The sequence below is a fragment of the Capra hircus genome, chromosome 15 (assembly GCF_001704415.2).
Source record: "Capra hircus breed San Clemente chromosome 15, ASM170441v1, whole genome shotgun sequence".
NCBI lineage: Eukaryota > Metazoa > Chordata > Mammalia > Artiodactyla > Bovidae > Capra > Capra hircus.
In genome coordinates, this window is record NC_030822.1 from 53,500,763 (window position 1) to 53,644,053 (window position 143,291).

Here is a 143,291-nt window from a genome sequence, read left to right on the forward strand (position 1 = left end):
CTTCCAGGTGAGAGGTGAAGATGCTGTGAGATTACTCATACACAGCCTTAGCCAACATCTCTGCTGAGGAAAAGGTCATTATTCTCAGCATCACTGGGAACCTGAGAAGGACTCTGAGTCCTCACCCGGGGTGACCCTGGTTCATTTAGGGGCAAGGACAGCTAGTTTCTAATTCCGACACCCCTCCTCCTCATGACCTTGAGGTACAGTGGGGTTTCCTCAAGGACTCTGTAGGACAGGAGGGCCAGGTTCTCTTACAAGAACTCACGAACTCACGAGGCAGGACCCAGAGGCCATGAGTGGAAATTCACAACTGCCACCTGCTCAACTGGCAGTGATGGCATTGGACTGGAAAGCGTGGGAAAGAAGGGGGTGGGGGTGGGGATGTGCCCAGGATGAGAGACCGCAGTGGGGCTGCAGGGAGTCGGGGGCTACTCTGGGTCTGGAGGGGACCATGGGCGCAGCGCCCACTCCAGCCACCAGCTTGCGAGCATCCTGTTGCCCTGAGTCGGCCTCCATAAAGGGTCTTCCGCCCTCACTTTCTCTGAGGTTATTGCTTTCTCCCTCTGGTTTTGCGGCTGCTGACTGATGCCAAGACATCCCCGTTCCACCCCACCCTGCGGGATGCCCTCCCGGTCCACCTTGTCTCTCTTTTCTTCTGGAGGTCCCTCTCGGGGGTGGAGCAAGGTCTAGCGGGAGGCATCCCCCTGCCTCTTGGCCCCTTGGGGCAGGTGGGAGCCGCCAGGGTCCGTGATGAGTGGCCGAGGAGCCGGGTCCCGTGTCTGCCGTTTTTCTTTTAGCCACCTCAGGAGACCCACTCAGTCTCCCAACACCCTCGCCCCGCCAAATCCCGAAAATATCACGAGAGGGTGGCGCACAGCCCTTGGGGAGATTCTCAGCGCGAACAGGAGGCGCAGGTTCTGCACTTGGGGGCCACAGGGACCGCATCCGCTGGTTAAGGGGCGCGGACTCGCGGCACGGAGGCCTGGACCTGGTTTTCCTGGGTTGGGGTGACCCCTGGTGGTCACTTAGAGTGTCACAAGGGCTACTAACAGGCTCAGAAGTCCATCCAGCTCAGGCCAAGAGGGAGAATGAATCACGGAGGTGGTGCAGGCAGAGTCGGTTAAAGTCAAGAGAACCATCTTCCTAATATTGACACGGAGGGCAATAGAGACCTCCCTGCCTGACCATGCCACTCCACTCCACCGGAGAGGTCCCTTCCAGGGCTGCAGCCTGGAGGTTCTGGTGGGGTTTTACTCAGGGAGGTGGTGCCGCTCCCTCACACAGGTCTCTTCCTGCTCCCGGTGTCCCTGTCGCTGGAGGTGTCTGTGGGAAAGGCCACCACTATCTACGCTGTCAACGGCACGGAGATCCTGCTACCCTGCACCTTCTCCAGCTGCTTCGGCTTCGAGAACCTACACTTCTGGTGGTCCTACAACAGCAGTGATACATACAAGATCGTAAGTAGCCGGAGAAGGGATGGGCAGCTCAGATCCTCCTCCGGGGTTTGTCCCCTCACCCTGCCTCCCACCCCAGGCTGCGGTCCTTTCTGGACTCACCCCAGGGATGATGGGGATGATGGTCCCCAGGGATGCATCTTTTGTCACACTCACCTTTCATTTATTTTAAAGAATGTATTTGTTTCTTTTCGGCTGCGCTGGGTCTTTGATGTTTTCTTTAGCTGCAGCCATTGGAGGCTGCCTTTTAGTTGCGGTGCACTGGCTTCTCAGTGCAGCGGCTGCTCTGGCTGTGGAGCAGGGGCTCCGGGGCACATGGGTTCAGTAGCTGTGGTGCCGGGCTTAGTTGCCCCGTGGCATGTGGGATCTTCCCGGACCAGGGATCGAAACTTCGGCCCCTGCATTGGCAGGTGGATTCTTAACTAGGGAAGTCTCTCTCCCAGTATTTTTTCCAGAGCCTGTCTAGACGGATCTATGTGGGAAAGATGCTTAGATTTTTGTTGCCAGAATTTGGGGTCCGTTGGAATTCCTGTCTAGAGTCCTCTGTCTGGTCTGAAGAAATACCTGAAACTTGGTTAGCTTGTGTAAACATTAATAATTTAATTTAAAAAGCAGAAGAGATAAGACATTTGGAAGACTTTGAGAGGGGGAGTGAGAAGAGTCCGAACAGAAGAAGGGCTGGGGAATTGGCCTTGGAAGGATGGAAGGGAATGCTGGAGAAGAGAAGGGTTCAGGGCTTTGGCTGGGGTGGGGATGGAGAGTCAGCAGGTGTTTTTTAAATGTTTCTTTATGTATTTGACTGCACCAGATCTTAGCTGTGGCAAGCAGGATCTTTAGTTGTGGCATGTGAGATCTAGTTCCCTGACCAGGGATTGAACCCAGGCCACCCCACAATGGGAGTGTGGAGTCTCAGCCACCAGACCACCAAGCAAGTCCCAGCAGGTGCTTCCTGAGTACTCTGCAACCTAGCAGGGACTGGAAGCTGCAAGAGACCAGCTCTGGGCGCAACTAAACACTGAACTCAGAGGGCGCCGAGGCACTGCCCTGTGTGCCGTATCTTGATGGAGGGTCAGTGTTCAGGCTGATGGGGGGAGGCGTTAGCAAAGGCTGGAAGGAATGGCGGAGGGAAGCAAGTGTGGCATTAACAGGCTTTTATGTGGGATTAAAAGGCTTTTATGAAGAAAGCAGTAAAAGTCATGCTGCATTCTAGGGAGACCTTAGTAACAGAAACTGGGTTTAGCCTGAAGCAAGTAAAATCCAGGTTAGACAGACAGAGCTATTGATAAGCATGGGAAACCAAGGGGAAGGGCTCTTCCTGGCCTGGGCAGAGAGGTGCCTAAGGAGTGGGCTGGAGTGATGTCATGACTCTGTGATTTTTCTCTTGGCCCCCTCCTTGCTCCCATCTTCCCACACAGCTCATAGATGGGACTGTGAAGAATGAGAAATCGGACCCCAAGGTGAAATTGAAAGATGATGACCGCATCACTCTGGAGGGCTCCACGAAGGAGAAAATGAACAATATTTCCATTTCACTGAAGAACCTGGAGTTCAGCGACACAGGCAAATACACCTGCCACGTGAAGAACCCCAAGGAGAATTATTTTCAGCACCAGGCCACCATCTTCCTCCAAGTTGTTGATAAATGTATGTAATGGGTCTGGACCAAGGGCAGTGGCATTGGAAGGACGGGGGTGGGGGTGGGTACCCAACTTGGTGTAATGGTGAAACGGACCGTTGGTGTTTTCTTTCACTTTATGCCTTCAAGGGCAACTGGAGTTACATCTGGAAACTCGAATAACTTGGTGTGAATACTTATTCTGCCACTGAATAGCTTATGATATACACTGAGGCCCTCTGAGCCTTGTTTTCCTCATATGAAGATCTGCCTTCTCTTAGGGTTGCTGTGAGAGTCCCAGAAGCTACATGGAAGTATGTTGTGAAGTTCTCCTTATGTGTTGATTATTTCTACTCTTGTGTATTCTGTTAGCAACAGCTGATGGAATGCCATGTAGGACCAAAAAGTGCTATGAATGATACACAGTGTCCTTTCTCAAAGAACTGACAGGTCAGGGTAGGACAGAAGACAAGTAAACACATAACTGAAATGGGGCAAAGCATGCAAAGCCAAGGCAATGGAGATTAAAAAATATTTATCTATTTATTTGGCTGAGCCAGATATTAGTTGAGGCATGTGGGCTCTTAGTTGCCACATGTGGGGTCTAGTTCCCTGACTAGGGATGGAACCAGGGCCCTCTTCATTGGGAGCTCAGAGTCTTAGCCACTGGACCACCAGGGAAGTTCCAGTAGAGACTGATAAGAATGGTCTCTCTCCTCTGGAGCTTAAGTCCTGATTGAGGGGATTCCAATCCAACAATGGTGGAACAATTAGACAATGAGGAAACATGTGATGAGGGTATCCCATGACCCCGACACTGGACGTGTTTAGAGAAAGGGCTGAAGGAGTTAAGACTGGGTGGGCATCATGGAGAGGGGAGCCTGGAAGGCTTTCGAGGCATGGGAGCAGAGAAAAAGGAAGGAAGCTTGCTTAAGCATCCTGATTGTGTTGCGTTTCTTGTGTTCCTGGGGATCCACTGCTCTCCTGGATGATGTGGGATTCCTGCAGAGAAGGTGCTCACAATTCTGTACTTTTTTGGAGTTAGGGCCATTAGGATTCTCAGGTGGGTTGGACATAAGGATTTGAGAAAAAGAGAGGAGTCAAGAATGACTCCAAGGATTTTGGCCAGAGCATTTCTCAGCAGAGATGGAGGAGATTGTGGAACAGGTTTGGGAAGTCAGGAGGTTAGTTTTCAGATGAGGAAACTGAGGCTAGAAGGGTTAAGTGACCAGCTGTAGGTTATTAGTGACTATTAGTGACCAGCTCATTAGTGACTGTGGAAACCCTGTTGTTGAAATCCAGATTACCTGGCTCCTGTGTCTTCTGGCCACGTAAGAGATATTGCAGGGAGATTCTCAATTGTTTTTCTGCATGGGTAAAAGGAAACCTAGAAGGAGGCAATGAAAGTCTCATGCTTGAGGGTCAAGTCAAACCTGGATGCTGTGGTCCCCAAGCCTGAGTTATTCCAGAACTTGTGTGGGTGTCTGCGGGAGGGCGTCTGTGTGGAGCACAGGGGGGGAGGGATGACTTCCTGTTATGCCTTAGCCTGATGGATGCCATATTCTAGCTTCTCCTGCTCGCTGCTGGGGTGGGCGTGTCCCAGATGCCCAGGTTGGAGGCTGGGGAGCTGCTGGGCTGCCATGGTGCTCCAGGTGACTCCTGCTCTCCTTCTCCACCCCTCTTCTTTCCCTTCTCTGACCACGAAGTGGAAGAAGTGGACAACACCGTGACCCTCATCATCCTGGGTGTCGTGGGCGGGGTCATTGGGCTCCTCATCTTCATCCTGCTGGTTAAGAAGTTCATTGCCTTCATCATCAAGAAGACTCAGGAGAAGAAGTAAGTTGACTCCAGCCTTCCCACTGGCCCACCACCCATTCTCATCTCATGGGTGTTCCAGCATCCTCTCATCCGCCATCATATATCCCCATCTGCCTTCATCCTTCCATCTATCTCCTAACCCCTCCTCTCTTCCTAATTCTTCCACTCTCTTTTTTATCCCTGCCCTGCTCCTCTCGTCTTTCAGCCTGATTCTTCGTCTCACTCCTTTTTCCCCATCCGCTCAGGAGACGTTTATTGAATACACTGACTTCACTGAGAACATACGTACAACTCACCTGCTCTTCCTCATTCCCCTGTCTTCCTGCCCATCCCGTTATTTGTACCACCTCAATCTGAAGTCCTACCAAAGGCTTTCAAATGCCTTTTTTTTTTTTTTTTAAGATCAGGGGAAATATGAGATTCCGCATACAGAAACTCTAAAATGGGAAGATGGGAGTGATGCGTGATGGGAGTCTTTTATTGTGAAATTCTGAAAATTCAAATGAAGGAGAGAAAAACAGTCTAAAAAGGCTGATATGACTACCCAGGAAGCCCTAGGATAAATTCAGGTATAAAGACAGATATTTGTAAGAGGAATGAGAAGAAAGATTGGGAGGTACAGAGGGTGCCACCCACACCCAGAATTGCCAGAGCTGGCAGGTTCCACGATTGAACGCTGCAAAACCCAGAGCAGACCAAAGGCATCTGAAAGTTGTGTTCTTGGCAAGAAAGATGAGATGAGGCAGGCCTGCCATTGAAGCAGAGAGGGTGAAAGTAAGTAGGAGAAGCAAGGGAGAAGCAGAAGATAGAAGGAGAAGATCTGTTGGGGTTGGCTTCATGCTGCTTTGTTGAGAAGAAATTAGGCTGAAAAGGGCAGAAATGCCACTGGTCAGAAAGGAAGTCAGCTGAAGGCAGGGAGAGAATTTTAGGGACTGGCAGAGGGGAGGGAGAGCTGGGAGGACTGGTTGTGATAATGAACTCTTGGGCTATCTAGATGCATCATGGCCAGAGGCTGGGAGGATTTCAGAGATCTTGAGAGGGGCCTGGAGCATGGATCCGGACCAAATTGTGTTTTTAATAATCAGTCTTACTATTGCTGGTGAGAAAATTTGGAGAACACATTATTCAACATATGCTTTAAAAGCACTTGGGAAAGAAAGCAGTCATCCTTGGGAGCCACCATGAGTTCACTGAAAACAGGGCAGGCCAACATTTTCTGCTCGTGCGCAGTTATCAGGAGGATGCTACGTGTTACAGCGCTTCCTGTCATTCATCACATGCCTCTACCATGTGTTAGATACTCCATCAGGCATTAAAAAAAATAAAACGTATGATTTTATTTTGAAGTTGAGCAAAGTGAGGCTCAGAGTGGTTAAGTGACTTGCCCAGGGTCACACAGCTAATAAGCGATAGAGCTGGGATTTGAATTCTAACTTGCTTGCTTTGAAACTTCAGCTGTTGCCGCTGCGCCCTACTGATTCACAGGGGAGTGGGATCTAGAGTTCAGTAAGTCATTCTTTCATTCAGTGGCTCTTTTTGAGATGCTGTGTGCAAAGTACTGTGCCAGGCACTGCAGGAAATTCTAGAAGGAATGAGATTCTGCCCCTAAGTAAAGAAGACATGTGCAGAAATCAGTGTAACAGGAGGTAGAGGAATTAGGGCTGGCCTAACCCTCTCCAGGATTCTTGCCTGGAGAATCCCATGGACAGGAGGCTGGTGGGCTGCAGTCCATAGGGTCGCACAGAGTTGGACATGACTGAAGTGACTGAGCATGCCTGCACACACTCAGAGAGAATGTCGAGGGGGTTCAGGAGAGGGTGGAATAATAGTGAAGGATTTCTGGCCAAAGAGACATTTGTGGTCAGCCTTGCAAGTTGGATATGAGTTAAGTCCCAGGGAGGGTGAAGAGATGGTTGTTCTGTAGGCGGAACCGCTGAGAGCAAAGACAGACAGCCTGGGAAGCGACCATGTTGTGGAGAACAGGCGTTTGTGGTTGCTCTTGTTGAGAGAATGGGGGTGGGGTCAGGAGGAAGGGGGGAAACCCCAAAGGGGGGTGGGGACAGACCCTTGAGGACCCTTGAGGCTGAGATTGCCTTTTCTCTGACCACAGGGGAGCTGGGGAGGGCTTGCAGGGCCTGGCTCCATCAGAGGACCTGGAAGAAAGGGTCTGGCATTGGTGGGCACAGGGACTGGGAAGGCAGAGGCTAGAGGTGGGAGACAGGCCAGGAGGAAGCCTGCGAGGGTCCTCTGAGCAGCAAGGTAGGCCTGCATAACGGGAAAGATGTGGCGGCTTCCTGAGAAGAAGGTACGTGGGGGCAGCATCCTAGGATCAGTTCTGGGCTTTCACATGTGAGGGTGTTCCCTCTGCCTAAAATGTCTCCTCCCTCTTTTCCTGCTCATCTTTCTTGCTTTCAGCTTAAGTGACGCTTCCAAAGGGCCTTCCCTGACCCTAGAAGGAGCGCTCCTAGGCTGAGTCCCTCCCTGGTATGCCCCACCTGCATCCTGTCATTTACTGCATTGTACTTGTTTACTTGTTTGTTACTTGTTTAATAGCATATTTCCTGGAAGACTGCAGGTTTTTGGAGAGCAGACAGCTTGTCAGTTGGACACCTTTCTAGCCTGACACAGTGCAAGCAGGGTCTTTGTAAAGAAATATGGATGGTTAGGTGGATGGGAATTGGCTAGACTGACTGTTCCTTAGGTTTAGAGATAGGTGGATGATAGACCCATCTGAATAGAGGTCTTTATGTCACACGGCTCTGTCTGTTCATTGTTATTACTGATTTAAACTATACTAAGAATGACATGGGCTCTGGTGGCTCAGGGGTAAAGAATCCACCTGCCAATGCATGAGACACAGGTTTGATCCCTGGGTCGGGAAGATCCCCTGGAAAAGGAAATGGCAACCCACTCCAGTAGTCTCGTCTAGGAAATCCCATGGACAGAGCAGCCTGGTGGGCTCCAGTCCATGGGGTCGAAAAGAGTTGGACATGACTGAGTGACTAAACGGTAACAACAACAGGAATGATACACTTATCAAATTTCCAGAAACCTAGCAACTGTGTTGGATGGAGAACAAAATTGGGATCTGGGAGGATCTTTTTTTTTTTTTTTTAAATTGAAGTATAGCTGATTTAGTGTTGTGTTGGTTTGCTGGAATCACAGCAAAGTGATTCAGTTGTACATACCTACATATTTGTTCTTTTTCAGATTCTTTTCCATTGTGGTTTATTATCAGATACTGAATATAGTTCCCTGTGCTATATAGTAAGGCACTGTGGTTTATCTATTTTATATATAGTAGTTTGTAGCTGTTAATCCCTAATTTATCCAAATTTATCCCTCCCCCTCTGGTAACTATGTTTTTTCTATCTCTGTGATTTTCTGTTTATGCTTTGTAAAGAAGTTCATTTCAATCATACTTTATAAACTTTTCTGTTTATAAAGAAAGAAGCTTTGTAAAGAAGTTCATTTCAGTCATACTTTAGACCCCACATATAAGTGATATCGTATGGTGTTTGTCTCTCTGTCTGATCTACTTCGCTTAGCATGATAATCTCTGTGTCCATCCATGTTGCTGCAAATGGCATTATTTCCTTATTTTCGTGGCTGAGTAATATTCCACTGCATACATGTACCACATCTTCTTTATTCATTTGCCTATGGATGGACATTCAGATTGTTTCCATGTCTTGTAAATAGTGCTGCTATGACCTTTGGGGTGCATGTATCTTTTTGAATCAGAGTTTTCTCTGGATATATGCCCAAGAGTGGGATTGTTGGATCATATGGCAACTCTATTTTTAGTTTTAAAAAACTAAACCTCCAAACTGTTTTGCATAGTGGCTGCACCAATTTACATGCCCACCAACAGTGTAGGAGAGTTCCCTTTTCCGGATTTAGGAGGATAGACTGGAGGTATAGACTAAATCCTGCAAGATGAAATTGACGAAGATGAAATGTTAAATCTCTCCTGAAGGCCTCAAACTCAGCTACACCAGCCCAGGGTGAGGCTAAGATGCAGTTTAGTGACAGAAGCCATGAAAAAGACCTGCGAGTTTTTGTGGGCTGAAAGGTGGGAGTAATGCAGCAGCCAGGTGTTCTCTGGAGAACCCTGTGAGGCCTGGCCACTGCTGTTGGGGGGTCGTGTACTTAGACTGGACCATGCCCAGCACAGGGTGGCCGGGGTGGTGCCGTTCTGGGGGGTATTCCCACCTGGCCACCTCTCCTTCCTCCTGCCCCACCCCCCGCCTCTGCCCGCACCTGCCTGCCCTTCCATCTCATTTTGCTACATCTCGTCCCAGCGAACTTCAGGAGGAAGGGCCTGCCGGGCCTGGGTGAGGAGCTATTTGCCCTGGGCATCCTGCCTGCTGGCCTGGACCCTTCCCTTGGCTTGGCACAGTCTGACATCTCCCCTGGTTTGGCCTCCTCTCATTACTGACCCCTGGGAGGAGTGACTGGCACCCTTGCCCTCTGCCGTGTTGAGATGGCCTGGTGATGCTAGCCTTACAGAGTACTTCCTGTGGCTCAGGCACTGTCCCCAGTGCTCCCTGGCTCCTCCCAGTAATTCCATGAAGAAGGGGCCATTGTAGCCATTTTTTAGGCAAGGAAACGGAGGCAGAGAGGGTGAGCAACCTGGCCTCTGGCTACCGTGGCACTACCGAAGGCCAGGGAGAGGCTCGGGGCTGGCACAGGGCCCACGGCTCCTCTCCCACACAGTTTTACCCATCACTAGGCTCTCCCTCTCACCACTGCCTCCCCTCTCTCCTCTCTCCCTCTCAGGAAGGAGTGCCTCGTGAGTTCCTCCGGGAACGATAATACGGAGAATGGCTTGCCCGGCTCCAAGGCGGAAGAGAAAGCACCAACAAAAGTGTGAGCCCTGCTTGGGGCCAAGCAGCTGCTGGGAGCCTCACTTTCCTATGATGAAACCGATGCTTGAGCCGTGTCCGTGACCCCATGTGCCTGAGACATCTGCTGCTTGGCTCAAACCGTAGTCTTCCCCGGGCGGGGAGAAACTGGGGTCCTGTCCCGCCTGCCCTACCCCCTACCTCCCACCAGGGCTCCCCAGGGACAAGGGCTGGCCAGGGAAAGGAACCCGTGGAAGGTTCGGGAAAGGAAAGGAGGGGCTGGGGCGGTGTGGATGGCCTGTTCCCCGACACCGGGGTAGATGGTCTTCAGTGCCCCCCACCCTAGAGGAGGAGCGCCTTGGTTTTCCTCCCGATGTCTCTTTGTGAGAGACTTGGGGGGGTCGCCGAGGGCTGCCCCAGAAGTTGGACCCTGAGTGTGGAGGACTAACCCTTTTATGGCGGGAGTGGCCAGAGGACTCTCTACAGGCTCTCGGGGTTGGGGGCTGCTGGAAGGATCCTGCAGGGAGAGGCTTCGATGGATACCTGGCTCCCCATGTCCCTCCAGGGAGGAACTTCCCTCCCCCACGCCGACCCCTGGGTGCCTGCCTGCCTTGGTTCTCCCCCCACCCACCCCCCGCTGCTGGGAGTCTCTGAAGACTCCCAACCAGGGCTGCCACTTTGCGTTAGGGGTCCTAGCCCACCTAGTCTGCGTTTCTAATCTCTGGGTTCCGAAGGGCTCATGAAGGGGTCCCTCAGGCTGTCCCAGAGCACTGGGCGCCACTTCTTTCTTTCCTAGAATTTCTGTGGGGCGTCAGGGCCGCAGAGGTGGGCAGAACGCCCACCAACGCGGGCTGCCCCTTCTCCTTGGCCTGGCAGGACCGTGGCCGCTCGTGGGAACTCCCAACCGGCTCCGCCCTGCGGCTTTTCCTCCGAAGCAGCAGGTGGCGCCATCTCGCTTGAGGAGCTGCTCCCGCCTGTGTTCCTCTCGCTTCTCCCCGCCCAGGGTTGTTCACCTCCATCCCCGGGTCAAGACTTGCCCTCGCCTCAGGGACCCTCTAGCTTTGGATGAGAGAGCTCTTGGGTTTTCTGGCTGCTTCCTGCTCAGCTGTCCCCTCCATCCGCAGCCTGGGGTGGGGAGGGGCAGGTAGAGAGTGCCCACAGTTTTCCTCTGCTTTTCCACGCACTGGTTTGCACACCCCTTGGGTGTGGGGCTAGACTGTGCCTTAGCTCCTGAGTCCTGGCTCATAACGTCCTCGACCCCTTCCTTCAGCCCACGTGGAACAGCCAACTCTGGTGGGGCCCTGGTGAGGGGTCCCCAGCCGCCCACACTCAGGGTCAGGCAAGGGACCGGGGAGCTAACGCCCCCTGGGTCAGCAGCTGAGTCCTGGAGGCATCTGCCAAGTGCTTCCCCGGGGCCCTTCCATGTCGTGGTGTTGTCCCTGTGGGTTGATGAAGTGGGGGATGGACGGGGCTGTGATCATGGAGGAATCCACCATCTGCTCCCACCCACCTCGATGTCTCATTAAATTTCTGACACTCTGTCCTTTGGGGCCCTGGGAGGAATGAGAGGGAAGTAGCCCCTTTTCCAAAGTGTATGGGGACTGCTTAAGGGCTCTCCCTGCCAAAAATCAGCAGTGAACGTCCCAGCAAGGGCCCACTCAGATCTGCCTCTGTCCCTTGTGTCTTCCTTCTCCCAGCCTGGGCCCAGGTTCAGGCTTTCCTGTCTTTAGGAGCAGACAGACCAGAGCCACCAGTTATTCAGGAAACTTCTTAGGTTTCCTTCATGCAGAACCGCGTTCTTTTCCTTTCTCAGCTTCAGCATTTGGACAGGCAGAGTGTCTTGGGCTCTTCTGACTTCCCTAAGAGGAAACCAAGGCTTATAGAGTATGGGAGGGGGAGAGCGTCATCCTCTCTATTCCTGGGTCTGCTGCTGACTCAGCCAGATCATGTAACTTCTCTGGGCTCAACTTTTCCTATGTGTAAAATGGGGTAATAATACTTACCTACTTCACAGGACTGTAAGACTTGGAAAGTTTTGGTTTAAAAAAGTCTTTCTGGCTTGGAAAGGGACCTAGGAGTTCAGGTATCAAAGTTGGAGGGAGTGTTCCAAGTCTATCCTGTCCTCTGTGTCCTATCCCTATAGTGCACACACTCACACACACATACACACATTCTCGCTCTCTTTTTTGTCTCTCTTTTCCCACCCCCGACCCTGCCCTTAGAATTATTTTAGCCTTTGTAATGTTAGAAACCTTGGCTCTGATGCTTAAAGCTTCTTGTCCATGGCTTTTGTTTGGTAGTTTTCCATAGAGGTGATTGGAACTGTAGAGGGGGACACTTCTGGTTGCTCCAAGGCCTGAGGACTCATGGCTACTGCCTTTTAATGAGCATGAGGGCTAAGGATGTTCAACTCAGTCCCCACAACAAAGACTGTCCTGCCCCAGGGCTGGGATTATACCCATGGTGAAGCTCTGGCATGAATTTGGAGTGGAAGATGTGTGGGCAAAGCCATCTTCCCAAGCAGACCCTCAGCGCATGCAGGTCTCTGAGAGTGATCTTCAGGGGCTGGTGAGGGTGTTTTCAGGGTGTATGGGCTAGAGAGAGCATTCGCAATGTTGAACTTGGGAGCCCAGGACACATGCAGTTTCGCAGACACTAAAGTCAGGAGACCACAAACAAAGTCTTTCCCACTTCCCCTTCCTTGACCCCCCCCCAAGTAGGACCTGAGCATTCCAGGCCTTGGGATTCTCCTGGTGTAGGAATTGTGCAGAAGGCAGCCAGAATGAGCCTGGAGAGGTCTGGGAGGACAGCTGGTGGAGCTCAGGCTTTCACATCTGGCTGGCTGCCCACAGCTGGATGCAAAGGGAGGGGTGTTAGAGCAAGCTTCTGAGATGGGGGCAGATGAGGGTGTGCCTGTGTGGACTGAGCGTGTGGAAATGTGTGGCTGTGGGGTGGGTGGGCCGGGCATGGGCATGTGGATGTGTGGAGGTGTGTATAAAGGCTGAGTGTGCCTGAAATGGGGGAGCTGCTATACATTTCAGAGCCATCTTTCCTGGCGGGGCACTGGAGTCTGAGAAAGAATAAGCGACAGAGGGAGAGACCAGCTGTGCTCCTGGGCCCCATAACACCATGATGCCATCTCACTGTCGCAGCTGCCGTCAGAGTGTGGGGAGGAGGGGGTGCTAGGAGAGGGGACTTCTCTGGGGGAAATCCTACAGCTTGCTTGACGACTGTGTCCCAGGGAGTCCCTACCCTCCCACCTCCCACCTGATATGCAGTGCTTTCGACTATCTTATGCATGGTTTATCCCTCTGGCTTGGATGACAATACTCATAGTCAATTTCCTGTATAACTATAGATCAAAACAATGCAGCACAAACGGGCCTTGTGGGGGGGCCTCAGATCTGCGGGTGCCTCTGGGAGGCGCAGATGTGCACACACCAAGCACTTAACTTGTGTTCAAGCACAGAATGAATGTGAGCTGACTGACTGTCTTGCCTTGACAACATGTTTTGCTTTGTAGAATTTTATTTAGTTTTGCCTTGGATGAAATAAAAATTATGTTTAATAGAAACAGTTTGGGGTTTCTATTCTTGGCTAATTGGAAGTTGGGGTCCAGTTTTATTGCTTGCCAGCTGAGCCTCAGTCTCCTTGTGTCTGAAACGTCCCCTGCCTTGGTGAGGTACCAGATGTAAAAAGTCTAAGAATGTCTGCTGTATTCATAGGCATTCAGGTTGTATTAGTGCTGATAGTACTTCTCTTTCCCCGAAGAAGGTGCAAAGATGGCCCTCTAATCCTGGAATCGTTACCAGGGCCTTCCCTGTACTGATGACCTTGGCAATGATTCTGGTACCAGTCAATGTCATCACACTCCCTTACCCAGGTCTCTCCATCCCAGGTTAACGTGTATATCCAGGTGAAATCTGTTTCAAATTACAAGGCCAACCTTAAAGAGGAAAAGCACAGGGCTCCCCTGGTGGCTAAGTGGTGAAGAATCCCCCTGCCACTGCAGGCGACATGGGTTCAATCCCTGATCTGGGAAGATCCCACAGGCCGTGAAGCAACTAAGCCCGTACACCGCAACGGCTGAGTCTGGGCTCTAGAGCCCAGGAGCACAACTACTGAGCCCATGTGCTGAAACTCCTGAAGCGCACGTGCCCTAGAACCTGTGCTCCACAAGAGAGGCCATTGCAACAAGAAGCCTGCGCACCATGACTAGACAGTAGCCCCTGCTCGCCACAGCCAGAGGAAAGCCTGTGAAGCAACCGAGATGAAGCACACAGCCTAAAATAAATAAAATCTAAAAAATAGTCCACATTTTAAAAAATCTAAAAAATTTAAAAAAGAGAGAAAGCACAAAACGACCTACTGACTGGTCTATATAAGCACAATGAGCCATGCTTGGTGGGTCATGCTGTCTGGAGGGATGGGAGGATGGTCGTGGGTGGGGATGGGGGAGGGAAGAAGTTTAGGCTGACATCCCAGGAATGACTACCCATGTGCATTTCATGTTGTCCATCTTAAGTTATTTGAACATAGTTTAACCAAGCACTCAAGCCTCCTTTCCAGCTGCTGGGCATAAGGCAGGCTGGGAAGGAATTCCTTCTATTTGTGGATTCTATCATTCCACATTTTTTTCCCATATCCCTCTCTTAAATGGGTTCACCTAAGACTGCATCTCGAAGAGTTTCAAACACTAAGTCCTCAAGAGATCTTATTAAAAGACTGCTTCCTCGATCAAAGACCCCAGCAAGGCAGAGGTCTACGAGGTCCTCCATGTCAGCAGATGTCCTTGACATTTGTGCTTTCTTCACCCTCAGCAATAGTAACTCCTCTGTGCTCCCACCCTGAATGGACTCATCACCAGGATCCATGTGCTCACCCGTCTTCAGCTCCTGCTTGTTGCCTGGGACCTCCTGCCACCTTCTCATCAGCTAGAGACCTGTTAGATATTGAAGTTTCCTGGTCCACATCTGACTTTATAATACTCGGAATGCGGTGGATTGAGCTTGCAGTTCCCCATGTAGGGATCAGTCCCAAGGTCTAGGTAGGTTTCCATCACTGCTGTTTCATCCTTATTTCCTTTCCGCACTCAACTGTCATAACTGATAGATAAACGAATGGGTCAAAACCAAATTAGGAACTGGGACTGTCCTGGGTAAACCTGACATAGGGTCACCCTGTGAAGGCCATACTGACTCAGCCAGGACAAAACTACACATAAACTGTTGTTGTTTAGTCACTAAGTTGTGTCTGACTCTTTGTGACCCCATGGACTGTAGCCCTCCAGGCTCCTCCATCCATGGGATTTCCCAGGCAAGAATACTGGAGTGGTTGCCATTTCCTTCTCCAGGGGATCTTTCCAACCCAGGGACTGAACCCACGTCTCCTGTGTTGGCAGGTGGATTCTTTACCACTGAGACACCAGGGAAGCCCCTCCCCACCACACACATAAATTTAAAGGTTCTTAATTTGAGCTGCTGGCAGGCACACAGACTAAATGGATTATTCTGAACCAGTTGCTCTCGCTCAGTCATGTCCGACTCTTTGCGACCCCATGGACTGTAGCCTACCAGGCTCCTCTGTCCATGGGATTTTCCAGGCAATAGTACTAGAGTGGATTGCCATTTCCTTCTCCAGGGGATCTTCCCAACCCAGGGCTCGAAACTGGGTCTCCCGCATTGTAGACAGATGCTTTACCATCTGAACCCCCAGGGAAGTCCTCTGTTAGAAGCTAGTGTTACTAAAATGGGCTAAATACAAAGCATACTCTCAGGGAGCTTATAGTCTCTTGTGATTCAAACAGAAAACTTCTAATGCTATGCAAGTTTGCTTCTCACTTGCAGATCTCCTGTCTAGGCTCTTTCCACATCTTGCTTAGAGGTGTGGCATCTTATGTTGTGGCTTTGTCCTCCTCTGGGTCCTTGGAGCCTTTCCCATGCAGCTGATGGACGGGCAAGGAGAGAATGAAGAGGGTGTGTGGGGATTTTTACGGGCCAGGCTTGGGAAAGAACCACATCACTCTGTTCATGTGCTTCCCCACAGGGATGCTGGGTGCCCAGGAGAAAGCAGTGTGTTTTGGGGAACACAAAGCAGCCCATGAGAGGACAGGGGTTCAGGTAACTAGGAGATTCAACTGCGGCTGAAGCCCCAGTGGTGTGCTGGAGATGGGGAGGGAGGTCTGCAGGCAGCGTAGGTGGGGCCCCAATCCTGCGGGGCTCGTAGGCCATGCCAGAAGGTTCAACCTGTATTTTGTAGGCAATGGGGAACCATTGGAAGATTTGGGAGAGACAGGGGAGAGAGAGGGCTGAATTGGGGAAGGCAAGACAGGAGACAGTGAGCATGGCAGGGCTGATGTGGTTGCCCAGGCAACAGATGAAGGCAAGAAGGGAATGGAGAGCAAGGGTTGAGATAATCAAGGGGATAGAATGTACAGAGCTTGATTTAGGGGCGGAGGGGCCGGTAGAAGAAGATGGTGCCAAGGATGGCTTCTAAGATCTCCCTGCAGATGATCAGGTATTTAGAGATAATTTTGCCCGAGCTCTGGGCGTGGGGAGAATATAAATGCATTTATGAAAATGTTCAGTGTGCCTCCAGGGTGATAGCAGGTAGTTGTAAAGAAGAGTCTAGAACTTAGGAGTAGTTCAAGTAGTGTGTTCAAACCATGGCGAAGGTGGGCTCATCTAGAGAATCCTGGGCTCTGACACTCAGGGGCTGTTTGGAGGAAGGGGAGGCCATAAAGGGTGTCATGAGGGTGGGCCCAAGGGCAAGGTCAAGTGGTGTTTTTGAGGTCAAGGTGGCAAGGAGTGTTAAGAACTGAGTGGCCATCGCTAAGTTAAGGATCAGTCCTTACAAAGGACATTGGTGACCCCCGTGAGCCCAGCACAGGAGAAGGGAGGGCCAGATGGGAGAGGCGGAAGGAGCCTGATTCCAGGGTGTGGGTGAGTCAGCTGGAGGGAGGAACGCACTGGCACACAAGGTTACAAATTCAGGGAACCTGAAGGAAAGAAAAGGCATTGGCCCAGGTAGGAAGGAGAATGGATGGTTTTCTTCTTAAGGTGGGAGAAATAAAATAAAATCAGGGTTAAATGTGGGTGGGGAAGAGGTGGTGGAGAGGGGAAGGCTGTCTTGGCTGATAGGCAGGCAAGAGTCTTTCAGGCACACCTGAGGGGATGGGCCCTGAGGCTGGGAGGGTTTTATCTTGTCTAATTTGGCTTTAGACAAGAGGGGAATCAACTCTCTGCTACTGCAACAGGGAAAAGGAAAGGAAAGAAAGTGAAGTCGCTCAGTCATGTCTGACTCTTGGCAACTGCATGGACTGCAGCCTCCCAGGCTCCTCCATCCATGGGATTTTCCATGGGACTCAGGGATTGAACCTGGGTCTCCTGCACTGCAGGTAGACACTTTACCTTCTAAGCACCAGGGAAAGGAGTACAAGTGGAAATCAAGGCTGCTAAATTTGCAGGGGGTGTGGGGCAAGAGATTGAGAGACTTTGCCTCATGGTCTTTGTTCCTACTAAGACACCAGGTCATTTGCGGAGCAGACTTAAGACTGAAGCTGGAGACGGCTCAGCACCCCTCTCAGCTCAGGACCCCAGGCATCTGGCCTGTTCTTTCCTGGCATTCCACTTGCACGTGCACGCACTGTAACAGGAACACACTAATGGCAGGAAGGGGATGTGGTCACAGGCCCAGGCTTAGATAAAGCCTCCGAGGTGCTAACAGGTGAGATGAAGGGTCCCCTTCCACTGCCTGAGTCTAAATATGGAAAAGAACAATCCTGGATTTAGAATCCAGAGTTCAGGTTCAAGTTTTCACTCTATGATTGACCAGTAATGGCCTTGGGCACCACCTCACCTCTCTCAGTCTTAGTTCTGGTTCCATAACCTGCAGATAGAGATGATTACACCCACCACTGTTGCTCTTGAGAGGATTAAAGGAGACAATAGTTGTGAAATACTTTAAAAACTGCAAAGTGCTGACCATAAATGTCAGTAGTTTCTAAGCCAGGTGCTTCCACAAGCGTTTCTATACTTGGAAAGGGCTGCCTGAGGCAGGGCTCCATCACGGCATCTCCAGTGGACTGGAAGGCAAGCCGGGGTGTGCCCAGAGCTGAGCACACCCTCATGTTCCAGGTTACAAGAGGTGGTCAGTGGAGTGGAGCAGACGTAGGAGGGAGGGATATGTGTTGAGAAATGACTTCCTGGCAGACAGGGTTATGTCAGCTCTTCAAAACCAAATTCCTGATCTTATTTCATTCCAATCTTGCTGCTCCCAGTCTTCCCCATTCACCCAGTCATTCAGGCCCCAAATAGTAGAGTCTACCGTTACTCCTTATGATCTCTCACACATGAATCTCACACATGAATCAGCAAATCTCATTGGCTCTGCCTTCAAACTACATCCTGAACTCAGTGACCTCACACCACCATCCCTGAAGTCATGGGCCAGGGGACCACTGGCTGTCCCCTGGGTTACTGCAATTGTCTACTGGTCTGTCTACTGTTGCCCTTGCCCATCCTCAGTCTGGTCTCCAGAGTGATCCTTTTAAGACAAAATTAGATGATGTCATCTTCACTTCCCAGCCAAGATGGAGTCTTGGAGACCATTTACCCTTGTACTTCAAACAGCTAAAAAGTTGGGGGAAATATATAATATGGTGGTTTTCATCATAAATCATAAGACAAAAGGGAGTGGGGGACAGATGTTTTCTGAGAATGAAAAACAAATGAAACTTCCACTGGCCCAGCTTACTGCCTGGAGAGAATTTCCAGACCACAGTGCAGGGAAGGGGACCCAGGCTAAGCCCAGTGTTGTCCCTGAGTTGATGACGGGAGTTGAGACTCTGGGAGGACAAAGTCAGTTAGAATTCCTGGGTCTTCCTGAGTCTTCAGCTGAGTATTGCTAGTTGGGTGTGTGAGGAAACTCTGCGAGGCTAAGGAAGAGAACCAGCAGAAAGGATTAGGGGGAATGCTTGCTGGAGCTGACACAAGGCAGCCTTTCATCTAGGGTTGATCTCACCCGCTGGGCTTCCTGGTGGCTCAGTGGTAAAGAATCTGCCTACCAATGGTGGAGACCCAGGAGACACAGATTTGATCCCAGGATCAAGAAGATCGCCTGGAGAAGGAAATGGCAACCTATGCCAGTATTCTTGCCTGGGAAGCCCCATGGACAGAGGAGCCTGGCGGGCTATAGTCCAAAGGGTAACAAAGAGTTGGATATGACCGAGCAACTACGCACCATCTCACTAACTACTGAGGCGATACCCTTTGAACTCTTCCTCATCTCCCAGGAATCAGGACATTTTCCATTCTGGTTGGTGCTGATGGTCCTCCTCCCTGGCCTGTGTGAGCTTCAGGGGTTGTTCTCACCAATCCTTTCTGGTGGTTCTTCCTCAGCCTTAGGTGGCTTCCTCACACACATGGGTTGTTCAGAAGCCAAAAACCTGAGGGGGCCCTTTGCAGCTCTCTGGAACTTTCTCTCTGGGAAGTTCTCGTCTCCAGGACTTTGCAAGGTGGGCCCCGTCCGCTTTCGCCTCCCTGACTCCCACCTTCATCTCCTTGATTCCAGGGGGCTGCCAGGCTCTGCCTGAGTCCCCCTCCCTGCGCTCAGCGTTTGTAGGGCTCCCTTCACTGGTTTCTCCCCTCTCAGCTATCGCTGTCATGTGATGTCTGATGTCTTATGTCTGAAAACCATTTTGTATATTATTTTGCCCCAGGTTTTTAGTTGCTTCAGATAGGAGAGTAAATCCATTTCCTGTGACTCCATCTTTGTCAGAAGAAATTCGTGAAAACTTATGATCCCACAAAAACATGTATATAGATGTTTGTAGGGATTTTATTTTGTCACTGTCATCAACAAGAAGCAGTCCAAATATCTTTCACCTGGTGAATGGATGCACAAACGATCACATCCATACAGTGGAATATTCTTCAGTAATAAAAAGCTCCATACATGGTATAATATCTAGAGTAACTACTAAGTAACAGTAAAGGAATGTATATATTAAAACAACCTGGTGTTTTTCTAGTCGTTTTGGAAATGACAGGATACTGACCATGTGACATCAACAAAAGCCAGAAATCTTGCTCAATTTTAATCTTTGAATTTGGAAAATAAAAAGAAATTCTATATGCCAATATGTATGAATCTCAAGTGCTTTATGCTAAGGGAAAGGATTCAGACTCAAGAGGGCATCTATTATAAAGTTTCCTCTAAATGACACCCTGGAAGAAGCAAAGCTACTGGGACAGAAAATAGATCCGTGGTTGCCAATGGCAATAGGTGGGGATGGGAAAGGCTACCAAGGGCAGGGGAGACTTTTGGGGGGTGATAGAGCCATGATTGCTTGCTTGCACACATTGGTCAGAACTGGCAGAACTCTATACCAAAAATGGTAAAGTTTACTTTATGTAAATGACATCTTTAAAAATTACCAAAAAACGATGATGTCACTCTTTTGTTCAGAACTTTCCAGTTCGTCTTACTCACTGCTTGCAATTGCCCAGAAGGCTCTATTGTTCTCGCTGGTATCTTTGATATCTTCTCTTCCTGACACTCCTGCTGACTCATCCCAGGCTAGTCTCACTGTTCTCCTTGCTGTTCCTCCAAGTATCAGTCTCCTTCTGCCTCAGGACCTTTGCACATGCTGCTCCTCTACTAGAATGTTCCTCCCCAGATATCCACAGAAGTCATTCTCCTATTTCTTCTTCTTTTTTATTTTGACTGTTCTGGGTCTTCATTGCTGCTGGGTCTTTTCTCTAGTTGCAGGGAGCAGAGGCTGCTCTCGAGTTGGGGTGCATGGTCTCCTCACTGCGGCGGCTTCTTTTGCAGAGGAGTTTGGGCTCTAGGTGTGGGCTTCAGTAGCTGCGGTTCCTGGGCTCTGGAGCACAGGCTCAACAGTCATGGCGCAGGGCTTAGTTGCTCCGTGGCACGGGGAATCTTCCTGGATCAGGGATCGGACTCGTGTCTCCTGCATTGATAGGTAGATTCTTTACCACTGAGCTACCAGGGTAGCCCCTCCTATTTCTTTTTACTTTTTACCTTTTTTTTTTTTTTTTGGCTGTGTGGTTTTCGGAATCCTAGTTCCCTCAGGAATTAAACCTGGGGCCCCCACAGTGAGACTGGACTGTCCTAACTACTGGACTGCTAGGGAATTCCCTATTATTCTTTTATTTCAGTCAGATCTCTGCTTGAAACCCATCTATCAGAGAAGATTCCCCTGGCTATCTTATTTACAATCACATCTTCCACACTCAGATGCTGTCTACCTATCCTGCTTTATTTTTTTCAAAGCACTTCTCTCTAGCAGATGTATATTTGTTTACTTGTTTATTGTATATCTTCTCTAATTGGGACATAAACTCCATGGAAGCAGAGGCTGTGTCTATTCTCTGAGGAGAATCTAGACTTTCCCTGCTTTCTTTGAAGGAATAGGATTCTCAGAGGCTTGGGTGTGCCCAGAGGGAGGGCAGCCCCTTGGGGTTCAGAATGGGTCGTGAGGTCAATTGTCTGGGTCCATGATCTCGTCAGGCAGAGCGTTTGTCCATGTCTTTCAGCTGGGCCACAGGAAGGACAGGAGTCAAGGGCCCTGACTACTAAGAGAGTGGTCTGCAGACCTGCAGCATGAGTGTTGCCAGAGAGCTTGTCAGACATGCAGGATTTCAGGCCTCATCCCCAAAGCACAGAATCAGAATTTGCACTGTAACGAGTTTCCCAGGAGATTTCTATGCAACTTCTAGTCCCTGGCCCAAACTCCAACCTTTTCTTGGGCACGGTCTGCAGGAGGGTGAGAAAAGCCAGGGTTTGTCGTGCCCTTCATCTCCTCTTCTTTCGGGTGTACGATGGCCTTAATCAGTGAGTGTGAAGACCTGTGGGAGCAAGCAAGGGAGACCCGGGCTCTGTGTAGTCATGACTAAGGCAAGTACTGATCTGGTTCCTGAGATTCTAGCCCCCTTCCCACAACATATTCACATCTCATTACAATCCTGAAAGGTAGGTAGAATTAATTCCCTTTTACCCATGATAAAACCAAAGCACTGAGGAGGAAAAATAATTTTCCAAAGACATGTAACTATTAGCTGTGTGCCTGCTCAGTCGCTCAGTTGTGTCTGACTCTTTGTGACCCCATGGATTGTGGCCCTCCAGGCTTCGCTGTCCATGGGTTTCTCCAGGTAAGAATACTGGAGTGGGTTGCTAGTCCCTTCTCCAGGGGATCTTCCAGACCCAGGGTTTGAACCCAGGTCTCCTGCATTTCCTGCATTGCAGGTGGCTTCTTCACATCTGAGCCCCTGGGGAAGCCCCAGCGCTATGAAGGAAGAGCCATTATTACTAGTCCCATTTTAAAGATGAGGAAATAGAGACACAGGTATGATTATTGATAATTGTATAGAAAAGAGTCTGAAAAGATACACATTCAACTGAGGTTAGTGGTTGTCTCTGAGGCGGGGGATTGGGGATTCAGCTGGGAATTGAAGACAAAACTTTATTCTTTTTTAAAGTAAAGCAACTATACCCCCAATAAAAATTCAAAAATATGCTATAAAATTATATTTTTATTGAAGTGTAGTTGATTTGCAATGTTGTGGTACAGCGAAGGGATTTGGTTATGTATATATGCACTTTTTAAAAAATTTATCTTTAAGTTGAATTTTGTTGTTTTCTGTCAAACATCAACAAGAATCAGTCATAGGTACCCCCATGTTCCCTCCCTCCTGAACCTCCCTCCCCTCTCCCTCCCCATCCCACTCCTCCGGATTGTCACAGAGCTCCTGTTTGAGTTCCCTGAGTCACACAGCAAATTCCCACTGCATGTCTATTTTACATATTGTATTGTAAGTTTCCATGTTACTCTCTCCATACATCTTACCCTCTCCCTCCTCCCCTCCCCCCATGTCCATAAGTCTGTTCTCTATGTCTATTTCTCCATTGCTGCCCTGAAAATAAATTAATCAGTACCATTTTTCTAGCTTCCATATATATGTGTGTTAGTATACAATATTTATATTTCCCTTTCTGATTTACTTCACTCTGTGTAATAGGCTCTAGATTCATCCACCTCATTAGGATTGACTCAAATGCATTCCTTTTTATGGCTGAATAATATTCCATTGTGTATATGTACCACAGCTTCTTTATCCATTCACCTGTCGATGGACATCTAGGTTGCTTCCATGTCTAACTATTGTAAATAGTGCTGCAGTGAACACTGGGATACATGTGTCTTTTTCAGTTTTGGTTTCCTCAGGGTATATGCCTAGTTGTGCAATTGCTGGGTCATATGGTGGTTTTATTCCTAGTATTTTAAGGAATCTCCATACCTTCTTCCACAGTGGCTGTATCAGTTTGCATTCCCACCAGCAATGCAAGAGGGTTCCCCTTTCTCCACACTCTCTCCAGCATTTATTGTTTGTAGACTTTTTGATGATGGCCATTCTGACTGGTTTGAGGTGGTATCTCATTGTAGTTTTGATTATAAATGCACTGTTTTTAATATTCTTTTCTGTGATGGTTTATCACAAGATATTGAATATAGTTGCCTGGGCTATACAGTAGGACTTCGTTGTTTATCTATTCTATATATAATAGTTTGCATCTGCTAACCCCAACCTCCCACTCCATCCCTCCGCCACCCACCCCCCGCCTTGGCAACCACAATTCTATTCTCTATGACTGTGTTTAACTCTTTACTTTAAACCTTTGGTGTTGGAATTTTTTATAACTATGTAATACATTCTTGAGAGTCCCTTGGACTGCAAGGAGATCCAACCAGTCCATCCTAAAGGAGATCAGTCCTGGGTGTTCATTGGAAGGACTGATGCTGAAGCTGAAACTCCAATGCTTTGGCCACCTCATGCGAAGAGTTGACTCATTGGAAAAGACTCTGATGCTGGGAGGGATTGGGGGCAGGAGGAGAAGGGGACGACAGAGGATGAGATGGCTGGATGGCATCACTGACTTGATGGACGTGAGTCTGAGTGAACTCCAGGAGTTGGTGGTGGACAGGGAGGCCTGGCGTGCTGCGATTCATAGTGTCCCAAAGAGTTGGACACGACTGAGCGACTGATTTGAACTGAACTGAATACATTCATAATAAACACACACACATACACACAGAGTTTTGAGTCAGGTGTGCTTGCCTTTAAAATCCTTTTCTCTTCACTATGGTGCCGTCCACGTCTCTCCTTTCTACTTCCCATTCTGTCCCCGCTCACACTGTTCTCTACACACAGGGCTTCTTCCTACCGCTCCCTTTGTGCTTGCTGTTCCCTCTAGCCACGCTCTCCTCCTGGGGTGGGTGCAGCCTGCGGCCTCCAGCTCTATTTCAGACGTCACTGTCTCATGGCATTTGTACACACTTGCATCATGTTGTTTCCCACTCCATCCTTAAATTCTCTCCTGAGTTCCACTAAGGGGCTGGGCTGCCTCCTCGCCTCTCCCTCTGCCTCTTCTAGCTCCTGACCCACACTCATACTCAGGGCTCCATCGTGGTCTTGCTTTTAGGTGGGGACTTTCTAGTGCAGGTGGCCCTGGACAGAAGCGGAGAGCACCACGGAGCCAGGCTCATCTTTCTGGGGTTCAGTTCCCATCCTTCCTAGTGGGAAGAGGACAGGGCTCTTCTCTCCTCAAACCCCCTCACCACACCCTCCCTTCCGGAGAGGGTGAGGGTCACCTTTGTGAGTCTCAGTGCTAGTCACTTTATAGCATCCTGTTGTTTTTCTCTTGATTCCTCTCCCCTCTTCTAGTGGAACCACTTATACTCCAAGTCTCAAGTGCAAAGACTGGTCCATCTCCAAACAAACCCAGATCAGTCTGAGCACAAGGACTTTCAGGTTAGCTGCTGAATGTCACTCTAAAACAATCTATGCATATGTGCTTGTGTCTGTATACACCTTTACATATATTCTATGTCTTTCATTATCATTCTAAGTAATTTTTTTCTTATAATTTCTGCTTTGACCTATGAATTATTTAGAAGTGCTGTTAAACATCACATACATTTTATATTTAAAAATTACTGCTTGCTGTTGTCTTATAACTTAATGGGGTTGCAATCAGAGAGTTTCATCCGCTTGATAGACTAGGTTTCTTAGAAAACTCAAGTTGTATAAATTAAAGTTAATCTTAACACTTTTTTATGGGGTTCAGTCTCAGGGAAGCAGGATTTAGGGGGAAAGGACAGAGTGGCAGGTAAAGAGAGAAAGGAAACACAAGGTGATGCAATCCTGAGCTGACACAGCTCTATCAGCAACACGCCGCTGGTTGCTGAATCACAGGACTGTCTCTGGAGAACTAGGGCTTCTCTGAATAGTTTCATTTGGGGGAAGAAGGTGGAATAATTTATCTTCTGGCTCCTTCCTGTCTCCTGTTTTCCATTATTAAACATTTATCCCATAGACAATACCTTCCATATTTTACCCAGTCTTTCCAGACAGCCCTGGGGAAGCAGAGCCTTGTGAGTATAGTCGGCTGGTGCCGAGTGCTGGTGGGCATGATGAAGACCCTTCACGCCACAGACCATCCTGGCTCCAGGGGAGGTGGAGACCCAACGTGGTGTTAGGAGAAGAGGCGGTGACAGGTGAAAAGGCTTTAGAACCAAGGGGATGAAAGGAACGAGAGCTGGGGCAGGAAGCCAGGCCAGTGACTTCATCTAAGTGGCGAGAGGATGGGGGATGCAGACAAGGCTGAGCAGAAATTGATGGATGTGATGGGTACCCATACTGCCTTTGAAATAGGTTGAAACTTTATGAACCAGTATGGAGTTAATTTTTTTTTTTTTTAACAAGTGTGCTTGAGAAGGATGTTTATTTTCTAAGCATTGATGGCAAGGTCCTACACATGTGTATTAATCAAGTATGCTGAGTATATTGTTTACACATCTATGTGTGTGTGTGTATGCGCACACTCAGGGGTGTCTGATATTTTTCAGCCCCATGGACTGTAGCCTGTCAGGTTCCTCTGTTCATGGTATTTCCCAGGCAAGAATACTGGAGCAGGTTGCCATTTGTACTCTAGGGATCTTCCCGACCCAGGGATTGAACCCATGTCTCTTGCATCTCCTGCATTGGCAGGCAGATTCTCAACTACTGAGTCGCCTGGGAAGCCTTAAGCATCTATACTTCACTAATATTTTACCTGTTTGGCCTAATAATTATTGAGAGAAGTATGCTTCAAGTTTGCTTTATGATGGTGAATTTATCAATATCTCCTTGAAGTTCTTTCAGTTTTGGGATGGATTTAAAACTGTTTATATGTTTTTTTAAAAAATCTATTTACTGAGAAAAAATTCAGATATACAGGAAAGCAGGAAGAATAATAAATATCCATCACCTAGATTCCACACTTGACACTTTTCTATCTTGTTTCCACTTTTTTAAAAAGATGAATTACAACATTGTATCATTTTATCCCAGACACTTCTGTATGAATCTCTAAAAATTAAAGATATTTTAAAGTAGAATATTATAATGAAATTAACAATTCCTTGTTATCATCCAATATCCAGATGGTATTCATGTTTCCCCGGTTAGCCCTTAGCTCAGATGTCTTTCGGGATTCCCAGGTGGCTCGACGGTGAAGCATCCGCCTGCCAGTGCAGAAGACGAGACGCAGGAGACGCGGGTTTGGTCCCGGGTCGGGAAGATCCCCTGGAGGAGGGCATGGCAGCCCACTCCAGTATTCTTGCCCGGAGAATCCCATGGACAGAGGAGCCTGGCAGGCTACACGGGGTCACAGAGAGTCAGACACGACTGAGCACGCATGCAGGGAGGATCCAATCGGGGTCCACACCTTCTATTTGGCTGTTACTCTCTTAAGTCTTTTTTATTTTTGAAATTATTATTATTATATATTTTTACCATTTATATTGGCTGTGCTGGGTCTTCGCTGTGGTACATGGGATCAGTAGTTGCAGCCCATGGGCTTAATTGTAGTATGTGGGATCTTAGTTCCCTGACCAGGTCTCTTGGTCTTTAGAATGTCCCACCTTCTGGATTTGGCTGTTAGGTCCCAAGGGTGTCATTTAACTTATTCCTCTAATTCGTATATTTCCTACAAACTGAAAATTAGATGTAAAGGTTTGACTTAAGCATATTTGATAAGTTACCTTTAGGTGACAAAACATGAGGTATCCATTATCTTCATGTTGGGAGGCAAATAATATCTGGTTGTTTCACTGTTAGTGAGTAGATGATGAGAGTCTGACCCTTTGATTATATTTTAGCTTTTAAATTTGAAATATTTTTCGGTTCAGAATTTTCTCATTTTTATTTTTTGTCAATTTATATTTTATTTATTAATTTTTGGCTGTACCGTGTGGCTTGTGGGATCTTTGTTACCTGACCAGGAATTGAACCTGTGTCCCCTGCATTGGGAGCATGGAGTCTTAATTACGGACCACTAGGGAAGTCCCCTCTTGATTTTAAAACTAGGTTTTACTCTTGAGATTAGCATGGAATCTGTGAGGGTTATACTTGGGCTTTATGCAAATATCCTGCTCTCTTTCAACCTTTCATTTAATGGTTTTAGCATCTGTTGATGATACTTGCCTGAATCAATTATTTCATTGACGATGCAAAAAATGATTTTCTATCATTCATCTATATCAATTTGCTATATTTTTTCTTTAAAGAAGAGCTTTCCCTCACCACATTGACTCATCTTGTTAAGTGCAAGTAGATTTTTATGGCAAAACAGAACAATGCTCACTTTTTTCTCTCTAGACACAATTTCCAAATAAAGACTTGGTGTGATAGCTAATTCCTGTGGTGACAAAGAGATGGCATTTTTTCATTTCTTTTTTCTTCTCTTTGTTTACAAGTTTTTCTTTTTAATTTATTTTTTATTGAAGGATAATTGTTTTACAGAATTTTGTTGTTTTCTGTCAAACCTCAGCATGAACCAACCATAGGTATACATATATCCCCTTCCTTTTGAACCTCCCTCCCATCTCCTACCCATCCCACCCCTCTAGATTGATATAGATCCCCTGTTTGAGTTTCCTCGGCCATACAACAAATTCCTGTTGGCTATCTATTTTACATATGGTAATGTAAGTTTCCGTGTTACTCTTTCCATACATCTCACTCTCTCCTTCCCTCTTCCCAGGTCCCTAAGTCTGTTCTCTATGTCTGTTTCTTCATTGCTGCCCTATAAATAAATTCTTCAGTACCATTTTTCTAGATTCTGTATATATGTGGTAGAATACAATATTTCTCTTTCTCTTTCAGACTCACTTCACTCTGTATAATAGGTTCTACGTTCATCCACCTCATCAGAACTGACTCAAATGTGTTCTTTTTTATGGCTGAGTAATATTCCATTGTATACATGTACCACAACTTCTTTATCCATTCATCTGTCAATGGACATCTAGATTGCTTCCATGTTCTAGCTAATGTAAATAGTACTACAATGAAAAATGAGATACATGAGTTTTTCAATTTTGGTTTCCTCAGGGTATATGCCTAAGAGTGGGATTGCTGGGTTATGAGGTGGTTTTATTACTAATTTTTAAAGAATCTCCACCCTGTCTTTCATAGTGGCTGTATCAGTTTACATTCCCACCAATAGTGCAAGAATGTTCCCTTTTCTCCACATGCTTTCCAGCATTTATTGTTTGTAGCATTTTTGATGATGGCCATTCTGACCAGTGTGAGGTGATATCTCATTGTAGTTTCGATTTGCATTTCTCTAATAATGAGCAATATTGAGCATCTTTTCACGTGTTTGTTAGCCATCTGTGTGTCTTCTTAGGAGAAATGTCTGTTTAGGTCTTTTCCCCACTTTTTGATTGGGTTGTTTGTTTTTCTGGCATTGAGTTGTATGAGCTGCTTGTATATTTTGGAAATGAGTCCTTTGTCAGTTGTTTCATTTGCTATTACTTTCTCCCATTCTGAGGGTTGTCTTTTCACCTTGCTAATAGTTTCTGTTGCTGTGCAAAAGCTTTTAAATTTAATCAGGCCCCACTTGTTCACTTTTGTTTTTATTTATGCTACTCTAGGAGGTGAGTCATAGAGGATCTTGATTTATGTCATTGAGTGTTCTGCCTATGCTTTCCTTTAAGAGCTTTATAGTTTCTGGTCTTATGTTTAGGTCTTTAATCCATTTTGAGTTTATCTTTGTATATGGTGTTAGGAAGTGTTCTAATTTTATTCTTTAATATGTAGCTGTTGAGTTTTCCCAGCACCATTTGTTGAAGAGGCTGTCTTTGCCCCATTGTAGATTCTTCCCTCCTTTGTCAAAAATAAGGTTCACATAGGTGCATGGGTTTATTTCCAGGCTTTCTATCTTGTTCCATTGGTCTACATTTCTGTTTTTGTGCCAGTATCATACTGTTTTGATGACTGTAGCTTTGTAGTATAATCTGAAGTCAGGAAGTTTGATTCCTCCAGCTCCATTTTTCTTTCTCAAGACTGCTTTGGCTATTCAGGGTCTTTTGTGTTTCCATATGAATTGTGAAATTTTTTATTCTAGTTCTGTGAAAAATGCCATTGGTAATTTGACAGGGATCACACTGAATTTGTAGACTGCATTTGGTAGCACAGTCATTTTCACAATATTGATTCTTTCCACCCAGGAACATGGAATATCTCTCTATCTGTTTATGTCATCTTTGATTTCTTTCATTAGTGTCTTCTAATTTTCTGTGTCCTTTTGCCTCCTTAGGTAAGTTTATTCCTAGATATTTAATTCTTTTTGTTGCGATGGTGAATGGGATTGACTCCTTAATTTCTCTTTCTGATTTTTCGTTGTTAGTATATAGAATTGCAAGTAATTTCTGTGTATTGATTTTGTATCCTGCAACTTTGCTAAATTCACTGATTAGCATTAGTAATTTTCTGATATTATCTTTAGGGTTTTCTATGTACAGTATCATGCCATCTGCAGACAGTGAGAGCTTTACTTCTTTTTCTCCAATCTGGATTCCTTTTATTTCTTTTTCTTCTCTGATTGCTGTAGCTAGGACTTCCAGAACTATGTTGAATAATAGTGGGGAAAGTGGACACCCTTGTCTTGTTCCTGATCTTAGGGGGAGTGCTTTCAGATTTTTACCATTGAGAATAATGTTTGCTATAGGCTTATCATATATGGCCTTTAATATGTTAAGGTAGGTTCCTTCTATGCCCATTTTTTTGAAGAGTTTTAATCATAGATGGGTGCTGAATTTTGTCAAAGGCTTTTTCTGCATCTATTGAGATTATCATATGGTTTCTATCTTTCAATTTGTTAATATGGTGTATCACTGCTTGATTTGCATATATTGAAGAATCCTGGCATCCCTGGAATAAACCCAACTTGATCGTGGTGTATGAGCTTTTTGATGTGTTGCTGAATTCTGTATACTAAAATTTTGTTGAGGATTTTTGGATCTATGTTCATCAGTGACATTGGCCTGTAGTTTTCTTTTCTAGTGTTGTCTTTGTCTGGTTTTGGTATTAGGGTGATGGTGGCCTTGTAGAATGAGTTTTGAAGTGTTCCTTCCTCTGCAGTTTTTTGAAAGAGTTTTAGAAGGAGAGGCATTAACTCTTCTCTAAATATTTGATACAATTCTCCTGTGAAGCCATCTGGTCCTGGGCTTTTGTTTTTTGGGAGATTTTTGATCACAGCTTCAATTTCAGTGCTTGTAATTGGGTTGTGCATAGTTTCTATTTCTTCCTGGTTCAGTCTTGGAAGATTGAACTTTTCTAAGAACCTGTCCATTTCTTCCATTATCAATTTTATTGCCATAGAGTTGTTCATAATAGTCTCTTATAACCCTTTGTATTTCTTCATTGTCTGCTGTAACCTCTCCTTTTTCATTTCTAATTTTGTTGATTTGATTCTTCTCTCTTTTTCTTGATGAGTTTGACTAAAGGCTTGTCAATTTTGTTTATCTTCTCAAAGAACCAGGGTTTAGTTTTATTGATCTTTATTATTGTTTCTTTCATTTCTTTTTCATTTACTTCTGCTTGGATCTTTATGATTTCTTTCCTTCTACTAATTTTGGGTTTTTTTTTGGTTCTTCTTTTTCCAGTTGTTTTAGGTGTAAAGTTAGGCTGTCTATTCGATGTTTTTCTTGTTTCTTGAGGTAGGATTGTATTGCTATAAACTGCCCTCTTAGAACTGCTTTTGCTGCATCCCATAGGTTTTGAGTTGTTGTGTTTTCATTGTCATTTGTTTCTAGAAATTTTTTTATTTCCCTTTTGATTTCTTCAGTAACTTGTTGATTATTTAGAAACGTGCTGTTTAATCTCCACGTGTTTGTGTTTCTTACGTTTTTTTCTTGTAATTGATATCTAGTCTCATAGCATTGTGGTCAGAGAAGATGCTTGATATGATTTTGATTTTCTTAAATTTACTGAGGTTTGATTTGTGGCCCAAGATGTGGTCTGTCCTGGAGAATGTTCCATGTGCACTTGAGAAGAAGGTGTATTCTTCTGCATTTGGATGGAATGTCCTGAAGATATCAATGAGATCCATCTCATCTAATGTATTATTTAAGACTTGTGTTTCCTTATTAATTTTCTGTTTTGATGATCTGTCCATTGGTGTGAGTGGGGTGTTAAAGTCTCCTACTATTATTGTGTTACTGTCAATTTCTCCTTTTACATTGGTTAGTGTTTGTCTTATGTATTAGGTGCTCCTATGTTGGGTGCATAGATATTTACAATTGCTATGTCTTCCTCTTGGATTGATCCCTTGATCTTTATGTAGTGTCCTTCCTTATCTCTTGTACTATTCTTTATTTTAAGGTCTGTTTTGTCTGATATGAGGATTGCTACTCCAGCTTTCTTTTGCTTCCCATTTGCATGGAATATATTTTTCCATCCTCTCACTTTCATTCTATCTGTGTCTTGAGGTCTGAAGTGGGTTTCCTGTAGACAGCATATATATGGGTCTTGTTTTTGTATCCATTCAGCTAGTCTGTGTCCTTTGGTTGGAGCATTTAATTATTTACATTTAAAGAAATTATTGATATATATTTTCCTATTGCAATTTTTTAATTGTTTGGGGTTGATTTTGTAGATCTTTTTTCTTCTTTTGTATTTCTTGACTATGTAAGTCCCTTTAACATTTGTTGTAAAGCTGGTTTGGTGGTACTGAATTCTCTTAACTTTTGCTTGTTTGAAAAGCTTTCTATTTCTCCATCAATTTTGAATGAGATCCTTACCAGGTACAGTAATCTTTGTTGTAATTTTTCCCTTTCAGTACTTTAGATATATTCTGCCATTCCCTTCTGGCCTGCAGAGTTTCTGCTGAAAGATCAGCTGTTAAGCATATGGGGTTTCCCTTGTATGTTACTTGTTGCTTTTCCTTTGTTGCTTTTAATATTCTTTCTTTGTGTTTAGTCTTTGTTAGTTTGATTAATATGTGTCTTGGTGTGTTTTCCTTTGGGTTTATCCTGTACGGGACTCTTTGTGTCTCTTGGACTCAATTGACTATTTCCTCTTCCACGTTAGGGAAAATTTCAACTATAATCTCTTCAAAAATTTTCTCATACCCTTTCTTTTTCTCTTCTCCTTCTGGGAACCCTATAACTCGAATGTTGGTGCATTTGATATTGTCCCCGAGGTCTCTGAGACTGTCTCCAGTTCTTTTCATTCTTTTTACTTTATTCTGCTCTTCAGAAGTTATTTCCACCATTTTATCTTCCAGCCCACTGATTCATTCTTTTGCTTCAGATATTCTGCTATTGATTCCTTCTAGAGTATTTTTTATTTCAGTAATTGTGTTGTTTGCCTCTGTACGTTTATTCTTTAATTCTTCTAGGTCTTTGTTAATTGAGTCTTGCATTTTCTCCATTTTGTTTGCAAGGTTTTTGATCACCTTTACTATCATTATTCTAAATTCTTTTTCAGGTAGTTTGCCTATTTCCTCTTCATTTATTTGGACTTCTGTGTTTCTAGTTTGTTTCTTCATTTGTGTAGTATTTCTCTGCCTTTTCATTATTTTTTTTTTAACTTATTGTGTTTGAGGTCTCCTTTCCCAGGCTTCAAGGTTGAATTCCTTCTTCCTTTTGGTTTCTGCCCTCCTACGGTTGGTCTAGTGATTTGTGTAAGCTTTGTATAGGGTGTGATTTGTGCTGAGTTTTTGTTTGTTTTTCCTCTGATGGGCAAGGCTGAGTGCGGTGGTAATCCTGTCTGCTGATGACTGGGTTTGTATTTTTGTTTTGTTTGTTGTTTAGATGAGGCATCCTGCACAGGGTGCTACTGGTGGTTGGGTGATGCCGGGTCTTGTATCCAAGTGGTTTCCTTTGTCTGAATTCTCACCATCTGATCCTCCCTAGGGTTAGTTCTCTGGTAGTCTAGGGTCTTGGAGTCAGTGCTCCCACTCCAAAGGCTCAGGGCTTGATCTCCTGCATCTAAGAGAAGATGAGGGAAGGCTGAAGTGAGTTAGAAGCTGTTTTCTGATGGAAGATGAAGAAAACCTACAGTGACTTAGACACTCCTGGAAGCCTTCTGTGTGGCAGCCATTTGGTTCTGGGACTGGAAGGAAAACAGCAGCAGCTGCTTTTACAGGTTTTAACTTACTGTCTTCCTGGTGAATTGAAGCTTTTATGATTGACTCTCTTTATCCTTAAGTGTTTTTTTCCTTTTTTGTCCTAAATGCTTACTTAAAAAAAAATTTAGCTTCTCCAGCTTTAATTTTGTTATGTGCTTGCTTTCTGTACTTTTTTTTGTCTTCTTGATTTTAACAGTGTGTAACCTAACATTCGCAAAGAGTCGGACATGACTGAGCGACTGAACTGAACTGAACTGAACCTAACATGCTGGTGTGTCTGTTATAAATAACATGTAGCTTAATTTTACATTTTTATCCATTTTGCTTATCTCTATGTATTAGTTGATGAGTTTAACATTTATTGTAATTATTGATATTTTATCCTATTTTTGTATATTTTATTTATTCCGTTTTCTATACTTTTTTTAGTTTTAGCTCTCATCCATCTTTTGAGATTGCTTGATATTTAGTTTGTTTTTCCTTAATCTATTTCTTGTTTTTATTGTTTTGAAGTTAAAAACTTTATTTCCATTCTCTTAGTGGTTACTCTTTTGGCCACATAGAGTATGTATGGCCCAATATTTTGGGAGTTTGTAGCATGAACTCTGGAATGAGAATGCTTATGTTCAACTTGCCAGTATGCAACCTCAGGCAAGGTACTTACTCTGATTATGCTTAGTTTTCTTATCCATAAAATGGGGATAAGAATAGAATCAGTTTCACAGGTTTGTGTGAGTATTAAGTGACTACCTACATGATGAAGCCATATAGAGAGTAGTGTCCATCACACAGACATACTCTATCATATATATATATACATTCTATGTCCATATGTATAATAAAATATAATAATTATTATAATTATCTATAATTCTAACATCTAAAGTTCTTGAGGTTTTATTTTTAAACTCTTGGCCAATCTTTGATTGTGAACTCATATTTGGAGGATCTCCCTCTGGAAATCCTGAGGCCCTAAATCTAATGGGGTCTTTCCTTCTCCATTAGATCTGCCTCATGGGATCTACCCCATTCATTTGTCTCTGTTTTATGTGGAAATCCCAGTTTCCGCTTCCCTGCGTGCAGTGGGTCTGGGGTTAGTTCTGATCTCAGCTTGCATGTATGTCTTTGTCTGAGGGCAACCCAAGACTTTAGTAAGCTATTGTTCCCAGATCTCCCCCATAGTTTCAACTCATGATTCTGATGGCTTTGCTTTATTTTTATTTTTTTGGCCTTTGAAGATTTCTATTATTTACTAAGACCCTAAGAAGACATTAACAGGTATAATTTTATCAAGGATTTGATACAACTACAGCAAGAGGGTCCTCAAAACACCTGGGCTCCCTACAGCTGCCAGAAAAGTTCATAGGGCTTACTTCCCTGACCATTTTGAGTGCAGGAACTTATTCATGCTAATATCCTCAGATCCCAGCTCGGAGACCATCCCATTCCTGTGCAGGATTGTGCTCAATTGCTCAGTCATGTCTGACTCTTTGTGGCCCCATGAACCGTAGCCCACCAGGCTCCTCTGCCCATGGAATTTTCCAGGCAAGAATACTGGAGTGGGGAGCCATTTCCTATTCCAGAGGCTCTTCCAGACCCTGGGATCGAACCTGCATTTCCTGGATTGGCAGGTGGATTCTTTACCACTAGTGCCACCAGGGAAGCAGGTGAAAAAGGGCTGTTTAAAACTGAATGACAGGGACTTCCCTGGTGGTCCAGTGGTGAAGACTCTGCACTTCTCTGCAGGGGTGTGGGTTTGATCCTGGTGGGGAACCAAGATCCACACGCCATGTGGCTTAAAAAAAAAAAACAATGGTTAAAAATCACACCTAGAGTTCTTAAGGTAGATGTTAGGACTTAGAGTTGCAATACCTTTTCCCAGCCTCTTGGGGAGCCATGATTCAAAGTCAGCCTTGAAAGCCCAGATCCTCTCCCTGCTTGTGGCTGATATCAGGGCAGAGAGGAAGGGGAGGAAGGCAGTGGGACAAGTCCGCTGTGTAGAAAGCACACTTAATGACCCCTGGCTTCCCCAGTCGGTTGTTCACTGTTGCCCCCTGGGTGGGGTGCCCCCACCCATCAGCTCTAGGACCCATGTCTTCTTTTCTACTTTGAGAATCAATCATTTCCCATAGACCTTTTCCTACCCAGGACAAGGAATAAAGATCATAGCTTGGTAGTCATTAGCTCAACACTTTTCAAGAAGCCCTGTCAGCCTATGTCAAAGACTTCACGCATCAGTTTAATAAACAGTAGCCACAATAAAAAAACAGTAAGAAACAGTACTTGAACCAAGAGCAGGACAGCACATTTTCCATTATAAATGGTTTTTTGTTCAGGTGGGCTTGGGGATGGGTGGGGAGGCAGAGGGCTGGCTCAGACCCTCCCCTCCCTCCACTCCAGCCCTTGGTGATCTGGGCTCTTAGAAAAGTGTCTGTTTCCATTCAACAGAGTAGAAAGTTCTTGGCTTAGCAATGCCTTCTGAGACCTCAGCCTTGGAGGCTGGCTTTTTCGGTGGGCTGTGTCTCTCTCTCCTCCAGATGCTGAGAGCATCACGGGCAGCTGAACTGGAGCTGCTGACTTCCTGGGTGCCTGTGAGCTGTGGGGTGACTTACAGGATGGCAGGTCCTTTGCTGCACCTAGAATGCTGAGAGTGTGGGCAGAGAGGTGTGCCCAAGGGGGCTCTTGGTCTGTGTCTGACTTCTGGGGGATTCCCATGTAGGCAGGGCAGGGGGAAGCAGTTTCCAGCACTGCAGGGGGGCAGGAACATCATGGATCAGACTAGAATAAAAAAGACCAACAAATAAACTAGGTAATTTGAAACTGGACAAAATGGTGGCATGCAAAATTAATCCTCCTTTTCTGAAGCTCTTTGCTCCTCTCTCTACTCTCTAGAGGTCAGGAAGTCTCATAAGCCTTTCCATCCTCCTTTTTTTTTTTTTAATTGGAGGATAATTGCTTTATAGCATTGTGGTGGTCTCTGCTGTACATTAATGGAATCAGTCATGATTATATATATCCCTTCCCTTTTGAGCTTCCCTCCCCCAATCCATTCCAGCCCCTGCTGCTGCTGCTGCTGCTAAGTCGCTTCAGTTGTGTAGTCCTCATAGACGGCAGCCCACCAGGCTCCCTGTCCCTGGGATTCTCCAGGCAAGAATACTGGAGTGGGCTGCCATTTCCTTCTCCAATGCATGAAAGTGAAAAGTGAAAGTGAAGTCGCTCAGTCGTGTCCGACTCTTAGCGACCCCATGGACTGCAGCCTACCAGGCTCCTGCGTCCATGGGATTTTCCAGGCAAGGGTACTGGAGTGGGGTGCCATTGCCTTCTCCTAGGTCATCACAAAGCACCAGGCTGAGCTCCCTGTGTTATACAGCAGCTTCCCGCTACTTATCTGTTTTACACATGATAGTGCATATATATCAATGCTTCTTTCTCAATTTGTCCCACCCTCTCCTTCTCCAAATGTGTCCACAAATCTGTTCGCTATGTCTGTGTCTCCATTTCTTCTCTGTAAATAGGTTCATCAGTACTATTTTTTCCTAGATTCCATATATATGCATTAATATCTGATATTTGTTTTTCTCTTTTAGATTGACTTCTCTCTGTCTAAAAGGCTCTAGGTTCATCCACCTCACTACAACTGACTCAAATTCATTCCTTTTTAGGACTAATATTTCCATCCTCCTTCTTATCAGAATCTGGTCTCTGGAAAGTGTCTGATAGCTGCATTTGATCAGAGAACAAGAGAATGGTAAAGCTGGGTGTGTTCCATACAGTAAGGTATTTGCATTTAATGGGAGTCTCTGATCTAAGGAATTTCAGCTCTTAATGGTGAAATTCCAGGTTGTCACTTGCTGGGAATGAAGACTGCTGTTGCTTGCTAAGTTGCTTCAGTCGTGTCCGACTCTGTGTGACCCCATAGATGGCAGCCCTCCAGGCTCCCCCATCCCTGGGATTCTCCAGGCAAGAACACTGGAGTGGGTTGCCATTTCCTTCTCCAATGCATGAAAGTGAAAAGTGAAGTGAAGTCGCTCAGTCATGTCTGACTCTTCATGACCCCATGGACTGCAGCCTACCAGGCTCCTCCATCTGTGGGATTTTCCAGGCAAGAGTACTGGAGTGGGGTGTCATCGCCTTGGGCTTAAAGGGGTATCTCAGAGCCATTAAGTCACTAAGGGTGGCTTGGAACCCACAGACGAGAGGAAGGGAGGGAGGGTACAACAGAGAGGGCAAAGACGCTTACCTTCCGGACACTGTAGATCCAGTTGAGATAGGCTGTGACCTTAGTGTATACTCCTGGGGTAGTAGGCCCCCCACAGCCATGGCCCCAGCTCACGATGCCCACCACTTGCCACCGGTCAGAGTGAAACATCAGAGGGCCACCACTGTCGCCCTGTGAGAGAGGCCAGAGCAGAGGCTGCTGGGGAGGGTGGGCAGGGCTGGGGTGGAGAGGTGGGCTTCTCCACCCTCCCCTCACTGCACTGGCCCATCTGGTCCCTGCTCTCCAGCGCCCTCTGCTGTTCCACCTTCACTTCCCCTGCTCATGCTGTTCCTGCAGCCTGGAATGCCCTTCCCTTTTGGGGCGAAAGGGTTCTGTCTGCGGTCAAGCAAGTTGTAGGTGCGCTGTTAGCCCTTTCTTGGAGATCTACAACTCACACGAGCTTAGTGAGGGCTCTAAGGTGTCCTATGGTAAGGAAGCCTGGTTATCTTTGTCTAACCTAGTGCGTGCTGAGTCGCTTCAGTCATGTCCGGCTCTATGTGACCATATGGACTGCAGTGCGCCAGGCTTCTCTGTCAGTAGGATTCTCCAAGCAAGAATACTGAAGTGGGTAGCCATTCCCTTCTCCAGGGGATCTTCCTGATCCAGGGATAGAATCCACACTTCCTGCATTTCAGGCGGATTCACCTGGGAAGCCCATCTAACCTAGTAGTTTCCAGATTTATTGAACCATTACAGGAAGGCTTATTTCATGCTAGTCACTGTTCTAGATAACTGAGATCAATTAATGAAAAGAGAAAAGATCCTTGCCCTAAGGGAGCTTGGAATTAGATGGAGAGAGAGAGAGAACAAGCAAACTACAAAATGACATTTTCTTGTATAAAAAATGAGAGATAGTGAAAAGTGCACTTATTTGGGTGTCCTTCTTACCAGCTCTTATAGCCTCTGGGGCTTCATCCCTCAGAACCCAATGACTCGATAGCTGAACTGCCTGTGGAGTTACTCACCCCCGCCCCCATTACCGTGAACTCCCTGAGGGAAGACACGGTCCTCCGAGTTCTGCATCCACCTGATATCAAGTCATCAAGAGAGGCCTAAGAGATGCCTCTTGAGTGAAGGGATTTAATGACTGAGAATGGGGGTGGGAGAAGGGTTTTGGGTTTTAATGAAAATAGTTCAGAAGATCCTCTGGGTTGGGATGTGAGAATATGTTCACAGACTGGCCAGGAGGATGGGTGAGGGGCAGCGCACTGGGGCTTATCCAGCATGAGATGGGTTTTCTCTAGAGTGGTTCAGCAGCTTGAGGACAGCTGTAGAGAAAACAGACCTGGGGTTCCTGCTGGCTAGGGGCTCATACTGTTTTAAGCGACGGGAAGTAAGAGCAGGTGGGGAGGGAAACATCATCTTTGTATGTAAAATGTACATTTGAAATCTATCTGCTCCTATCTGTCTGTCCATCCATCCATGCATGCATCCATCCTCATATCTTTCTCCCTCTCCCCCTTCCTCCCTTCATCACACACTGCGTCGCACACTGCGTGCCCACCGTATGCAAGGCTTCATGTGGGGGCATTCATCCTCTGAGCTTTCTCATCTCTTCAAAGCAGACTTCCCCTGTCTCTGTAATTCCCTCACGATCCTTGGAGGCCGCACCTGGCAGGTGTCCACGCCGCCCTCCGGGAGGCCTGCGCACATCATCGTCTCGGTGACCTCCCCCTGGTATGCATCCTCTGCGTTGCACCGAGTGCTGTTGATGACCTGGACGGATCCCTGCTGCAGTATGTCAGACATCTTCCCTGGAGGTTGAAAACACACTCGCATTCCCATTCTCGCCTTCAAATCCCAGCCCAGGACAGTTCTCTGGGTTTCCTGGTACCTTGGTGCTTGGACCTCCAGGATGGGTTTTTCTAAAGAATGGTCCTCCTTCCCATCACTTTTGGGAGCTGCTCACTTAGTCCTGTGATCCTGAGCCTGGCACTTACCTCCGTTCTCTTCTGTAAATCCCCATCCGATGACCCAGAGTGGGGTGCCTGGAGTGAGCTCCTCGTCAGAGAAGGGCAAGCAGATGGGCCTAATTGTGCCTACCAGGAGCAGAGAGAAAGAGGGGACCCGAAGTTCAGGAGAGCCTGGCAGCTAAACCCTCTGTAAGGGTTAACACCAGGGTTTCCATAGCACATGTTCCATGGGATGTTAATAGAAGTAGCATGGGAAAAAAAAAGATTCTGTGGTCAAATAAGTTTAGAAAATGTGTTGGACTTCCCTGGTGGTGTAGTGAATGAGAGCCCACCTGCCAATGCAGGAGACATGAGTTTGGTCCCTGGTCCAGGAAGATTCCACACGCCACAGAGCAACTAAGTCCATGAGACACAACTACTGAGCCCATTTGCTGCAGCTGCTGAAGCCCACGTGCCTAGAGCCCTTGCTCTGCAACAGGGGAAGCTATAGTAGTGAGAAGCCCAAGCACCGCAAGGAAGAGGAGCCCCTGCTTGCCACCCTGGAGAAAATGCTATGCAGCAATGGAGACCCAGCACAGCCAAAAACAAATAAATAATTTTAAATAAAGAAACTGTGAATTAAACACAACAAAACAAATTGCTAAAAAAAAACCCCTCTCGTGTCATTAATATACTCATGTGTTCCAGGAAGAGAGCTACGGTATAAAAATGTTTTCCAAACTTATTTGAGAGAGGAACCCTCTTGTACCCAAGGGACCCATGTTCTATGGAACCCACCATTGGAGATGCTGATCTAAATACCACCCAGTGTAAGCTTGAGTCATTGAACAGAGCTGGTCAAAGATGCTATGGGCTGCCTTAACAGTAATGAGTTGGTGTCCCTGGAGGAGAGCAAATGGGCCCAATGACCCTTTGGCAGGGAGATTGTGCAGGCCTTTGCATTGGTTGGGGTTGAGGATAGGCCAGGAGATCTTTTAGGTCCCTCACAACTCCAAGATTGGATGAATCTGTGATTCTCACTTGGGGTGCTCTATGTAGAGAAAACAGACATCAGAAGAATCTGGCAGAGGCCGGGTGTCAGCTGAGAGCTCGAGGAGGCCTCACGGCTTTCATGACGATAGGCTGATATACTTGCCAGAAACAATGGGCCAACTGAGGTCTTGAGAGGAATAGTGATGTGCCCAAGGCCACTTAGTGAAAGAGCTAGTGGCAGAATGGGAGTTCTGTCCCCAGGCGCCGGCTCTCACCGGAGAAAGTAAGCGGGAGCTGCAGCTTCACGAGGGCAATGTCGTGCTCTCTGGGGTGTGTGGTGTTCGGCTCAAGGATGAAGATCTTGGCCACAGGCAGGGATGGGGAGCTGCCCAGTCTGTCTGAGCCAGCCCTCACCTTCCAGTTGGGCACATCGAGATGCTTCCTGGGGGCAGAGACAGTGCAGTTCAGGTCTGAGCCAAGCATGAGGAGGTTTTGCCAAAGGCTAGGTCTCCGGGTCCCTGGGGAGTGGGGTGCTGCATGTCTCTGCCTTGGAGGGAAATGATGGTGAGGGGTGCTGGAGGAGGGGCCATCTGAGGAATCACCTACTGCAGGTCAGATTCTAAAGGGGGATTTGATTCTTCTCCCTGGTGAAACCTGCCGGAAGAAATGTATAACTGGAGGGCTGGGGAATGGGCTATGCCCAGTGCCTGAGCTCTGGGTCCTGACACTCTATCCTCTAGCGCATTTTACTGGTCTTGTTACTCATGTGGTACTTGCATTGTGGTCAGTTCTACTGTGTACAGTAAGTCTCCCACATATGAACCTTCAAGTTGAAGACCCTCAAAGATGCGAATGTGTGTTTGCACGTCCAATCATGTAAGTTCGTTAATGTGTCTGACTTTATTTGTAAAAGCTGGGTACCGAGGCTAACTTTGTTGAAGTTAATGAACCCAATTGGACTTACAAACGTATGCTTGGAAGGGAACGCGTTCATATGTAGGGAATTTACTGTCCTTGTCTTCTTCCTGACACCAGACACAGCTGAGTGCACAGGGGAAAAGTTTATAGCTTTTATCAGATTCTCTAAAAAGGTTAAAGATCACTGGCCTACACTGTGTGTCCTCTGAGGCAGTTATTGTGTCTACTGCATGAAGGCACATGGTACCTAGTAGGTACTCATAGATGGTGAATGAATGAACAAACAGATGGATGAATGAAGAGAAGAGGACCTAGAATGGGCCTTCTCCAGAGGTATGGGCAGGCCTCCCTCTGCTGGCTGGTAACAGAATACCTTTTTTTTTTTTTTTTTTTTTTAACTTCTGGATATAATGAAGGAGTAGCATGGACCTCGGATTTGAAGCCAATTCTTGAAAGACTGGCGGAAAGGGAGAGAGTTCTCAAGCCTCCCTTGGAGTCCTCAGAGGCAGATGGGAAGTGCTTTTGTGCAGTGAGTGATGTAGGGGAGAGTGAGGACATGGGGTCTTTGCTGGCTTTCCCCCTGAAAGGGAAGAAGTCAGGCCTGGTGACTGGTACCCTCTGCTAAGACCCCCAAGGCCTAACAAAGGCTGTCACGTCCAGTGTCTCCTTAGGCAGCCACACCCTGGTACATGGTCTTCAGGGGGCAGGGAAGGGCTGGAGGGCATCAGACAACAGATTGGAGACAGAGGATCCAGGCACTCAGGCTCCTCCACGGCTCTGACCCCAGGGGCTCCCCGAGTGCGCCTTACCAGAAGCAGTGGGCGGCCGTGAGGATCCAGTGCGGGTCTAGGATGCTCCCTCCACAGATGTGTTGTTTGTTGTACTGGATGCTGACCTGCCAAGGCCAAGAATCCACAGAGGCCTCCTTCCCACCCACCACCCGAGGGGCCTTCACGCTCTGTCCGCAGTCTGGACTCAGAGGGAAGGAGGAAGAAAGAAGGAGTCAGGCTCTTGGGGACTAGGGTTGTCCCCCTTAGAGCCCCCAGCCTATCCTGAGCGGGGTCCTTAGGGCTGGGAACAGGGGTGGGGGTAGAGGACCAGGCCAATTTTGAATTAGTCACCGGGAGACACTGAGTGTCCCAGACTTCCCCCCAGTCTCCATCTCCTTTTTTAGCTTCGGATGGAGTTTATACTGGGAATATAGATGTGTCCATTGTGCTGGAATTCGTGACCTTGAAACTGAACGTGGACCCAAAGTCCTGCCCAGGGGTGTGTCCCCAGCTGCTCCCACTGAGTAACAGTGAACAGATGCTCACAGGCTGCTTTGGGATTGGAGAGTGGGAAGAAAGTTCCAGAAATGGATCTTCCCATCCCAAACACACCTTTCTCCAAGTCCCTTCCCGCTGCTCAGAGAGTCTCCCGATTTGACATCCTGCTCCCTCTTCCACATCCCACTCTCCTGGCTCTCACGTCTGACTTGCGAACTCTTGTAAAAGAATCTCCGGTCCCACCTCTCCGCCCTGTTCCTCTCCAATCCTTCTGGCAGTCACTGCCACAGTGATGGTTCTAGGGGGAAAGGCCACCACCCTCTCTGGGTTTGTGCCTGGAAGGAGCTTGTGAAACACTTTCTAATTCCAAACACTGCTTTCTACACATCCCTCACTCCCCTTCAAAGCCCCTTAGCATCCCTCTCTGTCTGTAGGGGAAGAGTTTAAACTCCTGCTCCTGGCAGCCTCCTGATATAAAATTGCTGTCTAGCCTTATCGATCTGCTGGTAGCTCCCTGAAAAGTCTTTCTGTTTTTGCTCCAGGAAGTCCCTGTCCCCGAGATGCCGTCTCCTCTCACGTTTATCTAAATCACTGTTCATTCGGCTGGGAAGAGAGCACTGGCCAAGACAGAGAGACAGACCTGGTCCCTGCCCTCTTAGAGCCTACAGTTCATTCTGTGATGTTTAGCCTGAGCATTTTCTCCAAGTTGGCTGATCCCTGGGGATTTTCCCCTCCTGGCATTTTCACAGTCTGCCTGGATGTTGGCCAGCTTTCCTTGTTGTCGTAGTTCAGTCCTGTCTTCTCAACGAGACTGAAGCCTCCTCTAGGGAGGATCTGTGGCTTAAGCCTCGCTCTGACTTCAGAGCTGCTTAGCTCAGCACATCAGGTGCTCAGACCCCATCAGTAACTTGGGATCACATGATAATGGGTAAAAGTCTTAACATCCAGCAGGGATGCATCAGTCAGTTCAGTTGCTCAGTCATGTCCGACTCTCTGCGACTCCATGGACTGCAGCACGTGAGGCTTCCTGTCCATCACCAACTCCTGGAGCTTGCTCAAACTCGTGTCCATTGAGTCGGTGATGCCATCCCACCATCTCATCCTCTGTCATCCCCTTCTCCTCCTGCCTTCAATCTTTCCCAGCATCAGGGTCTTTTCTAGTGAGTCAGTTCTTCACATCAGGTGGACAAAATGTTGAGTTTCACCTTCAGCGTCAGCCCTTCCAATTAATATTGAGGAATGATTTCCTTTTGGATGAACTGGTTTGCTCTTCTTGCAATCCAAGGGACTCTCGAGAGTCTTCTCCAACAACACAGTTCAAAAGCATCAATTCTTTGCTGCTCAGCTTTCTTCATGGAGAAGGAAATGGCAACCCACTCCATTATTTTGCCTGGAAAATCCCATGGATGCAGGAGCCTGGTAGGCTGCAGTCCATGGGGTCGCTAAGAGTCGGACACGACTGAGCGACTTCACTTTCACTTTTTACTTTCATGCATTGGAGAAGGAAATGGCAACCCACTCCTGTGTTCTTGCCTGGAGAATCCCAGGGATGGGGGAGCCTGGTGGGCTGCCGTCTATGGGGTCACACAGAGTCAGACACGACTGAAGCGACTTAGCAGACTTAGCAGCAGCTTTCTTCATAGTCCAACTCTCATCCATACATGACTACTGGAAAAAACCATAGCTTTGACTAGACGGACCTTTGTTGGTAAAGTAATATCTCTGCTTTTTAATATGCTGTCTAGGTTGGTCTTAGCTTTTCTTCTAAGGAGCAAGCATCTTCCAATTTCATGGCTGCAGTCACCATCTGCAGTGATTTTGAAGCCCAAGAAAATAAAGCCTGTCACTGTTTCCATTGTTTCCCCATCTATTTGCCACAAAGTGATAGGACCGGATGCCATGATTTTGGCTTTTTGAAGGTTGAGTTTTAAGCCAGCTTTTTCACTCCCCTCTTTCACTTTCATCAAGAGGCTCTTTAGTTCCTCTTCACCTTCTGCCATAAGGGTGGTGTCATCTGCATATCTGAGGTTATTGATATTTCTCCCGGCGATCTTGATTCCAGCTTGTGCTTCATCCAGCCCAGCATTTCTCATGATGTACTCTGCATATAAGTTAAATAAGCAGGATGACAATATACAGCCTTGAATTACTCCTTTCCCAGTTTGGAACCAGTCCATTGTTCCATGCATGCACACTACTGAACTGCAGGGATGCATCCACACTGCTGAACTGCAAAGGCTGCAAGGGTGACCTTCTTCCTCTCAGGTGGTCCAGTTTCTGGCCATCTGCCAGGCTCAGCTTGGTTCTCCCAGGAGGCTGGTGGGATGAGTGGGACCTCAGAGCTTGTTTTTCCTTCTGATCTTCTCTCAGAACTAGGGGCTCTCCTGGATTCTGTTGGGCTGTTGGACTAAAGGGCTTCTTGGGAAGATGAATTTCAGAGAGATCAAGTGAATTACCCACGGTCACACTGGAAGCCAGTGGGACGGGTGCTGTCCAGATCTCCTGATGTACCCCCCTGCCCTTCCGGCCCCATGCTGCTCACTCTGGAGCGTGTTAGTCAGGACTATTGCTCAGTTTGGCACTTCCTTGATGTGGCCTCACACCTCTCTCTTTGCTCAGCCATTAGCTCCTGAGGACAGAGGCCAATTCTCTTATGTATCTTCTACTTCCAGCTAGCATCCGACAGTGATGACGCATCTTAACTGTTCCACGAATCTTTGCTAAACGGAATAAGCAAATGAGATTACATGGGCCCTGGCCAGGGGTGAGAGCAGGTAGAGGCTTGGTCCTGCCCTTTCTGGTTTTCCTACTCTCTCTTGGATCTCTGCCCACAACAAGTGTGGAGATATGGGTGGACAGTGGGAGGGAGTTCTTAACACTAGCTACTTGAAGGAGTGTTCACCTACAAGCGCAGGGTCCAAGGAGTAATGTCTGGACAGAATAGAGTGACATTTGGAGTCTGAGTGATTTAAGAATGAGGGTGAAGGTCTTCCTTCCTGCTTATTGCTGGCCCAGGACCCAAACCCTCAGAGGCGGGGCGTACTCACCAAGGCACTGCAGGGAAACCAGGGAACCTGAGAGACAGGGGCTGGAAAGGAGACACAGGCGTCCTGTGGCTTTTGCTTGTCTTTTGGCTGGGAGGCAGGAACTCGGGTCTCCTGGCACTACTGATTCCAGTCCCCTCCCAGCACCCGGGAAGTAAGCCTTGCCTGGTGGGGGCTGTATAGACAACGTGCTGTGCTGTACTTAGTTGTCCAGTCATGTCTGACTCTGTGACCCCATGGTCTACACCCTCCAGCCTCCTCTGTCCATTGGATTCTCCAGGCAAGAACACCAAGGTGGGTTGCCATGCCCTCCTCCAGGGGATCTTCCCAACCCAGGGATCGAACACAAGTCTCCTGCAATGCAGGTGGATTCTTTACTTTCTGAGCCACCAGAGAACCCCAAGAATACTGGAATGGATAGCCTATCCCTTCTCCAGGGGATTTTCCCAACCCAGGAATCTCACCAGGGTCTCCTGCTTTGCAGGTGGATTCTTTACCAGCTGAGCCACCAGGGAAGCCCCATATAGACACCGTACTTCCACCCAATTCAGTGCGGCTGAATGCAATTGGATTCCACTCCCCTGCTGACAAGCATCTGCTATGTGCTGGGCCCTGCCTGAGTCACAGCCCACCCTGGGGCTCTTGGCAGCCTGAGATGGAAGAGAGCAGAGGCTGGACCTGTGTCTGAGGCACTGCAGGCTCTTCAAACAGAAGAGGAATGGGATTTTAGTGAAACTCCAGGCAAACAATCATTCTGCTCCTGCTGCTGCTGCTGCTGCTAGGTTGCTTCATTCTGCTCCTAGTCCTCTCCTTTTCAAGATTTACTCTTTGATGAATAAGCAGCTCTCAACAACCTCCCTGCATGCTTAGGAGACATCATTTTCTCTGTGGGGTGACAGTGTTCCTGTAGATGCCGGGCTCTGGCACAGGTGGTGGGCATGAGAACAGGACTGTGGCCACACAGCTGCTCCTCCAGAGAGTTAGAAATGTGGTGGGGGGTGGGGGCTACTCTGGCCTGGGTGAGTGGCAGGAAGGACAAAGTGGCCTTTGGAATCCTGCCTCTGGGGCTCAAAGAGAGCACAAGGCCATAGGAAACCAATTTGGTTTTCTTATTTGACTGATGAAAGTCCGCCAGCATGTGGACAGCTCACTTTGTCCGGCTGCCCATTGTATTAAGCCAAAGAGTCAACACAGAAAACCGCTCAGAAATGTGATGCTCTAGCTTTTGATATCGGACCGTCTGCCTGACCAGGAGTTCTTGTTGTCTGGCTTATGTTCCCCTTGCTGCATCCATTCAGGGTGGTCTGGCTGCAATCCCAATGACAGCGAGCATGGGTGAGCTTTCTGGGCCAGAGGCGTCCTCTCACTTACCCACTTGAGTTTTGCACCTGAAGCTCCTGCAGGTTCTCTGTGATTTTGACAATGTCCAGATCTTGGGCTGAGCCAACGTCCACAGCTCTGAAGGTGGGTTTGCTGCTCGTGTTGGGAGGGAAAGGGAGAGAGTGAGAGATGTGAGCTGAGGCAGGAGCTCAGACCAAGGTGGTGGGAATAGCCCCCACTCCCAGGAGAGGGGGCAGCGGAGGGAGCTGGGTGGGGCGTGGCCGGGGAGTGGAGGTGGCCTTGGTCAGTGAGCGCAGTGCCTGCTTTGCTAGAGGACAAGGGACGTTTCCTGACATCCAGGATTCAGCCCTGAGCACAGTGCTGACGTGGACTTGCTTTCTTGGGCAGGGAAGACTGGTCCTGAGCCAGAGCTCTGAAAAAATGTTATGGACACCCTTTTGTAACTCCCAGCTCTGTCCTTATTCCAAATGTCTCAGCTGCTTCTCCTGGTTCACAAGGAGGCAGAGGAAACAAGTTAGCACCCACCCCTACGTTGGAGGGAACTAGAGGTGGACACTTGGTTCTCCAAACGAGGCATCTGGTCTGAACTTGGTAGTAGGGTACACTTATGGTCCCTTTGGAGGTGGGATAGGCCAAGATCAGGCTTCACATGCATTCAGACAAACAGCTTTCTCGTTTGGATCACTATCCCTCTTTCTCTCCACAGATCCATGTTTGTCTTCTTTCAAACCTTGAGTACAAGCCTTCCTTCTTCCAGGAAGTCTTCCCTGCTTAATCTCATCTTTCTGATTGTTGCTGTACTGAATGTGCCTCTTTCCCATCTCTCCTATCCTTCCCCATCCTTTAAACCAGTCATGCTAGCGTAAGCTCTGTATGCAGGTTTGGGTCAACCTAAGACACTGGCTGACTAGCACTTTCTCACATGCCCACCCAGGAATCTGGCACTACCTGGATGACCAGGCCATGGCCCCTGAAAGGCTGGAGTCTAGCAGTGCCGGGTTTTGTGCTGAGAGCCCTCAAGCCTGAGATTCTTCTCCTGGCTCTGACACTAGCTTGATGTGTGACCCTTGGCAGGTTCTCTCTGGGTCTCTCTCTAAGCCTCAGTTTTCCCCTCTATAAATGATGGGTGGACCAGATGATCTTCAGAGTCCTTCCCATCTTGAGCCATCTAGAGTTTTGTGGTCCTGGAACAAGAAGGCCCTCCTAGCCAGGGAAATCTGAGATACAGAAAGAGGGATCATGGTGGAAGTGGACATTCTCAGGAGAGTTATCCTCTATTCACCAGTTACATCATGATGAATAATTCTGATCAGCTTTGATCTTGCAGAGCCCAAGAGCAAGATGGCTTGATGCCTTAAAGAGCTTAGAAGGACAGAAAACCTAGGAGCCTTTTACCTTAAGAACCCCTGGAGACATCCTGGTTTCATAATCAAGCTGCAGCCTGCGCTGCTGGTACAGCTGACACTGCAGTTGGCTGGACTGCAGGAGGGAGGGGGAGGGGCTGCAGCCAGGAGGCCAGGCCGGGGTTGCTGTTGGGGGAGGGGTGACGCAGGGGCAGGGCTTGCCTTCCTAGCTCTCCTTGGAAAGGAAGAGAGCAGGGTGTCCTTTCCAGAGGGGACTGCAAGTTGCACACCGTGGAGGGCAGAGAGCAGGAGAAACCTGGCAGCCGGAGAGCAGAAAGCACCAATAGTTCTGATGGATCAGTGATGTCTGTCTAGAGTACTTATTGAAAAAGGGGCTTGAGGCTGCTCTAGGGTTTGATGGAAGAGGATTCTGTGATTGACTGATGGACGACGTCTGCCTAGGATGTATCATTTCTACCTAGTCTCTGGGTCCAGTTTCTTAGAATCCTAAAATTTGGGGCCTGCCAGGAAGAGATTATCCCCTGTGCAGCTGAATGCATGGGTCCTTTTCTATCCTCTCCAGTTAGGCTCTGAGTGATCAACTATCTCCCCTCTCCTCCCTTTACAGATGAAATCTCCACAAAAGAGAGAATTATCCAACCTAGAAACAGATATAATTCTGACACCCAGGAATTAGGGGGTCTTGGGCACACGTTCCAGCCCTCTTGCTTCCAGCTACTATCCGATCAAGTTATTCATCTTCTTTGAACCTAGTTACAAAACAGATAGAATAATAACTACCATTTCGGTTTTTGCCAAGATCAAACGAATATAAATACGCAATGTTAATTACCCTTCTTATAACTGTATACTTTTTCATACTTTTTAAAACTGCTTTTGAAATTTGCTGAGAGAGCTGAGATCGCTGATGAAACCCCAGTGAGATCAGGTTCATTTAAACTAAATTTTAACCAATAGGGCTTTGAATAAATAAATAAGATTTTTTTGTATTCTGGGGCAGGGACGGCATCTTGCCAAACCAAGAAGAAATGAGGGTTGAGGAGTAAAGGAAAGGACGGGATTATAAAGGAGCCTGATCTGTGTGGGGGTGGGGATGGGGTGAGGGTGGGGGAGGGGTGGGGCAGATATTCTCTCTCTCATAACCATCCTATGAGGTTGGCATTGCTTCTCCTATTAATTCTTTTTTAAAATTAATTAATTAATTTGACTGTAGGCTTCCCAGGTGGCTCAGTGGTAAAAGAATCTGCTTGCCAATGCAGGAGACACGGGTTCGATCCCGGAGTTGGGAATATCCCCTGAAGGAGGAAATGGCAACCAACTCCAGCTGCCTAGGAAATCCCATGGACAAAGGAGCGTGGTGGGCTATCCATGGGGGTCACAAAAGGGTCGGACATGACTGCACCACTAAGCAACAACAACCAGATCTTAGCTGTGGCATGAGGGATCTTCAGTCTTCATTATGGCACGCAGGATCTAATTCACTCACGAGAGATCAAACCTGGGCCTCTGCACTGGAAGTGCAGAGTCTTAGCCACTGGACCACCAGGGAAGACCCCCACCCCACCCCCGGCACACCTCTCCATTAACTCTTCAACAAACTGAGGCTTACAAGATTTAACTTCATGCTGCTTGTAAGGAAAGTGTTTCAAAAGCAGTTGTCTGATTCCAATACCTACAATCTTCAGGAAAGAGAGAGGAAGGGGGAGGGAAAGCGGGAAAGGGGAAAAGAGGAAGGAAGAAAGAGAGGGAGAGAGGTCATGGGGTGAGGTGACAGCCACCGGACCTTGGGCTGGGTACCTGTCATAGCCCATCTGCCGACAGGCAGTCTTGGCCAGAGCTTCTGTGAAGCTGTCGAAACAAGCGGAGGCCCAGTTCTTTGTGGTGGGGTTCAGCACCTGCAGGGTGGATCGGTCCCTGGAGAGGCGGACTGGGAGGGAAGGAACCCGGGTCAGCTCAGGGCAAGGGCTCATCTCCCACAGAATTCATCACGTGACCAGCCCGAACCGGTGGTCCAGACCCTGCCAGGAACCGGGGAGCCTCACAGAACATCAAATATTTCCACCTCAAGGGGAGTTCCTCTTTTGGCTTTGCCTGACTGAGTCTTGTTCTGACAGGAGCTAGGGTGACCAGATGTCCTGGGAATAATCTCCATTTTGACTTTTGCCCTGGCATAATTATTAATAGCTCCCCTTTCACTTTTGAGCTTCCCCTGTGGCTCAGCTGGTAAAGAATCTGCCTGCAATGTAGGAGACCTGAGTTCAATCCCTGGGTTGGGAAGGTCCCCTGGAGAAGGGAAAGGCTACCCACTCCAGTATTCTGGCCTGGAGAATTTCCTGGACTGTGTAGTCCATGGGGTCGCAAAGAATCGGACACAACTGAGTGACTTTCACTTTGTAGATGTATTTGCATATATACATTTGATGGTAGTATTACAAGGCCTTCCTACCCGTGGTTCACACAAGTTCTCTAGTCTGGGAAAACTGCTCAAGGAGGAACTTTGCTCTTTTTTCCATGTAAGGTCAGAGAGGGGTAGGTGAGTGAGAATTGCTATTGGCAGCAGGGTGGCAAGGCTCACAGGCATTTGATTTCTGATTTAAAAAAGGAGCAAATACACAGGATGTCATTCAGCCTTGCCCTATAAAAGCCCCCATCACCTGTGTCCTGGGCTGTTTTTTCTTTGCAGAGCCCAAGTACTAGGTGGATCAAGCTGGATTAACCCAATCCAAGGAAGAACATGGGTTTTTTATGTAAAAACCATCCTTTGAAGGACCTAGCTCAGTTTTGTTCCATAACGTGTTACAATAAACACTTCTATAATGAATAGACACCCCTGGTGGCTCAGACGGTAAATAAACTGTCTGCAATTCAAGAGACTGGGTTTGATTCCTGGGTCAGGAAGATCCCCTGGAGAAGGAAATGGCAACCCACTCCAGTATTCTTGCCTGGAGAATCCCATGGACAGAGGAGCCTGGCGGACCATAGCCCATGGGGTTGCAAAGAATCAAAAATGATTGAGCAACTAAGCACACATGCAAAATAAACAGAAGAATCAATAGCTGGCTAGTGGCCGTATGGTCTCTTTGTAGTCCCTTTGAAATAATAGGTGTCAGAGAAAAAAGGGAACTCCGCAGGGTCATTTAATTCAACATCCAGGTGCAGCAGGATTGGGGAAGGCTCAGTTACAACTTCCTGTCCCCTCTGGTCCACATTTGTTCATCAAAATACACTGAGTGTTTGCTACACGTGAAGTATCGGGGATCCAGTAGATAAGACATGATCCTGCTTTTAAGACTCTTACAATCGGGAAGGAAGCTGACTAGGCAGGCGCCAGATGCTATGCAGTGGACCAAGAGGACCTGAGCCAACTTCCTGCTCTGCCCACTCCCCTGGCCCCTTGGCCCCTGGACTCACCTGCCACTGGAGGTCCATCGGGGAGTTTCTTGACGCAGTACTGCTCATCCTCCCCCAAGGCACAGTCCTGGTGGCCATCACACACCTGTTCCCTTGGGATGAAGAGGAGGGGCTGCCCACAGATGAAGAAGTAATAGTCCAGAATCACCTTGACTGGAAGGCAAGGGCAGGGAAGGGCAGAGAGGGCTGATGGTCAGGCAGGCAGCCCAGGGGCAGGAGAGGCTGTGTTTCCCTGAAAACCTGCTGGGCCTGGAGACAGGCAGATATGGGTTCCAGGCCCACTTCTGCCACTTAATTACTGGTGTCCTCAGTCTTCTCCTTTGTAAAGTGGAGATAATAACACCAGTCCCCATCCCTAAAGATGGCTGAGGGGTCTATCAAGATCACGTGTGAGGAGCAACTCAGAAATAGCCCCACTCGCTTCTCAGCCCCAAGCACACAGGGCCTCTGGGGACAGAGGAGACAGCCCCGGGCCCGGAGTCTGAAGACCTGAGCACTGGCTCTGCCGCCTCCTGGGGGATTTTAGACTAATCCCTTGCCCTTTCTGGGCTTCACAGGGTTGTGGAGAATGAACGCTCAGTGGGCTGGTGGTTGTGAAAGTGTCTCATCGCTATCAGGCGCATTTCTAGGACGAGGTGTTTTTACCTGGGGTTGAAAGACCGTTACAAGGTCGGCATTTTGCTTGCTTTGTCTGCAGCCTCCTGCCTTCAGAGTCTATTGATCCTTCTCTGTCTTGGATGATGGGATGGAGTCTAGTGTTTTTAAGTCCTCAGGAAACAGATATTTCCATACTTTTCCAAACTCTCCCAGCTCCTCCTGTCTAACTGAACTCTCCTTTGGCCTGAAGCTCCCCTGGACAGCCTAGCATCACCCTTGAGTGGCCCTCAGAGTGATGGAAACAAGTGTCATGATGGGCCTGCTTATTGCTGCTAACAGCTTTCCGGGCATTGTCACCTGGAGTCCTGACAATAACTTTAGGAGGTAGGTGCTATCATTAACTCACATTACAGACAATGATATGGAAGTTTAGAGAGTTAGGGTTTATTTCCCAAGCCACATGCACTTAGGTGGAGCCAGGATTTCAATTAGTCCGTCCAGCTCCAAAGCTCTTTGCTGCTTCTCCCAGCCTTCCCTATAGGAGCTTAAAATGTGACTTCTTGGTCCTGATGCTCTTGCTTTGAGAAGTAAGTGAGAAGGAGTAGGTCAGATATTTCCTCGACTTTCAGGGTTTGGTTCGTGGTCAGGAACCAGGGTGAGAAAGGGTCAGTCCTGCCTCCTGGGGGAAGCCAGGATACAGTGTCACCAGTCGAGCCCCCAGAAACCAAATGTTGTTGGAGCCAGCCCAGGAGGGAAGTTCAGGTTACTGATTCTAGTTGTAGAACCTGGGGGCCCCGGGCTGGAAGTCACTCAGGACCTTCTGGGACAAGGAAAGCCTGACTCTAAATCTTGTATTAGTACCTGCCCTGGCTCACCCTGAACCTGGCCCTGTCTGCTCTCTCCACTATGATGGGGCGCATGGTCAGAGAAGGTAAGCTCATCTTACTATTAGTTTGAGCCAAACAGGCTTAGGACAACAAATCTGCTGATGCCCACCACCACTCTTGGGTCAGCCAAGGTCTAAAGGGTTTGGGTTTATCTGCATCGCATGTCCCCGTGGGGCACTCAGGACGGGTGATGTTTATGCCTTGGGTCTGCATTTCCACCACCACGAGGTGGAAATGGACCTACTCAGTTGGGGGCCTGATTGTCTGTCCTGGCCCCTCAACTGCCATATCCCCCTTCTCTGGCTCAGTGCCCAAGGGGAGACTGAGGGGTTGGACCAGATGAGCTCTGAGTGTCCTCCGATGAGGTGGAGGCTGCCCCAGGCTCCTGGAAAGCTGTCCTGGCCTGGTGAGCAAACACATGGCCTTGACCTCAGCCCTACACACTGCATGGTGACCTCCACTTTTGCACAGCCTAGTTTTTAATCCAAGTACTTTACACACATTACCTCATTGGTTCTCTGATATCCCTCTGATGAAGATAGGATATTTTACAGGCGAGGCAACTGAGGTTAAGAGAGGTTGGGAGACTTACTCAAGGTCACACAGCACCCAAGAAGGGGCAGCACTGGGATCCCCATCCCAGGTGTCTTGAGTGCTAGTCAGGCCCTCTTGGCCCTACTTCCTGGGTAAAATCTGTGGTCAGTACCCTGCTTGGCCATGGTGGGGGGTGGAGGTGAGGGCTCAGTCGTAGGATGGGGTGTGGGGGAGGCTGAGAGGGACAGGCTCTGGGAATCAGGGCTTGCTTGATTCGCTCATCTTTGGCCCCAGAGTGGCCTGCTTGGATCACACTGGGTCTTAGGCTCCAGCCATGGTGAAGCCAGAGCTCAAGATGGGGCGAGGCGCTGCCCTCTTGGGCATCTTGCCTAATGCCTCTTCCTTCTTCCCCTCCTCACAAGCAGACATGCTCCATTCCTCCAGCCCCAGAGCTGCCAGAATTCACTCAGCTTTCAGTCTGCAGACCTGGGAAGGAGGAGGCTGGGGGCGCTGCTGCTGCACAAATTGCCTGATTAGGTTTGTAACTGGTGCAAACTGTGCTTTCCCGGCAGAAGGAATCATCTGGGACAGAATCCATCTGGGATAGACTGGGGCGGAGTTCATCTCCCCTCCACTGCAAGAGGAAGGCTTCGTTCAAAGCAGGGGTGGATTCAGCTATATGCACATCACCTCCCCTTGACTCTGCTGGGGTCGAGGGGGGAGGGTGGGCAGTGCTGGGAGGTGAGGGCAGGGGAGGGATGGGTGGGAGCTACCCCTTGCTGGAGTGAGGTTGGAGGCCGGGTGGGGGCTGGAACTTACTGAGGATGGCCACCACGACGATGGTTGCCAGGCTCAGCACTGCTGCGATGATCGGGATCCCCACTTTTTTGAAGGTCTCCAAAGGGGTGCGGGATTTGCGCAAGGGGGTGACATCTGTAGGGGGAGGGAAAGAGCAGTCAGCCCTCAGAGGCTGCCCCTGCCAAGGGCTACAGCCTCCCTACCCTCCAGCCACAGGAAAATTTTGGGGATAGTTTTGTTTGGTGCTGGGGTTATTCCTGCAGACTAGGCTCAGCTTCCTCAGCGTGTGGACCCCCACCTCCTTTCATTTACCCGGGCCTGTCCATCTTTCCCGGTGCTCCTCCCACCGTGGCCCCTGTCCTGGGATGTTTTACCCTGTCCAATCTGACCTGCATCTGCCCCAGGAGAGGCCCGTCCCTTTCCCTTTACTGTCACGTGACCTCTTTCCTGGGCTTCCCAAGTGGCGCCAGTGGTAACGAACCTTCCTGTCAATGCAGGAGACGTTAAGAGACGGGATTCAATCCCTGGGTTGGGAAGATGCCCTGGAGAAGGGCATGGCAACCAACTCCAGTATTCTTGCCTGGAGAATCTCATGGACAGAGGAGCCTGGTGGGCCACAGTCCACAGGGTTGTAAAGAGTCGGACAGGACTGAGCATGCGTACAGGCATCCTCTTTCCTGGGTTAACTTTTGACCACACTTTAAGCTCCGGGTGTGCAGAGGCTGCCAGCACAGTACGAGCTTGTCCAGTCCAGTGTGCTTTGTAGCACAGTCGTGTCCGAGTCTTTGTGATCCTATGGACTGTAGCCCTCCAGGCTCCTCTGTCCATGGGATTCCCCAGGCAAGAATTCTGGAGTAGGTTGCCTGACCCAGGGATTGAACCTGAGTCTCTTAATGTCTCCTGCATTGACAGGTGGATTCTTTACCACTAATGCCGCCTGACAACAGAGTAGGTTATTAATAATGTTAGTGGGTGTTGTTTTTCAAGTTCCAGCAGTGAGTATTCAAAACTGTCCTCTTTCCTGTGGCCGTGGACATGGAGACATTTTGCTCCTTCATTCATGTGCAGTTTCTTCATTGAGCACTTACCTCTGGGGATTCAAGGTTGGCTGGTTTTCCCAGAAGTCCTTATTGGGAATTCTTTGATGGGTTCCCTTGTCCAGGGCCCAGTGTCTCTGCCTCCCTGATGTTCTTATGGAGAACATCATCATGAAGGGAAGGGTTTTCTTGGTTTATAGTCTGTAAAGTTTACTCTTTATAAAGTTAACCAACCCTCTGACCTGTGAACTGCGTCCCTGCCTGCCTCAGTTCCTTCAGCCTGTCAGCCATCTGCTGCTAGACAGAGCCTCCTAATACTTTGCTTTCATCCTGTTATGTCCCTGCTCCGGAACCCACAAGGGCTCCCCAAGACTTCCGTAGCTGGACCACACTCTTCTCTGGGCTTTCAAACCCAGTGTAATTTGGCCTCCTCTCCCAGTCCGATGGATCCCCACTGCTAGCCCTCACCAGCCCCCGTTCCACACGAACAGGTTCACTCCCTGGTCCTTGCACAACCTGTAATTGCTCTTGACTTCAGAATTGTCACTTGGCACAGATTTCTCCCTCCCGGGCTCCCTTAATTGTTTTCTGGTTTGGCAGTTCCCAGGCTTACTCAGGTGATGGAGCACTTGTATGTCTGGTGTTCTTTGGGGATGCCAGGGAATACTGATATGTTAAATCACAAAATAGAAACTAGGCATCATTTACCTGCTGAAGATTGTATTGTTTGTGATCTTTATTAACCCATGACCCTGAAATAATAAGCTGTCAAAGTAAGTGGGTTTGGTCATTTCCTTATGAACCTTTCATATTAATATTTGTTCTCTGCTCAATTTTTTTTTTTTTTTGGCTGATCCAGGCTATCAGGCATAGGTATCAATAATTTAAGGAAATGGAACAAGAGGGAAAAAAATCCCTCTATATTGGGGAAGACTTTATCTATTAACTCCTTTTTTCTGCTGTAAGTCAGGCAAATACTGCTATTTCCATTTTATATGCTATTTTTTGCTTTTATTTTTTTACAATTTAATTAAACAAATTTTTGGCATGTGGGATCTTAGCTCCCGGACCAGGAATCAAACTGGCATCCCCTGCAGTGGAAGTATGGAGATTTAACCACTGGACTGCCAGGGAAGTCCCTCCCATTTTCTATTTTACTAGTGAAAGCACTTTTGTTCAGGTTGTTCCTCGGCAGCATGGTCAGACTGTAAACTTCATGAGGGCAGGGACATTAGCTGTTGTATTTACGCTGTAGCTCAACGTCCAGTCCAGGGCCTGGCCCATGCAGGCTGTCACAGTATTGCTGAAGGAATGAGAGGATGAGGAACTGAATAAGTGAATTAGAGAATCACTGCCACTGGGGTTTTAGGTTTGTCGGTCCTTTCTCCCGAGACTGTGGCTTCTACTTGTATTAATAGAATGAATCCTGGAGGTCACACTTGCTCAATAAATGTTTGTTGGATGATGGACGGGTGTCTTCCGTAGCATTTAGCACTTGGAGGTGGTGGTGAGGGTCCTGCAAGAGGGGGTTAGTATCTACTTGGTAACTGATTGAGGCCGAGGTAGACAAAGGAAAGCCAGACCTGAGCTTACCGAGGCTGTTCAGGGGTCGATTGATCTCAGGATCCTGTAATTGAAGGAAAAATAGTCAGTGAGTTAAGTGAGGGAGCCTCTTAAGCTGGGGCTATGAACTGAGCGAAGGGCTTTTATGTATGTTCTCTTTTCCCTGTTAAGTCTAAGCTGGAGGTCTCCATGATGTATAAATAATTGTTTCAAAATATGAAAATTAGTTGTGCATTCAAATGACCTGGTATAGCAGGTTTACTAGTGGTAGCAACTAGTTATCAACCATAGAAGCAACTGGCTGCTGGGCTATTGAGTGTTTTACTGAGTTTCTAAGATGATTTTGCTTTCTTTTATGTTTTTGTCAATCATTTGTCTACTTTTATGGATGATATAATTCTATAGAAACTTGAACAAACACTTCAAAACAGGAGATGCTTCTATGGCAAATTATGTGCCAAAAGATGCTTGATATCATCACTCATCAGCCTAATGTAAATTATTATTATTATTTTTACCATGCCGCATGGCCTGTGGGATCTTAGTTCTCTGACCGGGAGTTGAACCTAGGCCCTCAGCAGTGAAAGTGCAGAGTCCTAACCACTGGACCACGGAGGAATTCCAGGCCGATGTAAATTCAAACCACAACGAGCCATGTCTACACAGACACCAGAGTGGCTAAAATTAAAAAGCCTGACAGTAACAAGCGTTGATGAGAATGTGGAGCAGTTGGAAATCTCACACTGCTGCTGTGAGTGTAAATTGCTACAAATATTTTGGAAAAAGGTTTAGCTGAGTTTACTAAAGCTAAACAAATGACTCTTCTATGATTCTATGACCAAGAATTAGGGCCAAGAGAAATGAGTACATTTGTTCCGCAAAACACCTGTATAGAAGTCAATCACTGGTGGAATAGATATGTAAATTGTGGCATATTCATATAATGGAATATCATGCAGCAATAGACAAGAATAAACCAGTGCAAAATGCAATGACACATGGAGTAATCTCAAAGACATAATAATAATAAAAAAAGAAACTATAGACACAAAAGAGTATTATTTCATATATATGATTAGAAGGTAAAGGTAATCCATGGTGATAGAAAGCATAACCGTGATTATAACGAGGGTTATTGGAAGGAGCACAGTGGAGCCTTTTGGAATGTTGGAAAACTGGATCTTGATCTAAGCATTGATTACATGGGGGTATATTGTTGTTCAGCCGCTAAGTTGTGTCCAACTCTTCTGCAACCCCATGGACTGTAGCCTGCCAGACTCTCTGTCCATGGGATTTCACAGGCAAGAATACTGGAGTGGGTTGCCAGTTCCTTTTCCAGGGCATCTTTCTGACCCAGAGATTGAACCTGAGTCTCTTGCATAGCAGGCAACTTCTTTACCACTGAGCCCCCATGGGTAAAAATTCATTGAGTTGTATGTTTTAGATTTGAGTAGTTTACTGATCATACATTATACTCAACAGAATAAACAGAAACAGAAAGCAACCAGGACACTAAAACATTTCTTCAAGTGTAGTCTTGTCAACACACATACAAAAATACATACACAATGACTCTCACGCAAAGTACTTACACCCTTTCCTGCAATGCAGAGGCTAAGGGAAGGTGCTGCCTAAGTTCATGCTTTCCTGCCAGCTGTAAACTCTCTTTTTTTTTCTTCCTTTTCCTTGTCCAGCATGTGACCTGGAGCTCCTGGGCAGGGCGAGGTCTAGGTCTCCACCCCGGGGCTCACCTGCCCACTGGCTGAGGTCACAGCCATTCCAGAGCAGGTGGGGAAGCTTCAGGTCCCTGGACATTTCCAGCTGAAATTTCCTGAGTCCCACTGGGGATTGAGAGGGACTCTTCTAATACCTCGGTTGCGGGGGGGGGGGGTGATCTAGATTAGAAATTGTGGGGTCCCTGGGAGCTGCCTGCTCTCATGGCAGACACAGTCATTGGGAGAAGGAGCTTCTTCTTTTCTTCCTCAACTCTGTGGTCTGCTGTGGGCACGTGCCTGGCTTTGCCCCGTGGGGGCACTACGCCACAGGTAGCTGGGGGATGCAGCAGAGATGGCCAAGGCTCTGCAGGGACCAAGTTGGAACATGGGCTCTGCCTCCTATTAACTGTGAGCCTTTGGGCAAGATACCTAACCTCTCTGAGCTTTAGGTGTCCCCTCGGTAGAGTGGGGAAAATGACACCTGCGTCATAGTGCTGCCGTGAGATATCTAGCGGGAAGTGCCTGGTTCACAAAGCAGCTTCCTTCCGGGCCCTTCCTCCCTGTGCCCCCAGACACTTGGCCCAGGACTCTACCCGGGAACTCTCCAGTTGGTGATCTCTGTTTCTTATTGCCTTTGCCTTTAGTGCTTTGAATCTGGCTTGTACCTAGTAGAGGCCCAGTAAATGACTGCTAGAATTCTGGGCTCTGTACTGTAGCTTCTCCTGGGCCGTCTCTCCTCCACCATCACCAGGGCCTGCATCAGTACCTACTTCCAGGATGAAGATGAGAACAAATCCGGTGACTCCCTCCGTTTTGGTAGCTACAGAGTCAGGTGATGTTACCAACAGTAATCTACACACGATCAGCAAGTAACAGTCCACAAAGCTCTTTTGTCTAATTCAGTCTAATACAAAGGTGAAAAGAAATAACACTTTGTCCGATAACCAGAGTGGTTCAATAGCTAAGTATTAAACAAATATTTGTTGAGGGTCTGTGTTGTACCAGGCACTGCTCTGGGAGCGGCGGATTTAAAGACAAATGAGAAATAATTACAGCAAGGATGGGAGAAGTGCCAAACAAGATATGAGGGACCCTGCTCTTGAGAAGCTTGTATCCTGGGGTGAGGAGGGGGTGGGGGAGTCAGGGGTAGAGTAGGGGAGGGTAGGGGAGAGCCGATCATCAACAGATAAACCCAGACAGAGTTGGGTGCCATGTGGAGCATAATGTGGGTGATGGGAGACAGTACCTGATTGTGTGCAGAGAATGGGAGATCTAGGGAAGGGATCAGTTTAGGGAGGGCCTCTGGTCTGAGGCTTGAATGACCAGAAGTTGCCAGGCAGGCAGGAACAAGCTTGGTGCTGGAGGAACAGAATGGAGGTCAAGGTGGCTACAGCAAGGAGGGATAGACAGTTGGTGAAAGATTCAACTGTGCCTCGAAGATAAAGGCAATGTGTGTGTGTGTTCAGTCGCTCTGTCAAGTCTGACTTTTTGCAATCCCCTGGACTGTAGCGCATCAGGCTCCACTGTTTATGGAATTTTCCAGGCAAGAATACTGGAGTGGGTTGCGATTTCTTCCTCCAGGGGATCTTCCTGACCCAGGGATTGAACCCGAGGTGACCTCAGTTTCTTGTGTCTCCCGTGTTGGCAGGCAGATTCTTTACCAATGCGCCACCTGGGAAATCCCTGAAGGCGATGTGTGCTTAGCCACTCACTCATGTCTGACTCTTTGAGACCTCATGGGCCTGTACCCACCAGGCTCCTCTGACCAGGGGGATTCTCCAGGCAAGAATATGCAGTGGATTGTCATGCCCTCCTCCAGGGCCTAAAGGCAATTGGCCTTACTCATAGATTGAATGCTTTTGGGTTTTTAGTGAACAGACAAGAGGGTATACGCTGAGATGTGGAAGGCTACGGGAGGGGCAGTTTGGAGGGATATCAAGAACATCCAGGTGGTGGACAGTCCCCCGTCAAGTCCTCCTTTTTCACAGAGTCTGCCTGCACATAAAGGTCTGCATTGATTGAAGCAGGTAGGTCGAGTCTCTTTTGTTTATTATTTCAACAAATATTGACTGTTTTCCTTTGGTGGGTCCAGAATTGTGCTAGAAGCTCAGAGAGGGCAGGAACAAAAGAGGCCTTCAGCCTGTTCTTGCTGGGACCGTGAATTCCTCATCTCTGAACTGAAGTGACCTCGGTACCCCAGGCTAATATGCTTTCTGTTGCTATCAACTGAATAGTGGTCATTATACAGAAAAGCCTTACCTTGTAGAAAACAGAATAAAAATGGGGAGAAAAGCCTGCAAACTAGAACGATAGAGGCTGCGGCTGTTTTGGTCATGACTGCACCCCTGGTGTCTCCTACAATGCCTGACACGCTCTGTGTATTTAATAAATCTTTGCTGAATGAAAAAATTAAGGAAAAGGTTGCAGTTTTAGGGGTCAGTCCCAAGCTAGCCTTGAAGAAGCTGGCTGTTAATTCACACAATAGAATATTATGCTGCAGTCAAAACACACGAACTATAGTGCCACAAAGTAATACGAATGGCTTGAGCAATTTCATATTATAGGAAAAATTAACTCCCAGAAGATCTCATAGAACACAGAATCTTTTCCAAAAAAAGCAAGGAAATTATAAACATGGGATTCAGGTTGATTCTAGCACCCTTTCTGGCCTATCAAAGATGTACAACTAAGATCTGTTGAATTAATAAACAAAAGAGACTTGCCCACCTACCTCGGCAAGGAGATCTCCTGGTTAGATGTAGGTTATTGCTAAATCCTAGCTTTTGTTTTGGGTGGTAGGTTTATGGAGACTTATTATGTTACTGAAACTAGGGGGTGAGCTACGTACAGTGAGCTCTGCATGGGCCAACAGTGAAATATGCCATGAGTCCAGGATTATGATTTATCCAGGGCCGTGCACCCGAGGGCCAAAGAGGAAAGAGAAATGCAGCCACCTGGCTCTGCTGAGGGCTTCAGCTGAATAGTGGTCAAGGTGTTAAACTCCCATCCTCCTGAGGTTCTGCTGATTCCCACCCTTTTTTTTTTTTTTAAAGATTTTTGTTTTTGATGTGGATCATTTTTAAAGTCTTTATTGAATGTTACAATATTACATCTGCTTTCTGTTTTGGTTTTTTGGCCCCAGGGCATGTGGGATCTTAACTCCCTGGCCAGGGATTTTACCTGCACCCTCTGCATTGCAAGGTGAGGTCTTAACCACTGGACCACCTGGGAAGTCCCTGCTATTCTTATGCTGCCCGAGTTCTTCAGTTAGTGGCTCACTCTTTGGTTTTTCTTGAAGCCTCTCTGGCAACCATCTCCAGCACAGAGATGAGAGATGATGGGTTACTAAACTTCTGGCAAGGGGAACTGCCGTAGGTCAAAGGCATTGGGGAGAGTGGGTAGGAAGGTAAGTGCGTTTCAGGCCTATGAATGACAGCTGAGGAAAATCAATGCCAACTACTTTCCCGGGCAGGATAAAGATGGGGACTCAGCAGCTACGTTGCCTTTTGGTCCAAAATCAATCCTGAGCAGAGGGAAGGGGGAGGGGGGAGCTGAGAGATGTGGGGACCAGATTAGATCCTGGGATCTGGCCTGCCCCCAACATTGTGGTGGATCCCCACATGATCACAGGGTACACGGCTGAAAGGGTCTCTGGACACCATCTCAGGCGACTCCCTTGATTTCCTGGAGAAAACCCTCCAGGCCAGGAGAATGTCTTGCTTTGGAGCTGATAGAGTAAAGGGGGCTAGGAGGCCACCAAAGACCAGCTGTGCCTCCTTCTGCTTTGCTGGAGGCGTCTCTGTTTACCCTCAGGTTGAACTCAGCCTCTGGCCACAGCTGCCACAGCCCAGGCCCAGCCCTGCCCATGCAGAGGCGTTGGCCCTCCTCTTTTGGTTGGGGCTCCAGGTGGGGTCATCTGCCTTATTGACTCAGGCTGTCAGTAGAGCCCTGACTCACGGGGCCAGCCGAACCGGTGTCTGACCTAGGGCTCATCCTGGAATAAGGCTCCTGCTGTCTGGAGTAAAACAAAAGGGCAAGAATCTCTAGGGCCCCAGAGACCCCAGAGCTGGAGGGAGGTGGGAGGTGGGTGGAAGTTATTTGACTGGAAAACATTACATTACTGCCTACTGCCTGATTCTATCAGAGAATCTTCTTACCTTACTTCCCAACTGGGGGCAGAAAGACATTAACCCAAGACCTGAATATGGAGGCAGAACAACTTATTCTGCAGTTGGGTATTGTTACATATCTTTCGTAAATGCCATGAGGATTAAATACTTTCACAACAACCCTGAGAAATTATCCCCACTTTATACAAGAGAAAACCCAGACTCCTATAGATTGAGTGGTCACTATGGCCCCAGAGCAAGTAACAGATCCAGCCCTTGAGGCCAGCCTCTTGGACTTGGCGGACTGTTGTTTTCATTTCCCCACTGTTTCAGGAAGCTGTTTGGTTGTTGTCAACCGGTACTGGATCCTTCTGATTCTCTACTCCCCTGCAATGAGGTCTAGTTGCATATAATTAGCATGCAATCAACATGTAGAACTTACTCCCAGCATCTCCCCAGCCCTTCTTCAGTCTGGAGGCAAACCCACCTCTGCATGGTTCTTGACTCTGCTAAACTGTCCATGAACAGGGGTGAGAAGACCTTCCTCCCAGGCTGAGTTAAGGAAAGGGCCTACTACAGTGCTTGGTACCTGGCAGGAGCTTTATTGATTCACTACCCTTCTTCCCTCTGTTCTTTTAGCTTTGCACCTTCATCACCTGCTCGCCTTCCTTTACTTACCTTTATTTTATTTACTTTCTTTCCTTTATTTACCTCAGCCACTGCTGTTTATTATTTTTTTAACTTTTAGTTTTCCACTGGGGTACAGCCGATAAACAATGTTGTAATAGTTTCAGGTGGACAGCAAAGGGACTCAGCTGTGCACGTACATGTATCCATCCTCTCCCACACTCTGCTCCCATCCAGGCTGCCACATAACACTGAGCAGAGTTTCCTGTGCTAGACAGTAGGTCCCTGTTGGTTATCTGTTTTAAATACAGCAGTGTGTGCATGTCCATCCCAAACTCCCTAACTATCCCTTCCCCTCAAGTCCCTGATGTTTTAGATCCCCAAGAAACTCCTGATTGTATTTAGCTCAGCTCCAAATCACAGATAACTATCTCAGTTGTCTCCCCTCCAGCACAGAGATGATGAATCAAACATAAGGCAGCTCTTGTTTTTAAATGGGGGCGAGGATTAAGTGTACTGTAGGAAAGACAAAGACCCAATTGGGGGAGTATGTGTTCTCATCTTGCCCTGTCTTTTGACTTGCTGGGTGAGCTTGGGCATGCTCCTCGACCTCTCTGAACCTCAAGATGCCTTCAGTAATTGGGAGCTCTCTTTCAGAGATGATGAAGCAGAGAAGAGGGTAACTAACCGCACAATGAAATGGGCACCACCAGGCTAATAATGAGGCAAAAAAAGAAGCAACTGCTCACAGAGGCCAGAAAGCCTGGGCAGCTCCTTGGTGTGCTTTCTTTGCCAAGCAGCCTGCCCTTGGACCTCATTTCTCTCTTCTTTTCTGTAATGCTATCTCTTCATTCCTTATTCCAGGAAGAAGTTGGTAGGGGCGCAGAGCTGGCTGACTGGGGTGTAGAAGAAGGGAGAAAAGCAGGGGTCTACAGAAAGGGTCTTTCTGGCCCTGATCTGGTCTGTGGCAGCTTCAAGCTCCCATGGGGTCTGAAGCCCTGGCTTCCCATAGTCTCCCTGGGAAAATTTAGAGCAGGGATGCTGCTGTTGCTAGGTGATGGGATATACAGGTCCTCTGGGGCTCTGGCAGGTGGCAGCTAGGTTGCTAAGGCTGGTGATATGGTAGGGAGGGGGGAAACCCAGGGGAAGGGGTGGGGGAAGTTCTCTGGGTGAGCCTGGGGACCAGAGGCTGCTCTCAGTCAGCCTGCAGAGTGGGGCTCGGCCATCGGCTGGCTCAGGGGCTGCTCTGAGGGGCCTCACACAGTTCTGACCCATGAACCTGCATCCTACTCTCAACCTGACGGCAAGCAGTTATATACTATCCATCCATGGTCTGATGCCTTTGGCAGGCTGAAGCGAGTACACTCTCTTTAGGGTGCCTCAGCCATGACAGGTAAGGTAAGGAGGGTGGCCGTGAGTGGGGCTGAGGGATCATGAGTCAAGAGAGGAGGGTGTGAGTGTTGTGAGACGAGCCTGGATGGGAAGCAGCAGCCCTGAGTACATGGAAGGTTCTCAGAGATGACAGATCGTGCTGGCTTTCAAGTATCTTCTGAACTGTTAGAGCCCATGGCCAGGCAGACCACCCCAGCCCTGGCCACGCACAGGTGGGTATCCCCACCCTGGCAAGGAGGGGCCTCTGGATACGCCCTTGCTCACTCTGGCTTGGGCAGAGACGTCCTTATGGTGGCATGCTTTCCTTTGGACCAACCTCAGTCTCAGCTGCTACCTTCAAAACCATTTTGCCTTGTTCTAAGCCACGCAGATGCTGACCTGTTGGCAACTTGAGTTGAACACCTTGGCCCCATCCCAGAGTATAATGGCTCCAGGGCAGGGCCTGGGGCGGAAGGAAGGTGTCGGGTGACCAGCCATTATCCTGTGGCCAGCCTGCTGTTCACTGCCATCAATTAACAATCAGCCTTTGTGTTCAGGCACAGCTCTCAACTCCAGGTAGGGCCAGGGGAGAGAGCAAAGGTGTGACAATTCCTGGCTTACAAGTGAGGAAACTGAGGTCCAGAGGCACTGTGCTGTCTTGCCCCAGGTCACATGGCTGGACATTGTGAAGGGCTGGCAGGAGGTATTAGTACATGCCTGTTGGGTTGAGTCAAACTGAAGGAAACTGGGGTTCCCCAGTGCAGAGCCCTTGCCTCCAGCTGATGTTGCTGTTACCTGTTGCTCCTACAAATCCCACCTGAGGGCCATCCTTTGGCCTCAGGAGGAGCAGCCCCTTCTCTGCAGCCTCTCTGTGTTCTCTTAGCATTTCTACTTTATTCAGTTTGCTTTCTGATAGTGGCTCCATCCAGCCCACTTTCCCTTCCCTGCAGGGTGTGATGGGAAGGAAGGTGTCCCTACCTTTGCAAACCTGAGAGCAATGCCTGCGCAGAGGCTCAAGGGGACAGGAGAGCCGTCAGGAGGCAGGCCACCCAGACTGACAGGGACCCTTAGGGGTTTGCCTTTGGAAAGAGCTGATGGATCTCCGAGCTTGGCAGGGTTCTCTAAACCAAGTAATTTACTTGAACTAAGGAACAGCCGTCCGTGATGCAGGCTGAAGTTGATAAAAGAACCCCACAATGTTTATATTGCCTTTGAAAAATCCACACTCCCTTTGCTTGTCCTGAATTGTCCTTTAAACTTTAACACAGAGAGAAATGGTGGGGAGGGACGAGGGACTTTGGTGTTATGAAATCTGACTCTTCTATTTACCTGCGGAGCTCTTTATAAGCTACTATTTACCTTAGGTAAATCACTTAACATCTTCTGGACCGAGTTTTTTCCTTTGGAACTCAGGTGTGATAAAACTTACTGTGAGGAAACCTGACAGCGAGAAAGTTTCCATCAGGTACTTTACCGGCTAGTTCAATGCACCTTTTCAAGCTCACAGAAACCCCCATCTGGTCTTCTCATGGTCAAACAGACTTGCTCATGGTCCCGCTCACTTGGTGTTTGTGGTCTGAGGAGGGGTGTCTCTGCTCTTGTACCCTCTGAACTCTGAGTCAGGAGCACTGGCCTGAATCTAATTCCACTCCTTACCGACCATGTGATCCTGAGCAAGTTACTCAGTGTTTCTGTTTCCTCATCTGTAAAATGGGGAGAATACGATCTGTTTCACAGGGTTGTTGGTGAGGATGAACTGAGATGATGCGCACAGTGCTTTGATGTGCAGAGAAACTGTTGTGTTGTTCAGGCACTCAGTCATGTCTGACTCTTTGCGACCCCATGGACTGTAGCCCACCGGGCTTCTCTGTCCTTGGAATTCTCCAGGCAAGAATACTGGAGTGGGTAGCCATTCCCTTCTTCAGCGTATCTTCCTGACGTGAAAATTCACCCCTCCAACATGCCCCGGGGGCTCGGGGAGCAGGACTCCCCGCAGCATTGGAGGAGGGTCTGAAGGTGGCTCCCCACAGGGAGGACTGAGCACTCTCCCTCGTTCTGCATGAGGCCAGAGAACCAGCTTCTAGTGGGCCCATTTGGCTGCTGCAGCAGAGCTGCCATCTCCTGGCTGAAGTTTGTAGTGATTCTGGGATCTCTGCCTGTGAACCCTGAACTCGTGATCCTGAAAACAGTGCTTCAGTGCTGCTTCCGTAGCTGCTCCGCACCTATTACTTTGCAGTTGTACAACGTGAAGCTCCTTTCCTGGATTCCCATTGTTATCGTTCAGTCACTCAGTCGTGTCTGACTCTTTTGTGACCCCATGGACTGTAGCCTGCCAGGCTCCTCTGTCCATGAGATTCCCCAGGCAAGAATACTGGAGTGGGTTACCATTTCCTTCTCCAGGGGATCTTCCTGACTCAGAGATTGAACCCAAGCTTGTGCATTAGCAGGTGGATTCTTTACCACTGAACCACCAAGGAAGCCCCCTGCTTTCCTGCCCACTCAGATGACACTGGGGGCGCTTGGTGAAGTTTCTCCTTTCTGGGCTGTTGTTTTCTAGAGGAGACTGTGTTTCATACTGGATGGATGGAGCATGGGACTCAATCAAGTTATTTAACCCCTGGGAGCCTCAAGGGTGTGTATGTGTGTGTGTGTGTGTGTGTGAGAGAGAGAGAGAGAGGAGTGAAAGAGAGAGGCAGAGACATGGATAGAGCTAGACAGAGATTCAGTGTCTTCCTCTTAATGAGACCAAAATATGCATAGCATATAGCACATTGCCTATTACATAGTAGGAATGCAATAAATATTAATAACAACAACAATACTAATACTTTGTCCATTCAGTAAGACACTGTTTTGGGACTGGAGACAGAGCAATGAACAAGTAGGCAAAGTCCTTGTGCCCATGGAGTATATATTGTATTACTTAAATTAATAATTCACAATATTAATATAGAACCTAGGAAGGGCTTGACATAATAGATACTAAAATATCATTAATTATTAATGAGAAAGCCTAGTAGAGGGTCTAGCATGTGTGTAACAGGAGCAGAGCAAATGGTAGCTGTTTTGTGGTTTCATTAGGTCAACGGTTCTGACTTCAGGAAAGGAATGGAAGGATGAGGATGCCCTGCGGGGGAGAACGACCAGGGCAGTTAGGGGACCTGAAGTGATGTCATGGGACGTATGTGATCTTTCCATGAACAGAGGTTGGAGGATGCAGGAGCCAGAGAAGTGAAGATTTCGGGTAGCACAGATGTGGTCCTTTAAAATATGCAGGGCTGGACTTCCCCAGTGGCTAAGAATCTTCCTGCCAATGCAGGGGACATGAATTCGATCCTTGGTCCGAGAAGATTCCACATGCCATAGGGAAACTAAGTCTGCGTTACGCTATTGAACCCGTGCTCTAGAGCCCAGGAGCTGCAACTACTGAAGCCCGTGCACCCTGGAGCCCATGCTCTGCAAGAGAGAGAAGCCACCTCAGTGAGAAGCTCACCCACCACAACCAGAGAGCAGCCCCTGCTCAGCACCACTAGAGAAAGCCTGCACAGTCAAGGCCTGGGGCAGCCAAAAACAAAAAATAAACAAAAGTGCACAGTCAAGGCCTGGGGCAGCCAAAAACAAAAAATAAATAAAAGGTTAAAAACTGTGTAGGACCATCTCAGGGTGGAGGCAAGAAGGATGCTGAGGACAGATGGGAAAAGTTACATAAAGATGGCTTTCTCTTGGCAAAGGGAAGATTGTTATGAACCACAGAAGGACTATGAGTAGAAGCTGAATCATGAAGGAAATTTCCGTTCTAGACAAAGGCAAGGTCACTGAAGCGCTCTGGGGGAATCCTGGGGGGATTTGGCGGAGGCCCCAGAGGTCGCTGCAGCAGGAGAGAGGCAGGGGAGGAGTGGATGAGGGTCACAGTTCTTTCAAATACTCCAGCTCTGGTTTTTTCTTTGTTTTCCATGTGGGATTCTACATTAGATTTCAGAGGGGCCAAGGGCTCTGAGGCTGAACCAAATTTGGGGAAACCACTTATCTGGAAGACCTCTAAAGTCCTTTCCTTAGGGCCTATGATTCTGAAGAGCTTGCTGTTAATAAGGAACTTCTGTTACCTCCTTGCCAGATAAGACTAGTCCTAGTGCTGATTTACTCATAACATTCTCTCTTTAAACCAATTTTCTGTCCTTAGTGATCTCATAGTAACTTGCTTTTCTCCTAGGTAGAATCAGGCATGGAACTTGTTCTAGGCCTTCTTGAAAGTCTGAGTTAATTATGCCCACTGGTTTCTTGTGTCCATGTGTTTTCTTTCTTCCTTAGTGACCTTTATTAGCTTATCAAGGAATGCAGTCTCCTTGCAAAGATGACATTGTCTTTATTCCATTTGATTGTACCAGCTGATGCAGTCTTCCCTAAATGCATACTTTATTATAAAATTTATCAGCTCCTAGATAGGAAACTGGGGCCCTCTGGTCTTACGGTTTCTAGTTTAAGTTCAGGTCTTATGGGTCCACATCTTCGAGGAGAGGGGACGGCAGGAAGGAAAAGCAGGGCACTGGATCCCAAACTCCCAGAGCTTAGGGTCCCAGCCCTGACTCCTCTTGGGTAAGTGATCTTGCTCAAGTCACTTGAGCTCTTTGAGCCTCGGTCTCCTCATCTGTACAAGGAGGACCACTACATATCAGAGAGCTGGGGTAAGAGGCAGAGAGATTCTTGGGACTTCCCTGGCGATCCAGTGGCCAAGACATCATGCTCCCAATGCAGGGGGCCTTTTTGATTCCTGATCAGGGAACCAGAGCTCACATGCTGCAACTGAGAGTTCACATGTTGCAACTAAGCCCCAGTGCAGCCAAATAAATACATATTAAAAAAAGGATTCAGGGAGATTCTGGATATGAATGTGCTTCTCAAGCCAGAAAATGCTTCTCTTGCTGTGTTCAGGTGGAGATGAGATGCAGCTGCTGTTGTTACTATTCTCTTTAGAGCAGCAGTGATTCTTTCTCACCAGGGTAGGTCCTCCGACACCCTGGCAGGACCCTCTTCTCTGGGGATCAGAGGCATGATCATGCATGTAGTCCCCAGTGTCAGGGTGGGAATGGAATGAAGGTGAGGTGGGGTGACTCCAGCTACGTTGTTCCCTTTCTGTTTCACGTCCGTGGGTGAACAGGTGCCCTGCTCTGCCTGAGGTCGGGGGAAGTAGTTTCCCCTGCCTCTAGGAGAAGGAAATGGCAACCCACTCCGGTATTCTTGCCTGGAGAATTCCAGGGACAGAGGAGCCTGGTGGGCTGCCGTCTATGGGGTCGCACAGAGTCGGACACGACTGAAGTGACTTAGCAGCAGCAGCATTCCATCCATAGAGAGCATATGGAGCATATGAGCTTAGATTTTGGGTATTCTCTGAATCTCCCACCGTGTCTTGCCTGTGCATAGTACATATTGTATGCTCAAGGGAGCACGTGCTGAATGCATGCATGCATGTTATACAGGAAGAAATTGACTGCAGGAAATGCCTAAAGCATCAGCCATACCAGCAGGCAGAGCCCCTGCCAGACTGGTGTGCTGCACATTTCGTGACGGAAGACACTGCTGACACCCCTGGATGTGTGCCCACCCCTGAAGGGGTGCCAACGCAGCCTCTTCCTCAAGTGTTTCTTTCTCCTGCTACCCTGTGAGAGTTTCCAGTTGCATGTGGATTATGCTAGGAGGCTGGAAGCTGCTCTGGGAGGGAGGAGTGGAGAGAGGTGTTGCGGTTTTGAGTCTTAAATCTTGTTTACGATTTCCTTGCTGTGATTGTGACAGACCTGCAGGCTGTGAGGTGGAGATAATCATGTCGCAGGGGGATTGCCACATTGGCCCCGCTCAAACGCTCTCTTTCTTGTCACTGGGGTTTCCAGGTGGGCTCAGGCCTCACCCCAGCCCCATCTGGGATGAAAACAGCTGGGGAACCCCTCTGGTGGCATCTGGGATCTTTTCCATTCAGGCTTGGCTAATCTTGTTTTCAGTGTCAAATAAATCAAACTGCTAGTTACAGGGTTCCAGTTTTTGGTCATTTGTTTGTCCTTTGTTAGCAAACATTTATCAGGTGCCTATTCTGTGCTAGGTCCTATGGTAGGTTTGGGGCTAAAAAGATGGAAAAGACACAGACCTGGGCTTCTTTACACAGTGGTAAAGAAGCCACTTGCCAATGCAGGAGACAGGGCAGGTTTGGTCCCTGGTCCAGGAAGACCCCACATGCTGAGGAGCAACTAATCCCAAGCACCACAACTCTGGAGCCTGTGCTCTGGAGCCTGGGAGTCGCAACTACTAAGCCCACGAGCCTTACTGAAGCTCGTGAGCCCTAGAGCCTGTGCTCTGCAGTAAGTAAAGCAACGAGAAGCCTGCGCACCACAGCTAGAGGGGAGCCCCCCGCTCGCTACAACTAGGGAAAAACCCGTGCAGTGGTGAAGACCCAGCACAGCCAACGATAAATAAATAAGTAAAGGAACAGTAGAGACACAGACCCTCCTCTCAAAGCTCGCAGTCTGGTAGTGACTCTGATGTTTGCAAAATAATGTGACAGATGAATGCATTTCAGGTTTTGGGGAATCACTGTTGGGGGGATCATTGCTTGGGCATTTGAGGTGCTTTATAGAGGCAGATTGGAGAAGGGAATGGCACCCCACTCCAGTACTCTTGCCTGGAAAATCCCATGGGCAGAGGAACCTGGTAGGCTGCAGTCCATGAGGTCGCTAAGAGTCGAATACGAATGAGTGACTTCACTTTCATGCATTGGAGAAGGAAATGGCAACCCACTCCAGTGTTCTTGCCTGGAGAATCCCAGGGATGGCGGAGCCTGGTGGGCTGCTGTCTATGGGGTCACACAGGGTTGGACACGACTGAAGCGACTTAGCAGCAGCAGCAGCAGCATAGAGGCAGATGTTTTTATCTGAGCAAGAAGGAAGAGTGAGGGGAGATGAGCTGAGGAAATCTGAGAGGCCTGCCAAGATTTTCAGGCCTGAGAACATCTGTCTCCGGCCATCCTGGGGTTAGTTCTGGGCTTCAGAAAAGTTGGTCCAGAGTTTTTCAGCCCTGTTTTTGGTTTCTTCTATGTTCCCCCTCTGTCCTGAACTAGTCTATCCTCACGTCCCACATTTAGCTCCTCAGAGTTTCTCAGTCTTTGTCAAGGGCACATGCTGGAAGTGAAGGGTGTCTGCTGCAGAGGGCCGCTGGGGTCTCAGTGGCACAGAGCGGGGGCAGGAAGGGTGAGGGAGAGGCCAGGGGAAAGACCAGGCCTGGCTTCTAAACCACTTCTCCATGTCCTCACACCCAGGTGCAGAGCTCTACCCCCGGGGCTGGAGGGAAGAGCGCTGGGAGACAGAAGAGGGCCTGGGGCTGTACGTCCACCTTCTAGCCCACTATTCCCTCTACCCAGCATGGCCCATCTCCCCACATCCCAGCTCCTATGCAGCCCTTGGCCTCCACTGACCTCTAGCCAGGCCCACGCCCTGGTCTGGCTCTGACAGCTCCTGTGTCTCATCGCAGCCTGTGATACTCAGTGAAGCAGGAGTTGGTGAGATTGTTGATAACCATCAGCCCCTTCCTACCCTCCACGTGCTCTAGACGCTGAGCTCTGTGAGCGCAGGGCCCACGTCTGCTCTGTCACCAGGGAGTCTAGTGTGGGCACAGAGAAGGCACAGCACCCATTTCTTGGGATGAGGTGGCTCAGCCTCACCCTTTCTTGGGGGTGGCTCAACCTGAAGCATGAGCACCCAGCAGTTGCTGGGACTTCACTCTGGCCCAGCCCCTCCGAGCTCCAGGGCAGGGTGGGGCCCCCGAACCTGATCTCCATGGAGAACCTGCATGACACCCGGAGGGGCCCAGACCCCAGCTTCGCCCTCTGTGCTCGCTGCGCCTGCGCCCTTTGCTCCGGCCGCTGCCCCCACCCCCTTGCCACTGCACTGCCATGCTTTCTGCTATTCATACGCACTTCCTCCTGCCTGGAGAGAGCCTGCTTCAAGGTCAAGTGCAAGTACTGTCTCTTCTGGGATGACTCCCCTGCCACCCCCAGAGAGAACCTGCTGCCTTCTCTGCTCCACCGGTACCTCGCACCTCCTCTGGTTATTGGATTGCTCACACTGCCTTAGGATCCTTTGCTTAAGGAGCCGCCCTTCCTCTGGATTCAAGCACCTCCAGGCCAGAACCCAGGCATTGCACCTTCTTGTTCCACTTCCAGCCGTCTGGAGGCTGGCCAGTAGGAGGGGCTGATTAAATGGCAGTTGGAAGGGTGCAGCTACTTAGGGGGTCACAGCAGGTGGGGGGCCTGGAGAACAGGAGGGCACCTAGCCCTTTGCCTGTCTTGCTCTCTTGGGTGTTTGCATGGCCCAACTCTTCTGTCTACCAGCCAGGAAGGCGCCACAAGGACTGAGTGGGCTCCTGGACTCAGCTTCTCTTTGAAGTAGACCCCACTCATGCTCCCTGATCCCCGCTGCCAGCAGGCTGCCTGCTGACTAGCCACTCTCCTGAGTCCCACCAAGCCCAGCCACCTCTGGGCCTGTATCAGTAGCAACTTAAGGAGGAGAGCAAGGAGGACCTGCTTTCTCCAGGGTAGCCCGAGGGTTGGACTGACCTCAAGTGTTGAGCCCTTTACTCCTGTGGCTCATAGTGTATTGGGGCCTTGTGGGCAGTAACCAGTTAAGACCAGGGCGGCTAGTCCTCCCGTCCCAGGCTTCCCCTCAGGGCTCAGCTGTAGGTATCAGATAGCAAGGGACATGTTCCCCTTGAGGGCCGAGGCTCAGACCTCTGCCCAGGGCCCTCTCCCTCCCTAGCTCCTGTCTCACTGGCACATCTGGTTGAATAGGTTTGAGGGAGAACCATTACGAAGACAAAGCCACAGTGCAGGACCTGGTCCAGGGAGTGGCCCTGGGGTGCTGGGGGAGGAGGGAAGGCTGTCTCATCTCTGCCAGGGCTGGGAGCTATAGTTGTCTGGGCTTCATTAGAGGAAATAGCAGGTTATGAGGCACAGTGGTTTAATGGTTAGCTCAGGGGCAGGAAGCTCACTGGGTGCCATCCTGATTTATGGCCTCACTGCTGCCTGGCCTTTGGGGCCCCAGGCTTGGCCCCTCCTCCCCAGTGTGTTCACCTGCCCCAACTTGTTCACACAGCAGCGAGCACCCAGCTCCTGCCCAGGGCAGCGGAGGGTCAGTGTAGGTCATGCCCCCCAGTCTGCCGTTCCCTGGAACAAGCTCTATTTAGTCATACAGTCCTGACTTCTGCACAGGGTTCCCTGGTTTACAGAGGCTATTTTCATATATCACTAGGCTAACCCTGTATGTATGCCTAGGGGCTGGTGTGGATAATATTTCTGTTTTATAGAAGGAGATAGTGAGTCTCAAAGTCTCAAGACTAATAAGCTCACAAAGGAGCTGGCCATGTGACCTTTGATTCCACAGGGAGTGCCGCAGCAATCTGCCATCAAAACTGCCTCTTGGGACTTTCCTGGTGGCTCAGTGGTAGAGAATCCACCTGCCAATGCATGTTTGATCCCTGGTCTGGGAAGACCCCACTTGCCGTGGAGCAACTAAGTCCGTGTGCCAAAACTGTTGAGCTTGTACTCTAGAGCCCAGGAACCACAACTTCTGAGCCCACATGCCCTAGAGCTCACATTCCACAAGAGAAGCCAGTACATTGAGAAACCTGTGCACGGCAATGAAGAGCAGGTCCCGCTCTCCATAAGCAGAAAAAAGCCCAAACATCAGTGAAGACCTGGCGCAGCCAAAGTAAATAAATAAAACCATAAATCAAAACACTGCCTCCTATGTGGCTCCAAGTGACACCAAGAAGCTGCCAACACTCAGGCAGGCTGGTTCCGCTCCCTCCTCCATTCTGAGAGCCCCACAGGATGGAGCTTCTCGGCGCACAGGCTGGGCATCTAGGGATGGGACACAGGAGGGTGTGCTTCGATCCTGGCTGAATTACGAGTAAAGCGGGGAGCCCTTCCTGGCCCCTGCTACCCCAGCCCTGGGGCTGGAGTGTTGCCAGACAGTCCAGAGGAGTGTCACGGGAAGTGCTCGAGAGTCGGGAGATCAGCACCTGAGGGGTGCTGATGACCCAGCAGGTCATCCCTTTCTCCCCGGACATAGTGCTCCCCTCTCCCTCCCCTTCGTTTTCATGTTGGTTGTTGGCAACTGCGACATCTTGTCCAACAATCAGAGAAGGAAGATTCCCTGGGTTCCACCTCCTCCCCTCCCTGTCCTCAGTTATCTTCCCTGAAAAACGGGATTGATTCTCTTCACCCCAAGACCGTGGAGAAGCTCTCAGTGTTCAGAGGAGAAGGAGAGCAGGCAGAGCCAAAAAAAGAGACAAGTCGATCTCCATGGCACCCTAGATTGTTCTAAGGCAGCACTCTACTGTTTTCTTTAAAAACAAATGAGTCAGTTTCCCCAGAGAGGGGGCAGAGGGCCACCATTGTGTCAAATCAGCCCCTCGCCATTGGAAAGGTGGTTCCAGTCTCCAGCCAACAAGCCAGGAGACCTTGGGTGAGAGAGAGGCAGGATTTAGGAGGGAAGAGCTGAAAGGACAGCCCTGGCTTGGCTGTTGGAGGGAGAGGAGGGCAAATGGGGACCGGGGCAACTTAGGTGGGACCTCTTTTTTCACCTGGAAGGTGTTGCAAAGTTGTGAGCTGATGACCTCTTAGGTTGCCTGAAGAGAGGAGACCCTCCCTCTCCCAGTCCTTGGAGCCCCCACACTTACCACCCTGGCTCTTCGCTCTTCTGAAGTCTCCATGGCCTGGAGCTGAGGTCGCCAACCCAAGTCAGGATGAGAGTCTCTCGGGACTGGGCCCTGGCTGGCCAGCAGGTCAGCGATCCCCAGGCAACATTGGCTGGAGGAACCCTAAGTGCAGGGCAGGCCTCGGTGGTTCCCGGCATCCAGCATCTCTATCCCCTGGAGTAGCTGGCGCATGCCTCCCACTGCCGTCTTCCAGGAGTGATTTGGGGAGTGTGGGGCAGGTCGCTTAAAGCAGTCCTACAGGTAAAGTTGCCAAACTGGAATGATTATGTTTTGTAACCTGACACCTGTCTTAGAGGCTGGAACAACACCTGCGGTCATTCCTGGGCCCTTCAGCCTCAGAACAGGCGGCACACCTAGATGTCGTAAAGGCCTTCCCGCCTGAGTGGCTTCCACCCAACTGGGTGTTGGCTGCCGGTAACATTAGAAGGCCCTCTCTCTCTCTGTCTCTTCCAGATGAGTGCCTTCTCCCTGGGTGGGTGCTGTGATTGTGGTTGTGGGAGTTAGGATGACAGAGTTTACTGCTCAGTGGAACCAGATTGTTGCCATGAATGGAGCGACAGGATTGGAAAGTCCATGAAGAGGAGGTTCCCTCCTCTTTCCCTGGACCGTGGGGTGAAGCTGTCCTGGGTAGGCATATATACGGGGTTCCAGTCAGCAGCCCTTCTAAGCATTTCTTGGCCCCACCAAACCAGTTATTACTTTTGGGTTGGCCAAAAAGTAATAACTGTTTTTTTATTTTTATTTTTTGGTTTTTCTGTAACATCCTATGGAAAAACCCAAAGGAACATTTTAGCCAACTCAGTATTTTGGCTATTACTCTTGGTGCTCTGGCTTGAACATGAGTCCGGCTCCTCACAGGGTCCCTGCTGATTCACATCTTGCCATATTCTCAGGGTTGGAGCCACCCCTTGGCCAGCGGGCTGTGCAAAGAGAGACCTTGGGACTGCAGCACCACACAGCAGGAAGGGATTTGGGCAACTGCCATTTTGCATCACTTTTATGGGTCAGGAAACTAAGTTCCAAGTACCCAAGGTCACACGGTAAATTAGTGTCGGTTTCTGAACAAATCCATTGGCAGGCAAGCTGGCCCCTGAATACCCCGAGTGGTCAGGATGTCAGTCTCAGCGAAGAAGAGTCCCTGCCAGAGTCACCATTTGTTGCAAGAAGGCAGTCCCCTTCCAGGGCCCGAAACTGGGCTCTTGTCTAACACTCAGAAATGAATTGTCCGAGGAGACACATCTGCTGACAAAGCCAGAGATTTTACTGGGAAAGGGCGCCCGGGTGGAGAGCAGGAGGGAAAGGGCACCCAGGAGAACTGCTCTGGGACCCTTTTGTCCCTGGTCTCCTCCTGATGCGGACAACTGGCCAGAGTGCCCTGACCGGTAAGGAACAAGAGACTTTACTGACCCCTCTCCCCTTCCCTCTCCCTTTCCTCTCCTTAACCCTTCCTATCCTTCCCCGTTTTTCTAGTCCCCTGGTCCTGGACGCAGGAATCTGGTCGAAGGGCCCTCAGTGTGAGCTAAGGATTGGAGACTGATCATCTCCTCTTGGCAGAGAACTCGAATTCTGGTTCTGGTCTGATCTGATTTCTGGTAGGGCCGAGTTCCAGTCCTCCCTTCTCTGGAGGCCCAGGGAAATGTCCCATAATGCCTCGGTATCTGTAGGTGGCAGGAGACATCTGTAAGGCCACCCCTTTCACTCCCGCTCTCCTACCTCTTCCCTCTTCTTCTTTCAATCTGGCTTCCTTTCCTCCCTTGAAATCTTTGATGTTAGTACTTGGATCTGAAGTTCTGTGTCTCTATAGGAGGTTTTGCTTCACTGGTGGTGCAGAGGTTAAAGCGTCTGCCTGCAATGTGGGAGACCTGGGTTTGATCCCCCCGAGAAGGAAATGGCAACCCACTCCAGTACTCTTGCCTGCAGAATCCCATGGACGGAGGAGCTTGGTGGGCTTCAGTCCACGGGTCGCAAAGAGTCGGACACAACTGAGCAACTTCACTTTCACTTTCACTTTCTGAACAAATGCAGATCTTCATCCATTTCTCAGCCTTGACCCTCCCCAGGGACCAGCCCAGGTTAGATTTGTGTATTGGCCCATCCACTGATAACGTGCATTTATGTATCATCTCTTTAGTTCTCACCACAACCCTGTCAAAACTCCCATTTGACGTTGAGGAAATAGTAGCTCATGGAGACAAGGGCCTGGCCCCCAAGCCGTACTGGGTTTTTGGCAGTTTTGAGTCTGGCTCAGGATTGAGTGTAGCACAGGTGTTTGGAAGCCCTGAGTAATGGCCTGGGGAGATATGGCCCATGGAAGACACTGGTGAGCTCTGAGCAGGAGGAGGAGTACCGGCTAGACTGAATGGTTTACTGGCCTAATTTTGGCTGCTCTCCGTGAGGTATGGCCTTGGGCTTGTCTCTGAGCAGCAGAGATCTGAGCTGGTCTGAAGTGTCTCTTGAGCCAACCACCTTCCCCCAGTCGAGGGTGGTGCCTTTAGAATCAGAAGTTTTTGGCAATGTGGACAGCCTGTGATCTCAGAATAGGTGACATCAAGGGACAGGCTGTGAAGACACAGGCAGGCATGTCGGTTTCAAGGAGGACCCAGCAGTCAGGCAGTGGGAGGCCAGTGGGTTACCCTGAACCAAGCTTTCCATGGCCTTGCTTCTTATATGTATCGAGCTAAAGATCGGGTCCTAGGCTTGTATCTCATCGGGTTCTCAGGTGATGAACCAGGAAAGAGGTAGCTGCCTGGGCAAGAATGCTGCTGGGCGAGGCTGGCTGGAGGGCTGATTACTCAGGTCTCCTGGCTCCACCTCTGGGGCCAGCTCCCAGGTTCTAGGAGCCCGAGGAGAGGCCGGGGAAGGAGATACGTGGGCAGGATGAGGCAGGGTCCTTGTAGGGAGGAGGCTGCGCACTGTGCAGGTGGAGGTGTAATCGCCTGGAGAGAGTAGAGGGCGCGTCCTTCCAGGTGCCTGGGGCGGGGGTGGGGGACCAGCTGGCCAGATGTTCCCTGCTCCCCCACCTCCATTCATCCAGAGGCAGCTTCATCTCTCCCTCAATCCCTTCCTGTCCTGCTCCTTCTGTTTTCCAACCATCTCTTTGTGTGTGTGTGTGTGTGCGAGCGTGCACGCTCAGTCATGTGCGACTCTGTGACCCCATGGACTGCAGCCCACCAGGCTCCCTAGTCTATAGGATTTTCCAGGCAAGAATACTGGAGTGGGTTGCCATTTCCTTTTCCAGGGGATCTACCCAACCTAGGGATCGAACTTGTGTCTCTTATTTCTCCTGGATTGGCAGGTAGTTTCTTTACCACTGTGCCACCTGGGAAAAGATGTATATGTATATATATCAGTTCAGTTCAGTCACTCAGTTGTGTCCGGCAACCCCATGGACTGCAGCACGCCAGGTTTCCCTGTCCATCACCAATTCCCGGAGCTTACTCAAACTCATGTCCATCGAGTCGGTGATGCCATCCAACCATCTTTTCCCCTGTCATCCCCTTCTCCTCCTGCCTTTAATCTTTCCCAGCATCAGGGTCTTTTCCAATGAATCAGTTCTTCACATCAGATGGCCAAAGTATTGGAGTTTCAGCTTCAGCATCAGTCCTTCTAATGAATATTCAGGACTGATTTCCTTTAGGATGGACTGGTTGGATCTCCTTGCAGTCTAAGGGACTCTCAAGAGTCTTCAACACCACAGCTCAAAATCATCAATTCTTCAGCACTCAGCTTTCTCTATAGTCCAGCTCTCACATCTGTACATGACTACTGGGAAAACCATAGCTTTGACTAGACAGACCTTTGTTGGCAAGTAACATCTCTGCTTTTTAACAGGCTGTCTAGGTTGGTCATAGCTTTTCTTCCAAGGAGCAAGTGTCTTTTAATTTCATGGCTGCAGTCACCGTCTGCAGTGATTTTGGAGCCTTCACTATTTCCAGTTTCTCACTGTTTCCGTTGTTTCCCCATCTATTTGCCATGAGGTGATGGGACCAGACATATACAGTGTTTATTTATTTTTGACTGCGCTCTTTGTTGCTATGCACGGACTTCTCATGGCAGTGGCTTCTGTGCGGCTCTAGAGCACAGGCTCTGTAGTTGTGACACACTGGCTTAGTTGCCCCACAGCATGTGGGATCTTCCTGGACCAGGGATGGAACCAGTGTCTCCTGCACTGGCTTGTCAATTCTTCACCACTGAGCCACCAGGGAAGGCCCCCAGCCATCTCTTTAGAGTCCCCTCCTTTTTCCTTCCTCCTCTCTTTCCTTTTGTTCCTCTCTTATCACTTTATCTCTTTTTCTGACATTTTTCTCTCTTCCTTCTTCCTGTTGCTTCTGGTTCCAGTCCGTGGGTCAAGATCAGAAGACGTTTTGCCGTGGCACTTGTGTGGTCCAAGCTTCAGAGCCCCTCCCTGCATGGCCCCTGTAAGGAGCCCTGTCTTGGTTCTGTGTTCACATGGTCATACTATTCTGTAAATTTTGCAGCAGATTTTTGGGCGTATTCTTTTCCTTAAAGCGAGTCCCTTGAAATATATCAGCTTCAGGCCTCACAAAACCTGGCTATCCCTTGGTCAAGACTGTGGGCTCTTGTCCAACCGCTGATTATGTAGACTATGGGCATTTTATTTAATCCTGCCACGTTTCACCTTCCTCATCTGTAAAGTGTGGATAATCAGACTGGCCTCATAAGACTGTTACAGGATTAAATGAATTATCCATGTCTGGTACCTAAAAAGGATTTCTTGAATGGAGTTATTATCACTATTCATTTCACAAAATGTATGTTTACAGAGTTCCTGCTAGAGCCAGGCACTGGGGATTAGGAGATAAAAGACGCAGCCTTGCATGCACACACCTCATAGTTTACGGGAGGGCATGTGACACACCCATAAATCATTCTAAGTTAGTAAGATGTTCCAGTAGAGGTGTAAAGAAAACTCTCTGGGGGTTTAGAGAGTTTTTCCTCTTTCACTGCCTTCTTCCCTTTCCCCGCCTCCCTCTGTCTCTCTGCCCCTCCCTTCCTTCCTCCCACCCTTCTTCCTTCCTTCTCCCTTCCCCCATTTTCCCCCAGGACTATTTTGCCTAGATATATAATAGGTAAATACATATGTAAATATTTAATAGTATAGTCTATCACTTTCTTTCCATAGTTCCGTTTGGAGAAGAAAATGGCAACCCCTTCCAGTGTTCTTGCCTGGAGAGTCCTATGGATGGAGGGGCCTGGGGGGCTACAGTCTATGGGGTTGCAAGGAGCCTGACATGGCTGAGCAACTAACACACACACACACATAGTCTATCAATTGTTTCTGATTGATTTGATTTTCACAGCAGCATCCATCCACCCACCCATTCACATGTGCCCATCCAATCATACAACCATCCAACAAATATTTCCTATGGTTACAGGTTATGATATTAAAGGTACTGTGATGTTAGACCATGTGACTGGAGAAAATAAAAAGCCCTTGCCCTGGAGGGCTCAGCCTGTCCACAGACTGCACTTCCCCCACTAAAACAGGAGCTTTTGAGGGCAGCAAGGTGTCTTGATTGATTTACTGAGTCAGAATCTGCATTACAAGGATCCTGGGGGATTTGAATGTTCCCTTAAGTTTGAGAAATGCTGGGCTAGGTCTCTTCTCACACTGGAGAGTGGGTTCTTGTGCTGTTGCTTAGTTGCTAAGTCAGGTCCGACTCTTTTGCGACCCTATGGACTGTAGGTCACCAGGGTCCTCTTTCCTGGAGAGATTTCCCAGGCAAGAATATACTGGAGTGGGTTGCCATTTCCTTCTCCAGGGGATCTTCCTGACTCAGGGATTAAACCTACATCTTTGCATCTCCTGCATTGGCCGGCAGATTCTTTACCACTAGTGCCCCCAGGGAAGCCCTGGGGAGTGGGTAGAGGCTGTTATTTCTGGAACAAGCTGAATTCAGAGACTGAGGCTTGACATCCATGAGTCCTTGGGGTTTCTTCCAAGCAGCAAAGTCTATGATTCCTTCCTCTGAGCCCAAGTAATTTGAGATCAGTGTCAGGAGCAGACCCTTTTGTTTGAGCCTTTCCTAGGAAGTTAAGTGAGGAAGGGTGCAGCCCGTGGGCACGTGCTGGCAGCGGCTCCTGTCACTGGAGTCCAGTGACTCTGAAATACAGCACGCGGGGAATGCAGTGCCTGTACCCTAGGGACAGCAAGGGGCAGCCCGGCTCGCTGTGAGGGATGCTTCAAGTGTGGCTCTCTGTTGAGTCTCTTTGCAGAGGAAATGTCTCTTTTCACTAGCAACCCTTCTTCCAAAGCCTGGGTTAGGCCCCAAGGCTATAGAATTGAGTCTTAAATATCCGCACCAAAGAAGCAGTGGGGAAACCCTGGCTGATCTCTGATGGGTGGGAGCTGACCTTTCTCTTGTGGGGATGAACTTCCCTGGGTGGGGGGCTAAGGTTGGGGGCAGGGGTGGGGAAATGACAGGACACATTTGCTCCACAAAAGGGAAGAAAGGCCAGCACGTAAATTGTGCTCCCATGTGCCACGCTTTTACACCTGTGCAGAGAAAGGACATCACCTTATTTAGTCCCGGTGGCCGCCGTAAGATGTGGATGCTACTCTTCCTCTGTTTCACAAAGAAGGAGATGCAGGCTCAGATCGAGCTGGGATCCAGGTCTGTGTAACCCGGGACAGCCAGGTCTCCTCCACTGCATTGCGCATGGGCGGGCCTTGCATGGGTCAGGGAGAGGATCTGCAGTGGCCTCTGCTGCCCTCCAGGGACCTCTGGAAAGCCGCGTGGGCCCCCGAAGCAAGCCACCAGGTGAGCCTGCCTGGGTTCCAGGGGGCAGTTTCTGCATTGCCAGTGTAATTAGAAATCAGCTTCAGAAAAAACATTTTCATTCAGCCCTCTCCCCCAACAGTAGGCAAAGAATGAGTTTCAGATCATTTCAGAGGCAGCCTCTTTCTTTTCATCTGTCTCTAGAGGCTACTCATAGCTTCACCCTGGAGGAGCCCAGTGGTTTAGAGGAAGGGGGAGCAGTGGGGCTGGGAGATGCTGCTTTTCCTCTGAACTGTGCTGTAGATTTGAGACTCTGAACATACAGTACTTTGATAACTTTTTTAAAAAAGGAATCTGGTTAGAACTTAAATAGTATAGATGGAAACTTCATTACATTTATTCTCTCAGGGTCAAATAATGAACAGCTTCTACATGGGATTAACTCCTTGAACAGGTTTAAATTTTAACTATAACGGCTCTGTCACCTACTACCTTGGGCATGTTATTTAGCCTCTCTGTGCCTCACTTTTATCTATAAAATGGATTGTTACAGAGTCCAAGCTCCCTCTGCTCGCAGCATGCCAGTCCGATGAATCAGAGACAAGGCATTGAGACAAGGAGTATGACTTTATTTGGAGAGCCAGCTGACTGAGAAGACGGCAGAGTAACATCTTGAAGTAACCATCTTATCAGGGTCTGGATGCCAGGTTTTTTCATAGAGCAGAGATGGGGGGAGGCGATGCGTGTGCACGTGTGCGCTCAGTCGTGTCTGACTCTTTGCGACTGGGTGCACTGTAGCCCGCCAGGCTCCTCTGTCCATGGAATTCTCCAGGCAAGAATACTGGAGTGGGTTGCCATGTCCTACTCCAGGGGATCTTACCACCCCAGGCATCAAACCCACATCTCTTGTGTATCCTGCGTTGGCAGGTGGATTCTTTACCAGTGCACCAGCGGGGAAGCCAGGAAACAAAGTAAAAAGGCCATTAATCTTGTGAATATCTCTTAGAATGGCAAGTCTCAAGCAGGGGATGTGTTCATTTCTTCCTTCTTGTCATCTACATGTGGACTGAGTTCTGAACAAAGGCACTTTAACATTCAGGCAAAGGCACAGGATAGTCTCAGAGGCAGGCCATTATGTATGATTATAATAACAGAAGCAATGAACAGCAAGTCAAAGAAACTGTTCCAACATAGAGTCAGAATTGGCTTTTCCCTGCAGCAGGATGACAATAATATCAATCATCTAGGGCTGTTGTAGGGATTAGGTGACTTAATATTTGTAAAGTGCTTGCAATGGTACCATAAAAATATTGTCAGTGATTATTATTTTAGCCACAGGTTAAATAAATCATCACCTTTGAAATGTGTGTGTGTTTTTTTGTTTTGACTCCCTCACGGAGTACATGGCATGTTAGATCCTAGCTCTTGAACTGAAGCAGGAGATAGGTGGGACCCAGGCAAGGCATTTACAACTGGTATCCTGTTTACGTTTCTTGGGGCAAGAAAAAGATGGGCTTCATGTCAGACACTTACAACTAGCCTGTTTGCATTTCCTGACACCAGGGCTAGGTGGGTTCCAGGTTAGATGTTTATAACCAGCCTCCTTCTGTTTGCTCTCCAAAATGGAAGGAACGACTGAAACAGGGGAGATAGCTGGGATTTGTCTCTCGTGGACACCACAAGGTGACAGTCAGGGCAGGAACAGAGAGAGGCTAAACCTTGTTTGAGCAAAGGATCAGAAGTCATGCATTTCCCATCCTTGGGGCAAGGGAGACGTTTCACATGTGCAGAAAGGCTCCTCTGGGGTCAAAAAAGAGGAGACACCACCCTGTAATATATGATGCTAATATGTGACCCCATAGGCCTCTGGGCTGGAATCCATCTTGGAAAAAGTTGTGCACGCATGTTGAGGAGGGTCCCAGGGTAGGTCAGGTGAGGAAAAAAACTAGATAATTAGCCAAAGGTAAACAAAGACCTGAAAGACCTGTCCTATATGAATGATTTGACTGCTTCTTCGCAGTTCTTTTCCTCACAAGGGGCGATGGACACACCCTTTCTTTCTGGGTGTGCGTCTCTGCCTTGCTTCTATCTTAACGAAGCAAACAGTTTGTCTGTGTGCTTTCCCACTTGTTGCTGCCCTGCGTCTCTGATAATAACTTCATATGTGTCTTTACAGTTTTTACCTTCTTGAGAAATGCATTTTTCAGTGGGGTCAAGATCCAGGGAAAATTTGCTTCTAGCCTCTAGCCCTTGCTGGTCTGGTAATTAGGATTCCTGGTTTCCATCCAGGCTATCCAAGTTCAATTTCTGGGCAGGGAATTAAGATCTTGCTTCATGCGACTGCTCATGGCTGCCTCTTCAAGACCACAACCGGGGATCAAACCCATGACCCCTGTAGGGGACGCATACGGAGTCTTAACCACTGGACCACCGGGGAAGTCCCAGAATGTGTGTTTTGATGACTGTGTGCTGAGTAGTTCTACACCCCATTAGCTTTTTTTTACTTCTTCATCAACAATGCATGTTTTTTATTCAGACTCCAGCCCCATCTTTTGCCAGTTGTGGGGGTGAGGGCAGGACATTGCTTCTTGGCCTCAGTTACCTGTGGGGTTAAAATAGCTGCACAGTCTGGTCCGTGATGTGGTTGTGACAGAGGGAGGGGCGGGCATTTGTGTAAGGTCTCCAACCACTGTGCGGGACTGTCAGTGTACGGGACCCATTCATCACAGATGTGGGACTTGTGAGAATCGTGAAGGCCTGGTGTAGTCCAAGTACCTGCTCAGGAAGGGCTGGGCTGTTCTGCAGATGCAATCCCACCCGGGCTCTGCTTTGCTGTGTGCTTGGCTTATCCTGCATCTCCTTACCTTGTCTCCTTTCCCAACTCTGAGCTTTCACACCCCTACAGGGATGGAATTATAAACAGATCGCTGAGGAGTTAGGAAAGCCCAGTGTTGGGTGCAATGAGGAGCCTGGACCAGAGGAGGCAGCTAGTTGGTTAAAGGCTTAATGGGACAATACACCAATTAATCTGGCAGCTGTTACAGGAGATAATCTGTTTCTTTTACTTTAACCTTTTGCTTCCTGTTGCTTTTGTTCACTAAAAGGATATTGTCTAGACATTATTGCCTGCCTGGGGGGACACTACACATCTGCTAGAATGTTAATACATCCCTCCCTCCAGGCTGGCCATTTTAGGACATACTTGCAGGATTAATCAGTTCAGTTCAGTTCAGTCACATCCAATTCTTTGCGACCCCATGGACTGCAGCACGACAGGCTTTCCTGTCCATCACCAACTCCTGAAATTTGCTCAAACTTATGTCCGTCGAGTTGGTGATATCATCCAACCATCTCATCCTCAGTCGTCCCCTGCTCCTCCTGCCTTCAATCTTTCCCAGCATCAGGGTCTTTTCCAACAAGTCAGTTCTTCACATCAGGTGGCCAAAGTATAGGAGCTTCAGCTTCAGCATCAGTCTTTCCAATGAATATTCAGGACTGATTTCCTTTAGGATGGACTGGTTGGATCTCCTTGCTGTCCAAGGGACTCTCAAGAGTCTTCTCCAATACCACAGTTCAAAAGCACCAGTTCTTCAGCGCTCAGCATTTTTTATAGTCCAACTCTCACATCCATACTTGACTACTGGAAAAACCATAGCTTTGACTAGATGGACCTTTGTTGGCAAAGTAATGTCTCTGCTTTGTAATATGCTATCTAGGTTGGTCATAACTTTTCTTCCAAGGAGCAATGTCCTGCCCTCACCCACACAACTGGCAAATTGCTGGCATACTTTTTATTTTGTGGCTGCAGTCACCATCTTCAGTGATTATGGAGCCCCCAAAATAAAGTCTCTCACTTTTCCCCCAGCTATTTACCATGAAATGATGGGACCAGAGGCCATTATCTTAGTTTTCTGAATGTTGAGTTTTAAGCCAACTTTTTCACTTTCATCAAAAGGCTCTTTAGTTCTTCTTTGCTTTCTGCCATAAGGGTGGTGTCATCTGCATATCTGAGGTTATTGATATTTCTCCCGGCAATCTTGATTCCATCTTGTGTTTCATCCAGCCCAGTGTTTCTCATGATGTACTCTGCATATAAGTTAAATAAGCAGGGTGACAATATACAGCCTTGACGTACCCCTTGCCCTATTTGGAACCAGTCTGTTGTTCCATATCCAGTTCTAACTCTTGCTTCCTGACCTGCATACAGATTTCTCAAGAGGCAGGTCAGGTGGTCTGGTATTCCCATCTCTTTCAGAATTTTCTACAGTTTATTGTGATCCACACAGTCAAAGGCTTTGGCGTAGTCAATAAAGCAGAAATAGATGTTTTCTGGAATTCTTTTGCTTTTTCAATGATTCAACAGATGTTGGCAATTTGATCTCTGGTTCCTCTGCCTTTTCTAAATCCAGCTTGAACATCAGGAAGTTCACAGTTCACATACTGTTGAAGCCTGGCTTGGAGAATTTTGAGCATTTCTTTACTAGTGTGTGAGATGAGTGCAATTTCTTTGGCATTGCCTTTCTTTGGGATTGGGATGAAAACTGACCTTTTCTAGTCCTGTGGCCACTGCTGAGTTTTCCAAATTGCTGGCATATTGAGTGCAGGGATTTGAAATAATTCAACTGGAATTCCATCACCTTCACTAGCTTTGTTTGTAGTGATGTTTCCTAAGGCCCACTTGACTTCACATTTCAGAATGTCTGGTTCTTGATGAGTGATCATACCATCGTGATTATCTGGGTTGTGAAGATCTTTTTTGTATATTTCTTCTGTGTATTCTTGCCACCTCTTCTTAATATCTTCTGCATCTGTTAGGTCCATACCATTTCTGTCCTTTATTGAGCCCATCTTTGCATGAAATGTTCCCTTGGTATCTCTAATTTTCTTGAAGAGATCTCTAGTCTTTCCCATTCTATTGTTTTCTTCTATTTCTTTGCATTGACCACTGAGGAAGGCTTTCTTATCTCTCATTGCTATTCTTTGGAACTCTGCATTCAGATGGGGATATCTTTCCTTTTCTCCTTTGCCTTTCACTTTTTCCCACAGCTGTTTGTAAGACCTCTTCAGACAATCATTTGGCCTTTTGGCATTTCTTTTTCTTGTGGATGGTCTCGATCCCTGCCTCCTGTACAGTGTCATGAACCTCAGTCCATAGTTCTTCAGGCTCTCTGTCTGTCAGATCTAATCCCTTGAATCTATTTGTCACCTCCACTGTATAATCATAAGGGATTTGATTTAGGTCATATCTGAATAGTCTAATGGTTTTCCCTACTTTCTTCAATTTAAGTCTGAATTTGGCAATAAGGAGTTCATGATCTGAGCCACAGTCAGCTCCCGGTCTTGTTTTTGCTGACTGTATAGAGCTTCTCCATCTTTGGCTACAAAGAATATAATCAATCTGATTTCGGTGTTGAGCATCTGGTGATGTCCATGTGTAGAATTTTCTCTTGCGTTGTTGGAAGAGGGTGTTTGCATTCTCTTGGAAAAACTCTATTAGCCTTTGCCTGCTTCATTCTGTACTCCAAGGCCAAATTTGCCTGTTATTCCGGGTATCCCTTGACTTCCTCCTTTTGCATTCCAGTCCCCTATAATGAAAAGGACATCTTTTTTTGGGTGTTTATTCTAGAAGGTCTTGTAGGTCTTCATAGAACTATTCAACTTCAGCTTCTTCAGCATTACTGCTCGGGATATAGACTTGGATTACTGTAATATTGAATGGTTTGCTTTGGAAAAGAACAGAGATCGTTCTCTCGTTTTTGAGATTGCATCCAATCCAATCCAATCTGACGAGATTACATTTTGGATTCTTTTGTTGACTATGATGTCTTCTCCTTTTCTTCTAAGGGATTCTTGCCCGCAGTAGTAGATATTATGGTCATTGAGTTAAATTCACCCATTCCAGTCCGTTTTAGTTTGCTGATTCCTAAAAACGTTGATGACCACACTTGCCATTTCCTGTTTGACCACTTTGAATTTGCCTTGATTCATGGACCTAACAAAGATGGGCTCGATAAAGGACAGAAATGGTATGGACTAACAGAAGCAGAAGATATTAAGAAGAGGTGGTAAGAATACACAGAAGAACTGTACAAAAAAGAGCTTCACGACCCAGATCATCACGATGGTGTGATCACTCATCTAGAGCCAGACATCCTGGAATGTGAAGTCAAGTGGGCCTTAGAAAGCATCACTACGAACAAAGCTAGTGGAGGTGATGGAATTCCAGTGGAGCTGTTTCAAATCCTGAAAGATGATGCTGTGAAAGGGCTGCACTCAATATGACAGCAAATTTGGAAAACTCAGCAGTGGCCACAGGACTGGAAAAGGTCAGTTTTCCTTCCAATCTCAAATAAAGGCAATGCCAAAGAATGCTCAAACTACCGCACAATTGCACTCATCTCACATGCCAGTAAAGTAATGCTCACAATTCTCCAAGCCAGGCTACAGCAATACATGAACCGTGAACTCCCTGATGTTCAAGCTGGTTTTAGAAAAGGCAGAGGAACCAGAGATCAAATTGCCAACATCCACTGGATCATGGAAAAAGCAAGAGAGTTCCAGGAAAACATCTATTTCTGCTTTATTGACTATGCCAAAGCCTTTGACTGTGTGGATCACAATAAACTGTGGAAAATTCTGAAAGAGATGGGAATACCAGACCACCTGACCTGCCTCTTGAGAAACCTATATGCAGGTCCGGAAGCAACAGTTAGAACTGGATATGGACCAACAGACTGGTTCCAAATAGGGCAAGGGGTACGTCAAGGCTGTATATTGTCACCCTGCTTATTTAACTTATATGCAGAGTACATCATGAGAAACGCTGGATTGGAAGAAGCATAAGGTGGAATCAAGATTGCTGAGAGAAATATCAATAACCTCAGATATGCAGATGACACCACCCTTATGGCAGAAAGTGAAGAGGAACTCAAAAGCCTCTTGATGAAAGTGAAAGAGGAGAGTGAAAAAGTTGGCTTAAAGCTCAACATTCAGAAAATGAAGATCATGGCATCCGGTCCCATCACTTCATGGGAAATAGATGGGGAAATAGTGGAAACAGTGTCAGACTTTATTTTGGGGGGCTCCCAAATCACCGCAGATGGTGACTGCAGCCATGAAATTAAAAGATTCTTACTCCTTGGAAGAAAAGTTATGACCAACCTAGACAGCATATTCAAAAGCAGAGACATTACTTTGTTGACGAAGGTCTGTCAAGTCAAGGCTGTGGTTTTCCCAGTGGTCATGTATGGATGTGAGAGTTGGACTGTGAAGAAGGCTGAGTGCCAAAGAATTGATGCTTTTGAACTGTGGTGTTGGAGAAGACTCTTGAGAGTCCCTTGGGCTGCAAGGAGATCCAACCAGTCCATTCTGAAGGAGATCAGCCCTGGGATTTCTTTGGAAGGAATGATGCTAAGGCTGAAGCTCCAGTACTTTGGCCACCTCATGCGAAGAGTTGACTCATTGGAAAAGAGTCTGATGCTGGGAGGGATTGGGGGCAGGAGGAGAAGGGGACAACAGAGGATGAGATGGCTGGATGGCGTCATGGACTCGATGGACGTGAGTCTGAGTGAACTCCGGGAATTGGTGATGGACAGGGAGGCCTGGCATGCTGCGAATGATGGGGTCGCTGAGTCGGACATGACTGAGTGACTGAACTGAACTGAACTGATGGACCTAACATTCCAGATTCCTATGCAATATGGCTCTTTACAGTACTGAATTTTATTCCCATCACCAGTCACATCCACTGCTGGGTGTTGTTTTTGCTTTAGCTCCATCCCTTCATTATTTCTGGAGTTATTTCTCCACTGATATCCAGTAGCATATTGGGCACCTACCGAGCTAGGGAGTTCATCTTTCAGTGTCCTATCTTTTTGCCTTTTCATACTGTTCATGGGATTCTCAAGGCAAGAATACTGAAGTGGTTTGCCATTCACTTCTCCAGTGGACCAAGTTTTGTCAGAACTCTCCACCATGACCCGTCTGTCTTGGATGGTCCTTGGCATGGCTCATAGTTTAATTGAGTTAGACAAGGCTGTGGTCCATGGGATCAGACTGGTTAGTTTTCTGTGATTGTGGTTTTCATTCTGTCTGCCCTGTGATGGAGAAGGATAAGAGGCTTATGGAAACTTCCAGATGGGAGAGACTGACTGAGGGGGAAACTGGGTCTTGTTCTGAAGGGCAGGGCCATGCTCAGGAAATCTTTAATCCAATTTTCTGTTAATGGGTGGGGCTGTGTTCCCTCCCTGTTATTTACCTGGGGCCAAACTATGGTGGAGGTGATGAAGATAATGGTGACCTCCTTCAAAAGGTCCCACGCACGCACTGCTGCACTCATTGCTAACCCTGCAGCAGGCCACCGCCAACCCACGCCTCTGCTGGAGTCTCCTGGACACTCATGGGCAAGTCTGGGTCAGCCTCTTGTGGAGTCACTGCTCCTTTCTTCTGGGTCCTGGTGCACACAGGGTTCTGTTTGTGCCCTCCCAGAGTCTGTTTCCCAGTCCTGTCTAATTTCTGGTGGATCTATGGTAGGGTTAATGACAACCTCCTCAAAGAGAGCTTTTGCCATACCTGAGTCTGCTGCACCCAGAGGCCCTGCCCCTGCGGCAGTCCCCTGCTGACCTGTACCTCCACAGGAGACACTCAAACACAGTTCTGTCTCAGTCTCTGCGGGATCTCCAGGTCCTGGTGCATATAAGGTTTGTTTGCGCCCTCTGAGCATCTCTGGCAGGTATGGAGCTTGATTCTAAATGTGAATTCGCCCTCCTATCATCTTGCTGGGGCTTCTCCTTTGCCCTTGGACGTAGGTTATCTCCTCACAGTTGCTCCAGCTAGTGACACGATTAATGGCCTTTTGCTTTACTTCCTCATCTCCTTCCTCTCTGTGTTCTGTAAAAGAAACTGACAGCCAGGCCCTGATAAGATGGTTATTTTGAGACATTAGTCTGCCATGCGCAGAGAAATAGGCAGGATTTTCAAATAAAGTCATGATTCCTTGCCCGTACACTTGACTAATTGGCCTGGCACAGTGAGCCACGACTTGCTAACACAGTTACTAAAGGATGCCCTCCAGAAATCCCAAATCATAAAATGATCTAGTTTTGATTTTTTCAGAGACACCTTAGCAAATGCTTGCTGATGAGATCAGGGTAACTTGCAGTTCATTCAAGAAACCAACTTGTGCTCACAGGCACAGGGGAGTATTCTGGCAGAAGCACTGAATCCAGAAAAGAGGGAGTGAGAATGTCAACGTCTTCCCAGGCATTGTTGAGAGAAAGGGTGCATGAATTGGTGAATAAATGTCACATGTGTCTGTGTGGGCTTTACAGAGCAACAAAGCATCTTTTCTTAGTCCAGTTCAGTCACTCAGTCGTGTCCGACTCTTTGTGACCCCGTGAATCGCAGCACGCCAGGCCTCCCTGTCCATCACCAATTCCCGGAGTTCACTCAGACTCACGTCCATTGAGTCAGTGATGCCATCCAGCCATCTCATCCTCGGTCGTTCCCTTCTCCTCCTGCCCCCAATCCCTCCCAGCATCAGAGTCTTTTCCAATGAGTCAACTCTTCACATGAGGTGGCCAAAGAACTGGAGCTTCAGCCTTAGCATCATTCCTTCCAAAGAAATCCCAGGGCTGATCTCCTTCAGAATGGACTGGTTGGATCTCCTTGCAGCCCAAGGGACTCTCAAGAGTCTTCTCCAACACCACAGTTCAAAAGCATCAATTCTTTGGCACTCAGCCTTCTTCACAGTCCAATTCTTACATCCATACATGACCACTGGGAAAACCATAGCCTTGACTATACGGACCTTAGTCGACAAAGTAATGTCTCTGCTTTTGAATATGCTGTCTAGGCTGGTCATAACTTTTCTTCCAATGAGGAAGTGTCTTTTAATTTCATGGCTGCAGTCACCATCTGCGGTGATTTGGGAGCTCAAAAAGATAAAGTCTGACACTGTTTCCACTATTTCCCCATCTATTTCCCATGAAGTGATGGGACCGGATGCCATGATCTTCATTTTCTGAATGTTGAGCTTTAAGCCAACTTTTTCACTCTCCTCTTTCACTTTCATCAAGAGGCTTTTGAGTTCCTCTTCACTTTCTGCCATAAGGGTGGTGTCATCTGCATATCTGAGGTTATTGATATTTCTCTCAGCAATCTTGATTCCAGCTGGTGCTTCTTCCAGTCCAGCGTTTCTCATGATGTACTCTGCATATAAGTTAAATAAGCAGGGTGACAATATACAGCCTTGACGTACTCCTTTTCCTATTTGGAACCAGTCTGTTGTTTCATGTCCAGTTCTAACTGTTGCTTCCTGACCTGCATACAGATTTCTCAAGAGGCAGGTTAGGTGATCTGGTATTCCCATCTCTTTCAGAATTTTCCACAGTTTATTGTGATCCACACAGTCAAAGGCTTTGGCATAGTCAATAAAGCAGAAATAGATGTTTTTCTGGAACTCTCTTGCTTTTTCCATGATCCAGTGGATGTTGGCAATTTGATCTCTGGTTCCTCTGCCTTTTCTAAAACCAGCTTGAACATCAGGGAGTTCATGGTTCATGTATTGCTGTAGCCTGGCTTGGAGAATTTTGAGCATTACTTTACTAGCGTGTGAGATGAGTGCAACTGTGCGGTAGTTTGAACATTCTTTGGCATTGCCTTTCTTTGAGATTGGAATGAAAACTGACCTTTTCCAGTCCTGTGGCCACTGCTGAGTTTTCCAAATTTGCTGGCATATTGAGTGCAGCATGTTCACAGCATCATCTTTCAGGATTTCAAACAGCTCAATAGGAATTTCATCACCTCCACTAGCTTTGTTCGTAGTGATGCTTTCTAAGGCCCACTTGACTTCACATTCCAAGATGTCTGGTTCTAGATTAGTGAGCACATCATCATGACTATCTGTGTCGTGAAGATCTTTTTTGTACAGTTCTTCTGTGTATCAACCAGAGAATCGAGGTTCATAGAATTTGAGCAGCTTTTCCAGGACTACACCTAATAAGATGTCCACCTGGAACTGACCTGTCCCAAATCCCTTCACATGGTCCTTTCTTCTAACTTTTATTGGCAACTTGGCAGTATATCTTCCTGCTGGACTGTAGAGGCTGTACTGGGTTGAATAGTGTCTCCCTGAGACAGACTGGGGCCTGGGACCCTTTGCTGCAGTGCTTGCATCTGGACAAACATCTGCTAGTGCAAAAGAATACTAAGAAACTATAAGGAACTAAAAATAACTGCACACATGTGCAGATGGGAACAAAGCAAAAACAATAAGATAAAAAAGGCCACAAACCAACAGCTATTTCTGAGTTAACAGGAGCAAAAGCAGGGTACTATGAATCATCCCTGTACACAGCACCACCAAGGGGGTGGGCAGACCACCTAAGCCACCCCTTTAGCCCGACTCAGTGGGCTGATTTGCCCCTACCCTCCTCCATTTAAGAAACTACCTTGTTCTGGCTCCCTTGAGGTGAGCAGAAATACCAATAATGCCTTCCAGAATTCCTTGTCTGGCCTCTTATCAATTTGTACTGCTCAAAGAATTTGAGGACCTGAGTTGGTAACATCCCAAGTCTTCATGTTCACCCAGATCCTCAGCATGTGACCTTATTTGGAAAGAGGGTCATTGTAGATGTAATCGGTTAAGACTGGATCGTGCTTGAGAAGGGAAGATGGCTAATTGAAGATGGAGGCAGAGATTAGAGTGATGCTACTATAGGCCGAGGATCACTTGGGGCCGCCAGAAGTCAGAAGAGGCCATGAATAATCCTCCCTAGAGGCTTCAGAGGGAGCACAGCCCTGCCAACACCCTGATTTCAGACTTCTGGTTGAATGGTGAGACAGTAGTTTCTTGTTTTTGCTGCCTAATTTATGGTATGTCACTGTTCAGTGATAAGGGCAGGGACTGTGTCCTATTCTTCCTTGTGTTTCTGTTTCCTCTAGTCTTGCTGTGTCCTTTTCCCTACTGGATGGTTATACCCAAAGCGCAGCTAAGTCCCGACAACTCATGCCCTCCATAGCCATGGAGTTTAGATTCCTTGACCTGGATTATATTTATTACAGCAAATTCACCTGTCTAATCCTATTTGGCTCTGGCTTTTATTCAGCCTAACTTCTACTGTCTCAGCTACTCTGAGAGTGTGCCTGTCTGTGTAGGCGTGATGGTGTCTGGGAGGGGAGGTAGGAGGCGATGTGGCCCTGGGGAACAAGCTTTTGTCTGGCAGATCCTCAGAGTCCATCTGTCTGGGGCTGGAGGTCTCAGGCTGGGGCTGAGGGCTCATGTTGGATCTTGTTCTTGGCCTTCGACTGAGGGCTGGACCAATGCTGCCCGAGGATCTTATCTTGTTTAGGCTGCCATGTAAAGGGAAATATCGAGAAAGGAGTTGACCACCCAACCCCCACCAAGAGAGGCATTTCCTCCACTAGAGCCACTGAACCAAGTTCTTGCAGATATTTGAGTCATAATCTTTGCCCGTTGACTATCTCTGTCACCATGCTTAGATAGTATCTTTATGTGGGGACTTTCTGCTACTCGTCTTTGTGATGAGTGCTTCCCCGGTGGCTCAGTGGTAAAGAATCTGCCTGCAGTGCAGGAGAAACAGGAGATGCAGGTTTGACCCCTGCATTGGGAAGATCCCCTGAAGTGGGGCATGGCAACCCACTCCAGTATTCTTGCTTGGAGAATCCCGTGGACAGAGGAGGCTGGTGGGCTACAGTCCATGGGGTCGCAGAGTCAGACACGACTGAAACGAGGGACACACGTGCATGCACATTGACACATCTCTGTGATGAAGTGGCTGGGGGAAAGGGAGGGGGGAAGGCAGGTGAGGGTGACGGAGATCAGGGGTAAATCCGAAGGAACATGGGTTCAGTGTCGGGGTTCGAGTCCCTGCTTAATGACCTCCTAGGGGAAAAAGTCATAAGTATTTATGGAACCCTGTGCTGGGCTCCCTGTGAGAGAGCTCATTTATTTATATATCTGTAGCACTGGTGCAATGCCTGGCATACAACGTGCTTATATGTTGCTTGAGTAAATTTAGTTTAAAATGTGACTCTTGCCACAGAGGAAGGTACTTCAGGCAGCCATGTAGGACAGCGGTGGGGAGACCAGGTGAGAGGCAGTTGCAATATTTCAGGCAAAAATGGAGACTTTCTAGAGATGATGAAGAAAAGGAACGGCTCTCTTTATTAATTTTCTACTCTGTGTGTGCCCTATCCTATGTGCTACATCTAAGTTACTTTGTCCTAATAACCTTGCAGACTCACCCTCATAAAATGTTTCCATTTTATGGCTGAGGGAACTGAAGTCACTGACCCAGCACCACTCAGCTCATACTTGGCAGGGAAATGCAGAACACAAGATCGGTGCCAGGATTTAGAAGCATGGCTGACACAGACTAAAGGACTGGCTGTGGGAGGAATTGGGGACGACTCTGAGGTTTCTCTGGGGGTGATGGAGTTATGATGTGCCATTAACAATTGGGTTCACTGGGTTGACCCTGTTGGAAGAGGAAATGCTTTTAGATGGTCTGTGTCCAGGCCTTCCCAAATCCCACAGATGAGCACTTATTGATAATACTGGTACCTCTGGCTTGACTGAGTGCTTCTGGCTGCAGAGTGGTGCTTGGGGAGAGGCTGCCTGGCTCCTGGAAGCTACTCTGCCTCCCTAGGATTGCCAGATGCTGACCACGCTGCCAGGTGGTGGAAGCTCACTCCCTCACCCCAGGGTCCCTGTTTCTTTTTTAAGTAGATTCATCTCCCACCTGAAAGGCCATCAGTGAGGAGTCCTCCTGAGGTTTGGCGTGCAGACACGGTCCTGGACGCCCCTCACACAATCTCCCTTGGCCCTCATCGTCTCCCAGTGCATTACCCAGAGAACCTGAAAGTCTCTGGCCCAGACTATCCCTTGACCTCACCCCAGGCTCTGCGGGATTCTCTCACTCATCAGCCATTCACTGAGCACCTGCAGTCTGGGCACGCGGTGAACCAGGCAACTTCCCTGCCCCGTGGTTCTGTGATCTGCCTGGGAGGCTGAGCTGAGAGAGCAAACAGAGCCAGAGGTTGGCAGCCTCCCCAGAAGAGGTAACATTTGTGCTGAGCTTATGAGGATGAACAGGATGCGGTCGGGTGGAAGAGTGGGAGCCAAAGGAGAGGAGAGCATTCGCAGCACAGAGGGGAGGCTGGGTGTCTGGGGAAGGAGCTCTTAGTTCCACAAATATTTACTGAGCACCTTGTTCAGGCCAGCCTTCAACTGGGGCTGGGAAGCTGCATAATATATGGCCCCAGTGAAACTCACAAGATATCTTCTTTTGCAGAACCTGTGCACGAAATGAGGAATTTGGACACAGGCCCATGTACTAGTCTTAGAAGTTCCCAAACAAGGGTTCTTAAACCTGGGGATTATGCAAGAGGATCCATTGGGATAGGAGGAAAAAATATTGAAACTTCAATATTGAAAAATAATGAAATTTTTATGAAAATCGAAGAAAGAATTTGAGTTTTTCCACTATTTTCTGTGAGTTGACCCCGGTGCCTGCACTTAGTTTCTGTGTCATGCATGTTGTCTGTGTCTGAGGGGATCTGAGGGAAACAGGGGCTGCAGAGCTCCATGACAACAGGCAGAAGGGTCCTTCCACCTTCACTACCTTTCAGCATCTTGTGACACACTTACACATGCTCACAAAGTAGATTTATGGGTGAGTTCATCTAGTTTTAAAAAAAATAAAGGTTCCCTGATGGCTCAGATGTTAATGAATGTGCCTGCAATGCAGGAGACTCAGGTTTGATCCCTGGGTTGGGAAGTTTCCCTGGAGAAGGAAATGGCAACCCACTCCAGTATTCCTGCCTGGAGAATCCCATGGACAGAGGAGTCCAGTGGGCAGGGGGTCTCAAACAGTCGGACATGACTGAGTGACTAACACTTTCATCTAGTTTTAACTAAATTGACCCACAAGCAATGGACAATAGCAAGTTTCCTGTAAAGACGGTGGGGGGTTGAAGAGAAAGCCAGTGGTCCAAGCAGATGGCAACCCACTCTTCAAACAGGTTCCTTGTTACCTTTTTGTCTTGAGTTAAAAACTGTAACAATCTAATCACTATTAATGGAAGCTGATTAGAACTGTTAAAAATTATCAGGATTATTTGAAATATAGACTTAAATTTCTTGGTGTAGGTAATACTCTTTTTCTAAAGGTTGGTTGTCCTTTAGATATTGGCTAATGATGGTAGAATGTGGAACTACAATTTTTATGTACAGAAATATAACTATGTTAGAGATGGGTGCCAAAATTATTTTGGTAATAACAAGCATCAAAGAGGCTTGGAGACCAGCTCTAGGCAGTAAGGAGCCAGTAGAAGTTATTCAAGTAGAGATGACCTTTCCTCTTTGTCTTGTTAACTTTGGAAGACTACCCACCCAGCAGCAGCACGGAGTGACGCATGGGGCTAGGGACACTTGCAGGGATCTGCCAGCAGAAGTCCCAGTGGGAGGACGGAACCAGAAGAGCAGAGAGAGGTTTTAGGTGTGATGGGAGTTGATGACTAATTAGATTGGGAGAACAAGGCAGGCGGAGGCAGTAAGGAGAGTCTCAGTTCTCCGGGTGATTGGGCAAATGGAGGCACCATACAGCAAGGGGGAAAACACGAGCGAGGAGTGGGTTTAGGGAGGAAGATAAAGAATCTGAGCAGGTTAAATGATACACGCCAGAGAAGGCTGGCTGGAGCTGTCCCGCTTGGTCAGCCTTCTGGAGGTCTTGGGGCTGCAGACAACCCTTCCAAAGGCATGGCCCAGGTGAGTGATGGTGATGGTAGTGCTCGAAGGACATGAAAAGGGTCAGTCGAGCAGTAGTGGTGACTCTGTCCACTCTTCCAGATTTCAGTCTGGCCACTGGGGTCACACCTAGGCCACTCCTCATATTTCACTTCTGGGAACCACCCGAATTGTAAGTACCCTGGTTTTCCTCCTCCTCTGAGCCGTCTTAGATAGTGACCAGACCACCACCCATTAAACTCCAGGCTAGTTATTAGGAAAGGCTGATTAGGTTGGGTGTGTCCTTGCTATCATCTTCAGGTGCTAAGATAAGCAAAATAGAGGGCAGGACTGCAGCTGGGTGAGGCAGGGTCGGGTGTGGATGTCCTGCAGTTTCCCAGGCAGGACAGGTGTGGGACCACCGAGAAGGGACCCACTGGGGGGATCACGTTTTAGAATAGATGTATTTCTCTCTGTCCCGGTCTGATCATTCCTGAATTGGTATATCAGGGCTGCCCCAGTTTAATGGGTTTGCCCAACAGTCTTCCTGGGGCTCAATGTGGAGAAGGTTAGGAATTTTATCAGTGATGATGGGGCCCCGGAACTACCAGCCTGAGCTGTTGGCAGGATCTTGGGGTCTGGGTATGTGGGGGTGGGGTGGGTGTGTCATCGATGAAGGTAGGTGAGTATCTTATCTCTCACATCAGTATTTTTCTTTGGAAGGGAAAAGTAGGGATATCTAGATAACAAAAAGACTTGAGTAATTAACAGTGAAGATGAGAGAAGAGAGAGAGACAGGACAGACAAAATGGGAAGGAGAGCAGAAAGGTATATAGAATATTACCAACTGGAAGAAGAGGAAGAAGAGGAGGACTAAGATAGAGGGAGGGAACGTCCCTGATGATCCATAAGCTAAGAATCCTGCTTCCAGTGCTCCGGGTGGTCTCAGGGTGCCAGGGTTCAATCCCTGGTCAGGGAACTAGATTCCACATGCTGCCACTAAGGGTCTGCATGCTGCAACTAAAGATCCCACATGCCACAACAAAGATCAAAGATCCTGCACGCCACAACTACGTCCCAATGCAGCCACATAAATAAATATAAATAAAAAATACTAAAAAAAAAAAGACAGAAGGAAGACAAGAAAGTGAGGGAGACAAATAAGGACACAAATGGAGGTTGATGTGGCAGAAAACTCAAAGACACGGAGGAGACAAGGGTCAAGAGACACAGAGGGCAGGGGTCAGGCATGTGGAAGGAGGGATGGAGAGAGAGAGTCCTGCTTGGATGAAGCCCTTGCCCTCCACCTTCCTTTCTTCCCTACCCATCTGCTCGCTTCTCAGTCACAAAATCAAAAGAGCCAGAGCGCCTGTGAATGGCTGTTTCTACTCCTGACACCCAGGTGCGCTGCAGGAAGAGGTGAGAGGCAGCTGTCACCTTTGCTTCTGCTGGGCTGGGACCCTCCAGCAGGGTCTGACCTGGGGCTGACCTGGGGAAGGAGACGTCCGATTTGATGTGCTTCCCCAGGCTTGCTTTTCTTTGTGATGGAACAGGTTTATACGTCCATGTGATGAAATTGTTGAGAGCAGAGATGAGTTGTAGGAAGCTTGGCTCAGGTAGTGCGTAGGGCAGAAGCAGTTGATGGCAGTCATGCCCTGTGCATGGGGACTGGCGTTGTTACTTGCGCGCCATCAGCCAGGCTGTGGGCTGTGAAGGAGGGAAGTCCCTGAGCGGTGAGGGCTGCTTTTGTGAAGTCAGCTCATAACGAGAAGAGAAACACCATCTGAGAAGAGAAACACCATCTTGGTGGCCCAGGGTACAGAGGTGACTCCTGGGGTATGGAGGGTCCCAGCCAGCCCAGGTAGGGGGACAGGGCCTGGGAGTGAGTGGGCGCTAGCAGGTTCTACTTACAGAGGGGAATCCTCTGTGGAGGCTGCTGGTGCTTGTGGGGCCTTCCCAGAGCACAGGCGAAAGTTCCCCACCCGCCCCCCCCAACCCCAACTTTCCCACTTCCTTTGATTTGATTGTGTTCATCTGATAGTTACTGTTTCTGCTTTCCTGGGACGTCAATACCAGGAAGAAGATAACCTGAGGGATGGGGTCTCACCATACAAGTCCCTGAAATCATTTGCTAATTATAAAAATATATCATTCATTGGCATCATAGTAGCAAGAAATGCCTCTTATTGAGCAATCACTTACCAGGCTCTGCTGAATGCTTTACGTGACTCCTATTGCCCTATGCTACCATTAATGGTGAGAAGTGAACATCATCGCTTCCATCATACAGATGGGAAAATGGGTCTAGATCTGAGGTTTGCAGTTGCCTCCCAGAGACCAAAGTCTAGTCTCTTGACTTCTCCTTCCTTGGAGGAGCTGGGGATGAGGGTGATGCAGAGCCTTGGCCCTCTCCAGCCCCTCTGTCATCCGCACTGAGCTGGGGGCTGGGTGCGGTGGGCAGACAAGTCTGTCATTGAACTGGTGATGCAGGCAGTCCCATCTCTGGACAAGCGAGTATGAGAATGAGTGACTCAGCAAAAGTGGTGGCTCTGGGAGGCTCTGCTGGCCCTGGGGTCTCTGCATTGGAGCCCCTCAAACCTGTAACCAGGACTATTCTGATGGGAGGTCACAGAACTGGAAGAGCAGCATGGAGGCACTCTCTCTGTTGCTCCCTCTTGGATCAGTAAAGTGAAAATAAAGGTAGGCCAGTGTGGATGTCTGCCTGAGAGGCTATGTGTCTGTCCTCAGGGCCAAAAAGAGATTTGCAAGCCAGAATGGAGTCACATTCCAGCCCACTTGGAGCTGGCAGGGAACTAGAGGAAGAGAAGGGAGAAGGCGATCACTAGGGGTAAAGAAAAAGGAACCCCTCTAAGTTCCAGCTCTGTACAGGGGACTCAAGCCAAACAATGGCAGCTGTTTTTTTCCCCATCTGCGACCCAAAGGCTCACAGGACCCCATGCTTGGAAAGGAAAGGAGGTCAAGGATAATCCCTTAGGGAAGCAGGTCAGCCACCTCTGACTTTCCACCACAAAAGCTTCCCAGGGCTGCCTGTGCCCCCGTCCACCCTCCGCTGCCAGCTGGGGACAGCAGATTTGTTATAACATTTGCTGCAGCAAAACAGAGCTGTAACAAGGTCTGACTCATGTTTTCCAAAGCCAGAAGATCTTATTTTAGGATCTCCCAGCTCTTTCATCAGCACTGAGAGTTCATCGCAAGAGGGCTGTTGGGGGTGAGAGAGGATGTTAACACTCAGAGATGGAAAAGCCTGGAACTCCCGTTGGTGGAGGAAGCCCTCAGTCTTTCTCCACGTCCCTGATGACCAGGAAGGGTGTGAGATGGGTTGTCTGGGCTCTGGGTGGAGGCTCCAGGCAGGCTTCCCGGGGGCGAGACGTGAGAAGGGAGGTAAACTGGGAGAGCCCTGGAGCGTGGGAATTGGGTCGGTGGCTCGGGGCCCTGGCTGCCTCCCAATCAAGGTGGGTCTGCAGGTTTGTCTGCCAGAGCAGGGCTGCCTCCGCCTCTCCTGACAGGCTCCCAAGCTCAGGGTGAAGAGATAAAATGCTAATGGAACTCTTCTCGACCCTCAAGTTTGCTTTGGCTATCATACTCCAGCAAGCTTGCCTGGAAAAATCCCATGGACAGAAGAGCCTGGCAGGCTACAGTCCATGGGGTCGTAAAGAGTCAGACACAGAAATGACTGAATGACTAAACAGCAATAAAGACAAATTGTAAAAAGACTCTGTGCCTGCAGATTCTTAGCTTCTCTTGGTTCAGTGAGGATTCTCCTTCCATTGTCCCTGTCACAGAAGGAGTAGGGGACCGCAAACCCCAGCAGGGCCTTGACGCCCTGGATGGAACCATAGTTTTATTCCAGCTTATCCAGCAGAAGCTGAGAACCTGTACCCCAGATCTGGCATTCCTAACGATCCCCCAAGGCTTCTTCTGGGCCCAGAGTGAGACAGAGTGTGGGTGAGCGCTGAGTGCTGCCGCAGGGGGCCAGGGGGCTCCAGTGCGCCCCAAAACTTGCGTCAGTTAGCTCTTCTTGGTAATGGAGCTCGCATGATGTATTTTTGTATTTTCAACAAAGATGGCAAACATTCTTTCACACATTTTCTCATTTACATCTTAAGGCAATCCAGGAGATAGGTCCTACAGGGCTGCTCATTGTTTCAAAACAGGGAGGCGACCCCTTAGTAAGTGGCTGAGCCGGGACCTGAATGGGTCTGAGGGTACCACTCTGGGGATGTTTCCCTTCCTCCAACACTTTTTTTTTTTTAAAGAAGGCTTTTAAAATTAAAAAAAAAAATTTATTTATTTTGGGCTGCCCCGGGTCTTCACTGCTGCGTGTGGGCTTTCCCTAGTTGTGTCGAGCAGGAGCTGCTCTCTAGCTGCGGTGCGTGGGTTCTCAGTGGGGTGGCTTCTCATGTTGAGGGATGCAGGCTCTACAGCATGAAGCCTCCGTCGTTACGCCGCTCGGGCTTAGCTGGTGTGTGGGATCTTCCCTGACCAGGAATTGAACATGTGTCCCCTGCATAGGCAGGCGAATTTTCAACCACTGGACCACCAGGGAAGCCCCCTCCAGCACATTTGATAGAAAACATCCCTCCTCTCCCCAGACCGAGGCCCACCTTGCTCCTGTCCCGGCTTCACAGGCAACAGGGTTTCATGTTCATGTCCCCCTCACTCTCCATATGATGGGAGGCACTGACGTTGAAAGAGTCCGGAGGCCCTCTTGGTTCCTCACACCTTTACCAGATGGCCAGGGTCTCCCAGAGGTTTCAGTGACTCCCCCAGTGCCCAGAAACACCGGCTCGGGATGGACACAGTGTGGGGAGCCCCGAGGGCCCCGCCTCTCCAGATAAGAACTCCACCCCATGAGAGAAGTGGGTAGAGGCCCCGGGCCAGGAGTGAGGCCTCACCCCAGCTATGCTGGGGCTCTGGTGACATTTCTGCTCAACTTGTGACTTGCCCTAACTTGTGATTTGTCCTAACTTCACGTCTTTCCTGGTTCCCTTTAGTTTCCAGCAAAACCTCAGAAGTACAGTGCTCTGTTTTAGGGCCAGGAAAAGTGTGCACGCGGGGGTGCTCAGAACCTGCTGCCGCCTCCTCTGCAGAAGGACCCCTTTCCCCATTTCTTCCCCAGGTCCCTGAAGTTGAGGTCATGGTCAAATTCCGGAGAATCCGGAGGCAAGACACACTCAGTACTCCAGGCTTCAAGTGATGGGTAGCCCCAGTCAAGGGCTCCACTGACTCTTGGCTCCCCAACTTGTTTTAATGCAGAGGTACCCACCCCAGAGTTTCTTCATGTTCTGAATTTTCTTTAGTTCTTACAGGTGGGTTTCTGGTTTGGTCCCTAACCAAGCCCTTGTTCCAGAGTTCTGCACTCAGGCTGCCCTGACCCCTGGCACTTGCCCCTCCCCCACCTGCTGGGCCTCCATCCCCATGTCCATCATTTCTCCTGGCACCCAGGCCATGGCTGCCTGTCGGACCCCTGTCCACAGCTGTCCCAGCGGCCCAGGCCTGCCCCTCCTCCTCCTTGGGTCCATTTCCAGCTCCAGTCCTCCTCTGCTAGCCTGGCCCTGGCATGAATTCTGAACCTCAGACTGGGCTAGAAGGCGAGAAAACTCAAAGGAAGGAGGGGTAGACCAAGGAATCAGGGACCGTGGACCACCTGGGGGCTGCAGGAACGTCCTGAGGGGGACTTGGCCACCAAAGTGAGTAAGCCCAGGAGGGGTACCCCTCTGTTTCAGAGACACTGCTCTCCTAGCCTCTAGCATAACAGCCCCCTGTAATGGGGTGGCTTGTCAATGGTGTGGGTGCCTGAGATATTTTTGTAAAACAATTACAAAAGTGTTCTAATTAGGGAGGATCAACTCCCAGCTAGGTCACAAGGTCAATAGAGTTTAATCCCTTGCCTGCTGTTACTCTACTCTTGTGGCCTCTTGAGAGTCCCTTGGACTGCAAGGAGATCCAACCAGTTCATTTTGAAGGAGATCAACCCTGGGATTTCTTTGGAAGGAATGATGCTAAAGTTGAAGCTCCAGTACTTTGGCCACCTCATGCGAAGAGTGGAAACGACTCTGATGCTGGGAGGGATTGGGGGCAGGAGGAGAAGGGGACGACTGAGGATGAGATGGCTGGATGGCATCACCAACTTGACGGACGTGAGTCTGGGTGAATTCCAGGAGTTGGTGATGGACAGGGAGGCCTGGCGTGCTGCGATTGATGGGGTTGCAAAGAGTCGGACATTACTGAGCAACTGAACTGAACTGTGGCCAGGTGTCAAATTATAGGCTTAGATCAATGGAAGATGGAAATGTAATGATTCATTTTTAAGCTGTTCACGTTTAATCCCACAAAAATTGCACCATGCAGCAGACATTACGGGGGACTACTTGGGACAAGGAAAAGAAGCATGGCGTTGGGTCTGCTTCTACTTGACTCCTGTTCCACAGGCGGACCCCTTCCAATGGGTCATTGGTTTCCATGCTTACGGTTTCCACACCGACATTTTCCTACTCTCGTAGGCCTTGCCTTTAAGATGTGGATTCCACAGGCCTCTGTGTTCGGGGCAAGTCCAAGTCAGGTGTGAGCCTTTGTCATGTGCTTGGGTGCAGCGAATGCTCATTACCCGTTCCTATTATCATCAATCATCTATAACTATAGCACTCCCTCAGACTGCTGGGAGGGAAGGAGGTGGGGAGAGGTTGGTGTCAAGCAGGTTCAGTGTAGTGTGTGCGCGTGTGTTTGTGCATGTGTGATTACGTGTGGCATATCCTCCCAAAGCACCTACTAGTGATGCAACTCCTCTACCCTCCTGGTCTTGGGCTGTAAATCTTATTTCCATATGCTCGGACTGTTTGTCAAAACAATGATTATTGAACAGATAAGTCAAAGAGGACTTCCTAGAAGGGGCAGTTTTTAAGTATATTTTGTAGGTAGACAGGAAATGATGTGAAAAGGAGGCTGTGAATGAACTGTATAGAGCGGGAGTCTCTAACTTAGATCCTTCAGGACCTAAGAGAAGCTGGGAGGAATGACGGCAGATGGTCCCTAACTTACAATGGTTCAGCTTCAGATGTTTCAACTTTATGATGGTGCAGAAACAATGCTTAGTCAGTAGAAGCTTCAGATTTTGATCTTTTCCTGGATAGTGATGAGCTGTACCACAATACTCTCTTATGATGTTGGATAGTGGTGGCAACCACAGCTCCCAGTCAGCCACGTGATCTGGAAGTAAACAACTAGTACACTTACAACCACTCTGTACCCAGATAACCAGTGTATTTTTCCCTTTCAGTATAGTATTTAGTGGGTTACATAATATATTCAACACTTCATCATATGCTAGGCTTTGTGTTAGATGATTCTGCCCAGCTATGTGCTTATTTAAGTGTTGTGAGCATGTTTTAGATAGATTAGGCTAAGCTATGACATTTGGTAGTGAGAAATGGAATCTTTCCTGCCATACTAGTAAATAAGGATGCTATAGTCACCAGCAATTGCTCAGCGTGGATGGTGAGCTGGTGAGCCCTGAGGGAACTCAGGAAGGAAAGAATACCTGCCATCTAGCAGCCGTCAGACTGCAGCCACTCCCTATGGTGAGCCCTGAGGAACTTAGGATGTGAAAACACACGATATTGTCCCCACACAGCTGAGGCACGTATCAAAGGAATGATTTTAGTGAGCCCAGACTCTTGCATCTTTCTATGCATAGAAAAGCACTAAAGTCCTTACCTTGAGATATCTGTTTTCTTTAACTAACAAAAATCTTTTGATGTTCCCAACTACCCGCCCTTTGTCACAAAACTCCTGTGTTTTCTAGCTCCTCCCCTCACCTCCTCAGAGCAGTTTCTCAGAACTATCTGAAATGCTGTCTCCTGGGCTGCATTCCTTTGCAGCCCCAAATAAAACTTAACTTGCACCTCCCATGTTGTCCAAAGAAATGTTTAACAGCGGGCTAGGTATATTAAATGCATTTTTAAGTACATGCATTTTTGACTTACGATATTGTCAACTTAGGATGAGCTTATCAGGACATAACCTCACTGTCGAGGAAGATCTGTACCTCTGTTTTAACAGAGGGCAGGAGACACCAGCAGAAGGCAGGTCCCGTTGAAAGTCGTCACATTCCACCATGAACGCAATACTGGACAGGCTGCACGAGGCGCAGTAGCCCGCCGCCCCTGGTTCCAGGCGCCAGCACTGGAGTGGCGGCGAGACTGTGCGGTCCAGAGTGAGGAAGCCTGTTGCAATAAAGTAGCTGGTGAGTTTCTTTGGAAGCCAGGAAATAGGGCATGACTTTGCTATGCTGACTTTGTGGGATGGGGTCCCACAGCTCAGCCTGGCTCTGGCACACATGCCAGGTGTCTTGGAGGGCCTTGGAAGGGACAGGCAAGAATGTAAGATTGGAGGCACAGGAAGCAGGATGGCCTTCCCTTTTCTGAGATCTCCTGGACAGGTATGGAGACCACCATGACTCAAGGGAACTGGGTCCAGGGTGGGGTTTTGGGGACTGCAGGTGAGAGGAGTCCTTATAAGCCCCTTATAGACCAAGGAATTACAGAAATTGTAGGACGTGAGCCTCCACGTGAGTAAGACCATAGTGAGCATATTGCTCTTGAGGGTGGAGGTGGGGTGTGTCAAGCGTCTGTGCAGGTCGTCCAAGGACGGGACCCACTTGGGCTTCCCTCGTGGCTCAGGTGTCTCAGACAGTAAAGCATCCGCCTGCAATGCGGGAGACCTGGGTTTAATCCCTGGGTTGGGAACATCCCCTGGAGAAGGGAATGGCTATCCACTCCAGTATTCTGGCTGGGAGAATTTCATGGACTGTATAGTCCCCGGGTTTGCAAAGAGTCGGACAAGGGATTTTACTTTCACTACTTTCACTTGCTGCCTCTATTCAGCCACCAGGGGGCAAACAGGCTCCAGGAATGATTTCTCCTGGTTCAGCTTGCCTGGAGGAGAGTGATAAGGTATCATCAGGAGGGGATGGCCAGAGTGTGAGAGCAAAGACTGCAGCTGGGTCCCAGCACTGAACTTGACCTTTTAAAATCACTCTGTTATTATCCCCAGCACTAGCATTACTCGATTCATTTATTCAAGAAACATTTGCCCAGCACCTGGGAGGGGCCAGTTCTGAGCTGGTGGGCTCTGGAGACCCGAATCAAATAAACTTGCTTGGACCCTGGCAGAGAGGTGGACCCTCAAAACTGAAGTCTCCCTGGGATGGATTTGTGCTGTGACAGAGGGACCCACTGAAGACAGTGGGGACACCTAGGAGGGCGGGGTGAATTTGCCTGAGACTTGGGAGAAAGCTTCCTACTGTTGGTGGTGTTTGCTGTGGGACTGAGCAACAGTGCAACAGGCTGAAATGTTAGGGAAAATGTATTCCTGGCTGGAGAAGGCCAAATCGTGGAGGCTTGTCCGAGCTGGCTAGACAGGTGGACATCCAAGGGAGGAGGCTGGCTGGTGGAGGCTACCAGGCTGGGGAATGATGGGCGCTTGTCTCTCTCTGATGAGAGAAGAGTCTTATTTGGGAGCCAGAGCAGACCCATGTTTTCTGGGGGCCTGAAGTTTCAATGGTTTTGCAGCCTTTCTTAAAGCAAGAATACAGAAATAAAACCAAAATTAGATAGAGTGGCTTGGAGAGGTCCTTGCAGGTGAGGGACCTGACGTTTAAGCTTATTAGCTTTGTGTAAAAACCTGGCAGCAAATTGCTTTTGCTCTCTTTCCTTTCTCTCTTCCTTTGGGGAGCTCTGGACCCCTGAGCAGCTAGTCAAGACTGGATTCAGGAAACCCGAGTCTGTGGTCTCCTCTGGAGGCCGAGCTGCTTTGTCAGGGTAAAAGGAGGTCAGTGGGGGTGACTTTTCATACTGAGTCTATGCAAATAGTGCCCTGAAATTGTTCCAAGGGGTGGCCTTAAATCTAACTGTAACTCCTGTTAATGCTTTAAGTAATGCACAGGTGGGGCTTCCCTGGTGGCTCACCGGTAATGAATCTGCCTGCCAATGCAGGAGCCCTGGGTTCGAGCCCTGGGTTGGGAAGATCCCCTGGGGAAGGAAATGGCAACCTGCTCCAGTATTCTTGCCTGGAGAATCCCATGGACAGAAGAGCCTGGTGGGCTACAGTGCATGGGGTCACTAAAGAGTCGGACATGACTGAGCGACTTAATAACAGCAACGCTCAGGTATGGAGGCTTTTTGCACTGGCCAGGCGCTTTCATCTTGTGTCGTTCTCACCCCATCCTGGTGAGGCACGTAAACGGCTCCCTCCACCAAGGCTCACAACTGGGCCTAAGGACACCTGGCTGAACCCCCCGCAGGTTGGGACCTCACACCCCTCTTGCCCTCGGTGCTTCTCTTTCACTACTGGTTCAACAGTATTTAAACCCAAGCTTGCCCTCTTGGCCCCCTGTACAGAGAACTGATTCACCATAGTAGTGAAACCACAAATGACTCGGCTGGCTTTGGTAGTCCCCCGCCCCTTCCTGCATCGGCTCGGGTGGTAAGGGCAGGCACAGGTAGGGTGGAGCTGACGGCTCTTTTCCTTCACCCTATCTGTACTGTGGTGAGAGAGGGTTCTCACCTTCACCCCCTTTCTGGGCTGTTGGGAGAGCTCACACCTGGGTAAAACCTCGATCTCAAGGCTCCACCCAGGCTGTGGATCTCTGAGACTCAACACTGATTTGCCGAGGGGTCCGATGCCCGTGTTTCAGTCCTAGCCGGGGCAGGTAGGGGAGAGAGATGCCTGCTTATTCCAGTAGCTTTAGTCAAGCTGCGCTGAGCATCCGCTGTGTTAGACACGGTGCTAGCCCCAGCAGGATAGAGCCAAATCAGCCACGCCCTTGTCCGCATGGCTCCCTTCAGCATCTACCTGTGCCAAGTACTTAGCTGGGCGGGGAGACATGGAGAAGGATGAACAGCTGCGAACCTGGGCATGGGAAGCTCACAGTCCAATTCAGGGTCTCAGCAGAGAACGGGAAAAGGCAGAACATAGTCTGTTCAAAACTGGGAAGAATACTTTCTCTGCTTTTGTACTCCAAGCTGGAGTGGGAGGCAGTGCCTTGACCTCAACTGATTTTTTTTTCTTGGCCCTTATGTGGCATTGATAAGCCGGCTTCTACCTCCTTTAAGCATCTCCTTCAAAGTGCATAGCAGAACCCAAGCTCCTGCTTTCCAAAATGGCAAGAGTCAGAAATGGGAGAATGAAATGGGTCAAAGGAATGTTCCTGCTCCCAAGGAAGTGCTTTTACAGGGATTTAGAGGAAATGGGAATGAACTGGAGGAGTCAATGAAACAATTTCCTCCCAATGGTGCAGGAAGGATTGGGAGGCTCTTGTCTGGGGTTCAGTTCAGTACCCATCAGAGGAAAAGAGAGGTGGGAGTCATCCAAGTAGTCAGATGTTTCTAGATGCTTCCAGGCCAGATCCAGAAAAACCCCAAAGCCTCTGAACTTGTAACCACACAAAGCAGCTCTGGTTTATCCTATTTTCTGCAACCTGCAAGAATCCACTTGTGGTTGTGACCAGGAAACAGAGGGGGAGAGGGTTTGAGGGGGCTCTGAGGTAGAAGGACCCCTGGGTGCTCAGAATGAGTTCCTGCCACTGTGCGCATGTTAGCTGTTTCCTCTCCTCCCTGCAAAGGTCTGTCAGAGAGCAACACGAAGACTCAAAATGTAACAACCAACTTGACCTTGAAATTTCCCAGCAGCTGCAGGAGCCCAGAGACAGCAGGGGTGGCTGATGGTTAGTGTGGGCGGCTGGGTGTTGGGTCACCTGGGCCGTGTGTGACTTCTGGCTCATCTGAGCAGAGACCTGGCTTTGTTTGGGCAAGGGCCTTGGCATAAGCTCCCCTGGCTGACCTGGCAGCACCCCTTCCTGACAGGCTTTGGAGCTTGGGAACCTCTGGGATACTCCTTGGGAGAAGGAAGATGCTCTGTGATTCCCCGAAGGCTCATGTGAGCCTTGCATAGATGGTGTGAGGTGCATACCACTCATGAGTTCTTCATTTCACAAAAGACAAGCTTGAAGTTGAGAGTGGTCACCCAAGATGGCACAGCTGGTGGGTGCTAGGGCTTGGGGCTGCTCCCTGGACGGTCTCTCTGAAGGCAAACCCTGTGCTCTTTCCAGGACTCTCAGTTTTACAAAGCCTTTCCCATTCCTGCTCCTCCCAAGGAGCCTGGGCCCCTGGGAACCCTCCAAGCTCCAGAGATGCCTCTACAGCATAAGCTGGTTTGAACTCAGTGGCAGAGGTCCCCCCACCAAAAACTCCCCAAACCTCCTCCCTCAGCACCTAGTGGAGGAGGTACTGTTAACATAGAGGAAGTGTTGACAGCAATTAACACTTAGTGAGAAAAGTAGCCAAGCTTTTGGATCCTGCCTCCTCAGTTCAGTTCAGTTCAGTTCAGTCGCTCAATCATGTCCGACTCTCTGCGACCCCATGGACTGCAGCACGACAGGCCTCCCTGTCCATCACCAACTCCCAGAGTTTACTCAAACTCATGTCCATTGAGTCAGTAATGCCATCCAACCATCTCATTCTCTGTCGTCCCCTTCTCCTCCCACCTTTAATCTTGCCCAGCATCAGGGTCTTTTCAAATGAGTCAGTTCTTCCCATCAGGTGGCCAAAGTATTAGAGTTTCAGCTTCAGCATCAGTTCTTCCAATGAACACTCAGGACTGATCTCCTTTAGGATGGACTGGTTGGATCTCCTTGCAGTCCAAGGGACTCTCAAGAGTCTTCTCCGACATCACAGTTCAAAAGCATCAGTTCTTTGGTGCTCAGCTTTCTTTATAGTTCAACTCTCACATCCATACATGACTACTGGAAAAACCATAGCCTTGACTAGACAGACCTTTGTTGGCAAAGTAATGTCTCTGTTTTTTAATATGCTGTCTAGGTTGGTCATAACACCTGCCTCCTAGCCATAAACAATTGTCAGTGTTTACGAGGGTATTTATGTCTTTACAAATTCTAAAAGTGATTGGTGGTGATTCAGTCACTAAGTTGTGTCTGACTCTTGTGACCCCATGGACTGTAGCCTGCCAGGCTCCTCTGCCCATGGGATTTCCCAGGCGAAAATACTGGAGTGGGTGGCAGTTTTCTTCTCTAGGGGATCTTCTGAACCCAGGGATCAAATCTGGGTCTCCTGCATTGCAGGTAGATTGTTTACCAACTGAGCCACCAGGGAAGCCCACTCTAGTATATATGCACATTATAAAATATAAATTAAAAATAAGTAAAAAGGAAAAACACATGCGAGAGTTATAGCTTCCAGACGTAGAGAATGGACTTGTAGACAGGAAGTTGGGGGAAAGGGAGGGTGAGACGAATTGGCGGAGTTGCACTGACGTATATACACTACCCTGTGTGAAATAGACAGCTAGTGGGAAGCTGCTGTAGAGTACAGGGAGCTCAGCTCGGTGTTCTGTGATGGCCTAGAGGGGTGGGATGCGGGTGATGGGAGGAAGGTTGGAGGGAGGGTGGTTCAAGAGGGAGGGGATATGTGTATACTTATAGCTTATTCTCTTTGTTGTACAGCAAAAACTAACTCAACATTGTAAAGCAATTATACTCTAATAAAAAAATAAATACAAGATTGATGGCATTGCAGATTCACTGTTTGGACTCCAGCACCCTTGGTCACCTCTTGGCAGAGCTATTCCGCTCTGCTGGCTCATGGTGCCAGTGCCCCCTGTTGCTGCCAGAGTCATGGGCATGGCTGCTCTGCTGAGCCTGGTGAAGGGCCCCCCTGCCCGCAGCTGAAGTCCAGGGCCTGTGCTCGGCGTGGAAGGGCCATTTCCTGTTGCTGCGACAGCTCGTGCTTGCAATGTCGCGTGGAAAGCTTAGTGAAATAACACTTTTTGGAGTTAATAAACATATTTTTGGTTACCAAAGTGATGCATTACGTCTCCTTCTCTCTGTTGTCAGACACCTGTTGGATCATTTTTCTCTGTTCACCATGTCAGGAGTGGGGCCTGACCCTCAGGGTTCCATTTACTCCCAAGGCTCAGTTATTAGAAACGAGGCTGACTTCTACTTTTCTCATTGACTGTATCTTTGAAAAAATTATTAATTAGTTAAGCTGTGGCCTGGTCTTATTGAGGCATGCAGGATCTTGAGCTGTGGTATGGGACCTCTTAGTTATTGTACGTGGGATCTCGTTCACTAAGCAGGGTTAGAACCTGGGCCACCTGAATTAGGAGCATGGACTCTGCCACTGGACCACCAGGGAAGTCCCTCATTGACTGTCTTGCTCAGGAAGTACTAAAACCAAGTGTTCTTGGGACTGGCGTCTACCAAGAAATCTGAAGTGTTTATTTATCTTAAACTCTTACTCAAAACAATACATTTCCAAACCCAAATATCTTTGTGTCTAACCTTAAATATATTCAATATGACTCTCACCTTCTTCCTCTTCAATGTGAGGTAATCAGAACTATTTTCTTTGGGAAACTCCCTATACTGACTCTCCTATGATAGACGTTGACAGATCCAGTCCCCTGATTTTCAGACCCAAATAGTGGCAGCCTGGCTTCAGAGAATCCCCTGGGGGAACTTACTGAAAATGACAGATTCCTGGGCTCTGTCTCTGCAGAGGTGGACTGGACAGATCTGGAGTAGCTCCACTCTGAAAGATCCTTGGTGGATCCCTAAGCATTTGGGAACACCTGCTCTGCACCTGCCTCGACTTGTCTAAATCAGGGGGGAAAGTTGGCTCCATCTCCAGCTGAGGTCCAAGATACACAGGGGAGTGTTGAGGCTCAGGGCTGCGTAGGCAGAGAACCACTTGACTTTAGACTGCTCTTCTGCATGGGCGGGAACCAGCACTTAGAATTTCTTGAGGTCACCTCCCGGTTCTTCATATGCTCTACCGTCGGTACAGAAGGTGATGCTTATCTTCCTGTGTGCCTCAACAGACACCACACAACCATCTAATCTAAAAGTAATATCTGGTCATGTCACATCGCTTAAAGAGAAAGGGGCCCAGCACTCAGCCCCATTTGGTATTGACAGAGATGGTGATCTCTCAGGAGACCATTTCTGCCCACCTTCATTCTTGTGTTAGGGTTCAAAAGTAGACTTTTGAGCAACTTCAGTAGGTGGCGATCAGTGTGGATCACGTGGCTTGGTGTCAGCTGATTTCTGTCCTGGGGGTCAGAGGCAGTTGTTAAACAGATGCAAACTGCCAACACTCTAATGCTGTCCTAGAAATATCCATCTTCAGAGAATGAAAGTAACATTGAGTATATACTGTGTCAGAAACTGTACTACTCCCCTCTTTTCACACACATCTCACTTTTTCTTCACAGTAACCATGCAAAGGTAAAATTTTAATCTCCATGTTGACAAAGATGAGGATTGAAACTTGATCTTGCCCAAGGTAAAAAAATTTCACCCTCTAGATGGCTCAACTCCAAGTCTCATTCCTTGATCTCATACCACTAAAGCCAGCAGTCTTGTGGCCAAGAAGAGTTAGGAAGATCTGCCTGAAATTCTCTATCTAGTCATTCATGAAATTGGATTGAATGACGGGGGAAATGAGGTTAAAATTTGTGAAGGGAGGGCAGTAAGCAAACAAGTCTAGTTTATTTTTAATTGAGAATTTAGTTTTAGAGAAGTTTAGGTTTACAGCAAAATTGAAGGGAAGGTACAGAAATTTCCTATATTCCCCTGACTCCATCGGAGAAGGCGATGGCACTCCACTCCAGTACTCTTGCCTGGAAAATCCCATGGATGGAGGAGCCTGGTAGGCTGCAATCCATGGGGTTGCTACAAGTCGGACACGACTGAGCGACTTCATTTTCACTTTTCACTTGCATGCACTGGAGAAGGAAATGGCAACCCATTCCAGTGTTCTTGCCTGGAGAATCCCAGGGACGTGGGAGCCTAGCAGGCTCCCGTCTATGGGGTCACACAGAGTCGGACACGACTGAAGCGGCTTAGCAGCAGCATCAGCCCTGACTCCATAATGCATAGCCTCCCTCATTTTCAACATCACCCACCAGAAGGGGACACTTCCTGTAACTGATGAACTTATGTTGACGCATCAATATCACCCAAGGTCTACAATCTACATTAGGGCTCACTTTGGGTGTTGTACATTTTTGTGGGTTTTGATAGATATATAAATGACATGGACTCAATATTATAGGGTCATACAGCATATTTTCACTGCCCCCAAAATGCTCTGGTTTTTCTAGTAGTCATATATGGATATGAGAGTTGGACTATAAAGAAAGCTGAGCACTGAAGAACTGATGCTTTTGAACTGTGGTGTTGGAGAAGACCCTTGAGAGTCCGTTGGATGGCAAGGAGATCCAACCAGTCTATCCTAAAGAAAATTAGTCCTGAATATTCATCGGAAGGACTGATGCTGAAGCTGAAGCTCCAATACTTTGGCCACCTGATGTGAAGAACTGACTCATTGGAAAAGACCCTGATGCTGAGAAAGATTGAAGGAGGGAGAAGGAGATGACAGAGAATCAGATGGTTGGATGGCACCACCAACTCAATGGACATGAGTTTGAGTAAGCTTCAGGAGTTGGTGATGGACAGGGAAGCCTGTCGTGCTGCAGTCCATGGGGTCGCAAAGAGTCGGACAAGGTTGAGCAACTGAACTGAACTGAACTGAACTGCCTCACTCTCACACAATTTGGGACATAAAGTTGATTTTAGAACCCCTCCCCCCAAAAACGCTTTAGCTATAAACCCCTTTCCCTTCTGCCTCCCACCCTAAAGCAAGCAACAATCTACTATCTGTTTCTATAGATTTTCCTACTTAAGACTTTCAAATGAATGGAATCATGTAATATGTGACTGGTTTCTTTCACTTAGCATAAGGTTTTCAAGGTTCATCCAAGCTGTAGCATGTATTAGTACTTCATTCTTGGTTTTTGACCAAATAACAATTTCTTGTATGGACACACCACATTTCATTTATCCATTTGTCTGTTGATTGATATTGAGGTTTTCCTACTTTTCAGTTAGGATGAATGATGCTCCTAAAAACATTCATATCTGAGTTTTTGTGTGGGTGTAGTTTTCATTTCTTTGTGGTGTATATCCAGGAGTGGAATTGCTAGAACGTGTGACGACACATTGTTTGAGAAATGGCCAGATATTTTCCAAATTGGCTGCACCGTTTTACATTCCCAACAGCTCTCTCTGAGGGTTCTGATTTCTCTACATTCTCATCCACACTTACTATTTGACTTTTGGAATCTAGCAGTCCTAGCAGATGTGACATGGTATCTCACTGTGGTTCTCGTTTGCATTTCCCTAATGACTAATAATGTTGAGAGTGTCTTTTCATGTGCTCATTGGCCATGAATATATCTTCCTTATGCATGTATGCGTGCTCATTTGCTCAGTTGTGTCCGACTATTTATGACCCCATGGACTGTAGCCTGCAAGGCTCCTCTGTCCACGGAATTTTTCAGGCAAGAATACTAAAGTGGGTTGCCATTTTCCTCCTCTAGGGGATCTTTCCAACCTAGGGGTCAAAACTGTGTCTTGTGCATCTCCTGCATTGGCAGGCAGATTCTTTACCACTAATACCACCTGGTAAGCACATAGAAACATCTACTCAGATCCTTTGCTCCTTTTAAAATTGTTTTTTTATTATTAAGTTATAAGAGTTATTATCAGATATGTAATTTGCAAATATTTTCCCCCAGTCTATGTGGGGCATCTTTCACTTTATTCATGCTGTCTTTCGAAGCACCAAAGTTTTGAATTTTAATGAAGTTCAGTTTATTTATTTTTCTCTCACACTTTATGCTTTGGGTGTCTTATCTAAGAATTATTTGCCAAATTCAAGGTAGTAAAAAATTTCCCCTTTATTTTGTTCTAAGAGTTTTATAGTTTTAGTTCTTACATTTAGGTTTTTGACCCATTTGAGTTAATTTTTGTATATGGTGTGAGTTAAGCTTCACTTTCTCATGTGGCCATGCAGTTGTCTCAGCATCGTTGTTGAAAAGACCATTCTTTCTCCATTGAATAGCTTTGGCATTTTTGTTAAAAAAAAGAATCAATTGATTATATGTGCATGGGTTTATTCCTGGATTCTCAGTTCTATTCCACAGATCTATGTGTTTATCCTTGTGTAGGACCACACTGTCTTGATTACCACTGGTCTGCAGTAAATTTTAAAATTGGGAGGCTTGAGTCCCTCTACTTTTCTCTTATTTTTCAGGTCTGCTTTAACCATTCCAAGTCCCTTGCAATTCTGTGTAGATTTTAGAGTCAGCTTGTCGATTTCTTTAAGGAGGTCTTTGGGATTCTGATTGGATGCACCGAATCTGTAGGTCACTTTGAGGAATACTGCCATCTTAATGTTAAGTGTTCTGATTCATGAACAAGGATGTTTTCCCTTTTGTTTAGATCTTCATCTTTTTCCCAACAATGACTTGTAATATTCAGAGTATAAGTTTTACACTTATTTCATTAAATTTATTTCTAAGCATTTTATTTTTTGATGTTTTTGTGAATTAATATTTTCTTAATTTCATTTTTGAATTTTTCATTGCAAGTGTATGTGACGACAGCAGTCTTGTATCTTCTATCGTGCAATCTTGTTGAACTTGCTTATTAGTTCTAATGGTTTTTTTTAGTGGATTTCTTAGATTTTTATGTATAAGATATAATCTGTGGCTAGAAACAGCTTAATTTCTTCTCTTCCAATGTGAATGCCACTTACTTCTTCTTACTACCTTAACTGCCCTGGCTAGAACCTCCAGTACAACGTTGAATAGAAGTGGCAAGAATGGGCATCTTTGCTTTATTCTTAATCTCAGGAGGAAATCATCCAGTGTTTTTACCATTACACCTGGTATTAGCTGTGGGTTTCTCATAAAGGCCTTTTATCAAGTTTGGGGACGTTTCTTCCTAGTTTGTTGAGTGTTTTTATCATGAAAGGGTGTTAGATTTTGTCAGATGCTTTTTCTGCATCTATTGAGATGTATATTGTCACCCTGATCATTTAACTTAAAGGCAGAGTACATTATGCCAAATGCCGGCTGGATGAAGCACAAGCTGGAATCAAGATTGCCCGGAGAAGTATTGATAACCTCAGCTATGCAGATGAAACCACTCTAATGGCAGAAAATGAAGAGGAACTAAAGAGTTTCTTGATGAAGGTGAAAGAGGAGAGTGAAAAAACTTTCTTAAAAACTCAACATTCAAAAAACTAAGATCATGGCAGCCAGTCCCATCACTTTATGGCAAATAGATGGGGAAAAATGGAAACAGTGAGAGACTTTGTTTTCTTGGTCTCCCAAATCACTGCAGATGGTGACTGCAGCCATGAAATTAAAAGACACTTGCTCCTTGGAAGAAATGCTATGACCAACCTAGACAACATAGCAGAGATATCATGCTACCTACAAAGGTTTGTCTAGTCAAAACTTTGGTTTCCAGTAGTCATGTGAAGATGTGAGAGTTGGACCATAAAGAAGGCTGAGCATGGAAGAACTGATGTTCTCAAACTGTGGTGCTGGAGAAGACTCTTGAAAGTCCCTTGGACAGTAAGGAGATCAAACCAGTCGATCCTAAAGGAAATCAGTGCTGAATATTCATTGGAAGGACTGATGCTGAAGTTGAAGTTCTAATACTTTGGGCATCCAATGTGAAGAGCCTACTCACTGGGAAAGACCCCAATGCTGGGAAAGATTGAGGGCAGGAGGAAAAGGGGATGACAGAGGATAAAATGGTTGGATGGCTTCACTGACTCAATGGATGTGAATTTGAGCAAACTCGAGGACATAGTGAAGGACAGGGAAGCCTGGCATGCTGCAGTCCATGGGACTGGCAACCAAACCACAACAATCTCTATTGCTCTAGTGATTAAAGTCCTTTAATTATTTTTGCCAGTTCAAATATGTTGAACCCTTCTAAAGATTTTTTTATTTCACTCACTGTATTTCTCAACTCCAGAATTTCAATTTTTTTTAAACAATTTTCATTGGTTTATTGATATCCTTCATTTGCTGAGGCATTGTTATTTCTTTCTTTACTTCTTTAACATGCTTTTCTTTTATTTTTAAGTTTCACAATAATTTTAATTAGAAAAATGATGATGCTATGCCATCAGTGTTTATGAATCTTGTCAAGTGACAACAGACGGTAATGTACTTAACCATTTAAAAATTGTCCTTTTTAGATCCAAGCATGGTATTAAAAAACAAAAAAGTAATACTCTACTATCTTCTTAAAAAATTGACAGTGATATGTCTTTATTTGGAATAAGCAAGTTTAAGAAATAGCTATTTATAATCTTTAAAACAATGCACTGAAAATAAGTCTTAATTTCAGAGTTTTATTGTATTGCACTAAAGGAACAGCAGGATGGTTATATAATGTTCTCTCTCATTTGGTTTTGAAAATCTAAACTACTTGCAAATTCTTTAGAATACCTTTACCACCAGATTAGAACATTTAGTATCCAATTTCTTAATAAGTAAAGTCTCACAAATTAAAACACATTTAAAATAGCTTTAAATGCATTCTTCACAAGTAAGTCAGCATGTATTTTTATATCATGTTCACTTATGCTGAAGAATTAAAGCAAGTATATTACTCTGGTGGAAATATGGAGAAATCTCTCATTCATGCAATATACAGGGATAGTATTTCAAGTCCAAGGAGAAGAAAATCCCACTCTTATTTTTTTAATGCATCCCTATATAATCACCTACATGATAGATAAGGAAAACCATGAAGTTTCCCACAGGTCAGATACATATTTTCAGTTCATCAGAAGCACCTGATATCTACAGCTAATTTATAATTAAATGGCATTTCAATAAAACCAAAATGAGCCTTACAAGTTCCTATAAACGAAAGCTTCCAATGGACTAAGGACAGTCAATGATTAATGCAGTCATTCAAGGGATTATGGCTGTTCCTTAAGGAGTGCAAGTTCAAACCTGTTAACACCAGAGGTATCATTTTATATTAATTTATACATAATTCCATTTAAATTCTTTATCCGAGTATAACATATGAAAACAGCCTTTCCACAAGCAAAAAATGTGGAAATATTTAAAAAATAAGTAGTCATTTTTAAAGTAACTGATCAGATTCCATAGGCTACTCTTGGAAACAGGATCTTGCTGGATAGAATCCCTTTGTTGGTGGCTTTTTGCATGCACTTAACTGGACCAGTTCTTCTAAGCGTTGTTCTAAGAGCTCACCAAAACATAGATCATGCCATATAGGCAGTAAAACAATGCTAGAAGATAAAAAGCTAATTTGCACCATCCTTCTTTCTGACAATATGCTAGAATATCTGCATTCATGATGGTTGTAGGATCATAGAGTCCTGGTCCACTCATCACTGGTCTACTCATATACCTCCAAATATGATATGCCAAGAGGGGCATATTGAGACCCAGTGTAAGCCACTCTGCTGCACAAAGAAACATGACACAGAAGGAAGCATGGATGAGGTACTCTGGAAGGACAACAGGATCCAGGGTATTACGCTGGTCTATAGGATTCTTGTAGTCAGTCTTCAGCTCATCAAATGCTATAATAGCTAAGCACGTAGCACGCCCCTCTGCGCCCTTGACATCCTGCGGAGTGATGCGAGATCTCGAGGAGGTGGAGCCGGTTAGCTAAGCGCTGTCCCTCAGGGCCCGTCAGCACCGTGGCCGCCCCACCGGGAGGGGGAAGACCAGCGGCCTAACATGCTTTTCTTTAGTTCTCTGAACATTCCTTCCTTTAAATTTTATTTATTTATTTATGGCTGCATCAGGTTTTAGTTTTGGTACACGCAAGATCATTTATTGTGGTGCCTGGGCCTTTCCTGTTGTGGAGTATGGGCTCCAGAGTAAGTGGGCTCTGTAGATGTGGCATGTGGGCTTAGTTGCCCTAGAGCATGGGGGATCTTAGTTCCCTAACCAGGGATTGAACACATATCCCCTGCATTGGAAGGTGGATTCTTAATTATCTGGTTTTAGTGAAGTGATGGTTTTAGTGAAGTCTATTTTTCTGCATCAGTATTTGGCCTTTGATGCTGTTCCTTGGGGAGATGTAGCTTCGAGTGTGCCCACAGTTCCTTGAGTGATGGTATTTGTAGAACTTTCTTGCTTATCTTGACTATACCCAGCTGTTAAATTCCACTAACTGCCTGTTAATAGCTCTAATGTTTTCAATGGTGCTCTGCAGTGCAAACTGCTCTATAAATGAATCCAATCAAACTGTGACTCTTTTGAAGGAATAGTTTTTGAAGTATGTATTTGAGATTTGTTCTGACCTCAGTGGATTCCTCTTAGCTGTTTTATTTCCTGATTCTCTTCTACAAACTATCCAGCCTGTATTCTGGGTTATATCTTCATTAAATCCATTAAATCTCTCTATTTTCTTTCTTCTATAAACTCCACTGCTGCTGCTGCTGCTGCTGCTGCTAAGTTGCTTCAGTCGTGTCTGACTCTGTGCGATCCCATAGACGGCAGCCCACCAGGCTCCCTGGTCCCTGGGATTCTCCAGGCAAGAACACTGGAGTGGGTTGCCATTTCCTTCTCCAATGCGTGAAAGTGAAAAGTGAAAGGGAAGTCGCTCCACTGTCTTGAGAGCAAACATTAAGTTTGAACTTTTCCATGCTCTTTTGCAAAAAGTCAGCTCTTTTGTGAAGACCTGCTGAGCTATCTGTTTTATGGTCTGCTTTCCCCTCAGAAAAATCTTTGTAGCTGTGCAGCTGGGGATGGAAACAATGGCAAATCTCTGAGTAAAAATACTGTGCTGCTGCTGCCGCCAAGTCGCTTCAGTTGTGTCCGACTCTGTGCGACCCCATAGACGGCAGCCCACCAGGCTCCCCCGTCTCTGGGATTCTCCAGGCAAGAACACTACTCTAGAACTGAATAATCAGGAGGTGAGGGCAAGCAGTCTGAGATCCTCTGGGCTGGCCTCTCCTCGTGTGAAGCCACTGTTTCATGAGTTAAATCAAGGGCAGTCGAGGCCCCAATAGTCTCAGCATGCCATACCCAAGCTAGAGCCTCCGTCTCACGAGATGGGAGTGGGTAGAAGAGGGAGACCCACAGCTTCTCAACTAGACTTACCTGCGACTTAGCCTTAGCAATAGTAGCTGGGGACGGGATGAGAAATGCCAAAGTCCTGATCCTCCTAGGAAGAAAGTCCTCTGGTTATCATGGGGAGAGGAAGTCCTGTGTTCATGAAATCAGCAGCCTGGAGTGGAGTTTCTTTCTTGCTGAGCTGAGTGAAAGGAGGGAGGCCAAGGCCTTGGTTCAGATACCGCAACTTCTTGCTTTTCTTACCAAATTTTCATAGATTTCCTTGGATGGATGTTTCTTCACACACTAAACAGTAATTGAAGCCTTAGAACTGCTTACAGAGTTCTTTTTAAAAACTGATATTATTTTCACTTTTGGCTGTGCTGGGTCTTCGTTGCCGTGCACGGGCTTTCTCTAGTCGCGGTGCACATGCTTCTCATTGTGGTGGGTTTCCTTTTTGCAGATCACAGGCTTTAGAGCTTGGGCTTCAGTAGCTGTGGTCACGGGCTTAGTTGTCCCTTGGCATGTGGGATCTTCCCAGACTAGGGATCAAACCTGCATCCCCTACATTGGCAGGCAGACTCTTAAACATTGGACAACCAAGGAAGACCTTAGAGAGTTTTAAATGATTGTTTATTCAAAATATTTTTCACTAGTTTCAATGGGTGTGGGTCAGTAGATCTTGTGCTAGAATTTTACCTCTCCGGCTCCTTTATTCTTGAGCTAACCTTAAGAGGTTGCCCCGTAGCTCCTCTACTAAGGCAATAAAATCATGCTTTGATCCAACCTAGTTTCTTAATTAACTGATTGTGAGCCTAATACTATTTCCACCAAAGCTACCTGTTCAGATGTCTGGATGTTTAGATTACTTATTCTATGTGTTGTTAGGCAGAGATAATAATTACCTAAGTTCTCTTGCCACCCAACCGGTCAACCTAGCTTCTGTTTTTGCTCTCCTCTAATTTATTCTGCACATGGCAGTCAGAGTGAGTGGTTTTTAGAAAGAGCTCATTTTGTCATAATATAGTACCACTTAGCTGCTTGAGTGATTTTCCATTGTTCTTACAATAAAGTACAAAAGTCCTTGACATGGTCTCCAAGACCCCATTCTTCTCTTTCACTTCTTCTCATGTCTCATTCGCTCTGAGCCCCACTTCCTGTTCCACCCCACCCCTCTGCCTTTCACCAACGTATTCTCTAGTCTCACCCTAGTCTTGCAAATTTCTATTGTGCATTTAACATACTCTCTCCTATTTCAGGCCCGCTGCACATGTTCTCTGACTTACGTGCTGTTCTTTCCTGATTCAGATCTTACCTAAATGTCACCTCCTCTAGGAAACTTTCCCTAACCTCCCAGAATAGTTCAGGTATTCCTATTCTAATGACACCCCGACACTTTCTACTTCTTCACAGAATTTTTTTTTTAATGTTTATTTATTTATTTGGCTGCACCGGATCTTACTTGTGGCATGTGAGATCTAGTTCTTAGATCCCCTGCAGTGTAAGTGTGGGCTCTTAATCCCTGGACTGCCAGGGAAGTCCCTAGAATGTGCGTTTTTGATCAGCTGATTAATAGGATGATTATCTGTTTAGCAAACCCCTCCTCATAGTATGGGCTTCCCTGGTGGCTGAGATGATAAAGAATCTGCCTGCAATGCAGAAGAACTGGTTTAATCTCTGGGTTGGGAAGAACCCCTGGAGAAGGGAATGGCTACCCACTCCGGGATTCTTGCCTGGAGAACTCCGTGGACAGGGGAGCCTGGTGGTTACAGTTCATGAGGTTGCAAAGAGTCAGTCTTTCAATTTCCCCATAGCATATTAGCGTATGAAGCCAGGGTTTCTGTCTGCCTTGACCCAGTGTTTAGCATAGGACCTGACACAGAGCAGGGACTCCACCAACACTTGTTGAGTGTGGGAACAATGTTCTTTAGAGCATTGAATGTCAAAGCTGTGAGGGTGGCCCTTGGTGGGGTCTACTTACAGCTGATATGAAACCAGAGGAAAAGCTGTAAATTTAAAAAGAAAACTCCTAAAAAAAAAAAAAAAAAAAAAGAAAACTCCTCCCCACTTATATTTGTATTTATAAAACCCGATCTTAGTAATGAGCAGACTGGTGGACACTTATTCCAAAGGAAGTTTCACTAACATCTCGATCCTTGGGCTAGTGTTGTGATAATGTGGCTGGCCCCTTTTTCTTCTTAAGATTCTTGTGATGAATATCATGGCACATATGAAAAAAGGCCTTTTACTCTTGACACTGTGGTCTGTGAGTCTGTTTTAACCATATACGAGCACATGATATTGAGACTATAGACTGAGAAAGCAATTATTTTTTAAAAGTAATCAACAGCAACAACAATACTTGCTACTGTTGGTACTGATTAAGTGTTTTCTTTGTGGTAGATTATATTATTTTCAAAAAATTCTATGATAATTTCATAGAGTAGATAATTTTATTTCCATTTTCTAGATAAGTACACTGAGTTTTGGAAAGATTAAGTTCCTTGCTCAAGGACACATTGTAAGTAAATGTTAAGCTGAGACTCAAACTCGTGTGTTTTTGGCACCAGCGCCCAAACTCTTGATCTCTGTTCGTTTTTTTAAATTGAAGTACAGACTCACAGGTATAGAGAACATACTTGCGGCTGCCAAGGTGGGGTGGGGGAGGGACAGCCTGGGAGTTTGGTGTTAACAGATGGTAACAATTACATTTCAAACAGATTAAACAACAAGTTTCCACTGTATAGCACATGGCACTATATTCCATGTTCTGATAAACCATAAGGGAAAAGAGTATGAAAAAGAACGGATATATATATATATATACACTGAAAAAAGTAGTGAAAGTGTTAGTTGCTCAGTTGCATCTGACTCTTTGCGACCCCCATGGACAGTGTGGCCTGCCAGGTTTCTCTGTTCATGGAATTCTCCAAGCAAGGATACTGGAATGGGTAACCACCTTCTCCAGGGGATCTCCCCAACCCAGGAATCAAATCCGGGTCTCCTCTATTGCAGACAGATGCTTTACCATCTGAGCCACCAGTATATCTGTATATATACTGGAATGGGGTAGCCCACTCCACTAGTCTTGCTTAGAGAATCCTATGGACAGAGAAGCCTGGCAGGCTACATACAGTCCATGGGGTTGCAAAGAGTCGGACACAGCTGAGCAAGTAGCACCTTCCCTACTTTTTTCATATATATATATTTCATATATATATATTCATATATATATTTCATATATATTCATATATATTTCATATATATTCATATATATTTCATATATATATTCATATATATATATTTCATATATGTTCATATATATATATATTCTTTTTCATATCCTTTTCCCTTACGATTTATTACAGCATATTGAATATAATTCCCTGTGTTATGCAGTAGGATCTTGTTGTCTATCCATCCTAAATGTAATAGTTTGCATCTGTTAACCCCAAACTCCCAGGCCGTCCCTCTCCAGACCCTCTTGGCAACCACAAGTGTGTTCTCTATTTCTGAGTCTGGTTCTGTTTTGTAGATAGGTTCATTTGTGCATGTTTTAGATTCTACCTAAAAGTGCTTTCATATGGCATTTGTCTTTCTCTTCTTAATCTCTGTTCGATATTGCAAAGTGATTCTAGAATTCTGCAAGTGATTTCTTGCTGACCGTCTTCTAAAACTTCATGTAAACTTTCCTCTGAGGTGCCTTTTGAAAACTTTCATCTTTAAGTGGCTTGAGAGAGGGAGGCTTCTCACTTCATCTCTTATCAAAAGATCACCAAAAGCTAAAATCTGTTTTAACCATTCCATGTTTGAGTAAATGTGAGCCTTGCTCCAGAGTTTCTTGACTTTACATGGACATTATCAGGAAATCAAAACAGCAGCAACAATAACAATAATGGGAAAAGCCCGTTGACTGTGTTAATAAGGCAGCACATAAAGGGATATGGGCAAAAATACACAGGAGTTTATCAAATCTAAATCCTATTTAGTATGGAGAACCCCCCCCCCAAAAATAATCCTATTTAAACTTATTACCTCTCAAATCACTGGAGTATGCTTGTCAAGCAAGAGAGTAGATTTTAAAACATATCCCACAGAGGTTTTGGTGAGTGAAGTAATTGGAGGTATGGATCTAAATTAATAAATGAGAAAATGCTTTTCTTATAGCTCTGAGATAACTGCCTTGAAGTCTATATGTTCTAGAGTCCTTGCTAACTGGATAGCTAAGATATGGAAGCAACCTAAACATCCGTTGACAGGTGAGCAGATAAAGAAGACACGGTGGGATACACACAAGGGAATCCATTCATAAAAAGGAATGAAATAATGCCATGTGCAGCAACAGGGACGGACTCAGCAAGCGTCATACTGATTGAAGTATGGCAGAACGGGGAAGACAAATACTGTATGATATTACATGCATGGAATCTAAAATAAGACAAAAATGAACTTATTTATGAAACAGAGATAGACTCGCAGATACAGAAAACAAACTTGTGTTTGCCCGAGGAGAAAGAGGTTGGTGGAGAGACAAATTAGGAGTTTGGGGTTAGTAAGTAGTAACTACTATATATAAAATAGTTAAAGCAAGGTCCTACTTATAGCACAGGAAACTGTAGTCAATATCCTATAATAAACCACAATGGAAAAAATATAAAAGAATATGTATATTTGTATAACTGAATCACTTTACTATACACCAAAAACTAACACAACCTTGTAAATCAACTGTACTTCAATAAAACATAGATACAATCCTTGCTATTCAGTAGCCAAGGACAATTCTTCATACAGATCTTTAAGTTAAAAAGCCTAAGTAAATAAAACTCCAGGAAGACTTTCTGCCATCAAAATTATTCAGAATGGCTTAATTGATGATCCTATCTGATCCTGATTAACCTTTTACCCTTATTATAAACAGAAAAGAATTTATAATGTGTGTATATCCAAATGTTTATATAATATTTATCAAGTTTTGATTTTATAAGAATATAAAGAAAAACAAAAATGGAACATAATCTCACCTTCCAGAAAACTCCTGTTGTTGTTGATTTTTTTTTACATTAGACTAATACATGTATCTGATTGTTGTTGTTCAGTCGCTCAGCTGTGTCTGACTCTTTGTGACCCCATGGACTGTAGCACACCAGGCTTCCTTGTCCTCACTACCTCCTGGAGTTTGCTCAAACTCATGTCCATTGAGTTGGTGATGGCATCTGACCATCTCATCCTTTCTCCTCCTGCTTTCAATCTTTCCTAGCACCAGGGACTTTTTCAATGAGTCAGTTCTGGTACCTGGTAATGTACCTGGTACCTGTAGTAAAACTCTAAATCATGCAGGGAGATATAAAATGAAAAATGAAAGTTCCTTCCCACTACCATCCCCTCCCAGATCATCACAAAATCTTTCCTCTGCATTTTTCCAAAAAATTATATATATATATATATAATGAAATAGAAATACATATATTTGAAAAGTATACAAAAAGACATATACCAAATCCACTTAAACTTTGCTTTTTCATTTATAAAATATCTTGGAGATTTGTAAATCAGTAAATAGAGACCAATTGCATACAAAAATTATCAAATTTTATTTTGAAATGATTAAAAATTTACAGAAAAGTTGGAACTATATCTTAAAAAAAGTAAACGAAAACTTTTTCTCCCTGAATGATTTAATTGTAAGTTTTTGACCTAATGCCCCATTACACCTCAATACTCTAGAGTCTGTTCCTTACAAAGACAATTCCCTGCATAGCCATGATGCGATGATCAAAATCAGAAAATTAAATCTAATCTATCTCATCATTTTATTATTCAAGTTTTGTCAATTGCCCCAATAATGGCTTTTATAGCATAAGAATTCAGTTCAGAATCAAAGGTTGCATTTAGTTTTCTGGTCTTTCTAGCCTGCTTCCGTATGGAACATTTCCTCAATCTTTTTTTGATTTTTTTTTTTTTTTTTACCTTTACACTGGAAGACTGCAGGTCAGCTATTTCCTAAAATGGTCTCAGTTTGGGTTTGTATAATGTCTCTTCATGCCTGGACTCGGGTCTTGTATCTTTGGCAAACTCATCACGGAAGTGATGCTGTGTTCTTCATATAGCATCCTAGCAAGAGGCACACCATTCGTGTTTGTCTTGGTGCTAAAGACTTTGACTGTGTGGGTCACACAAACTGTGGAAAATTCTTAAAGAAATGAATACCAGACCACCTTACCTGTCTCCTGAGAAACCTGTATGTAGGTCAAGAAGCAACAGTTAGAACCAGACATGGAACAATGGACTGGTTCAAAATTGGGAAAGGAGTACATCAAGGCTACACATTGTCACCCTGCTTACTGACATGCAGAGTACATCATACAAAATGCTGGGCTGGATGAATCATAAGTTGGAATCAAGATTGCTGGGAGAAATATCAACAACCTCAGATATGCAGATGATACCACTCTTATGGCTGAGAGTGAAGAGGAACTGAAGAGCATCATGTTGAGGATGAAAGAGGAGAGTGAAAAAGCTGGCTTAAAAGTCAACAAACTTTCAAAAAATGAAGATCATGGCATCTGGTCCCATCACTTCATGGCAAACAGATGGGGAAAAAGTGGAAATGGTGGCAGATTTTACTTTATTCGGCTCCAAAATCACTGCAGATGGTGACTTCAGCCCCCAAATTAAAAGATGCTTGCTTTTGGAGGAAAAGCTATGACAAACTTAGGCAGTGTATTAAAAAGCAGAGACATCACTTTGCCAACAAAGGTCCATATAGTCAAAGCTATGGTTTTTCCTACTGCTTCCTATGGCTTCCCTATTAGTGTAGATGGTAAAGAATCTGCCTGCAGTGCAGGAGACCAGGATTTGATCCTGGTTGGGAAGATGTCCTGGAGAAGGGAATGGCAACCCACTCCAGGATTCTTGCCTAGAGAATTCCATGGACAGATCATGGGGTCACAAAGAGTCGGACACGACTGAGGACTAAACTGCATGGTTTTTCCAGTAGTCATGTGATGGATGTGAGAGCTGGGCCATAAAGAAGGTTGAGTGCTGCAGCCTTCTCCTCCAAGTAATGCTTTCAAACTGGGGTACTGGGGAAGACTCTTGAGAGTCCCTTGGACTGCAAAGAGATCAAACCAGTCAATCCTAATGGATATCAGTCCTGAATATTCATTGGAAGGACTGGTGCTGAAGCTGAAACTCTGATACTTTGGCCACATGATGCAAAGAGCTGATTCACTGGAAAAGAGCTCGATACTGGGAAAGATTGAAGGCAAGAAGAGAAGGTCCATCTAGTCAAGGCTATGGTTTTTCCAGTAGTCATGAATGGATGTGAGAGTTTGACTATAAAGAAAGCTGAGTGCAGAAGAATTGATGCTTTTGAACTGTGGTTCTGTAGAAGACTCTTGAGAGTCCCTTGGACAGTGAGGAGATCAAACCAGTCAATCCTAAAGGAAATCAGTCCTAAATATTCATTGGAAGAACTGATGCTGAAGTTGAAGTTCCAATACTTTGACACCTAATGTGAAGAGCCTACTCACTGGGAAAGACCCTGATGCTGGGAAAGATTGAGGGCAGGAGGAAAAGGGGATGACAGAGGATGAAATGGTTGGATGGCATCACTGACTCAATGGACATGAGTTTGAGCAAACTCTGGGAGATGGTGAAGGACAGAGAAGCCTGGCATACTGCAGTCCATTTGGTCAAAAAGAGATACACACCACTTAGTGACTGAACAACAACTATAGTCCTGGAAGCAATCTTTAAGTTCATCAGTACACCCCTATCATTTGAATCTGTTTTAGGTATCATGTTCCTTCTTACCTGTCTCAAAACTCACCCTAAACAATGAGTTGTAAAAGAGGGTTTATTTTTGCATCTGTGTATAAGTCTTTGCCCCCAAGCTTAACAAAAACAAACCCAAGTGCTATTACTAGGTATTTTAACAGAGAGAATTTATTATAGAGAATTGCTAACTAGAAAACTGAAAAGGCAGAGGGATATCATGGAAGTAGCAATTGCAAGAAGAGCTACTACCACTAGGACTGGGAAAGCAAAAGAAAGAATCTGAAAGTATTAAGATATGGAGCTTGGAGGAGAACCTCAGACCTCTGGGGAAGGGGACTTTGGCCATCTGGTGCTCATACTTCTTCCCAGGTGGTGAAGTGGTAAAGAATCCACCTGCCAATGCAGGAGACACAAGAGATGTGGGTTTGATCCCTGGGTTGGGAAAATCCCTTGGAGTAGGAAATGGCAACCTGCTTCAGAGTCGGACATGACTGAGCAATTGAGCAATCATACTTCTGCAGTGGAGTGGAGGAAATAATCAGACTGGTTTTATGAACTTGGAAAAACTGAAAACTGTACCCAACTACTTGTAGAAAAAACTTCTGGGGTGAAAAAGAAGCAAAGGGTGTTACTGACAGTACTAGGATGTCTGCAGGAAGATGATGGGAAGCAGACAGAACAGAGCAACTCCCGTCCTTACCCTTGAGCCTTTCAGTCTCATATCACCTGCTATTGGCAGGACCTCCCCTAGCTGGCCAAGGAGAAGTATGGTCTACAGAGTCCCAGCAGCAGCTTCAGAAGCCTGAATATAGAGGCTGGGCTTGAAGCTGAGAAACGGTAACTTAATAACTGGAACAAAACTTTAATTCCAATGGACAGTGACCTTGAGTATTCTGAATTAATTTTTCCTATTAATAGAACCCAGTAGGCATTATACTTAAACTGCAGATGCCATTCTCTATCCCACCCTGCCCTATTCAGGGAAATGTTCTTGTATTGTATGTTTGAAAATGTTTTCTATTTAATTTATTGGATTTTCTACCTCAGGCTTGTCAACTTTTTTTTAGTTGGATTAGCTTGGTCTTCCACAGACATTAGCTTTTTCTCTAATTTCTTTAATATTTTGTATTTTACTCCCCATTCTCTGTGCTTTTCTCAAGCTTTTCCTCTGTTAGTAGTTTAGTTTTTAATGACCTCTATTTTTTTACTTTCTATCTCTATTGGATCTATTATCTCCATAATGGTATCATGTGCTCTTAATTTGTTTCCTTAATCTTTCTGTTCCTGTAAGCTTCCTTTATTTTAATGCATGTTTTAAGCAAGTGGTTCTAGGGAATGAAGTTATTTTGAAGAATTTTCTTGTATTCTCTAATACTTTGTTCTAGGCAGAGGTCTTTGCCTCTCTTTTGCATATGGTTTTATTTAGATACTCATGCTACACTTTGGTTGCTATGCCATTTAGTTATGTGGTTGCTATGCCATTTATATTCTATTTGACATATTGACTGGCCATATTCTCCTGCATTTTGATTCTGTTTTCAAAAAGGGAGATTACTATTTTCACCCCAAACTACATGTTCACTAATTAGTTTTTCTTCTCCTCTCAATTCCCCCCTCTTCCTTCTCTTTCCCCACCTCCTAGTTTTACCTTTTTGCCCTACTTTGTTCTCAGTCTTCTTTTCCTTTTTCATCATATCGTCTTTTCTTCTTTATTATTCTAAGTAAACTTTATGCCAATTTTTTCTTTACAAACTACAGACCTGAGTTTCCTCTGTTAGAATTTTATATAAGGACAAGCTAAGGGTTCTTTGTAAAATCAGCATGTACAGGTGTTTTAAAAAGGGGGTATTGATGGAATTAAGATGATATTTTAGTTGTCTCCAGGAATGCTGAAATCCTATGGAAAATCTCTGGGGGAGATTATCTATCTATCTATCCATCTAGATACAGACATACAAAAACAAGAGACAAACCAATGTTAAAAATGAAGTAACATTATATCAGAGATCTTGTGCCTCAAGTTCACACAGACATGTTTTGCAAACTTGGCTGAAGCAGACACCAAGGCTGAAGACCCTTGGGGCATTTTTTTCTCCTTCTTCAGTTCAGTTCAGCCGCTTAGTCGTGTCTGACTCTTTGTGACCCCATGAACCATAGCATGCCAGGCCTACCTGTTCATCACCAACTCCTGGAGTTCACTCAGACTCATGTCCATTGAGTCGGTGATGCCATCCAGCCATCTCATCCTCTGTCGTCCCTTTCTCCTCCTGCCCCCAATCCCTCCCAGCATTGGAGTCTTTTCCAATGAGTCAACTCTTCGCATGAAGTGGCCAAAGTACTGGAGTTTCAGCTTCAGCATCAGTCCTTCCAATGAACACCCAGGGCTGACCTCCTTTAGGATGGACTGGTTGGCTCTCCTTGCAGTCCAAGGGACTCTCAAGAGTCTTCTCCAACACCACAGTTCAAAAGCATCAGTTCTTCAGAGCTCATCCTTCTTCACAGTCCAACTCTCACATCCATGCATGACTACTGGAAAAACCATAGCCTTGACTAGATGGACCTTTGTTGGCAAAGTAATGTCTCTGCTTTTTAATATGCTATCTAGGTTGGTCATAACTTTCTTTCCAAGGAGTAAGTGTCTTTTAATTTCAAGGCTGCAATCACCATCTACAGTGATTTTGGAGCCCCTCAAAATAAAGTCTGACACTGTTTCCACTGTTTCCCCATCTATTTCCCATGAAGTGATGGGACTGGAGGCCACGATCTTCGTTTTCTGAATGTTGAGCTTTAAGCCAACTTTTTCACTCTCCTCTTTCACTTTCATCAAGAGGCTCTTTAGTTACTCTTCACTTTCTGCCATAAGGGTGGTGTCATCTGTATATCTGAGGTTATTGATATTTCTCTCAGCAATCTTGATTCCAACTTGTGCTTCTTCCAGTCCAGCGTTTCTCATGATGTACTCTGCATAGATGTTAAATAAGTAGGGTGACAGTGTACAGCCTTGACATACTCCTTTTCCTATTTGGAATCAGTCTGTTGGTCCATGTCCAGTTCTAAATGTTGCTTCCTGACCTGCATATAGGTTTCTCAAGAGGCAGGTCAGGTGGTCTGGTATTCTTATCTCTTTCATAATTTTCCACAGTTTATTGTGATCCACACAGTCAAAGGCTTTGGCATAGTCAATAAAGCAGAAATAGATGTTTTTCTGGAACTCTCTTGCTTTTTCCATGATCCAGCAGATGTTAGCAATTTTCCTCTGCCTTTTCTAAAACCAGCTTGAACACCTGGAAGTTCATGGTTCACGTATTGCTGAAGCCTGGCTTGGAGAATTTTGAGCATGACTTTACTAGCGTGTGAGATGAGTGCAATTGTGCGGTAGTTTGACCATTCTTTGGCATTGCCTTTCTTTGGGATTGGAATGAAAACTGACCTTTTCCAGTCCTGTGGCCACTGCTGAGTTTTCCAAAATTGCTGGCATATTGAGTGCAGCACTTTCACAGCATCATCTTTCAGGATTTGAAATAGCTTAACTGGAATTCCATCACCTCCACTAGCTTTGTTTGTAGTGATGATTCCTAAGGTCCACTTGACTTCACATTCCAGGATGTCTGGCTCTAGATGAGTGATCACACCATCGTGATTATCTGGATCATGAAGCTCTTTTTTGTACTGTAGCCTACCCGGCTCCTCCCTCCATGGGATTCTCCAAGCAAGAGTACTGGAGTGGGTTGCCATTGCCTTCTCCAGGGGATCTTCCCGACCCAGGGATTGAACCTGGGTCTCCCGCATTCCAGAAGGATGCTTTAACCTCTAAGCCACCAGGGAAAATCTGCTTCTGTTAGGTCCATACAATTTCTGCCCTTTATCGAGCCCATCTTTGCATGAAATGTTCCCTTGGTGTCTTTAATTTTCTTGAAGAGATCTCTAGTCTTTTCCATTCTGTTGTTTCCCTCTATTTCTTTGCATTGATCGCTGAGGAAGGCTTTCTTATCTCTCCTTGCTATTCTTTGGAACTCTGCATTCAGATGCTTATATCTTTCTTAGTCCCAATCCAAATGCTGAAACTTACCAGCTCTGGCATGCAAGGGCAGGAAACTGTCATAATGAGGGTACGTGGGCATGAATGAGAAAAGCATGATGGCTAGACTGGATGCCTACCCCTCCAGATGTCTAGAGGAAGGAAGTGGAATGTGTCACAACTATGACTCACTAGTTGGCTAGCGAACTTGGGCCAATCAGCATGGCTCAGGGATGCTAGTAAAGCAGGAAGGGAAAGGGGAGGGAAGGGTTGAGCCTGATGGTTCTTTGTGGGACCAGGACTCATAAAGGATCACAATTGTACTGACTCTTATTTTAGCCTTTGACTACATGGCTACTGACTTCTAATTAGATTTGCATCTTAACAGTAACAGTGGAGGTTAAGAGATATGCCCCACCCCTTATCAAATAACGACTAGGAGGAGTACAAACTAGGACTCCCATTTTGAATAATCTCATTTTAAACAAACATCCTCGTGATCTGAAACCGCTTTAGGACATGGATGCATACCTCCCTGCTGTAGATAATGGAGGTATGAGTCCTCTTGCAAGCTGATGCTAATGGATGTATTGAGTTAGGGTTAGTTTAAATATCAGTTAATTCTGTTTACTGATAAAAAGAAACTTAATATAAACTATTTCAAGGGTGATATAGTTTTGGAGATGTCATCTACATTTATTCAGTTTTGAACTAATAACTTAAACTTGGAAGAAGATATTTTCTGTATAGTTCTTCTGTGTATTCTTGCCACCTCTTCTTAATATCTTCTGCTTCTGTTAGGTCCATACTGTTTCTGTCCTTTATTGTGCCCATCTTTGCATGAAATGTTCCTGTGGTATCTCTAATTTTCTGAAAGATATCTCTAGTCTTTCCCATTCTATTGTTCTCCTCTATTCCTTTGCATGGATCGCTGGAGAAGGCTTTCTTATCTCTTCTTGCTGTTCTTTGGAACTCCACATTCAAATGGGTATATCTTTCCTTTTCTCCTTTGCCTTTAGCTTCTCTTCTTTTCTCAGCTATTTGTAAGGCCTCCTCAGACAACCATTTTGCCTTTTTGCATTTCTTTTTCTTGGGGATGGTCTTCATCACTTCCTCCTGTACAATGTCACAAACCTGCATTCATAGTTCTTCAGGCACTCTGTCTATCAGATCTAATCCCTTGAATCTACTTGTCACTTCCACTGTATAATCATCCAGAAAAACATCTATTTCTGCTTTATTGGCTATGCCAAAGCCCTTGACAGTGTGGATCACCACAAATTGTGGAAAATTCCTAAAGGGATGGGAATACCAGACCACCTGCCCTGCCTCTTGAGAAACCTGTATGCAGGTCAGGAAGCAACAGTTAGAACTGGACATGGAACAGCAGACTGGTTCCAAGTAGGGCAAGGAGTACGTCAAGGCTCTATATTGTCACCCTGCTTATTTAAGTTCTATGCAGAGTACATCATGAGAAACGCTGGGCTGGAAGAAGCACAAGTTGGAATCAAGACTGCTGAGAGAAATATCAATAACCTCAGATATGCAGATGACACCACCCTTATGGCAGAAAGTGAAGAGGAACTAAAGAGCCTCTTGATGAAAGAGGAGAGTGAAAAAGTTGGCTTAAAGCTCAACATTCAGAAAACGAAGATCATGGCATCCAGTCCCATCACTTCATGGCAAATAGATGGGGAAATAGTGAAAACAGTGACAGACTTTATTTTGGGGGGCTTCAAAATCACTGCAGATGGTGATTGCAGCCACGAAATTAAAAGACGCTTACTCCTTGGAAGAAAAATTATGACCAACCTAGACAGCCTATTAAAAAGCAGAGAGATTACTTTGCCAACAAAGGTCTGTCTAGTCAAAGCTATGGTTTTTCCAGTGGTATGTATGGTTGTGAGAGTTGGACTATAAAGAAAGCTGAGCACCGAAGAATTGACGCTTTTAAACTGTGGTGCTGGAGAAGACTATTGAGAGTCCCTTGGACTGCGAGGAGATCCAACCTGTCCATCCTAAAGGAAATCAGTCCTGAATATTCATTAGAAAGACTGATGCTAAAGCTGAAACTCCAATACTTTGGCTACCTGATGCGAAGAACTGACTCTTTTGAAAAGACCCTGATGCTGGGAAAGATTGAAGGCAGGGGGAGAAGGGGATGACAGAGGATGAGATAGTAGGATGGCAGCACCAACTCAATGGACATGAGTTTGAGTAAACTCTGGGAGATGGTGATGGACAGGGAGGCCTAGCATGCTGCAGTCCATGGGGTTGAAAAGAGTTGGACACTACTGAGCGACTGAACTGAACTGAACTGTATAGTCATAAGGGATTTGATTTAGGTCATACCTGAATGGTATAGTGGTTTTCCCTGCTTTCTTCAATTTAAGTTTGAATTTGGCAATAAGGAGTTCATGGTCTGAGCCACAGTCAACTCCTGGTCTTCTTTTTGCTGACTGTATAGAGCTTCTCCATCTTTGGCTACAAAGAATATAATCAATCTGATTTTGGTGTTGACCATCTGGTGATGTCCATGTGTACAGTCTTCTCCTGTGTTGTTGGAAGAGGGTGCTTGCTATGACCAGCGCATTCTCTTGGAAAAACTGTGTTAGCCTTTGCCCTGCTTCATTCTGTACTCCAAGGCCAAATTTGCCTGTTACTCCAGGTATCTCTTGACTTCCTACTTTTGCATTCCAGTCCCCTATAATGAAAAGGACATCTTTTTTGGGTGTTAGTTCTAGAAGGTCTTGTAGGTCTTCATAGAACCATTCAACTTCAGCTTCTTCAACAGTACTGCTCAGGGCACAGACTCAGATTACTGTGATATTGAATGGTTTGCCTTGGAAATGAACAGAGATCATTCTGTCGTTTTTGAGATTGCATCCAAGTACTGCATTTTGGACTCTTTTGTTGACTATGATGGCTACTCCATTTCTTGTAAGGGATTTTTGCCCACAGTAGTAGATATGGTCATTGAGTTAAATTCACCCATTCCAGTCCATTTTAGTTCGCTGATTCCTAAAATGTCGATGTTCACTCTTGCCATCTCCTGTTTGACCACTTTGAATTTGCCTTGATTTATGGACCTATCATTCCAGGTTCCTATGAAATATTGCTCTTTACAGCATTGGACTTTATTTCCATCACCAGTCATATACGCAACTGGGTGTTGTTTTTGCTTTAGCTCTGTCTCTTCATTCTTTCTGAAGTTGTTTTTCCACTGATCTCCAGTAGCATATTGGGCACCTACTGACCTGGGAAGGTTATCTTTCAGTGTCCTATCTTTTTACTTTTTCATACTGTTTCTCAAGGCAAGAATACTGAAGTGGTTTGCCATTCCCTTCTCCAGTGGACCATGTTTTGTCTGAACTCTCCACCATGATCCATCCGCCTTGGGTGGCCCTACACAGCATGGCTCATAGTTTCCTGGAGTTAGACAAAGCTGTGGTCCATGGGATCAGATTGGTTAGTTTCCTGTGATTGTGGTTTTCATTCTGTCTGCCCTCTGATGGAGAAGGATAAGAAGCTTCTGGAAGCTTCCTGATGGGAGAGACTGACTGAGGGGGAAACTGGGTCTTGTTCTGAAGGGTGGGGCCATGCTCAGTATATCTTTAATCCAATTTTCTGTTGCTGGCCTGTGTTCCCTCCTTGTTGTTTGACCTGAGGCTGAGCTATGGTGGAGGCAATGAAGATAATGGTGACCTCCTTCAAAAGGTCCCACGCACGCACTGCTATACTCAGTGCCACTAACCCTGCATCAGGCCACCACTGACCCATGCCTCCATCGGAGACTCCTGGACATTCACAGGCAAGTCTGGGTCAGTCTCCTGTGGGGTTACTGCTCCTTCCTCTTGGGTCCTGGTGTGCATAAGCTTTTGTTTGTGCCCTCCAAGGGTCTGTTTCCTCAGTCCTGTGTAAGTTCTGGTGGCTCCATGGTGGGGTTAATGACGACCTCCTCCAGAGGTCTTATGCCATCCCAGGCCTATTGCACCCAGAGCCCCTGCCCCTGCAGCAGTCCACTGCTGACCTGTACCTCTGCAGCAGATGCTTAGACACAGCACAGTTTAGCCTTTAGCATAGTTTAGGCTTTCCTTACTATGATGAAAAAGAAAATTGATTATGATATCAACCATGGGTACCATAACTCCTTTTAGGGAAGAAAGTGTATCATTTGAATAAATAATTTGTAGGGCTTTTCAAGCTTGGAAAATTTTTGGTCATATCTCTTCAAATATTTTTTCAGTTCCCCTTTTTGCCTTTGAGGACTCTAATTACACATGCCGGAGGTTGCTCAAAGTTGTCCTACATCTCGCTGGTGCTGTTTTCATTTGCTTTATTCTTTTTATACCCTGTGCTTCATTTTGCTTAGTTTCTGTTGCTATGTCTTCAAGTGCATTATTTTTTTCCTTTCTAATAACTGATCTGCTGTTAATCACATTTCATATTTACATACCAAATATCTTTGGTATTTTTATATCTTGAATGACTCTGCCTATATTTTGAACAAGTGAAATATAGTTATAATGTCTTTGTTTGCCAATTCTAACATTCTTGTCAGTTCTGGGTGGGTTTCAATTGATTACTTACCTTCTTCATTATGAGTCAGGTTTCTCTGCTCCTCTGTAACTCTGGTAAGGTTTGACTGGGTTCCAGACATTGTAAATTTTACCCTGCAGAATGCAGATAGTTTTGTTTTTCTATAAATATTCTGGGAAGCAGTTAAGTTTCTTGGAAGAAGTTTGGTCCCTTCTGGTCTTGATGTGGTGACATGTTAGGTGAGTCCAGAACAGTGCTCAGTATGGGGCCAATTATTTCCCATTACTGAGGTAGGACCTTCCTGAGTTCTCTAGTCAATGCCCTGTGAATTATGAGTTTTGCCAGTCTAGGTTATGGGAACAGACACAGCTGTTAATATCAGCCCCATTTGAATGCTGAATACTGTTCCTGCTATTCTTTTTAGACGACTCTCTCTCCAGCTTCAGGTAGCTTGTTCACACACATGATTGATCCATGCCTTAGTGAATACTTTAGAGGGATCCTGTGTGCATCCCTGGGATTCTCTCTTTGTGTAGCGCTTACCTTCATCCTGTGAACTCTGGTGTCTTGATCTTTCTAGATTGTCTCTTCCATCCACAATTATTGATATGTTGTGTTTTCACTCCTATTTAGTTCTAAGTATTTTCGGTTTTCTCTTTCGATATCTTCTTTTACCCATGAGATATGCAGATGTGTGTTGTTTAATTTCCAAATATTGAGGAATTTTCCAGGTTTTATTTTAGACTTTCATTTCCATACACTTATATGGTCAGTGAATACACTCCATATGATTTTAATCTTTTAGAATTTATTTAAACTGTTTTATAGTTTAGTACGTGATCTATTTTGATGAATGGTTCATGTATACTTGAAAAAATGTATTCTAACAGATTTTGGATGTTGTGTTCTATAAATGTCTACTGGACCAAGTTGGCTGATAGTGTTGTTTGTGTCTTCAATATGCTTACTGATTTCATGTTCCATTAATTACTGAGAGAGAAGAGTTAGGTTCTTTAATGACAATTAAGGATTTGTCTAGGTTTTCCTTTAGTTGTCCATTTTTTCCCTCTTGTATTTTAACACTGTATAATAAAGATGCATGCACATTTAGGGATCCATTTTGATGAATTAGTCTTTGTATCATTATGAAGTGTCTTCTTTTATCCTTCTTCGGCTTTCTTTTGATTATTTTTTGCATGATATATCTTTATCATTTACTTTGAACTTATATGTGACTGTGATCAGGTAAAGATCCATATTATAAGCCTTCAGTTCAGTTCAGTTCAGTCGCTCAGTGGTGTTCGACTCTTTGTGACCCCATGAATCGCAGCATGCCAGACCTCCCTGTCCATCACCATCTCTCAGAGTTCACTCAGACTCATGTCCGTCGAGTCGGTGATGCCATCCAGCCATCTCATCCTCAGTCGTCCCCTTCTCCTCCTGCCCCCAATCCCTCCCAGCATCAGGGTCTTTTCCAATGAGTCAACTCTTCACATGAGGTGGCCAAAGTACTGGAGTTTCAGCTTTAGCATCAGTCCTTCCAATGAACAGCAAGGACTGATCTCCTTTAGGATGGACTGGTTGGATCCAAGCAACTCTCAAGAGTCTTCTCCAACACCACCATTCAAAAGCATCAATTCTTCGGTGCTCAGCTTTCTTCACAGTCCAACTCTCACATCCATACATGACTACTGGAAAAACCATAGCCTTGACTAGATGGACCTTTGTTGGCAAAGTAATATCTCTGCTTTTTAATATGCTATCTAGGTTGGTTATAACTTTCCTTCCAAAGAGTAAGTGTCTTTTAATTTCATGGTATTCAAACCCACGCCTACAGGGGAAAATGCGACCTGAACGCAGCGCCTTAGGCTACTCGGCCATCCTGACTTCCTATTATAAGCCTTAGGACAACCAATAAAAAATAAATGAAAGTGATATAGCAAATAAATGACTTGATGGAAAATTGACAAATAATTAAAGATTATAAAAATAAGTCAAAATTTTGGAGATGAAAAGTACAATAACTGAAATTAGGAACACAAAGGATGGTTTAATATCAAGTTAGATGCAGCTTAAGAGAGAATTAGTCAAGTACAAAATAGGTGAGAAAAAATATCCAAGACTGAAGCACAGAATGAAAAAAGTATGAAAAATGCAAAAACAACTTTATCATTAACATTAAACTCTTAAACCAAATTTTCAATGACATTCAGAATGATCTCAGGCATTTTACCTTATACAAAATGAACTTCTAAAAGCTTTACTTTGACTTCATAAATTAGATGGAAATATTGAGCCATTATTGAAATTAACTTAATTTTAATTAATTTAAATTAAATTAATTTCTTATAGAATATCAGCCATAATGATATAACCAACATCTATTGAAATAAACAGTAAAAAGACAAAGACCTTATTCCATATATTTAGAAACTAAAAAGGCACTGCCAAAGAATTCATGGATTAAAGAGAAAAATTCCAGTTGAAATGACAGAACATCTGGATCAGACATAGGTAAAAATGTTACATATCAAATCTAACAGAATGAAGCTAAAGTGTATTTAGAAATAAATTTAGAGCATTTAATGTTGTTGTTCAGTTGCTCAGTCATGTCCGGCTCTTGGTGACCCCATGAACTGTAGCATGCCAAGCTTCCCTGTCCTTCACAATCTCCCAGAGTTTCCTCAAACTCATGTTCATTGAATCAGTGATGCCATCCAATCAGCTCGTCCTCTGTCATCTCCTTCTCCTCATGTCTTCAGTCTTTCTGAGCATCTGGGTCTTCTCAATGAGTCGGCTCTTCACATCAGGTGGCCGAAGTTGGAGCTTCAGCGTCAGCACCAGTCTTTCCAGTGAATATTCAGGGGTCGATCTCCTTGCAGTCCAAGGGACTCTCAAGAGTCTTCTCCAGCAGCACAGTTCAAAAGCATCAATTCTTGGTGCTGTGTCTTCTTTATGGTCTTTTTTACTCCCTTGGCAGGACCCAAGACTCTCTTTGGGTCCCCCCCGTACTGTGAGTTGGAAACTCACCCCATGCAATAAGCTCAATCATGGATCGCACCTCATTTCATTTCCTTCTTTCAGACAGCACTATTGTGCACTACACCACCTTTCTCTGCTGTTTTATGTGTTTGGGTTTCCAGTTATTTAAGATGAGAGAGCAAATCTGGCCTCCTTTATTCCATGGTAGCTGAAAGTAGAAGTAATCTGTCATTTTTCTAAAGTTTGAAAAAATGCAAAACAATGCCACATATATATCCCCTATTTCTATATATAAAAAATATGTATTGATATAGATGTAGTTTGGGGAAAATGAACTAATAGTGTAAAAATCATGCATAGGGAAGCTGAACACCAAATTTGGGAGAAAAGTTGCTTAGAGGGAGAGATAGCAGAAAACTACCCTGAAATTGAGATAATGAGCAAGAATGGTAAAATTTTAGAATTCTTTGAAGATTGGTAGTAGGCACAGGGATATTCACCATATTTTTCTATATACTTCTTATGTGCATGAAATATTTTATAGTAAAAATTTAATGGTATGCAAAAGGGAGAATAAGTAAAGAGTATTAGTTAAAGGAGTATTCTAGAAAGATAAAGAGGTAAAATAGGATAGTAATTAAATGTGTTCTGTAAGCCACATCTAAGCCAGATGGCACCGTTGGGGGTGGGGACCAAGTGGTAGCAAACAGAAATAATACATCTTCTTCTCTCACCAGCCAGGTCTCAGCAGGCTGTGATTTACCTGTTGGTGCTTTCTTAGGAGTACTTTCTACTCCTGGGCAGAATTCTTTGATCAGTTCAGTTCAGTCACTCACTTGTGTCCGACTCTTTGTGACCCCATGGACTGCAGCACGCCAGACTTCCCTGTCCATCACCAACTCCCGGAGCCTACTCAAACTCATGTTCATCGTGTTGGTGATGCCATCTAACCATCTCATCCTCTGTTGTTTCCTTCCCCTCCTGCCTTCAATCTTTCCCAGCATCAGGGTCTTTTCCCAATGAGCCAGTTCTTCGCATCAGGTGGCCAAAATATTGGAGTTTCAGCTATAACATCAGTCCTTCCAATGGTTATTCAGGACTGATTTCCTTTAGGATAGACTTGTTGGATATCCTTGCAGTCCTCGAGACTCTCAAGAGTCTTCTCTAACACCACAGTTCAAAAGCATCAATTCTTTGGCACTCAGCTTTCTTTATAGTCCAACTCTCACATCCATACATGACTACTGGAAAAACCATAGCTTTGACTTTGTTGGCAAAGTAATGTCTCTGCTTTTTAATATCCTGTCTAGTTTGGTCATAGCTTTTCTTCCAAGGAGCGAGTGTCTTTTAATTTCATGGCTGCAGTCACCCTCTGCAGTGATTTTGGAGACCAAGAAAATAAAATCTCTCACTGTTTCCATTTTCCCCCGTCTATTTGCCATGAAGTGGTGGGACCAGATGCCATGATCTCAGTTTTCTGAATGTTGAGTTTTAAGCCAACTTTTTCACTCTCTTCTTTCACTTTCATCAAGAGGCTCTTTAGTTCTTCTTTGCTTTCTGCCATAAGTGTGGTGTCATCTGCATATCTGAGGTTATTGATATTTCTCTTTGATGGAACCCTTCAAAACCCCAGCTTCCATAAACACCACAATGTTACCACCATGCCTTGTTGAGTTATCTGTCGACCTGCCTCTGGACTTGAGCTCTTGGGTCACTGTTGTGCTCTCTCTTATCCACATAGATGATCTCTCTCTGACTTTGGCCTCTCAGTATCTTGGCGCTACTTCTCTTCAATGATCATCTCTTGCTTGGATCTTTGCAATAGCCTCCTGACTTGTCTCCCTTCATCATTATCCCTTGCTGCATCTACCCTTAATATGGTAGCTGATGGAGTGGTCCTCTGAAAACCTCGGATCATGTCACTTCTCTGCTCAAAATGCTCTGTCTTGCTCAGAGGAAAAACCAAACTCTCCTATTGCCTTCAAAGCACTGCAGTGATCTGGCTCCTCCCACCCCATCTCTTGGCGCTCTCCCCCACTCCCTGTCCGTACTCATCACTCGGGGCTCCCCGATGCTCCTGCCTCAATTACACCTGCTGCTCCCTCTAAGAAACTTTTTACCTGATTATCTACCTGGCTTGTTCTTTCTCTCACCAAAAGTGTGGTTTTCTCAATTGTCACATTTTACAGGTCTTTCTGACCCCTTTATTTAAAGCTGCTCTCATTTTCATAATGCATTCCATTTCTTCCTCTGCTTATCTCTTTCTCCCTAGTAGGTGTGGTCTTCCAATATACTATAAAATTTATTTCTTAATTTTTTTTAATTGTCTGTCTCCCTCCACTGGAATATAATCTTCATGAAAACAGGGATTTTTGTGTTTTATTTATTGCTGTAACACAAGCACTTAGAACAAGTGCCTGGCACAGAGATTGCCATCAGTGGCTTTGAGGATCTCTGTTTCCTCCTTTACTCAGAGACTTAAGGGAGTGATGGAGAGGTATATAGCCCCTTGTACCAGCAGTTCACCTGACGCAGATGTGATGGCTGTCCCTTGGACTGGGCTTTGAGCGTCAGCTAGGCAGAGTGCCGCAGAAGTGCTCTTAGGTCCCAGGTGTTTAACTCCTTCAGGTCTGGAGAGCCCCTCTGTGACTTTCCTGCCTCTTGTAGGGGCCCAGAAATCATTTGATTGCTTCCATGCATGAATGCAAAAGAAGGAGGTGGCAAAGGATGAGATGGTTAGATAGCATCACTGACTCAGTAGACACGAAT

General features: G+C 46.6%; 2 protein-coding genes across 3 annotated transcripts in view; one reads left to right on the forward strand and one right to left on the reverse strand.

Moving 5' to 3' along the window:
* SCN4B (sodium voltage-gated channel beta subunit 4) overlaps positions 1–13,311 on the forward strand; it is a 20,974-nt gene extending 7,663 nt beyond the window's left edge. The window contains exons 2-5 of the mRNA XM_018059727.1: positions 1,288–1,460; positions 2,873–3,101; positions 4,779–4,908; positions 9,673–13,311. Coding sequence (XP_017915216.1) covers positions 1,288–1,460; positions 2,873–3,101; positions 4,779–4,908; positions 9,673–9,766 — 626 coding nt within the window. The 3' untranslated portion in view covers positions 9,767–13,311. The remainder of the gene's footprint in view (positions 1–1,287; positions 1,461–2,872; positions 3,102–4,778; positions 4,909–9,672) is intronic.
* Positions 35,437–76,010, reverse strand: TMPRSS4 (transmembrane protease, serine 4). 2 transcript variants are annotated; one of them, XM_005689502.3, is made up of 13 exons: positions 75,662–76,010; positions 57,154–57,187; positions 54,545–54,658; positions 51,708–51,860; positions 50,094–50,223; positions 46,963–47,064; positions 45,595–45,635; positions 42,089–42,248; positions 40,637–40,803; positions 39,417–39,515; positions 39,088–39,230; positions 37,459–37,608; positions 35,437–35,996 (listed from the first exon to the last, which is right to left on the reverse strand). In XM_005689502.3, the coding sequence occupies exons 1-13, from the start codon at positions 75,692–75,694 to the stop codon at positions 35,985–35,987; spliced, it is 1,338 nt and encodes a 445-aa protein (XP_005689559.1). In that variant the 5' UTR covers positions 75,695–76,010; the 3' UTR covers positions 35,437–35,984. The 2 variants fall into 2 exon arrangements, with proteins under 2 accessions (XP_005689559.1, XP_017915217.1); XM_018059728.1 differs by having other exon boundaries at positions 42,089–42,174; positions 50,080–50,223.

What these genes read in the sequence shown, in the direction of transcription:
- TMPRSS4 (XM_005689502.3), bottom strand. Translation starts at nt 75,694, where the DNA reads ATGGAGACTTCAGAAGAGCGAAGAGCCAGGGTG. An exon ending in CGATGGACCTCCAGTGGCAG is followed by an intron (nt 50,224 to 51,707) that starts GTGAGTCCAGGG and finishes CTTCCCTCCCAG; the next exon opens with TCCGCCTCTCCAGGGACCGA. An exon ending in ATTTACAGAAGAGAACGGAG is followed by an intron (nt 39,231 to 39,416) that starts GTAAGTGCCAGG and finishes TTCAACCTCCAG; the next exon opens with GGAAGATGTCTGACATACTG.